General features: G+C 37.1%; 12 protein-coding genes and 1 non-coding gene across 17 annotated transcripts; 9 read left to right on the forward strand and 4 right to left on the reverse strand.

The window, feature by feature from the left end:
• Positions 1-3,424: 3,424 nt before the first annotated feature.
• On the forward strand, positions 3,425-8,857 carry LOC754209 (60S ribosomal protein L28-like). Of its 2 annotated transcripts, none has more exons than XM_030998118.1 (6): positions 3,425-3,472; positions 4,772-4,861; positions 5,109-5,168; positions 6,281-6,347; positions 6,983-7,098; positions 8,640-8,857. In XM_030998118.1, the coding sequence occupies exons 1-6, from the start codon at positions 3,425-3,427 to the stop codon at positions 8,730-8,732; spliced, it is 474 nt and encodes a 157-aa protein (XP_030853978.1). In that variant the 3' UTR covers positions 8,733-8,857. The 2 variants fall into 2 exon arrangements, with proteins under 2 accessions (XP_030853978.1, XP_030853979.1); XM_030998119.1 differs by having other exon boundaries at positions 3,446-3,467.
• LOC115929400 lies at positions 7,653-7,722 on the forward strand. Its single transcript, XR_004066476.1, has one exon. It is a non-coding gene; the product is annotated as a small nucleolar RNA SNORD61 (small nucleolar RNA).
• A 1,696-nt stretch (positions 8,858-10,553) lies between the features above and the next one.
• Positions 10,554-12,417, forward strand: LOC105444262. Its single transcript, XM_011678269.2, has 2 exons — positions 10,554-11,214; positions 11,678-12,417. Exons 1-2 carry the CDS (start codon positions 10,928-10,930, stop codon positions 12,324-12,326), a joined length of 936 nt encoding a protein of 311 aa, XP_011676571.2. The 5' UTR covers positions 10,554-10,927; the 3' UTR covers positions 12,327-12,417.
• A 2,911-nt stretch (positions 12,418-15,328) lies between these two features.
• On the forward strand, positions 15,329-20,869 carry LOC577158 (selenoprotein F). Of its 2 annotated transcripts, none has more exons than XM_011678265.2 (6): positions 15,329-15,385; positions 16,481-16,587; positions 17,203-17,379; positions 17,784-17,847; positions 18,721-18,770; positions 19,096-20,869. In XM_011678265.2, the coding sequence occupies exons 2-6, from the start codon at positions 16,537-16,539 to the stop codon at positions 19,228-19,230; spliced, it is 477 nt and encodes a 158-aa protein (XP_011676567.2). In that variant the 5' UTR covers positions 15,329-15,385; positions 16,481-16,536; the 3' UTR covers positions 19,231-20,869. The 2 variants fall into 2 exon arrangements, with proteins under 2 accessions (XP_011676567.2, XP_030853527.1); XM_030997667.1 differs by having other exon boundaries at positions 15,331-15,385; positions 16,466-16,587.
• A 3,488-nt stretch (positions 20,870-24,357) lies between these two features.
• Positions 24,358-33,027, reverse strand: LOC583864 (4-trimethylaminobutyraldehyde dehydrogenase A). The gene is made up of 9 exons (XM_030997908.1): positions 32,738-33,027; positions 30,495-30,640; positions 29,812-29,941; positions 29,096-29,302; positions 28,408-28,532; positions 26,665-26,805; positions 25,909-26,097; positions 25,489-25,718; positions 24,358-24,824 (listed from the first exon to the last, which is right to left on the reverse strand). The coding sequence occupies exons 1-9, from the start codon at positions 32,910-32,912 to the stop codon at positions 24,617-24,619; spliced, it is 1,551 nt and encodes a 516-aa protein (XP_030853768.1). The 5' UTR covers positions 32,913-33,027; the 3' UTR covers positions 24,358-24,616.
• Positions 33,028-33,084: 57 nt separating this feature from the next.
• On the forward strand, positions 33,085-39,525 carry LOC105444268. Its single transcript, XM_011678275.2, has 9 exons — positions 33,085-33,421; positions 34,977-35,127; positions 35,402-35,464; positions 36,134-36,208; positions 36,490-36,541; positions 36,941-37,172; positions 37,827-37,935; positions 38,665-38,737; positions 39,503-39,525. Exons 1-9 carry the CDS (start codon positions 33,330-33,332, stop codon positions 39,523-39,525), a joined length of 870 nt encoding a protein of 289 aa, XP_011676577.2. The 5' UTR covers positions 33,085-33,329.
• A 1,731-nt stretch (positions 39,526-41,256) lies between these two features.
• LOC105444267 lies at positions 41,257-42,947 on the forward strand. The gene is made up of 3 exons (XM_011678274.2): positions 41,257-41,345; positions 41,827-42,033; positions 42,563-42,947. The coding sequence occupies exons 1-3, from the start codon at positions 41,274-41,276 to the stop codon at positions 42,941-42,943; spliced, it is 660 nt and encodes a 219-aa protein (XP_011676576.2). The 5' UTR covers positions 41,257-41,273; the 3' UTR covers positions 42,944-42,947.
• A 2,607-nt stretch (positions 42,948-45,554) lies between these two features.
• Positions 45,555-66,076, forward strand: LOC592205 (folylpolyglutamate synthase, mitochondrial). 2 transcript variants are annotated; one of them, XM_791742.5, is made up of 13 exons: positions 45,555-45,697; positions 52,215-52,731; positions 55,460-55,591; positions 57,261-57,379; positions 58,431-58,623; positions 59,063-59,124; positions 59,748-59,850; positions 60,542-60,619; positions 61,283-61,445; positions 62,124-62,252; positions 62,836-63,062; positions 63,913-63,982; positions 64,258-66,076. In XM_791742.5, exons 2-13 carry the CDS (start codon positions 52,375-52,377, stop codon positions 64,779-64,781), a joined length of 2,157 nt encoding a protein of 718 aa, XP_796835.3. In that variant the 5' UTR covers positions 45,555-45,697; positions 52,215-52,374; the 3' UTR covers positions 64,782-66,076. The 2 variants fall into 2 exon arrangements, with proteins under 2 accessions (XP_796835.3, XP_011676566.1); XM_011678264.2 differs by having other exon boundaries at positions 52,264-52,731.
• Positions 66,077-70,735: 4,659 nt separating this feature from the next.
• LOC592191 (protein GPR107) lies at positions 70,736-90,261 on the reverse strand. 2 transcript variants are annotated; one of them, XM_011678263.2, is made up of 13 exons: positions 90,104-90,261; positions 87,448-87,633; positions 86,341-86,441; positions 85,368-85,800; positions 84,737-84,832; positions 84,070-84,279; positions 83,215-83,288; positions 77,630-77,747; positions 75,109-75,283; positions 73,713-73,759; positions 72,742-72,789; positions 72,007-72,173; positions 70,736-71,075 (listed from the first exon to the last, which is right to left on the reverse strand). In XM_011678263.2, the coding sequence occupies exons 1-13, from the start codon at positions 90,185-90,187 to the stop codon at positions 70,985-70,987; spliced, it is 1,830 nt and encodes a 609-aa protein (XP_011676565.2). In that variant the 5' UTR covers positions 90,188-90,261; the 3' UTR covers positions 70,736-70,984. The 2 variants fall into 2 exon arrangements, with proteins under 2 accessions (XP_011676565.2, XP_796821.3); XM_791728.5 differs by having other exon boundaries at positions 73,713-73,762.
• A 1,969-nt stretch (positions 90,262-92,230) lies between these two features.
• On the reverse strand, positions 92,231-95,977 carry LOC115929209 (heat shock 70 kDa protein IV-like). Its single transcript, XM_030997744.1, has 2 exons — positions 95,590-95,977; positions 92,231-94,781 (listed from the first exon to the last, which is right to left on the reverse strand). The coding sequence occupies exons 1-2, from the start codon at positions 95,775-95,777 to the stop codon at positions 93,044-93,046; spliced, it is 1,926 nt and encodes a 641-aa protein (XP_030853604.1). The 5' UTR covers positions 95,778-95,977; the 3' UTR covers positions 92,231-93,043.
• A 1,581-nt stretch (positions 95,978-97,558) lies between these two features.
• On the forward strand, positions 97,559-112,478 carry LOC115929375 (heat shock 70 kDa protein IV-like). The gene is made up of 2 exons (XM_030998251.1): positions 97,559-98,014; positions 110,574-112,478. Exons 1-2 carry the CDS (start codon positions 97,827-97,829, stop codon positions 112,309-112,311), a joined length of 1,926 nt encoding a protein of 641 aa, XP_030854111.1. The 5' UTR covers positions 97,559-97,826; the 3' UTR covers positions 112,312-112,478.
• On the reverse strand, positions 100,061-110,304 carry LOC115929377. Its single transcript, XM_030998253.1, has 9 exons — positions 109,995-110,304; positions 108,887-109,121; positions 108,079-108,334; positions 107,490-107,609; positions 106,146-106,371; positions 105,215-105,336; positions 104,529-104,676; positions 103,639-103,797; positions 100,061-102,099 (listed from the first exon to the last, which is right to left on the reverse strand). The coding sequence occupies exons 1-9, from the start codon at positions 110,269-110,271 to the stop codon at positions 101,933-101,935; spliced, it is 1,710 nt and encodes a 569-aa protein (XP_030854113.1). The 5' UTR covers positions 110,272-110,304; the 3' UTR covers positions 100,061-101,932.
• Positions 112,479-114,822: 2,344 nt separating the features above from the next.
• LOC588537 (heat shock 70 kDa protein IV-like) lies at positions 114,823-120,006 on the forward strand. Its single transcript, XM_030998252.1, has 2 exons — positions 114,823-115,258; positions 118,183-120,006. Exons 1-2 carry the CDS (start codon positions 115,071-115,073, stop codon positions 119,864-119,866), a joined length of 1,872 nt encoding a protein of 623 aa, XP_030854112.1. The 5' UTR covers positions 114,823-115,070; the 3' UTR covers positions 119,867-120,006.
• Positions 120,007-122,100: the final 2,094 nt, after the last annotated feature.

Here is a 122,100-nt window from a genome sequence, read left to right on the forward strand (position 1 = left end):
AGATGCCTTTTTCTATGCAAGTATAGTTGCATCTAATATAATTCTACCGTGTACATATAATTATAGCGACGAGACTATATTATGAAGAGAAGCCGATGTATTTTTGTGCTTTTCTACAATTAAAATAGATTTTCGTAAATATTATAAATACCCCTTCCGAAACAAAACACAAACTCATTGATTTCATTTTCGTTTGTTTTCTTAAATATAAAATAAAGGGAAACAAACAATATATTTACACTACTTTGGTTTATCAAGACAAGAAAAACAACCAACATTGGTGATCATGAACAATCATCATGTCAACAGGAAAACGACAACAATGTACAGCGCACCTAAAACACAAAGATAAGTATTCTCGTAATGATACGGAACTACATCTAAAACGGGAACTAATCGTTGTTTCTGAGCAGCAAAAACGAGAAAGGGAAACAAGGACAGTGGCTGAACTATGGGAATGCCATCGAAGGGAGTGCCGTCACGAACTCGAGAGGGAGGCATTGATAATGACAAGAGAGCACAGTTGAGAAATAGTGGCTATGAACTTTCTTGACTTTTCACGACAGTCTCCTGCATTAAATCAGTTTTTTAAAGCATTTATAGACAAAATAGATAGTACAATATGTCCAGAAAAGATGTATCCATATTCTCACTCCAAGATGATAACAAAGTAGTTCATGGTTAGATTGCCATCCATCAAACAATAAGATTTCTATCCCAGTGGCGGATCCAGGGGGGGGGGGGGGGGGCTGGGGGCCCGGCCCCCCCCCCTTGAGGAAAAAATCATGTAAAATCACGTGATTTTTACCTTTTTTGGGGGTTGGGCCCCCCCTGGCGCTCAAGGGGGAGGGGGGTGCAAATTGAATTTTTTTTTGAGGATCAAAAAAAAAAATGTGCTAAATCAGTTTTTTAAAGCATTTATAGACAAAATAGATAGTACAATATGTCCAGAAAAGATGTATCCATATTCTCACTCCAAGATGATAACAAAGTAGTTCATGGTTAGATTGCCATCCATCAAACAATAAGATTTCTATCCCAGTGGCGGATCCAGGGGGGGGGGGGGCTGGGGGCCCGGCCCCCCCCCCTTGAGGAAAAAATCATGTAAAATCACGTGATTTTTACCTTTTTTGGGGGTTGGGCCCCCCCTGGCGCTCAAGGGGAGGGGGGTGCAAATTGAATTTTTTTTTGAGGATCAAAAAAAAAAAATGTGCTCACTACCCCCCCCCCTCCCCCCCCCCCCCCCCCCCCCCCCCCCCACTGAGCGAATTTTTGGCCGGCGCGTTTTTCAAATTTTCGGGAGCAAAAAAAAAAAAAAAAAAAAAAAAAATTGAGCACTGTACCCCCCCCCCCCCCCCCCCCCCACTGAGCGACTTTTCGGCCGGCGCGATTTTCAAATTTTCGGGAGCAAAAAAAAAAAAAAAGTTGGGCCCCCTCCCCTAAGAAATCCTGGATCCGCGCCTGTCCCAGTAAGCCGAAGCCACGGACCTCGAAAGAAATTCTGAACAAGATCTTGAAGCACTATCAAAATATATGGCTTGTAAAATTATAAGTTCCACTTTCTATTCCACAGGATACGAACAAAATCTTCAAATTTATTGAGACACAGTAACCCTACATAACAGTTATTTATGTTTATTTATACTGAAAAATAGATTGATGACTGAGCCCATCAACCACTCAAGGAACACTTGGGTGACTGATAAATAGTAGGAGCTCAGCAGCTGTTGACCACATTAACTATAAAGTAGATCGTATAAAATTAGGTGGATATTTCATATTATAGATTACAAACAGTACAAGTAATTCAAATACAATAGATGCTCCAAATCGTTTGCATAATCTTTGAGTTGCCTGTACCGTCTGCATATAATTATTATTATAGGTCAACCTTTTCTACAAATGAGACTAGATGATACTACATTCAAAAAATAGATAAACAGATATATACTTCTTTTAAAACTTTTTCAGTTTATGTGTCTAATTTAAATAATTTGAGTTAATAGTCTGCTTACATTTTGAACAAACTTTATTGTTCTTATAATTATATTGTTCAATGTAAAATAAAACACAAATTTTCCTACCTGCACGTCCTTTTTGTGTTTTCTTTCGCCTTAAAAAATGTGAAAAGTGTTCTCTTTTGCCCGATTGCTTTTCCATGCTTGTTTCTTAATCATCTGTTCCTTTTAATATAGCAATAAATATTTGAACATTCCGAAATCGCAATGTGTTCCTTTTTACGGGCCTGTGTGATTTGTTTATATATTTTAATGACTTGTTATACCCATAGAGCGTGTAACTACTAGAATGCGCGCCATTACTATTACGTCATCAAAAGATTCATGCCCGCCTAGCCTAGCATGCGCGCAATATACTCAATTTATAGGGGATTTCCCATAGCGCTAACCACGTGACACACAGGATCCTCCACTATTATTGTGTAAACGTCCCAAGAGTCCACTTGGTCTTTTGACTTTAAATAAAGGAAGAATTACGGAATGAAATCTAGAAACTTGTCATACTACGTGATGTTGTTTCATTTAAAGACCCAGTTAACGTCATTAATTAAAATGACTTATAAATGTAAACAAAAATAGCGGTGACTATATAATACGCTTAATTTCGGATTCCAGTTAATACAAAACCAGGGAATATTTATCCTATGTTCTTTAATTTTGTCTGTTCATTGGATGTTGCAAAATTACAAGACAATGCCGATAATGGGTCACAAAAAGGCACAAAAGGAAAGATCAATGTTTGAAAATAATTCCAGATTAATGTTAATTAGTTTGAGCTGAAAATGATGTAAATTGAAGGGAACTACAATTTTATCTATCATAATCTTTCAGTATCATCTGTTGTTATTTTTTACTTTTTTTAGATATATATTTGTAATACTTTGCATAGGCCTATAACTGCAAACGTCAAGAGGAAATGTATCTGTGCTTTGAGCTGGTCTGCCGGGGATGGGACAAAACTAGCTTCTTTATCATTGTCTACGACTTTTGTGATCATCATTAAAAAACGAGCCACTTGTTATTGAATTGATTCGATATTACCCCAAGTTGTTAAATTTATTATTAGTTATGATTTGTGATGAAAATTAGAATTATAAAGTAACTCGAGAAAATAAAGCCCCTCCCCCCCCCCCCCCCCCCCCCCCCCTGCTCTCTCAACTCTGCCATCGCATCTGGCGCCATCTCATGTTCAAAGATGGAAGAAAAAAAAACTATACATACGCGTGAAAATTGAGATATAATGTAGTCCTTACTTAACTTGTACATTTTGAAATTTCTACACCATTTTATAACCTTTTTGGAATCGTTATTAAATAAAAATCAATAACTGTAAATATTTATCAATGCACTCGGATTAAAAAAAAAAAAAAATCAAAGTTTGATCTCTACAGCGATAAATCATATCAATGCGCGTCTTACTATTTCTCTTTCCCAGTCCCACATACAGAAGTAAGGTACATGTGGACAACCTCTTAACAAATATTTGTAAAATTAGGGATTCTCTCCTGCAAAACTAATTTTAGTGATAAAGTATGATTAATATATAAGTGATGATTGTAATAGAGTAAAATAATTAGGGATAATTGTTTGTATATGTGGTCCAAAAGGGTGTTGTTTTTGCTAACGAATGGTGATTGAGTGACGGGCCGAACCGTGTCCGCGTCCGTGCATTGACAATGCAATGTAGATCTACGTGTATAATATGTATGGCCAAAATTACATGAGTGATTTTCGTACAGTGACCGTGGTCTTTCAACTGCACGATCACGAGCGACACGGCTCTAGATTCTACATCTACACAAAAAGTTCAAATGAAACCCAGTTTAATTCAATATGGTTAAAGGTGTCTCCTCTCAATTTTTACAAATCCATGAGATTACAGACAAAGACTCGAAGTAGCCCATGGATTCTGCAGATTTTGTGCAATGCCAATGATGGCAGATGCGATGTCTGATGACGTGAAAATTAAATGACGGTGAAATCTGAAAAGTGATGGTGATCGAAATTGAATGATAACTTCAACAAAGCTCAAGCATGAATCGTGATCATGTTAGAAGCAGTGACCGGGAATTACAGGCCAACGCCTTCTACCCGTACTTGATGATGATGATGATGATGATGATGATGATGATGATGTTGAGGAGTGTTTGGAAAAGGGTTTCTAGCTGTTTCAGTCAAATGAATTATTTCACCCTTGTTCATTCAAACTCCATGGAGGCCTAGATCTAGGCCTAGATCTACACTATTTTTGGACTAGGGTCTAAGTTATCTATCATTATGCATGTGAATTTGTGAAATTTTCATTCACATCACAGGGGCATCACAAGGAAGGGAGGGGGGGGGGGGGTGATGACATCCTATTACAAATTTTGTGTCTGCTGTAGGCCTAATTGAACATTGTATGATTGATTTTTTTTATTGAGCCTTTTAAGTTCTATGGAAGTTGTAGATCTCATAAATTGTCAATTTTATTGAACACCTTTCTTGTTGGTGCTTGTGAAAATATGGAATATCTGTCTGTCTCTGTACAAAGCTTGCTCCCAGTGCTACTCCCAACAATCATGTAAAAAACAAATTTTTCTCTATAGATGTCTGTTCAGATGAAACAAAAATTGTCCCAGTTAAAAATTTGGTTTTTGATGTAGAATTCAGCGAACAGCATGCCATGCATTTGAAGTTTTAGCACTGTTCATTCATAGACAAGGTTACTGAGCATGACTTATAATTTGGTTTCTTTCTTTCTTTTATCAAAGGACAAAATGGCGTCTGCAGATCTCCAGTGGCTTATCATCCGTAACAACTCCTGCTTCTTGAAGCATGGGGGCGGAGTCACCATGAGCACAGTAAGTTTTCTTTTCTGTAACCATGTCGAAAGAACATATGCCAGATTAGGACCATCACAAACAAATTCTTGAGTCAAATAATGATTGTAGGGCATCTAACATACTCCATACTTTGTTATTTTCTAATGAGAATAAGATTGAACAGTGACATGTTAATATTGCTACATTATTGAAATTGTTGCTGTGTTTAATTCATATTTATATTCAATCTTTCTATGATGTTCTTTTTTTCATTGTGTGTACGTAGGAGCCCAACAACTTGAAGAACAGGAATTCCTTCAAGTACAATGGTCTTATCCACAAGAAGGTAGGAAATTTCTGCAATTATTCACCAATTCATGAAAACTTTCACTTTTCCTTAAAAGAGTTTTATTCTCTTTTCAGTAAATTCATTACTGTCGCAGCTCCTGGCAGCTTTTGGTGGTGCTTACCTAGTGCTTAGTATCAAGGAAATGGCTGTATTCATGTTCAAAGGGGGGGGGGGGGTGGTAATGATGCAAATAGTTCAAACAATTCATTATTATTTCTTTTAAAAATCCATTGTGCATCACAAGAGCACATAACATATTGGACCGAATTCACAAAAGAGGTTTAACCCTTACTGTACTGGGGGGGGGGGGGGGGGGGGGGGGGGGGGGGGGCCTGGGAGGCCCCCCCTCGACATTTTCGGAGTTTGCGCCGCAACCGCTTGGAATTTTGAATTGTCGTTTCATGACTTTTTTCCCTCAAGTCTCACGCACATTTTGATATCATTTTCGTCGAAATCGGATATACCTGTAAGGTGTTACATAACAATTAGTATGCGCATGTCATCAAAAAAAAAAAAAAAAAAAAAAAATTGCATCAAAATTTGCATAAATTATCATTATTAATTACATTAAATTAACTTTTTTGAGTTAAAAAAGAAGTTTGATATGAATAATGAGTTTCAACATTCAAAAAGTGGAGTTTGAAACGTTTTCTGTAAAATGCATAAAATTAGCATTTTTGCATAATTAATTAGGCTAACGACAAAAATTTGCATATTCGGAAAAAACTAATTATACCATCTTGTTCCTTACGTAAATATCTACAAACGTGCAAATTTTCGTGTTCATCGGACAATCGACGGCCGAGATCATAGGGGGGGGGCCTGGGAGGCCCCCCCCCCCCAGTCAGTGGGTGCTCAAAATAGCCCAGTACAGTAAGGGTTAAATTCATGTTTTAAACCCTTATTTACATAACCCATGGTTTAAAATTAGCGCAGAATAAGCGTACCTTGCGCGCGTCTAATATTGGACCTCTGACTGTGTCGCGCTAATTTTAGACCATGGGTTATGTAAATGAAGATTTAAACCATGGGTCAAATTTAAACCAGATTTCTGGTAGTTATTTCTCAACAATCTAACCATGAACTCGTAAATTATTTTCCATCTCTAGGCTGTAGGAGTCGAGGCTGCAGCTGACGGCAAGGGTGTTGTTCTAGTCACCAAGAAGATCAAGGGAAGTAAGTTGAAAAAAATGATTACAAAGTTTTCTCTCCACCCAGGATTAAGCACTAGGCAGAAGGTACATTCACCATGCAAGAATTGAATATTTGTTGAAATGTGTGTCTCTACCCAGGTGTAGACACTGTGCAAGACACTTTCCTTCATATGGATGTGTTGTTCATCGGGTGCTTATGATAAAGCTGGCATTGTATTGGTCATTTTGATGCGGGTGTTTCGTTATGTTTTTTTTCTTCTAATGTGAAATAGAATTATGATATGCCATCCTTCAATTGTTTGGTATTGGTGAGATTATGAAAATATCACCATTTCGAACAGTAAGATGTGCTTAGTCCACCATAATTAATTATCTGAGCTTGGAACCTGCAAACATAATGCTAATGACTGACAATGTGTATTTTTAGGATAAATTTATTTGTCCTTGTTTTTGCAAATAGAGTCATGAGTGTGACTTCCATGTTGTTAAGTACCTTCATCACTCTTCCCTTTCCCTAACTTAATCCACTTTAGAGCTGTCAAGTGATCTTTTGAAATGTTGATAACTTAAATATTTTGATCTGGATGATGGAGATATGCCTAATAGTTATTAAGTGTGAATTTTTATACCTGTTCTAATTTTGTTGTTTCTTTGTAGCCATGAACAAGCCAGCCAAGACCTTCAACCGCGTTGAGATGAAGAAGGATTCTCGCCGTACCCTTACAGCTATCCGCCGTACCCTAAAGAAGGGATACCGAAAGGACCTAAAGATGGTAAGATATAGGCATCCCACTTCCTTCCTCTTCCTTTTGTTTGGATGTTAAAGCCTGTCTGCAGTACTTTGGGCTTATTGCGCCCTCTATTTAGCAAACAATGCCTAATCGGTGACCATTGGTCCCCCATGGTCCCCTTTTTCTTATGTTAATTGAGAGCTGATTTGATGAGATAATCACATGTCGGTGTCCATGCAGGGAGGTCTAATCCCTCCTGGCCAAATTGGTGCAGATAGGCTTTAATAGATATTAGAACTGATTGATGGATTACCATCAAAATTAGGACCTGTATGTATCTTGCAAAGCCAATGAACTGATTAGATTTTGGGATCATGAGGTCAAAGATCAAAGGATCATACATTTAAATGAAAAAAAGGCTTGTAATCAAGATATTCTTAGAACCTGTTAATGGATTACAACCAAATTTGGATTTTAAAAATTGCTTCTGTTTTGGTTTGTAAAATCGCTCTATGGCGGAGGCATCATTTTCATAATTCATTGAGTATTCCATCTATATTAAAATACACATTTGCTAGATAGTGTGATTTAGAGACATAAGGATGACTTTCTTTGACTGATTTATTCATGAGGAATATTTGAATACCTCTAAGAAGTTCTGAATGTCTGATCATATATGTTGGCTGTAAAATGTGATTGAAGATGCTAATTAACAAATATTATTTTTTAATAGAAATAACCATTTATACAGTTGCTATTTATACAGTTAGTTTACTGATATACATACAAGACCAGAGTTTTATTTGTAAGCTCTACGGTGGAAGCATCATTTTCAACTGCAAGCAGTATACGATCCGTCTAGTTACCACAAGAACCATGTAATTAGCAAAATTACATGTCATAATTCAATTACACCAATACATTACCTAGCTTGAAAATTTTGCAAATCCTAACCAATAACGAATTTACAGAAATGTCTGGTTTTACAAATTGTTTTACCATATGTACACAACCATCATAATTGATAATACTGCTTACTAGTGTATGCTACTCTCAGCAAGTGGTGTTATTCTGCTGACATTTGACATTGTCCAAACAACCATTGACCTCGGGCGATATTTGCTCTAGGGTCAATTTCTATTGCAAGTTGAATTCCTAACTTAAACGCTGGGCTCAAAGTAACACCATAATATTCCAACCTATCTGCTCTTTTTTTTTTTCAAGTAGGTAGAGTGCAAATGTTGAATGATCTGTTGGTTTCTTATTTATTACAAAATCCCACACAAGCCATTTCATGTTACTGTGATAACACTGATAACTCAACTTATTTCATTTCATTTCATTTCTTTATTATGTCCATAGAGGATAATTGTTCATATTTACATTTACAATCTGGCTTCACAGTAATTTCAAAGGAACAACATATAATTGACAATCATAGGTACTTAATTAAATACATATGAATTGTAAACACATACTTCATGTTTGTCTGAATTTTGTTCAACCTCGTTTCTGATTTAGTCTCAAGGCCCTGTTTTATATTATTATATTGATTTCACAACTTGTGTCTTCTTATCATTCAGGCTGCCCTGAGGAGAGCTAGCGCCATCATCAGGAGTCAGAAGCCCATCACATCGGTCCAGAAGAAGCGCCCCACCAAGGCCAGGCGCACATAGACCACCACCATGATGCCATCTCCCTTCCCCGTTAGACCCAGGACTGGTTATTCTGTTAGACGTTTACCATCGCGTCACACACTGTATGGCTGTTATAAATAAATGACATTCATTAGTGCAACCAATAAGAAGATGTCGCTTGTATTCTGTTATCAGAGTAGATTGTATTTGTTATCAGAGTGGATTGCGCTATCTGAGTAGAATGTTGTTGGGTAAACATGAAAGGTGAAGGCACTTTGTTGGTCGAGGTCAGAGTCATGTATGGTAGAAATTGAGGTTCCTCCTAACCCTCTTCTTTTAGAAGCCATTAATACTGGTTTAAAACGATTGCAATCATTGCTTCCCATCACCCTCATGCTCATAGATATGCGGTAAACCGTCCCAGTATTCTGACTAAAAAAAATGGCAACTGCGTGCAACAAAGGTCTTGATGTATACATGTATTTACTTACCTCTGTGTTGTAAGATACAGAAGTGTGATGCATATTACACTGGTTTACTGCTGCATTTGTGAGCAAGGCTTTACTGTTGAACTATTTTGTCACATAACAACTAATTTGTAGGAACAAATGCTAACTCAATGATATACCTATAACAACAGGATGTGTGAACTATTGGTATAAATTTAACCCACGAGGTCAACTTTTGTTGTAGGAAAGCGAGCAAAAATGATAGTTTACATGGTTATGTCCACTGATGGCTATTAATTTCCACCAATCATTTTGCCTCTACCAGCATAAATGTGCTTGTTTACTGTACATAATCGTAATCGTGATTTACATGTAGGTGATGATGTTGATAGAGAGTAGAGATATGTGACTGATTGATTGATTGGTACTACCAAATGCTGTTTGTCGAATGTGAAGAAGAGACTGGGCAAGTCTGTATTAATTTAAGGAGGGCGAGAGAGAGAGAAGGGGGGGGGGGGCCGTGGGAGGGAGAGAGAGAGAGAATTGGGTGTCGAGGCATTGGTCCATTTTGAGAGGGAATTGAAGAGTGTTTAAGTGTTGAGGGGAAAGACGGGAGAAAGTGGCAAGGAGTGATGATCTGGCCAAGGCCTTCTGGTAGAGGAAGTTTGTGATGATGAAATGATGGATACAAAGTAAAATAGCCCCACCCTCCTCTCTACAATATCTCCCTCTATTCCTCTGTACTACTGTACCTCTCTATGCTCTCTTCTTTCTATCTCTCTCTCTCTCTCTCTCTCCTCCAACACTCTCTTCATCCCGCCGTCTATCCACTTTCTCCCTTTATGCACTGTATGTGTAGGAACATTTTCGCATAATTTGTCGGCCACTTTGGTCCGACATTTTCACATAATTTGTAGTTTGGGAGGATGAAATGATGGATACAAAGTAAAATACCCCCACCCTCCTCTCTACAATATCTCCCTCTATTCCTCTGTACGACTGTACCTCTCTACGCCCTCTCTCTGTCTACTCTCTCTCTTTTCTCTCCCCCATCTCTCTATCTCTCTCTCTCATCTCTCTCCCTCCACCAATCTCTCTCTCTCTCTCTCTCCCTCCCTCCAACACTCTCTTTTCCTTCCAGTGTATCTACCTCTTCTCCCTGAAAGGAATGTATTCGTAGGAAAGTTTTTGGATAGTTTGAAGCCCCCTTTGGTCCAATGCCCCCCCCCCCCCAACCCCAATAAAGGTGTCTACTAGCAATGATTCCCTTCATGGCCTCGCTATATAAACACAGCCTTGAACTTTTCGCTCACGTGCTGTGGCGGCCTGCAGAATGACTCAATTATCAAGTTTACCCGGTAGTAATTTCCTTCTTTACTGATCAAAGGTCACTCTCGTATACATACAATGATCCATGCATGCACCATTAAAAGTTCCACGGAGATCATGACTGCATATACATGAAAACATTGGATACCCTTGCTTTGGATTTGGTTCAATCTATGCGACGTGTACTAGCTACATTATGCGTTGAGGTATACCCTCCGTATTTGAGTCAATATTCTTGAGGAAAGGAGCTCTTGTTGTAATAACCAGGACAATAAATGCATTTTTTTATAGTGTTGATAAGGCACATTCTACCTATTATTAATAAGGTACTGATCGATCGTATAGTTCAGGTCCCTAGATATAGATCCGGGCCTTGGTTGAACTGTGCTCAATATTGCATGAAGTATACAGACACTTTATCTGGAATAGAAGTATCTAAACCTTGGGAGATCGAAGATGGCTGAATCGTCTGATGAAGGAGACTCGAGCAGAACTCGTACCATCTTGTGGTGCATGCCCCGTTCAGTCTCAACTGCTCTCACGAAGTGTATTAGTTTCATTCCAGACACGCAGGTGTGGTTCGAACCTTACTGTTACTCCTACCTCGCAAGGCGGGAAATACAAAGTCGTCTGCGCGTCGACTTGCCAACGAGTTACCATGGCAACGAACATATGTTTCGTCAGGCAGCTAGTTTCATGAACGAAGCAACTGGCTGCAAATCATTCAAAGCTGAATGTCTGTCGTGAGTAAACTTTGAGTTATCATAATGCTTTCTAATAATTGTAGATGGGTAATTTCTGACAGGATTGGAATGTTGAGAATTTGAGATGTTATAACAATATCAATACAGTAATACCAATACAGTACGCCTAATTTATATATTTTATACTTTTATTTACATTTCGCATGCACAGTAGGCCAATATCACACGAATAACCCTATATTTCACCATGTATAACCTTCTATTTAATACAATTAATTTCGACGTCTTTTCAAAGAATTAATTATGTAATGTGACACTTTTAGTATATTTCATATCATGTTCTCATTTTGTCAATTATGTGAATTCTTTTTTTGTGAAATATGAAACAAATAAATTTGAACTTCAAACTTAAGTTTTTGAGCTCAGGGCGGCTACGTACGATCATAACGTTTAAGTTCACATGTTTCCGCCTTAAACTCTTCAAACTCCTCTGTTTCCACAGGTATGACGAAGTGAAGCAAGCACTTGAAAGCTCGACGAGCAAGCATGTCTTTGTTAAAGATGCGGCATTCAGCATTAGCGAGAAAGAGCATCCATTCATACCGACTGGATACAAGCACACTTTTATTATCCGTCATCCTCTGCGCTCCTTCTACTCTCAAAGAAAAATGATGTTCGAGCACCTCTCCAAGCTCGGCCTCTTATCGGGTGAAGCTGCCGACGAGTCGACCTACGACGTCGAGCGACACAACCACTACATGACCCCCGGTCTTTTCATCAAGGACGTCTACGACCTCTGGAAGTATATTCGGGAGAATGTGGATAGCGACCCGATCGTGATGGACGGTGACGATCTGCTCGCGAATCCTTCCGAAATGCTACCGAAGTACTGCCGAGCTGTTGGACTACCTTACGAAGAATCCCGATTGAAGTGGGATGCTTCGCTGGAGGTGGTGAAGAAGTGGAAATTGCCCGCCGATGACCTGGTGGAGAATATTGTAGCGTGGTATGGAACTGCGACCAGAAGTAGTGAATTTAAACCGGCCAATAGGATGCCTTCTCGTGATGAAGTCACTCATGACGTCATCAGATGTACTGACCAAGTTTTGCCATTTTATAAAGAGATGTATGAACATAGAATGAAAGTCTAAACATTAATTGTTCTCATTCTATGAAACCTCAGGGGTTGGGTGAACTTGTGGAAAAGTGTACAACTTACTCATTTGCAGCAAGCCGCGAGATACATGTTTTTTGTTTTGGCCTTTTAGTTATTTTCAGGAGTTTTCATCTCGGGTCGATTCGGGTGCTGGAACTAGCTCTCTGTCTGCCGGATGTCTTTTATCAAACACCAATACTTTAACCCAACACCAAGACTTTAACAGTTATAAGCCAAAGCCATACATGACCATGAATTTGTGAGAGGTGCTCACTTTGTCCTCATTTAAAACCATACACTGAGTTAAAATATAGAAAAGTATAACCACTCCCAAAGTGCATGGAGGACATTCAGTGTTCTCGTTTGCACCTATAGCTATGAAGAGAATATATTTTTCCTCCGATAATCATGTGCAGATATAAGTAAAGTTCCACTAACAGATTGTAAATCCATTTTCACCCATCGTCTTCTGAACATTCAAACCTCATTTAAAATAATGCATTTTAGCATGCTTATCAATTATCTATATTGTTTCCATGTATCTTTCACATTTTCATTCATTATTATATCATGTAATTATGTTTTTAAAACAAAATATCCATGTGAAGAAATTGTCCTAATAAATACATCCTAATTTTAGATATTTTTGGGGTATTTACTCAACATTATTTGCAGAGTGGGGTGGCCTCTTTCCTCTGGACCCGCCTATGCCAAAAAAATGGTCCGTCGCCAGTCTCTTCCCTTCCACTCCCCATTTAGGGGCGCCTGACGACATACAGGCGGCAGCTAGCTGACGGAGAGAGAGAGAGAGAGAGAGAGAGAGAGAGAGAGAGAGAGAGAGAGATATAGGGGGAATGGGGGGGGGGGGGGCACATTTAGCAATTTGCTGACGACCGATATCACCTATTCCTCCACTTTTCCGCCACACGCCCTTACGTGACTGGCTCCAAAGAAGCTGCCCCGGTAGACATTTTGAATTCCTGGGAACCAATTTTGATTGATTTAGAGTTTCTCCTATAGCTGAGATGACTCTTATCCGAAAACGTCCCAGTATCAATAATTATAGTTCCGTACGTCCACATCTCCATCCCGCTTCGATTCTCACCACAGCGAGAGATAGACAAGAGAGAGAGAGAGAGGGAGAGAGAGAGAGAGAGAGAGAGAGAGAAAGAGAGAGAAAGAGAGGGAGAGGGAGAGTAGAGGAGGGAAGGGGAGGGGGTGGGGTAAAGAATATTTATTTATGTCCACTCATCTCTCGAATTTCTCGACAATTCTTGGTTTGTCCATCAGTCTCTCTGCCCCCCCCCCCTCTCTCTCTCTCCCTCCCTCCCCCTCCCTCCCTCCCCTCCCCCTCCCTCTCTCCCTCTACCCTCTCTATAATAGCTCTTGTCCGCTTATCTCATTATGCCCAATCGTTTTCCCTATCTCCGCCACTCTCTGGCTTATGTCTGCCCTTCACATTCGATGTATCCATTGCCTCTGCTCGTTTTCATCTTGATTTATGACAAATTTCATTCTTGCAAGATGTCTTTAATCCTGACACCTGTGCATCCCCCTCTCAAAAAGGAAAAAAAAAAGTCTTCCGGGTTGAAAAAAAAATAAAAAGAAAGAAAGAAGAGAGGCGCCACCACGCCGTGGACCGCAGGAAGAGAGAAAAACAAATCTTGAATAGAGAGATTAATTAAAGAAAACTTTAGGGGTACTTGCAACAATTAAAACATTAATGCTTAATTCGGTTCGGTCCAAAAGAAATTCTCCATCCAAAAACAATTACAAAAAATGTAGGGCATTTCCAGGATATCTCTTAATAATTGTTGGTGGGCGTGGGGAGGGGCGAGCTGATGCCTCTTGTCCAAATATAGATTTCCAATTCTGCAATGAAGAATGACACTTTCAATAAAAGAAATATATTCAGGCATGCACGCCAATATTTTGTCTCTTATTAAAGGTCTTTTCATTCTTTCATGATTGAATTGTGCTTAACAACCCTATTAGGATGTTTTTTCCCTCACAATTAAGCGACCTCACAAATCTTAAAACAATGTTTGCTCACTCGCAAATGAACATTCAGACCACTACACGCAACTGCAAAATCATGATGGGACAGTTAAGGTTCTTTAGACCATGAAATAATTTGACGTTTTATATCTTTAATTTTGTTCAGTATAATTATAATTGACAATCTCTACTAACTTAACCGAAAAACCTATTCCTATTAAAGTATTGCGATTAACCTTCTGATACCCAATTTAGTTTGTTCTCTGGCAGTAGCTGTTTTTTGCAGGCTCTATTTTCCCAATCCATATCACATGAGTTCTTGTAATATTGATCTTAAGGCTCAATCAGTATCTTGGACCATGTAGAGAGAGAAACATATACACAAAATTGTTTGCCTCTAGGTTTTCCTTTGTAGGTGCCTATATATTGTTTCGAGAAGTGCCCCCTCTTTTTTTTTTGGTGCCCCCCACTCAACCGCCCCTGAGGACAATAACAGACCTGCCAACCTCTGGAGTTCAAAAACTGTATTCTTTAGTGTCAAAAGTTGTATTTTACTGACAAAAGTTGTATTCTTGAAAATAAACACGGATTGTTACTCGGATCAATGCCTCTTACAGTTTATACCTACAGGAAGAATTTTTTTTATTGATCATTGGTTGAATATGCATATTTCGCCACGACTGGTGTGTTCGATGAACCAATAAACATCCCCAAATTGCCGATGTGAGATGCTTGTAGGATACTTTACAGGACAGAATGGACATTTTGCCATTGAAAATGGCGGACGCACACACAAAATGTTAATTTTTTTTTTTTTTTTTTTTTTTTTTTTTGGGGGGGGGGGGGGGGGGGGGGGAATTGTATTTTATTAAGGAAAATCGCACTGTCGTATTCGCTTCTAAAAATCGTACTAATTACGACTAAATCGTACTGGTTGGCAGGTCTGCAATAATCGGGTAAGTGTAATCGGGTACGGTACCCGGATACCGGATATCCCTATCAATCCTCTGCTCTAGCTCTGCTCTGCTGACGTGTGGATAAAGCCGAACATTTTAGGTGATAATTTCTTTATTATTGCTTTGATTTTCTATTTGGTGAGGTATAACAATTATTATAAGTACCAGTATGTGTTTCAATGCTTTGTGTATGATTTGTGTGAATGTGAGCATTTAAAAATGGGATTAATGTCGAAGCGACTTTGTTTCGTGTGTCCATATGTTGAATCCTGTGTAATCTTTACTTTGTTCCTCGTCCGAGTAGCCTACTGACTGTTGCACAAAACGAAAGTCAAACAAAGTAAGACAGAGAAAAGTAAAACCACAGGAAACTTACGTATTCTTAATCTTACTTGTCTTTATCATAAGTTGTAGAAGTTTGATTTCATTAGAGAATAACTCTGTAAATGTTAGGTTGAATTTTGGTTGTGAAAAGCGAAAATAAATAACTTTTTATTTGTTTAAATAATTGTAGACCCTACACTGTCACATTTCCATTCAATGATTCAAGAAATCAAGGACAAGGTTATTGAAAATAGCTTCAAATTAAACGTTAGATTTGGCACCTAGGGCTAGGTTATATTTTTGTTTTTTATAAGCTCTGCTACAGCTTTTCTTTGTAGATCATATATGAGGAAAGATATTGAAATTTTCATTTTCAACTTGGAAACCCCAATTTTTTAAAAAGCATTTTCTTCTGCATTTTCCTGGTTCTAGAAGACTAGATCTATTAATTATATCTAAGTAACTTCTTTTTTTGTGTGTGCATGAATCGACAAGGGCAGTAACAACTGCAAGGCTGCAAATTTATGTATGATCTCAATTCCCTGAATTGAACTGGGTTAAACATGCTGATCTGAGTGGAATTTAAAAAATAATTGAGAGAGAGAGTAAAAAAAGTCTGTTGGTCGACGTTTTTGTGAGATCGTTTATCCTGTATTTCATCCAAGACTAAGACAACAATCTAAACCTTGAGCTGCACTGTCCTGTCCAAAATTGAGAATCCTTCAAATTGAATTATTGAATAAAATTGCTAAAAAATAAAAGCAACAGCAAAAAGAAGGGAAAACAAATATGAAAGAAACAGGGAAGGGTGTCTATGAAAGATCCATCTTTCACAAATTTTAATCTTCTCTTATAGATCTTCTTGGAACAGAAATCTTGGTGCTGGTCCTGAGAGAGCGTCCGTAAGAGGGACCTCTCCCCACCATCATGGTGGACCTGTGGTATCTCCTAGCACTCTTCCTGGTTCTTATTGTACAGGTAAGTAACTCTTATATAATATTGTATCTCTAGAATTCAGTTTTGACAGAGTCGGAATAGGCTGTTCAAGTGCATGAAGGGAGAAAAGGGACAAGGTAGTCTCTGGAAAGAAATGAGAGAGAGAGAGAGAGAGAGAGAGAGAGAGAGAGAGAGAGAGAGAGAGAGAGAAGAAAGGAAAAAGGGGGAAAGGAAGCTATATAACATGCAGGTAACAATAACAAACTGTCCAGTTTGGGGGATTAGTACAGATACAGTTTAAAAAATTAAACATTGACATATATAACATTTTTAAGATATGGGACTTAGATAAAGGAAACATACATGTTCTTGTAAATTAAATAAAAGTTGAAAGTATTTAGGAGGATATAAACAATGGGTAACATAATGTGTTAAGGTGTTTCCTTCTGTAAATATATATTTTTTAAGTATCGCTACATCTGCTGTCCAATAAACATCTTGCAATGCTCTGACTGTCATTGTGGCATAAAATTGAATAATGATTGGGACAACATATTTATGGGCCCTTCCAGTTTAAGAGGTTGCCTTTATGAGAAGACAAACAAAGCAAAGCAGTATGGAGAATATAATTTTTCAATTGTTATTCTTCCCTTGCAGGTAGCCAGGAGTGCCGGGAGCCTAGAGAAGCTATCGTCAGAGTTATGCCTCACCCAAGGATTCTCTTCCAACCTTCTGTGTAGTGCGTGTGGTAATTTAGGTGAATTCAAACTGAATGAGCTGGAAGGAACGTGTCGGCAGTGCTGCCAAGATGACGCTGAAGAAGATAACTTTACTGTAAGTTCAAGTTGTGCAAGTTCAGTGTCATTTCATTTCCTCTGAGTAAAAAGTTTTTCATGCACTTTTGTTTTTGATATGGTGGATTGAACAGGGCCAGACCTGACTAGCTACTATTTTTTGGTCTCTATTAATACTGAACAAACAGTTATTGTCTTGCAAATTGCAACGTATCTTGAACATTTTGGTAATGAATTAAAGAATACTTTGTAATAGAACAGCATGATAACAACTAAAGATATATTTCTTATTTACTCTTTGTCATTTTCACATTTGAAAGTCGAGTCTTTACTTTTAAGTTAACTTTCAGTGAAGTGAAGAAACAGATCAGGTCAGGTGCTTTCTGTTCATCATGTACTTGATGTATCTTTTCTCTTCTTTATTCTCTACCTTCCTCCCGACAGCCATTCCACCATGCTCATTTAGAAGTGTGCGGATGAAAATTGGGTCGGTTTCCACAGATCCAAGGTGAGTGTATTCTCCGTGTGTAGATACAGATGATTTCCATCATTCAAAGTTTTGTCTGTATCACCCTAGCACAAGTGCTTGAGGTTGATCATTAATTTCAGAAATAGAACGGTTTACTAACATATTCTAATTTTATGCATACTTTTTAAACAACGGTTGTTCTTGACAACCTGAAAGCTTGCCTGAGGCTTGCCCAACACAGCAACAAGTAATGTATACAGACTGAATTCCAAGCATTGTAGTAGTAATATAGTATAATAATAACTCATCACTAGTTCCCTAGGAAAGAAACATTATTAATTTGAATATGTTAGTAAACTGGTCTATTGAAAGAGAACAAGTAGTAGACTGTGGCAGTTGAAGGATGAAAATGTTTAAATTTGAGTAGATTGTCATTTTTAACACTGATTATTAATTGAGAGACGAAGTTCACATTTCATGTTGATGTAAACTTAGATATTAAGAACTTTATTCCATGTGCGTTTCATTTATTTTGGCAATAAGTAGTTTTAAGACTTCCACCTTATTCAGCAAGATACATGTATGTGATGTTAAAGTTTACCATTTTCATATAGGTTTATATTTATAGTATACCTAATTTGTTACATACATAAGTTTTTGTATGTATTGATGATATTCACATTTGTATAGCGCACATTACTATGTTTCTAAGCACTTTACATTGTAATTATCATTACCCTGGTCAATGGATTCAATTGCTAATCTGCACATGATAGCACACATGCTCTGGGGTATCGTCAATATTTTGTGTTCTTAAAGAGCTGGCATCAGTTACGATTGAATGTGTTCCTATTAACTTTTTTTTTAACTCTTTTCTTTTTGTGTTTATGTATTTGTATTTTGTCTTCTCAGCTTTTGTAAAGGGTGATAGGCCTAAAAAGTATCCAAACTTGAAAATCAAGGTAAGATAAACATGTATTCACATCTCTACTTAAGCAATAATTGCTACCTAAGCAGTTGAGTTTTCTTTTCTGAAATAATGACCCTAATGTAAATAAGTATATGTAGTTGTTTTACTCCTGTTAAAAAAAATTAAAAAAAGAGAAAAGGAAACCCTATCACCAATTCATCCCTTTCTCATTACAAGTTGATTGAAAGAAAAAGTCAATGTTATTTTCCTATCAACAAAATACAGAAAACACTATTATATTGCATTGTTTATGATAACTTGTGAACAGGTTAATGATTTGAAAATAAGTTCCGCTTTCTGTTTTCCTTTTTCTGCAGTATCTGCGAGGTGCGGATCCTGTTTTGAAGTTCTTGGATGAGAAGAACAAGGTCATCGAGACTCTAAGCATTGAGAAGTGGAACACCGACTCAGTTGACGAATTCCTTATGGAGAGACTTAAACCATCTCATTAAAGTTTTCACTTTTCCTCATTTCATTAATGATTTGAGGCAATAGAGAGATAAGTCAGTCACGTCAACACATTGCTTAACATTGCTATTTCTCTTTTCAAATAAAGTTCATTGAATTCATACTCCGGCACTGAATGGTGCATCCCATAATGTATGAGGAAGAAGCGAATGATTTAAAAAAAACTAGCCTTAAAACCCATTCATGCAGAGGATTACACATTTTTACAAGTAGAAAGAGAGAATATAATATCCAAATAAATCTTATAATATAGAATGAAATTCTGTTCTTGACGACCAAATAAATGTACAGAATAAACTCTTAAGAGGTGTAGTCTTCTAATTTTATATTAATGTATTTTTAATATTTTAAAAGCAATGTGTTGATGTTTTTCTGATTTCTGTGAAGATTAAATTGCCAGATATAGTTATGCTTCATTCAATACAACCAAACATTACCTCCTACAGTTTTATAAATAAGGAACCTTTTGTTAGCATTTGCTATTTAGCTGACCAAACCAGAAGTATTCAGTTGTTTGCAAAGTGCAGTCTTTCAGGGAACTTTGTGTTACCCAGAGGAATAATAAAAATAATATTTAGCTTTTATATAGCGCTTAATACAAATGTCTTTAAGCGCTTTCAAAATATACTATTTGTAATGATCATTAATAGGTGCATTCTTGAACTTAAATCGATTTATGAATGAATCTATTTCCCTTTTAATCATATTCCACCTTGTCTTATTCTATATTCATTGTTGTTTACTGATAACCAAGATTCTTGAATGAAGGATAACTATAGCAGACTCCATAGAGATTAAGCATAGTCTATGAAAGCAGATCAATAAACCAAATGGTGTGTTCTGTTGGATCCCAATGTATGCTTAATCTCATCTTCACACTCTCTTATGTATTATGTAACATGCTGTAAAACCAAAATATCTGCGAGATAGTTTCACCATTTTCATTCATAAGTTGTCCAGATTCTACAATGCCACATAATAGATTCACTACACTAAATTTAGCAATTCACATTTTTTTTGTGCCATTGTTACCAGTTTGCCAAGATTTTGTGTCGTGAAAGTTTTTGGTTACCGGTATACAGGTTGCAGGGCTCCTTACTAACTTTATGTCTGGACGTCATCGTTACATTTTTGTCAAACTCACAGGATGTACTTGTACTTTGTATCTCAATAGAACCAATTTTTGATATGGGAAGCCTTTTAAATCTTAGTCTATTGTTTGCCTATGAATACTCGTAGTGTTGAGCCCTGCAAAATTGCTTTTTTATTTGAACAAACTCAATCATGGGCAGTTTACAAATTGGTATGATGTCACAAAGGATATCACCTGTTTGGAGCCAGAAGGGCTTTATTTAGCTTATATCCTTTAAGACAGAGCTTACACCCTTGTTGCTCTGACCAGATGATATATCAATTGGTATAGAGATATATATTTATACATTTACCTTGTACTGGTTTTATGTGCATGTTCATTGTTTGATGTAAAAAAAAGTTTGTATGTTCGGGGAAGTTGTAGCTTTGAGTATCAATAAAATATTTGTAATTCATGTTCAGCAATTTTTTGTAATTTTGTGATTAATATCTTGGTGATCATGTCTCACTTATTAAATCAATCTGTTCTCAAGAATAAACTGTAAGGGATATTCAGTTAATTTATGTGCATCCGTTACCATACTACAGAAATACAAATATATAAGTATGTTAGGTCCATGTTGCACAGCTGACTAAATGCAATGGATAGTCTATTCAAACTTCATTAGTCATAGCAAGTTTAGTTACTGCCTGTAAGATGAAAAATTAATCCTCTTTTCCATGGTAGAATATTGTAATACACATGTATATAAAAATAATAAATATCTGCCTGCCTATTGTATGGAAAGTGGTTATTTGCCACATTTTTTCTTTATTCACTTATTGTTTTCCTCTGCTCACAACTCAATTTCTTTTCTTCTTTGGTCTTCCAATTCTTCTATCCCTCTTGACCACTTCCAACTCTCTTTATTCTGGTATGTTATACTTATAAAGCTAAGTTCTGGGCCCTGTTTCATAAAACTTCTCATCAATAACAAGTTACAATATCTCTAAGCTACTGCAATCGTGGCATTTGATTGGCCGAGATCAAATTTGTCATAGAAACTTGGTATTTTTCATTGAGAACAAGTTTTATGAAACGGGGGCCCAGGTCAAGCAACTAAATTGTGAAAGACACTATCTGGTATTGATTATGTAGAATTTGAGCATACTGTGAGTTTTGGAATCATTAGAAAATAAAGCAATGTACTTAGTCTTGCTGACAGTTGCGTTCAAGTTCAATTGAATATCAAATGTACATGTGGGACTACGAACACATGTGGCATGAAATTTGGTCCAAATTGTTCAGCTATTTATCATCTTATTTCGAAAATATAAGCATTTGAAGAGCAGTCCTATTCAGGGGACATTACTTTTATAGTCTTTCAAACTAACAAATAAAACGGGAAGGCTCACAATTCTTTTGAATTGTCTTTACCAAAACTCGACCTGTCTCTTTCTATACAAGTGTGCAAGGCTCAAAATACATGGGGGCGATGGACGATTCACCCCGTGAGCTACATAATCGCCTCCGTCAGATTGCTGACGGGGGCAATTGCAAAATTAAAAATCGCCCCCGTGGAATTATAAAATGAAGATTATCTTTTCTGTTATAACTTTCACACAATATTGAGTTTCAACTTTCAAACCTTAAACCAATGAAATGGAACTATATGGAAGTTAGATTAGCGTGCAGGATTTCTCGCTCAAATATTTTGGTGTCTAGATCGAGGCTGCCATATTATAAACTATATAAAAAATTTAGGAGGATCATGGATACCAATTCAATGGAAATTTGCATTAAAAAAAAGAGCCCCCGTTAGTACTAAAAGAGCTCCTGTGAGACGGCTCATGGGGGATTTTTTTTTTTGGAAGAGCCTCCGTGGACAAAAAATTAATTTGAGCCCTGCAAGTGTGTCACTATGATTTCCTCACTTCCATTCTGACCATCTCAATCTTTCACCCTCACCTTTCCTCATGATAGCAAATGTAAAAATATAGATCAACATTTTGAAAAACAACATAAACAAAATAATCAGTATCTGACAAACTAAAAATCAAATATTTCTTATATAATTTTTACTGAACAATATCTTGTGTTCACACATAATGATTGATTTTTCATATTTCATATGAACTTCATAATTTTCAAAGTACATGTACATTTATAGGTGAATTTAAAATAAGAACCTTTTATAGAAAAACATGACTGGTATGAATTGGAAGAAAAAAAACATAACATTAAATCCATCATGTCAATATTCAGCTGCAAATTAATACTGTTAATATTTTTTTCTATTTAGATATATGCATTTGGCAAGCTATCCTGTTATATATTTAAATTTACATAAATTTGCATAATCAAAATGGTCCACTAGTCATCTGGTTGGAAAATAAGTAGAAAGATACAATGAAATACATATATAACATACTTGGGATTACAATGAAAGACATAACATGTTGAGCTCCGACCTTGCTCTGGCGATTATTGCTCTGGGCTTGTTTTGTCAAATGAATAGGGTTACAATTAGGTTTGCAATTGGGTTTTATAGGTTAGGTTTAAGTTAGGCATTAATGTTAGGCATAGCGTTAGGTCTAGTGTTGGAGTTAGGAAATTAAAGTTAGAGTAATTATTGCAGAACTGAGAAGCAAGTGTCGCACAAACGATAATCTTCAGTCCTGGTAATAAGAAAAGAGAACACAATTGGATTAGAACCTAGGAAGATTTACAGTAAAAGAAATACTAATAAGATACATGTATCTGCCTCAAATATAAGATTACAAATTTATAACAGCTCAGAAACAGGTAAATAACGATAATTAAAAAAAAGGGATAACAATACACAGTGCATGGTGATTGACAGATCGCCATATTGCAAAATGAAATTGATGGAACATGCATGCGCATTACAAGTATATAATAGATAAGTAAAATATGATTAACAATACAAGATACAGTCTTCTGCATATCTGTCTTGGTCACGGTGGTTTTCATTTTATAGTCCTTTTAGTAATGTTTGTTTACCTTACATGATTTGCAAATCTATACATTCTGATTCTCTCAAAATGGGCTTTTCTTACGAAAACTATATGCCTGCCGGCTCAAAACTATTGATAAGTTGCAAACCAAGCAAAAATTAGGAGACATTTTCTTTAATTTTGTATTATTTTGTATAGATGTGTAAATTGAGTGTCACAATATATTCATATAACAGTCTTCATCCCTAATTGTATCAATAACATGTAGGAATTACAACTCATATAAACGGCCAATGTCACATCTGTACTGATATGAATATAGCCATACAAAGCGTTAAACAAAATTAAATATATATCATTCATAATACTGATCTGATCAATACTCTTTTGTAAAAATATGAAATTCCTGTAAACTATACATGTTTCTCTTGAACAGAGGTCTCAATTATCATTTGAAATTACAGGACATAAAATCTCATTTCTTTTTTTTTTATCTCACCATTCTTATCCATGTACTGATCTAACCAGCAGATCATGTAGGATTACACGGTCAGCTTAGGATAACAAGCCTACTTCATGCATTTGTGTCATATGTATATAAATGCATCTGATAAAAACCACTTGCACATAGTGACCAGGTCCATTGCTTATCAAGGCAGATGCCAGGCTTGCATGGTTTTTATCGAAAAGATGCCCAGGAGGTTTTTGTGCGTTTGTTTTTATTTCACTGGTGGATAAACAATCCAGAATAAATCATAGCAATTTTCTCTCAAAATACGATTCAAATACCAGAGCTCAAGATTAGCTTTAAGGTATGTACTACACCAGATCAAACTAATCTCCACCCAATATTTTAGCACTTAAGACTTCAGTGAAAGCACTTTATAAGCACTATTTTTAAAATTATTATTATTATTAATATCATCTGAAGCACATGGATCATACAAATATATATACAGTAAGTACTGATTTTAATTGAGTTGTCATTCATAAATTTCAGTCACATCTCAAACCTCCGAGTCATTGTGTGCCAAGCAGAAGGACTCGAGTGCATTTTGGGGGGTTAAATTTATAAATTGTTAATTTTTTATTTCAGAAGTATTATTTTCTGAAGTGTAATATAGCCATTATTAGCAAATTGGACGATGTGAACAAATGAACTCTTTTGCATAGATGTACCAGAAGTAAAAAAATAGTTGTTAATTTTTTTCTTCTGAAATAAAATTTCAGCGTCTGCACATCCTTTCATATCCTTCTGCCAGGCGCACAAGGAATTGACCTGTTCACATATGAACTCTTTGTTCATCTATACTGCTCCATTCACACTGGGCAATCCACATCACCCGCCTCCACATACACTGTCTTGAGTTGGGTGTAATGGTCTATGGTTGCAGTCCCGTTCTCCCTGCCTAGACCGGACTGCTTGTAGCCCCCAAAGGGCACCCCGGGTGGAAGGTTGTTGTAGTTGTTGATCCAGCAGTTTCCCGCTTCCAGTTGAGCTGCCACTCGGTGTGCTCTTTGCACATCTCTGCGAGAGAGAGAGAAAGTGAGAGTAAGAGTAAGAGAGAGAGAGAGAGGGAGAGAGAGATACAAAAAGGGAGAGGGAAAGGGGGAGAGAGAGAGAGAGAGGGAGAGAGACAAAGAGGGAGACAGAGAGAGAGGAGGAGAGAGGGAGGGAGGGAGAGGGAGAGAGAGGGAGAGAGATAGAGGGAGAGAGAGAGAAAGAGAGGGAGATGGAGGATACATAGGCAGAGAGATAGAGCAATGAAGAGATAGAAACAAAAGAGAGAATAACCAACTTGAGTAGACACATGATTTAGGTCAAACAAAGCAGTTTTTTACTCTCCTTGACTCACAACCTATCACTATTGGATTATATTTTTGTTATAAATGTGAAAAATTCTGTTCCAAGGCCTTTTTTTTAAAAACGAATTTGTTTATCCTCTTATTCAGTGTTGCAATTGTTACATAATCTACTCATCATTCCACCTAAAAAAGAAAAAGTTATGACATAAAGTGGCTAGCCGAGATCTTTTATCAAAAAATCTATAGAGGCATGTAAATATTTGGCTCATGATATAATGCTTCTTTGAATCTGTTAGGACCTTTATATCTGAAATGTGATTACTCAAAAATTGAGTCCTGTCACTAGTAATTAGCCAATCCATTCACATTATGCAACATTCACTCACTTTGTAAACAAGCCGCATGCCAGACCCAGCTGAGTATTATTGGCTCTCGTCACAGCTTCTTCCTCCGTGTCAAAGGTCATGATCGTCGCCACCGGACCAAAGACCTCCTCCCGTGAGATGACCATGTCGTCGGTGACATTGTCCATTATCGTGGGCAAGATGTAGAAGCCGTCCGCCAGGGCGGGGTCATCTGGTGTCACACGTTCACCCCCGTAAAGAATGGTGGCACCCTGGGGAGAAGAAAGAACGTCTTCTCTGTAATACTATATAAGCTGATATTTTTGCGTACAAACATTTTCGCGAATGACAGGCTAAGAGACAATTTCGCAAGTAGTTGCTTATAGCACACAGCAGAAATAATGAAAGGGCATGAAGTATTCACAAACTTTCTCACGCCAACACATACACACACAGATGTACCTCTTTCTTGGCCCCTTCAATGTACCCCATGACTTTGTCCTGGTGAGCCTTAGAGATCAGAGCTCCAAAGGTGGTGTCCTCCAGATGAGGATCACCAATCTTCATCTTCTTGGTCCTCTCGATGAATCTCTTCACAAACTCGTCCTTGATGCTTCGCTCCACGAATATCCTAGTCGCATTACTGCAAACCTGAATGGATGAGAGAGATTGTGAGAGAGAGAGAGAGAGAGAGAGAGAGAGAGAGAGAGAGAGAGAAGATAGGGAAAAGGAATGACCCAGTGAATACAGGTACACTAAATGGGGATAATGATTCCTGATCTTCATGGCCCTCTCAATGAATCTTTCAACACACTCCTCCTTAATGCTTATCTCTATAAACACCCTCGCTGCTACACTTGAAGGGGAGAGAGCTATTGAAATGATAGGTAAAACTATGGGGAACTTCAGTCCTCCCCCTATACTCACAGATCCCTCATAGAGAAATTAATAACAAGAAATACATTCTGGAAAGGCAGGGATACCCAAAACACTTTCCTACGTAATAAGCATAAATTATTCTGTAAAACAACATACATATATTTGCATCATCTAAATGTATGAAAAAGAAATCAAATGGGCAAGATAAACAAAGGAGCATACTGGTACATTTCACATGCTAGTTACTGCCAATAGTGAACTTTTGCATTGCTCTCCTCTCATGTACAATACCTGGTTTGTTTTTGTTTTTTTGACTTTGTTTTTCTTTTTCTTTTTTACCTCTCCCTGTGTGAGAAAGTTGGCCATGACTGCCCCTTTGGCTGCATTGTCTAGATCTGCATCGCTGAAGATCAGCAGAGGGGATTTCCCTCCAAGTTCAAGGGTCAAAGATTTGATATCATCAGCACAGCTCTTCATGATCTACCAGGAAAAGAAGTGAAAAGTGAATGTTCAGGTTATAAAAAAAAACAAAAAAACAAACAAACAACAAAGAAATAACATTATCGTATCATGAAAAGTGAAACTGATCACTGCATTGTCCAAATCTCTGCTTTAATCTCATTTGATCATCGACTCTGAATATTATTCCCTTGGTGGATTGTATACATTGCAAAGAGCTGATATTTTTGTTGAAATGCATCTTGTAATCCAATGAAAGCATTTAAATTACGTACCACTGGATATCTGTATGATAAATCCGATTTTGCATGTGGTCTTATTACACATAAGTATACTCTATTATTAGAAGACTGAAAAGTAAAGTCAAAGATCTATTACATATGAGTTTGCTCTCACAAAAAATGGGAATGAGAGTTTGGATGTGATGAAACTCAACAATTTTGGAAGGTATGTGTGCAAAATTGAGGACTAGTCTTTACCACTATCAAATTTGAAAATCTTGCATATATAATTTCTTTTCTTTACTTCTTGGAAAATTCTTGTCAGACACCCCCCCCCCCCCCCCCCACATTTAAAACTAGATGGAACTTTGACAGTCAAAAATGATGCCTCCGCCATAGAGCAATTTTACAAACCAAAACAGAAACAATTTTTAAATTCAAGTTTGATTGTAATCCATCTGTGGGTTTTAATGATAATGCATGCACAAGCTATTTTTGGCATACATAATGAGCCATGTGACCTTTGACCTTCGACCTGGTGACCCCAAAATCTATTCAGTTCATTGGCTCTGCAAGATACATACATGACTTGAGTTTGATAGTAATCTGTCTATTTGATCTCATGATAATGCGATCACAAGCTATTGTTGGATACATAAAGACCCCTGTGACCTTTGACCTGGTGACCCCAAAATCGAATCATTTCATTGGCTCTGCAAGATACATACATGACCTGAGTTTGGCAGGAATCCATCAATCGGTTCTTGAGATAATGCGATCACAAGCTATTTTGCAAACATAATGAGCCCTGTGACCTTTGACCTTCGACCTTGTGACCCCAAAATCTAGTCAGTTCATTGGCTCTGCAAGATACATCCATGACTTAAGTTTGGCAGGAATCCATCAATCAGTTCTTGAGATAACGCGAACGCGATCACGAGCCATTTTCGCATACATAATGAGCCCTGTGACATTTGACCTTGGATCTCGTGACCCCAAAATCTAATCAGTTCATTGGCTCTGTGAGATACATACATGACTCAAGTTTGGCAGGAATCCATAAATCGGTTCTTGAGATAACGCGATCACGAGCCATTTTCGCATAAATAACGAGCCCTGTGACCTTTGACCTTGGATCTCGTGACCACAAAATCTAATCAGTTCATTGGCTCTGTGAGATACATACATGACCCAAGTTTGGCGGGAATCAACCAATCGGTTCTTGAGATAACGCGATCACGAGAACGGGACGTACGGACAGACGTACGGACGGACGTACGGACGGACAACCCAAAAACATAATGCCTCCGGCTACTTTGTAGCGGAGGCATAAAAAACCTAGCGACACCACCCCCCCCCCCCCATCTTTGATGAGTCAGTATTGAGAGCATTAAGTACTCACGAGTTTACCAGTAGCCACACTCCCTGTGAATGAGACCTTCTTGACCCCAGGATGGCTGGTCAAGAAATGACCTGTTTCTCCTTCACCCTGCACCACATTGAATGCACCCTTGGGCAAACCACAATCTAAAACAGAGAAGAAGAAAAAATACATCTTAGTAGATTACTAGATATCTTCCCCTTTAAATATATCTCTTCCCCTTAACATACATCACTTCCAATATCCAATGCAAATGATTTTCAAGACAAAATATGATTGAAGTAAAAATCTGACACCAATCAGTATGTGTATAAGGTGGGGTGTCGTGGTCGAGTGGTTAAGGCGCTTGACTGGAGATGCGAAGGTTAAGGGTTTGAATCCCAACACAGCAGTAATATCCTTTGGCAAGATATGTACCTGCACTTGCTACTCTCCAACCAGGTGTTAATGGGTACCCGGTAGGATGCAAAAGTTTATGTGATTGGATGAGCAAGTGTGCGCTTGTAAAATGGCGACTGGCTGGAATGCTCCCCAGGGAGGGGAAAATGTGCATACATTATGTGCGGGTAAGCCTGAATCCGATGACTGGGGTAATAATATATCTGTAAAGCACTTAGGCACACCGTTGTATCAATGTATTGGGCGCTATATAAATGCGGAATATTATTATTATTATCATTATTATAATATCTCAACTATTTATCCTTACCTGCATAGACTTCTGCCAACAGCAATGCAGTGGCTGGAGTGAACTGGGAGGGTTTAAAGACCATGGTGTTCCCACAGGCTAGGGCTGGAGCTGACTTCCAGCCCGCCATCTGAATAGGGTAGTTCCATGCACCGATACCCACGCATACCCCCAGGGGTTCCCGACGGGTGTATGCAAAGGACCCACCAGGGCAGGGAATGTGCTGCCCTGTCAGTAGAGGAGAAGAGGTGTCACTTTAGTTTCTCATAATAACAAAGATGATAATGGAATTTGTAAACATAATAGTTAATGGCAATGGCTACATTACTCTCCTTTTGAACAGAGCATCACAATTTAAAAACAATTTTTAAAAAAAGTCTGAAAACAATTTGGAAAGTATTGCCAATTTTAGCTCTAGCAACTGTTTTTTTAGCACAATCTTCTAAGTAAACCATTTCGCTTATTTCCCATAATATTTAAAATAGACATGCTATGTAGAATTGCTGGAATTTATGAGGCGTGTGTGAAAACTATGTTTGGGATTTCAGATTAAAAGACAGAAAATCTAATCCTCACTTTTGGATCTAACACTCTATTATAAACCACAGAATTTGTGTTTTCGTATGAATCATTTCTAAATCTGCCACTTTAAACTCTGTATCAATATGAAATGTATCAATGTGAAATGAATCTACTGATTTTAAAAGGTGAAATAGTAATGAGAAAAAAAATTGTACCAGTCATAGATGGTGCCAGTCCTGCATAAAAATCGATAGCATCTATGGCAGACTGAATGTCACATCTGGCTTCCCAGATTGGTTTTCCGTTATTGGTGACCTCTAGTCTGGCAAAATCCTCTAGATTATCCTACACAAGAACAAACATAAATAAAATACATCATAATGCATAATATAATACCTTCATACTAGTATTCTTGAAGTATTGTTGAATCGCATAATATTGAAAATAAATGTTTTGTAGGAGAGGAGATGGAGAAGGGGTGGAGGAGAAGGAGGGGGAGGAGGAGGTGAAGTAGGAAAAGGAGGAAGAGAAGGAAAAGGAGAAGGAGAAGGAGAAGGAGAAGGAGAAGGAGAAGGAGAAGGAGGAGAAGGAAAATGAAAAGGAGGAAGAGAAGGAAAAGGAGAAGGAAAGGAGAAGGAGGAGAAGGAAAGGAGAAGGGGACGGGGAAGGAGAAGGAGGGGACGGGGAAGGAGAAGGTGGAGAAAAAGGAGAAAGAGAAAGAGGAGCAGAAAGAGGAGCAGAAGGAGGTGGGTGTTGTCAACTATTGCACTCAAAGTCTCGAGGAACAAGGAGAAGGCCACAAAGAAGAAGAAGAAAGCTATCATCCTGAGCCACCATAACAGGTACATGTACAGTGAGAATTATCCAAGTGAATATAAGAAAGACGTATTACACTTACTGCAAGTTTTCGAGCTGTTTTTTGCATGATCCTGGCTCTCTCGATGGCTGGTACTTGTGACCAAATCTGAAAGGCTTCTTGGGCAGCTTTCACAGCCCTGTCTACATCTGCTTTCCCGGAACTGGGGCTCTCACAAAGTATTTTACCTGCAAACCACAAAAAAATCAGGTATTAGAAATACTACCGAATAGTTTGAATACATTTATATTTACTTTATCAAATAGAATCACTTTAGTACATGGTCGAAAACTTTTCTCACAAATTTTCTTCCTTACTTCCTTGAGCAGCTTTACAATTCTTCAAAGTAAAGATCCACATTCCACGATCGCAATATAGCAATCTTGTATTAAAACAGAAATCCATTACAAAAATACAACTTTTAAGGAAACTCATGTATTTAATAGCAAATAAGGCCAGGATGCATTCATATCAGCTAACACTAAAAACTACCAACATCTCAAGTTAGTCATTAATAGTCATCATGATCAATCTTGTCCCTTATAGACTCTACTTAGGTTTACTTCCAATTATTTCCTTCAAATTTTCAAAAGTGATAGCATTTTAGTTTTTAGCATAGACATTTCAGTTCAGCTATAATGTGCTTAAAAAAATGTGCTACATGTGCTAAAAAAATGCCCGGTCTCAAAAACAAGTAAAATTAAATTAACATGTTAGTTATTACAAAACTTCATGTAACTGCTAGTGCTACTGTGCAACAGATGAACTTGTTTAGAATTAGAGTCTGTGTGATCGAACACGACATGGTCATTAGTCATTACGTGAAACACAGAAACCAATATCCTGAAAGAACACAGGTTAATTTTATTTTAAAATGTGATTGAGCTAGGGATATATATGTTTATAAAATGGCTCTAGTATTTTAAGCATCGTGATTGGTCAATACGCGTCACATGACATTGAAAAAAATTTGATGCAAGCACGATTTTGCAGAAATGAGTGCAGAAAAAGCGCAGTAAAAAGTTATATTGCACGGTGCGTACGCGTGACCATGGAGATCCAGTGCGCGCGCGTACGTGTAGTACGCGCTCCCTCGAGTTGCATTGCAATTATTGTAGGCTACGCGTAGCTAATATTGTACGCTCCACCATGATCCCCAGCGCAACGTACGCGTAGCTAGCTCTAGCTAGCTAGCTAGAGCGGCCAGCGGGGTATTATTAAAAAGCAAAATTTTATTTTACTTTTGCCTTGGATTTAGGCCTGTTTTGACTTTTGGATTTTATAATGAAGCCAGGAATTTCAGCTGTCTGATGTAGACTCGTCTCTAGACCCACTGTATGGATTTTATTTTTAATCAAGGCAATGAATCCCATTGACTTTTTGGTAAGCCTGCAAGGTCTTAGTCTAATTAGAAGTAGAACCAACATAACTCTAGATCTAGATCTAGATCGAACTCTCGTATACTCTAACTTATTAGATCTAAAGTTTCGTTTTTGCTATTTGTGTCGCTATTTTATAAAACAAATAACGCACTTGACCCTGTTGTGCAAAACGTAAATGCAGTAAACGCTCGGTTTCTTCAGATGGTTCGCACTGTCAACTCGCCGCAAGCGGCTCGTTGCACAGAGCGGCACCAATCTAAAGAAACCTCGCGCGTACTGCATTCACCGCTATTGCACTCTGGGACGTGCGTTATTTGTATACTATGAACCCAGGCCACATTTGTGCACTTAGGCAAGAACTCAAGCATGCCAGGGAAAAAATTAATATTTATTTTTCGGGGGCTACTTTTCAACCTTGCCTGCATGAAAATAACATTCTAAAATTTGTTTTGCATTGAACTCTATGCAAATTTACTGGGGCTCTTTTCTGATTTTCGGGGGCTCTTTTAGGCATTTCGGGGGCTAGATCTAATTCGCCCCGAGCCCCCGTGTATTTTTTTCACTGAAGCATGCGCATGTTATAAGAAGCTATCATCATATATTATTCAATTTAATTATTTAACAAACACTTTTTTCAATGATGAGAGACTTTTGTGAGTTTTGATCAAGTTTTGTCGACTCATCAGATAGGTAAAATGTGAATTTTCTTTTTAAACGAGAAGTGGTCAACTAAATTTATTTGTTAATCTTATAGGCCTAGATCTAGAGAGACAGACTACTAATACTGCCTTACTGGTACTAACACCACAAAAAAAATCCAACATATTACTGTGCTGTAGAGCTTGTGTCTGTATAGTTAGTAGGCGGAGCGCAGAGCCGCTGAGTCAAGAAAGATCAACACACCTGTTGCAGGCTCAACCACGGAGAAGTCTTGGCTTCTGTTGTCGTTGGTGGGCCGTACCCTTTCCCCGGCGATAAAGTTCAAAGGTTTAGTCCAGAAGCCATTTGAGCTATAACGTCTGGTGCTGCTAAGGAGGTACGGATAAGAAGTGCAGTTTTTGGCAAGATGTGACGACATGACGCTGATGAATTTGACAGAAAAGTGACAAAACTAACTAAATCTAGCGTGTTAATTTTTGCCGTTCTTGTTACATGCTGACCCAGCTGCTTAGCATGTTGACAATGCTATCGTTAAATTATGTAAATGATAACCAGCCCAAACTCGCTAGATAAATTTGCTTTTATTACTTTACAAGTTTATTTGAGAATTTATTCCATCTTTATATCAAATATTTGTTTAAAAAATAAGTGTTAAATTTTTATAAATTACATTTATATCAAAAATGTAAAAGATTTTACATAAATATTCAATAAAACAGATTTGTTAAAGACTAAATTATAACCGATTATAATTTTTTTAATATCGATTATGGTAAAACTTTCTGTCCAATCAGATCGCGCTAACCCTGATGTTGTTTCTTAATTATTTAGCAAAATGGATGATTCTGACATGGAAATTCTTGGTATTCCGCTCAACAGTGGGAGACCAGAAAGTAAACATACGTTGGACACAGTTCTGCAATCGAGGTAGCTATGCTTATTACTATTGGGTCATCTGTAAGTTTTTAACTCAAAATAGGTTTTAAAGGCCTCAAATTCATATCTTGATCCTGTCTCCTGCCCTGCCCTGGCCTGCCCTCCCCAGGGGCCTAGCGCCTTGGCTGTCGGGTACAGTTTAGCCGACCCTTTTCGCCAGGGATGTCTAGATCTACATGCAGTCTACTCTAGTCTCTCAACCTTTTCACACAGGGGTAAAATTCATCGTATTTAGGGCGCTAGTTCAGAAGTCTATCCAAACTTTGACCCGTAATTCTGGCGTGGAGATACCCTAACAAGTAGTCTAGATCTAGATTCTATACCAAAAATGGCAAAATGAAGTAGACTATTCAAAAGATCAAAAGAAGAATTTATACAAAACGACCACACCAACATTTTCTGTGTGTGAATGATGTTGTAGACTTTTCTAGACCATGTTCTAAACTTGTATCTAAACCTGATTTGTTTAAAGCTCTTTAAACTAATCAGCTTTAAAGAATTTTACCCCTGTGTGAAAAGGGTGGTCTGTCTTCGGGTCTGATTAGGTTGTGTTGCTGACATTGTCGCTCAGTCTTGCATGACGGAGTATTGTTGTTGTTGTTGTAATATGGTATTAGTCTATCGGCGTTTCATTCTTTTTTTTAGAATATTTAGATCTACGCCTATTGATGCCATGACCCATCTCATGTATGCATGAGTCAAGACGATGCACCTTTATTTTAAGGCTTGCATTTAGCTTTGTTTAGACTTTGTCTCTTGGAAGTTGGAGTCTTGTTGGACTAAACTATCTAGAGTCTACTCTACAGCCACTGAGCCAGGTGTCTGAACGATTTTTTCAATTTTCCCTTTGGGATCATTTTTCACTAGTTATGGTTGGATAATTGAAAAAAACATTTAATCAGAATAATACATTTCAGATTTCAAGACTCCCCAATGTTTCTATCAAAAGATACAGCACCTCATAATCTAGGCAATATTCATCCAATTTTTGTCAGAATCGACGGAAAAGATGTAGAGTTAATTTGTTTTGCTAAGTAAATTCATCTCTACTATAGTACTAGGTCTAGTACTAATAGGCATAGGCCTAGTATGTCCACACAAAAAAGGCTTTCAAGTTTCAATACAAAGCCAAATCAAAGCCGAAGTCAGACAAAGTCTTCAAAGACAAGCAGAATGTCTATGAGTATGACTATCTAAGTCTAGGCCTAGATATATTAGCTAGGCTACTCTACTTTTCTTCTTCTTCTTCAATACGTGTTGACAGACTTGTTAGTTTAATGTTAGTCCATATAAAGACACAGAAACTAGTACTGTCTCTAGACTTCTAGTCACTAGCTAGTCTGCATGATGCATCTGACCTCTACTCCTCTAAGAGTTAATTGTTAATGTTATGTTAAATCTGGATTTAGACACACTAATAATAAAATATTAGTAATTCTAATAGTTAGCTCTGGATCTACCTGAGATCTGGGTCTAAGGAACAAATCTAGTATTAGTAGTAATTAGTATGTATTTGAACTATATTCAATCAATGCTTTTGTCCTAGCAAATCTGCAAAGAAATCTGTGAAAGACAAACTGAAGGAAACAGAGACATTCCACCATCATCACACTGCTGCCTCAAAGAGCTCACATTGCAGGAAAAAGAGGAGGAAATCACATGCTGAACGAAACAACAAGAAGAAAAGACATGAAAAGGTTTGAAAGAATAAATTTATCTTACAAATAAACCTTTGTAATTTGCTAGTTTATGATCAATTCAATTTTATTACTGGTAACACTATGGGCATGATTACAAATCAAAGAACCCAACAAAACAGTGTTAACTTTGTGAATAATAATTTTAAAAATTATAAATTTCGGTCTAGATCTACTACCTTTGACAGGTCTGTGTGGAATCAAATATAAATTAAATCTGCCAAATGAAATTGGATACAAAACTAAATAAACATGATTTTCTTTTTGAATGTAGGCGAATGGAGGGTCAAGATCAGAATGTCAGAAACACCTTAGGCATGCTCAAGATATGACATCGGTAAGTAGAACATAACATCAGACATATCAAATGTCAGATTTTACATAATGAAAACAGATGAATATATCAAGGTTCAGAAAGTTGATTGATTGATCGATCTATAGTCTATCGAGAGAGAGAGAGAGAGAGAGGGAGAAAGAGACAGAATGCACGTTTCGTCCGACAGATATCCCATTACACTTTATGCTCTACACTTTGCTCCTTTGTTCAGCCATTGAAAGCCTGGATACCAGAAATGTGCCCTGGCAACAATTTCTCATCCTCCCAACTATTACCTGGGACCTAACACTATGCCAAACCAAAACCTCTACCCTAAACCTGATAACCCCATACCTTAAAGCCCCACTGCACTACTTATAGCTACTTGCGCCCTCTATATAGCAAACGATGCCTAATCATTGACCTTTGGTCCCCTTGATCTTCTTTTCTATTATGTTAATTGAGTGCTGATTTGATGAGATAACCACCTGCCAGTGACCTTGCAGGGTGGTCTAAAGTCCTGGAAACTAGTACAGATGGTCTTTAAATCAGAATACCATTAATTGATTCAAGATAGCAAGCCTACCTTTCAAAACTTAGAGATTTTAAATTAAAACTTCATATATGATGAATTATTGGAACAAATAAGGTAGTACAAGGATACTCTATTGTTTCTCTTCATTTTTGTAGAGTAACAAAATGGAATACCCCATGATGTCAGATCCTCACAAGCATGTGCCTCTTATTACACAGAGTAGAATCACTGTAAGTATGGACTTTGAATTTATTCTTTTACTGAACATTTCACTTATGTTTATCTGACTTAATCAGTCAAATAATGTAAACGCCAATATCAAAAATAATGTCGGGCTTTATTGTTTTATTTAATTGTTTTTGCTGTTGGAATTAGATGTCAGTGAAGAAAATGTTTATGTACAGTGTATGTTGTAAAAAATGAAGTTTTAAACTGAAACAGTACATTTTATAATGTTTCAGCTTAAAAATACTTCCAGTTACCTTTTTATCTTTTTCAATATTTTATTCAGACCTCCCTTGGCATGTATAACAAGGCCAAGAAATCAGACAGGATCTTACGAGGTAAGCATCAAAGCGATTTGAGATGCACTTAACAAATGTTATATTTTCCTTAAAATGCTTCTTTTTTACTAAACATTTTTTGGTTACTTGTTGAAGAAAGAGAACAATAGGGACTATCATAAGAAAAAGAAGAAGAAATCTATTAATATAAGTCTAGTGAAGGGAAAAATACTGATTTTTCATCCTGTTTGAAAGAAAACATATATAACTTTTGATAGCACTTTAAATTCATTTGTTAATTTGAAATTCTGAAATGAGCTTGACTTTCATTTAAAATTCATGAATTTATCACGATTCTGCACAATTGTCCATTTACATTTGAATCAATTTGCAATTACTGTTGGAACTCGTTTCAAAATTTCAGTTTTTTGCTTGTTTTGCTTTTGTTTGTTTAAACAGATTTGAAAATACCTGATGCTGTGAGGATCAAAACCCAGGAAAGCTTACTGAAGATACTTGATGTGTCGGAAGCTAACCTGCCACCAGCCCCAAACCTCGATTCACCCCTGATGCTGGATGACATGGGTCTAGGTCTAGTACAAGTAGTCCAGCCATCTTCTCCTGAAGCATATATTCAGGCATCAAGACCAGTCGCTGTTAGTTCAACTCCAAACCCAGTCGCTGTCATTCCGTGAGTACTATTATGAACACTTCTCAATGTCATCCAGTACTTTTTTGTGATGTCAATTTGTGAAATACATCTATAGGACTTGAAAGTACACCGCCCAATACACAATCCAGATGTGATCTGATTTTGAAGGAAACTATAACATTTGAAAATGTAAAGATGTAAAATATTCCTGATAATTGTTCCTAGTGGTCACATGAACAGTAGAACTGAAATTGCAGGAACTTCTTTGCAGTTTTGTCCAAATTAAGGTCAAGCTGGATTCAAATTAAGGACAGTCTGGCAAATGATCTGGGCCGTTGCACAAAACTTAACATTGATGGTAACTTTGTCATCAATGGTAACTACCATGGAAACCTAGAATTTGATTGGCTGTTGAGCCCTGTTACCATGGTAGTTGCCATTGATGGCAAAGTTACCATCAATGGTAAGTTTTATACAACAGGGCCCTGATATCTGGGTTGACTAATTGTTTAAAATCACGAGCATGTCAATGTGGTATGGTTTCCTACAAGCTGTGATACTACTGTAGAAACACTGAAGGGATTGATTTTGATGAAGCTTTTTCCCCCTATGAGAACTATCAGTACCGGTATATTGTTCTTTATTACCATTCTTGAAATATCCATTAAATATGATATTTACTTTCTTTTTTAGTTCTCACATGGATCAAAACAAAGGCTTATCAAGTCACAGAGAAAGGGCAGTGGATCTTGATATTACTCATACTAGGAATCACATTCTTCCTCTTAATACCAGTCCTGAGGTAGGTTTCTGTTTCACCAATTATTTCCTATCAAAAAAATGTTGGTTGTGTTTTATGATATTTTTGTTAGGTTATTTTACTGTGAGATAATTTTAAAAATGAAGAATAAATGTTTACTACCTCATCTGATGATTATGATCTAATGCAGATGTAGAAGTACTATTTGATTCTGAGTTTTTTTTCCCCTCAAATTTGCTATTGTAGTTGGAAAGAAGACTTCACATAAAGTCACCATGCATTTACATAAATATGGTACATGCAGAGAGTGAGTGAGAGAGAGAGAGAGAGAGAGAGGGAGAGAAGGGTTAAGAGAGCACACAAACTAGATAGAGTTAGAATCCTTTAGAATGAAAAATGAATTGCTGCTTCTCATCAATGTTTCAGATTGGTATAACATGAGAAAATAAGAAATTTTAGAACCCAGACCGCTCCTCCTTAATTCTGTGATGCATTTTATTTAAAAATGACATCTCAGGTAGATGTGGAATTATATTGATATGTTTTTTTTTGCTGAAAATATATGGCCCAAATTTATATCCGTTTTCATATTTATTGTGAAATTCCAAAATACAACAAACTAACCTATCAGATAGTACACTACATTTCATTTAATTGCTTTATCTACATATGTGCAAATTTAAATAAATCAAATATCTAGTTGTATTGTTGACATGTATGGTTTAAAAAAGGACTCAGATACAAAGTTTTTTTTATTTACCCTTTTTTCAGCTATCACCTGTCTCAGAAGCTGCGGAGATGATGCAGTCATCATTTAATCTCAATAGTGTCTTCCCTGGTAGAGGTATGTTGAAAATGAAAAATGAAAACAAAAATCCACTTATGAGCAGCATTTAAGGAAACCGTCAAAATGACAAAGTTTGCAAAATCCCATTGAAACATGTGTATAAAAGGTTACCCGGTACTTGCCTTTCAATCGGATGTCAGCAAACTTGTACTTATGTCACTTTAGTTAAATGATGCCCTTGTTTTCTTTACACGATTCATTTACTTTACATGCAGAATACCCTAACCCTACATAGTAGGCCTAAACAAAAAAGATGTTGTATTGCCCTTTAGGTGCCAGCACCTGGGTCGGTGTGTCAAATTTTTTTGCTCTCTTTGGGCTGATGCTTTAATACATATCTTTTGATTCATTAAGAGAATTTTTTAATATTTTTTAAATAAAAAGCCGACGATAGATTTAAGATTTTTTGGTCAGTCGCAAAGGGCAATACAATAAGTTTTTGTTACGCCTTAAGGTGAGGATTAGGGTGAGGAATGGGATCATGTTTAGGTTTAGGGTTAGTGTTAAGGGCTATGAATATGGTTTGGGGGGGGGGGGTTAATCTGCAATCGTTCCCCCTCCTAACTCTGACATAGAAAAATGAATCACCAAACAATATTATGCTCTTTATGTGTGGGTTCCACACCAGAATACTGTATTAAAGATGGGAATTTTAGCATCACTACTGTAAAGAGATATTGCATGTTGTAAGGTTCTAATTTACAAACTTTAGTCTGTTAAACTTTGAGCCATTTTCATTTGATGTATTGTTCCATAATATAGATCACCCTTCTACTCTACTTTAAGACAGTGAATTCACTTTTATTTTTGAATAATTTGAGTCCTTAGTATTCGATCAGAATATTGGTCTTGTGTTCTCTGTATTTGTTATTGATATTAATTATGGAAGCCAACCTAGAAGTTATTTATCAATTTTGTTTGTTCCCTTTCATTTAGACTACTTTTCAGAGATCAAAGACAGTCTTGTGAAACAACTACATAGACAAAGACAAAGGTGACTACAATATAATACTTTAATTGATCAGTTAACCAATTGAGTAATGTACAAGTACTACTTGTCATATTCAGAGTATAACAAGAAGGTCATCTCTCTTTAAAATACATTATTCTTTGTTTACTTGTTATTTATTATACAACCTAAGGCAATCCCTGTGTAACTTAGTCCCCATCTTTAAAATATGTGAATACAATATATCACAGATGGTACAAAGTTGGTTGATATAATGCTACAAAATATGTAAATAATGTTACAAAATCTGAACAGGCAAATGATGTGACCTCTGAAGTTTAATTGATTAAATGTATAACAGTACGGTAGTTAATCACTCAGCTTGAGAAAGTCCACAGGAGTAAACGAAAACTTGCACAACAAATTCAAGGTTGGTAGAAGCTTTATAAAACTACATTTTATCATTATCCCCAACCGATGAAAGTTTTCTGTATAACAGTATGTTTCTGTTTTACTTGAATGAAAATGAAAATTAATTTACAATGTTTTTGTTGGCTTCAGGTCTGCCCTGAAGACACCTCGAAAATCTCACATACCCACCAGGCGACACTCCTCAGTGAGGAAAAATCTTAACATGGAGTTTGAAAGAAAGTCAGGTCAGTAGTAAAAACATAGTCAGTCAAACCTATCTATAGCGACCGGCCAAGGGAAACACAAAAAGTGGCCTTTGTAGACAGGTTCCTTTAGTACATGATTCAATGAGAATGTGGCCTTTGTAGACAGGTGGTCACTAAAGCAGGTTTTACTGTATATGAGAAGGGATGGAACACAGTGAGGAATGAGGGAAGTTTTTTTAATTGTTATGAATAAGTTTGAAATCGGAGAGGTGGATAAGCACAAGAAGTAGAGATGAGGAAAATTAGGGAGCAAAGATTTTTTTTTAAAAGAGAGGGAGAAAGAGGAAGAAAAAGATATGGTATGTGTTGAGACATCAAGCAAGCTTGTTGTCATGACATTCTGTTATGTTTCATTTCTTTTTATGTATTTTACTTTTAATTTCTTCAGTATTACTGATGCTAATACCTTTAACAAATAAAAATAAATAGTACTAATTTGTTTTTTCTTTCTTTTTAAAGTTATGATCGATATCTCCTTTTTAAATTTAGATTACCTGTTTTGATTTTTAAATTCTAATTGTGCATAAATCAATTAACAAAATTTGTAATATTATAAAAAAACAACCTCTGGAAAGTTACACAGTAAATACTTTTGTTAAGTGTATGAATCTCAAATGTTTGGTTGATAATTTCAACTGCTCTTTCAAGCAAATTTATATATGAATTTTATCCCCCCCCCCCCCAAAAAAAAAATATATGAAAACATGACCTACAAAATTGTACTTTTTGACAGAATATGTCACTTTATGTTAGCTTTTCTAAGTTATCTTGCTTAAAAAATATGAGTCACATATTTTGGAAATAGCTTCCACATGTATGTTAAACCATGGACCTACGAGAGAGGTCCATGGTTAACTTGTAGGCTAATCATCCTTTTTTCTCTCCAGAGAGTGTAAAATCATCACTAATGTCTATGGACAGCAGTCACAGCAGTCTACAGCAAGGCGATGTTGTGAGAAGATCTGACCTGATCTCAAAGGTATCAAACCCGTCATCCGTATCTTTCATTTTTGTGCATTTCTCGAACTGTCATTGTACTTTTGAGAAGGATTGCAATAAGTGACATTTAGAACCTGTCCATTAGCTAAGGAGCAGTAAGCATTTAGATGTGTTTCAGTAAAAACACATGAGAAACGAAAGTGCTTTAATTGTAGGGAGCTCTAAAAGAGCTCTCAAATTGTCGAGAAAAAATAAATGAAATGCATGAAATAGCAGTTTTGAGGAAATCTTTGTTTTATATTAAGAAAGTCAAAATATTTAGATACATGTTTGAATATTTGATAGTGATTAAATTTTCACAGTTAAATATATCATAGAAACTTAATGAAACTTAATGTATTTGTAATTGGTCCACAGTGTACAACAGGCATATAAAATAGGTTGGTCATGGAGGGGACTGCTGAAAAGTAATATACAGAATGTTTATTAACAATGAACTTTTTTTCACGATCTTGATCCAGTCAAAAAGTCCACCCAGACTCAACGAGCCATCCCAGCCCGCTCACGTCCCAAGGGGTTCGTCCTCATCATTGACTGTGTCCAATGCTCCCCATACCATCACAGCACCTCCATCGGGCTTGATGAGAGTCAACGCATTTGAAGAGTGTGCAAGGACACTTCAAGACCAGCCCCCAGTGGATGAGTTCTTCCCTCGGGTTGAAACACAGGTATGTGAATTAATTGTTGTGAAGTTGATTGATTTGATTTAGTGGTATGCATGCAACACCTTTATTTATTCCTGGGTATTGAATTTGAATTATTGAAATTCACACAAAAAAAAGGTCAAACAAATCATCGTATCAGTTTAAAGAAGTAGAAAAATATGAAATCATTTATATCATCAAACTCATATTTAATTAATCTTATCTTCATGAAAGACAAGAAAATGAGGGAACCACTTTTCAACATAATGGGTACATTGGAAGTAAACATTATTTGTAACTATTCCCTAACCCAATTATACCCATAACCCATTTCACAAATATTTTGATTGCTGTCTATATAATTAATATAGATTTATGGGAGTAGAACATTTCAGGTCCTGTACGATTTTCCACTGTAACACATTCAAATCGACCAGCCTGATTAAATTGACTTGAACAGGTTCTGGTAATATAATTTTTCAGATTAATACATATAGAAAAAACGTGTACTAGAACTTTAAATCCATAAGAACTTTCTTGTCTTCTTATGCAGATGCTTCCTGGTGAACATACTGTCGACATGCTGGACTACATTCAACTCGGCTGTAGCGGCAACAGCGATAGCTTCTCCTACCCTGATCCTCATTACATGATAGGAGGCACCATCGTCCCTGTATCATCTCTCATCTACCCCCCTCATCTAGACCCTACTCTACCATTCCAGGAGGCTGAGAGACACACCATGCAATCAAGGAAACGCAGCAGTCAACATGGGATGATTACATTGCAGAAAGGGAAATATGAGCCATATGTCAGTGGTTCTGAAGACGATTCTCCCACCTACTCACTTCCGTTGCCCCTTCCTCTGGTTCTGCCCCCAAGCACAAGCTCCCCGAGCCCACCCCGACAAATGTTCAGACAGAGAATGTACTAGTTAGGACAGGTCCGGAGAGCAAGAAAACAATCAGCATAGGATGACTCTCCTTCAAAAGGGGAAATTTGAGCTATATATGTCATTATATACCTCACTTAAGTAATCCAGCAATCTGATTGGTCGAAATTGCATTCATAAACTTTAACTGTTCCCGAAAATTCCCGGTAACCATGGTTAAAAAACAGTTCAAAATCCCAATAACCATGGTTATTAGGAAAATAGGTCAGTCTCTATGGTTACCCCATAGGTTTACATGTTAAAAAATGGTCTGAGCGATCGAGGATACCGTACGTGTGCGAAGAATTGGTCGGTAATTTCAATACAATTGAATCTCGATCGATCTTACCGACAATTTTATCTTGCATTGTTGACATGAAGACGAAAATAAACTTCCAAAAACAAAAAAACAACATCTGCCGATAGATCTTGATCTAAGTTCGTGCCAATATGCATTGCAAAAGTAAAAGAAGGGCCCGTTTAATGGAGCAGCGGCGAAGCATCGACCACGCGAAGCCGTTTTCAATTCATTTTAATGTATATATTGAAGAAAACTGCTGTGCATTGTGACATAGCGCGCTGGCCGAGCGGTTTGAGGCGCTGACTGTACTTCCATCACCTTTTGTACGCAAGAGTTCGAATCCCATCTTCGACAAAAGTTTTTTTTTTTTTTTTTTTTTTTTTTTTTTTTTTGCATATAAAAGTATTAATGACTGCTTTAATATTCGAGAAATAGTTGTTTTTATACGCTCTCGGGAAGGTTACAATTGGGCTATTCCCCTCGGCACGCCTCGGGTAATAGCACAATTCTAACCTTCCCTTGAGCGTATAAAAACAACTATTTCTCTCAAAGCAGTCATTAATACTATACTATTTCTCACTAGAGGATTTGCCCATCTGCATCCACAAGAGCCCCCTTTTCCTGTGCTCCTCCCCCCCCCAGCTCCCAAAGTTTCCAAGCCCACCCGTAATATTAGATGAACTCAAGATTTTTATTGAGGCTCTTAAATGAATTATTACTTCAGGGACCCCCCCCCCCCCCCCCCACTTCAGTATGTTTTTTGTTGTCACATTGATGTTCATACTAAAATTTGAAAAAAAATAGTGCTTGAATAAGTTGTTTTGGTGGGATGATATAATTATACATAAAAGCTGTACACAATTTGTATTGTTTTTGTTGTTGTAAGGATTGGTCCCTATATATGTTATTATCTACGAATTTCTTTAAAATTAGTAACAAATTCAGAACTTTTATAAGTATTCTATGAACTTGCATGAATTTGGAATTTGATTCCTCATCATGACAAAAAAAGATATGTGATTGAAAAAAGTAAAGTACAACAGATACTTAAAGAATTAAAAAATGTTGAGATATGTTAATTCTGTTTAATCTTTTCAGTACTTATGTTTTTTTCTTCTAACAGTCATTATACGGGGAGCGGATAGGATAAGGGGAGACAATACCCACCTTTGCAGGTAGTGGGGGAGATAATTTTAAGACACATACAAATAGGAGTATGCTTGTGTGGCCATTCCATAGTATTATATACAAGAGGATGATTGTGTAAATAATTCATGTAAATATGTAAGTAGATGTATGTTTATATCTTCAATAAAATTGTTGATGAACAAGACAACCGGTGTTATGATTGGAAAGTGCATTATACACCCCCTCCCCCCAAAAAAAGAGAGAAAAGAAATAGCAAATTTATGTTCTTTGGGGAGATCGACAGCCTCATCTTAATTTTCTTTTCTGTTAACAAAATGAAAGCTGTGATATATAGTGAGAATAAAGATGATCATTTGAGAGATGTATACCGTAATTATATATGTAGATATTTATATCCCAAAAATATAGATGATGAATAGGAGTAAAGAACCCCCTCCCCTAAAAGAAAAAAAAATTAAGGCTAAAGTATATAGGTGAGAGAGAGAAAAAAAAGTGAATTGTAGGTGAAGCATGGAAAAAAAAGTGTGTGTGCAGAGAGAGAGAGAGAGAGAGAGAGAGAGAGAGAGGGGGGGGGGGGGGGTTACGAATGGTATGATCCCAGTGGATTGTCATTGATATATAAACGAATGATACTGCATGAAGTAGATATTAGATAGGAAAAGTATGGTTGGGATGAGGGGAACATTGCAGGCCTGTAATCTCCAAGCAGAGGCAAGGAGCTATACTGATGAGGGGATGCACTACGGCCTTAGACCGAATTTTCTATCTCTTTTGTTCGTTAAAGAGACGGAAAATTTGGTCTAGTACGGCCCCTGTCCCCTCCTCAATGCCCCCCCCCCCCCCCCTCCTCCCCCTCCCAACCCGGGCACACACCCTTATTAGGCCTATATTACGGGGTGCACATACTCTTTCACAAATTAAAAATCTAGGCTCTCGATCAAGATTTCACCTCCACACCTGCCAACCCACTTCTTGTTCCTGATTGGCTGAAATGCTGTTTTTCGCGCGAATGTGATACATACACATCATAACAATAGCCGTGTACTGTACTGCACTGTGAATGAATGAATCTGGTGCGGGGCAGATCCGAGTACCTATAGTACACGACACGTGCATTAGCACTGCACAACAACGTGTATTAGCACAGCACAACAACGTATAAAGTGCTATTGATTTTCATTGATTCTGTAATCTATAAAATGTCAGATGTGTGTTTATTTTGCCTGCATGTCTAACTCTAAGAACAGTTACAGATACAGCGAAGTAAAGGATAGTTGGAACTAGTAGGATAGCATATCCATGAGCAGGTAAGGCAGCTAAATAATTTCTAACTAGACCTAGAGTAAGCTAGTAAGATATTGACGATTTTATTATGCTTCTCTTTGACAGAAAAATCCGTCTGGTTGAACTGTTGAATGTGGTGAGATCGAGATCATGCAAGTTAAGACGGGCATTGCATTACGGCACGAGTAGTTTGATAACGTTGTGACTTGTGTTATGCAATATGGGCGTTCATTGTCCAGGTAGCGTTATTTTTTTATGCGGCACAGATTGGGGCTTTTTTTTAAAAGGGGTCTTGATTTACAGACTAATAGTGGTCGTGTGCGTACTAGTAGTAGAGGTCTGTTTTTAATAGTGTTACATGTAATCCACTACCGTATGGAAAAGCATTACATCAACAATTAAAATGCAATTGGAAATCTGAAGAGGAGGCAGCACGTCAATAAGGAGAACATCACAATAATTAGTCAATAAAACTTAATTAACTTAAACGAAGAGGAATGTTATCTAAACACATAGTTCGCGATGGATATTCAAACTTCTTCGCAGCGCTAATGCGCTAGCGAACATGCCTAGTCTCACGTACATGTACGTGCAGACACTATTCAGAAGGGAAAGCACGTACTTCCCATAGGCTCAACACGCACCATGCCCCAATCTGTGCCGCATAAAAAAATAACGCGTCCAGGTATGACGTCTGTGAGAGTGTGAGTAGTAGTCTAGCTACATAACGTGAACACATTTTAATCTTAAGCTGTTAATTTTAGTGTTATTGTTAGTAGACTTTCTAGACTAGAGATTTCGGCAGTAGTTCTGGAGTCTATCCAAAAATTGACCCGTAACTCCAGCGTGGAAATAATAACTAAAAGTACCCAAAATGAAGTAAATATTCATCAAATGTCCAAATAAACGTCATGATTTTAAAGTAGATTATGTTGTCACCTGCTGTGTCAATTTTCTTATCTTAGATAGGTCTAGTCTAATATGCACTTTCTCACGGGATTCACGGCAAACTGAAACGCAATATTATACCATTGCATACTACGTCCCGCGGTCGGGAGCGGGCGCGCGCGTGTGTGTTAAATTAGCGACTGTAATCGTTAGCGGTCGCTAACTGAACACGCGCTCGCCCGCACCCAACCGTCGGTACAGATTAGGCCATGTAAAATTGATTACATGTTGATCGTCCGGATTTTTTGAAAAAGAGGAGGAGGGTGTACCATGTTATTTGATATTTGATATTTTTCCCAAGATGGCTGCCGCGTGTACAAATAGTATATAATTGAATATGTACATCAACCAACGTTGCTGTAGTGAGTTTGATTTGCCCTAAAATATCAATTTTGGCTTTCTTCAACAGGTTTCTTTTTGTCTATTTTTAAATATTAAATGTTGCCTTTATTTTAAATATGTAATTTGTAAATATATTGTCATTTTTGTTTTGATTTTGTAATTGTTGTTTTAACATTTATGTAGATCTACATGAATGACATGATATTTAACATTTTCATTGGAAGCCTTGAAGGCGTACCTACAGGCTAGCTTTGGTCTATCCAAGTCTGCACTACAGGAAGCTGCCTCAAGCAGAGGACGCCAACTAAATGACATGCATACTACCATCACGTCATGATATTGAATGCCAAGTACCGGTATTAAATCCTCACTCCAACATTGAAAGTACCAAGGGTGATGACCCATGCATGTATAAATCGAAATCCAGCTATGCTGCATATACCCTACCAAAGGAGTGCCAGAATGGGAGTATATGCCAGAAACCACTACCAAGATTTGTTGACTGTATCAAATGTTAAGGGCAAAACCCAATGCTCTCTCTTTCCTGAAAAGAAAAACACTGAGAACACATATATATAGATCAAATTTCAACTCTATATTTATTTTTTGACAAAGAATTAAAACAAGCTGTACTCGATTTTTTTTTTTTTTTTTTTTTAAATTTAAAAAAAAAAAAAAAAAAAAAAAAAAATATATATATATATCAAATATCAAATATAAGGAGGCGGGCGGAAAAAAGGAAGCGGACGGGGACGATCAACATGACATCAATTTTACATGGCCTTATGGCAAAGTAATGGCAGGTTTGCTGCGACACTTCCCCAGCTGTTTCACGTAAAAAACTAGACCAAATTTTTCTGTCTCTTTCGTTCGTTAGCCTCTGATTTGGGTAGGGTCGGCTCTCTCTCTTTAGAGACAGAACAGCCCTATACGCTTTAGTGTTCACGCTTTGTGTATAGAAACGTTACACCAAACTTGGCAAAACTACCGGCCAAATTCCATATTTCACAGGATGCATATCCGGTGCATCTTGTTTTGACAATTAGGTCTAGGCTTAACTACTTCGGTTCCACTTACCAACTTGAATGAAATAATCTGTTTAATGGTCTCTTTTTAGGAAATTATGGGTCAAAATCGACATCCATGATAAAAATCTTGCAGCGGTGGTTTAAAACTCTCGCTGCGCATGACGTCATCTAAATCTCATCCCTTCTAGTCTACGCCGAAGGCAAAATGATTATGAAGGAAAAACTGCACGAGCTACAAACTCGTAGCTCGTGCACAGTTTTTCCTTCATATGAAAGTCATATGGAAGTTGAGCTTATGAGCTTTCCATACATATAAAACTTTCCCCCCAGAATCATATATTTTTTATTCGGCATTCATTTCAAAAGTGTATAGTTTTTTTTTTGGACGCAAGGTATGGAACAACCTCCTCCTCAATATTCGTAACGCCCCGACCGTTGATTCATTTAAATTACTTCTGAAGACATTTATGTTCATCCTATAGTCTGTAATTATATGCTAGTTTATGTCAAATATTGTTATTTCCTTACTACAATAAAAGATGGTAATTATTTAACTATTATAATTGTGTTCATAAGTTAGGCCTATATCATTTATATTATATCTGATTTTGTCATCATTGTATATGATATGTATTTCTGTTAATTCATGCATATTTAAATCTTTAGATTAACAATGTAATTTATTGTATAATTGATAGTTGTAAAGCGCATAGAGAATTTATTATTGTGCGCTATAAAAAAAAATATGGTCGGCTCAAAACTGAGAAATATTAGCCCAAAGAGGGAGTAAAAAAAAAAAAGTAAAAAAAAATTTTTTTTTTGAACCGAACCATGTTTCGGCACCTAAAGGGCAATACAACATCTTTTTATTTGTAGGCCTTATGGCTGTCTATAAGATGTACAATCTGGCCTATTTCCCAAATGATTAAAAGACTTATCTTGAGTTTTTCATTTTTGTAATGCAGCAGACAGAATACATGTAGAAATATAAAATACTTTTATGCCCTCTTTGACATTTTTCTACACGATTTCAAAAGGCATTAGGCCAAATAAAAATAAAAAACATGTTTAGCGTCCTGCTTTTTTGAAAAATAGGAAGGAGGAGGCCCTTTTTTTTTCTTTTTCTTTCTTTCAAAATGGCCGCTCAAAATGGCCACTCAGTATATTTTCCCTGACAGTCGGGCTATTTTTCAAGATGGCCCCCTACATTTTTTAAATTTTTTTTTTTTTTAAATATCAGAAAATAGATTCATTTTAGCAGTGTTTTTTTCATGTTTTTTTTCTTCTTCAAAAAAAAATAAAAATAGGGAGTCGGCCCCCGAAAAGGAAGCGGGCGGGGATGCTTAACATGTATATTTTTTTTCCCACTCTTCTGGGACTTTTCCAGCTACACGCATGGTGTCTGCACATACTACATGCAAGTGTCTGAAAAAGGGCTGTCGCGCATCAAGAAATCCCATTTGAGTGAAACAAATTTCCTGTCCTTTATCTATCAGCTTCCTTTTCTCCTGTTCATGGCAAGATTTTAGCACAAAAATATGGGCCTTTAATTAAGCTGATTTAGTTTACTTTAGATAATGTCACACAGAGACAAACTGGTTCAGGGCAATCCTTAGAAATCCTATGTACATGTACACTGTACATGTGAGTTAAAAGTTAGTACAATTGCACATCCATTTTTTGTCATCTGTCTGAATTGTTTTTCCTGACTGTTTAATTCACTAATACTAGGCCAAGGCAATGCTTGAATCTATATTTGCATGGATCAAGTTATCAGAGGCAAGTTTATAAGTTCATTTTATTTTTCTGCAACATTAAAGATGAAAATGATAAGAAATTTGGCAAAGTCTTGGTAAATTTACAAAAACTTTACACAAAAAGATGTATATGGGACTACTCAAACACGTGGCTTAAAAATCTGTCCCGATTTTTACGATGTTACATGACATATTTAGAATATGAAGGCATTTGAAGAGCCATACTTTTCAGGCAATATGTTTTATCTGATCTTCCACATTTGCATAATAACAATGATAACGCTCACAAATTATTTGTCCACCTCTTCCCAGAACTCAACCTTCTCTTTAAAGATAAAGACCGGTTATGGTCATGCGATTGCATTGTGAAAGAAACGTTGTGGAATCGATCAGAAAAGGTTGATCATCTAGCACATAAGTATTGGTGTACAGTGCTTGTTACTTTACTAAGACTGGGCCAAATTTGTTATGATTTGATGACTCCAAAATCTTGCAGTACATGTACATACCAATACTTACATGCTACTTTCATGCTACAGTGTACATCATCAGCCTTTTCTGATCCATTCCACACCTTTTCTTTCACAATTCAGTGGCATGACCAGAACTCAACTTTATCTTTAAAAGTAAACAAATTTACAAATAGATAGAAAGCCTATAATGTGAACAACTGTGACAAATCAAAATACAATCAATCATTACAAAATAGTTGGAATAGTCTTTAAGTCTAAAATATGTTGGCACCCAACGTACAATTTAAAAAAAATTAGTGTTCAATTTTGTACAATAATACTAAATGATACTAAATGATACATTAAAACAAAAATTGTTTAATTAGTTCAAAGTATCCAAGTACCATCACCTTTTTATGGATCTATAAAAGTGTAAATCTTACTAATAAAAATTATATGCTTCAGGTCAGTGCTATTCTCTATCACCTGGTTTTGCAGGTGTTTGTTCATGTATAAATCTTTCCGCTAATAAACAAGATATTAGACAAATTTTTACCAGGTCAGTGCTAAGCTGGCTGTATCACCTGGGGGCGTTTCACAAAACTTGTCAACAGTGACAAATGACAGTTTTTGTTATACCGGTAAGCTACTGAAATCCTTGCTTCTGATTGGTTATCAGCAGATTATTACACTGATTTTTGTCATTTGTCATTGAAAAAAGGCTTTGTGAAACGGGCCCCAGGTTTTGCAGTGATGAAGTCTATCCATTTGGGCTTTCTGATTCTCCAGAAGTTGAGCCTTCATCTTTTAGGACTTGTAAATGTAATGAGGATTAGGTAATCATACTTCACCATATTTTTCTCATATTGGTATGGATAGCTTTAGCAATGCTATATGGTGTAGTAGATGTATCAGTTTTATTCCTTTTTTATGAAACTATGATAATATATGAAACTTATATGTTGTAGTAAATTATAAATCATCATCTTCAATTATTATGCTACAAGTATTAACCAGGTCAATTCAAAGCAGCCTCTGTCACTTGGTTTTACAATGATGCAGTCTATCACTTCTGCAGTCTTATCTTTGAGAATACTAGGCTAAGGCCTTTTTTTTGGCATGAAAAAATATAATCATAGAGCAGAATTTAAAGTGTTTTACAAATCACGTACAGTACCGGTAGTTAAAAGTCTCCGAGAAAAAAAAGTTTAGAGAAGGCAGAATTTGTTTTAATATGACTATATATTTAAAGTTGTTTGTACTTTCATTCTATTTGCTCCAAAGATATCTCCGAAGATGCTTTGCAATAGAACACTTGACACTATGTATTGTAATTGTATGCTTGCCTCATCCTACAATTAATGTGCAATCTGCATACTGCCTGCATGTTCTAAAAAACCTTGTAATGTGATCCTATGTGTACATATCGGGTGGGGTACATGCAGGCTGTATTTAGAGAAGAATTGTCTGGAAATTTAAAGGGCTTTTGAATAGACCAGTTCACGGTTAGCACATGTCCCAAATGATCCTGAATATTCACAGATCTTCAAAACATGAAGAGGTCCCACTTTGTACATTTTAAAATAATCACTCCTACAGCGATGGAGGTGCTACATACATGTAAATAGCCTTTGTTTCCCCTTTTCGAAGAATACATGTACTTCCACCTGTGTATCATGGAGTGCACTGCTTGTACATAAATGAACTGATTACATAACTTTCATGAGCACGTATCCAGTATTTTGTCTCTGTGTATTTTCACAATTTGGTCTGCAATAACCTTTATCTGCTCATGCTCAGACTGCAACTGTGAACTGGCTTATTGCTCTATCCCTGTGGATTCAGGGGCAAATTTGCACAGTGAAGGCTGCCAACATGTTGACTGTATCTTGTGATAACACGTACATGTAGGTTGGGTTGAGGTCAATCTTCATTTGCCCTGAAGAGGTCAAACCTATCAATATCCAACACACATTGTACTATGGTTTCTTTGTTTTTTCTTCTCATTTACAGGTGTAAGTCAATTGCTGAAGAGGAGCATTTTTTCTTCTTCATGATGCAGCTACACAGACATTGTTAACCTGTTAACATCTATGACTGTACCATTGATGGGAATTAAAGAACTGACAACAAGACGGGGTAATCCAACAACAGAGGGCGCTTTGGCCCCGCCATGCTACGTCTGGGCTCCTGCTTTCGACAATTTCATTCCCTTCATCCATCAATAGCGCCACCTGGCTGCAGACGTCGGCCAGTTGCATGGACGATAGCAAGCATACAGCAAAGCAAGCCTCTGATCATTTGCAAGTCGAGTTACAAAGTACAAACACATAATCGTCTGCTCAAACAAACATCACCAAGCAAGTACTCTAGGCTAGACAACAGAATGAGGGATCTTGTGAATATCGCTTCCATGGGGAGCAGCTCGACCCTGGCAGCCAACGCTTCGCCGAAGAAACCGGAGAAAGCTGCGAATCGTGCAAGCTCGACTGGACAATCTGTTGTAGGTTCTACAGATGAAGTGTACCAGGTATGGCGATGTGGGCTATTCTTAACCTCTTCTGCACCATAATTTGTTTTAGTTTTCATACTTTAACAAGTAAAATTTTCACTGTTCCATTGGTAAAAAAAAAAAATGATCTCCTAAAATTTGCCCACTTTTTTATGGTTTGCTTTTTATCATTTCAATAGAGCATCAAAGATCTAGATATGAATAAAACGACACTTTTCTCTTATTGTATACATGTACAATTTTTGGTTGAGAGTCATCTGATACATTTATCAATCACAAGATACGTAAATAAAACAAAACAAATATTTAATGATTAGTTTGTTTGTTCAGCAAATAATGATTTGCAGAAATTTTTAAAGGGAACATATCACCTCAACGAAAAAAATACACGGTGGCGACGGGCGATTCGCCCCCTAAACCTCTGAAATCGCCACGGTAAAAATCAAGACGAGGGCGAAAAAAAATCAATATATCATGAAAAATCGCCCCCGCCATGAATTGATATTCCCTATGAATTAATAAACCAATTTATTGATGTGTCTGAGTGAAATCTCCGTTCCAACTACCAACTTCAAAACTAGAAACTTCCATCAACATTTTAAAAGTTTTGTGAGTTGCAGCGGATCGGCGGTCGTACCTACTGTAGCTAGATCTACAGCGGTATCCGCCTGCCTGCGCCTAAGCTCCCGGCGGCCGGACAGGCCACCGGCCCCGATGTAGTTTCGTGCACAGCATGAATGCATACGCAGTTCGCACACGTTCACAATACACAGAAACGTACTAGCTCAGCTCCAGCGCGCGCCCGCACGCTCCTTGTATGAAGCAAATAAGTATTTGCGAGTGACGAGAGCTCAACTGCTAGCGACCAAATTGGTACGTAATATGTTTATTTAGTCTTTTTTCTGGCCCTAATTTTTATCATGGACAATGCAATCCCATTAAAAAAAATGTTATTCCGTCTAAAATTGTGTTATTTATAAGTTAAAACCATTAAATGCGAGTATATTTTTACTGTTGTCCCACATACTGATATATTTGTAATAACGAAACGTGCAAAATCGATGCCGCATTTTTTCCTGTAAAATCGGTATAAAGCAAGTTTCGTACACAGAAATTGAATTTTGTTATAAAAAAACCGTAAATAAATATATAAAGGATGTTCCTACTCCTCAGAATCTTTCTTACAACTGTTTAATTAAATTAAATTATTTATATACGATCGATGCCAGGCCAATTGTCATGAGTGATGATGACATCAATTTCTGTCTACGAAATGAAACTAGCTTTGGCTTGGCCTTTAGAATTAGAGTCTATAAAAAAAAATAAGGCCATATGATTTTGCATGTTTCGGCATAACAAATAGACCCTACATCGGTATGTGGGACAACAGTAAAAATATTTACTCACATTTAATGGTTATAAATGGTCTAAATAACACAATTTAATTAAAGGGAGTTGGTCTACATTTTTTTTAATGGGATTGCATTGTCCATGATAATTAAATTTGGGACAGAAAAAAAGACTAAATAACATATTACCTACCAATTTGGTTGCTAGTAGTATGATGGCTAAGGAAAAACACAACTTATTGTTACAGCTTACAATATGGCTTTAAGGAAGTAGCCCCTTGGTTTTTTTTAGGCAATGGGGAAAAGTAGCCCCCATAAAAAAATTAATTCCTAGCCCGCGTGTCAGTGATAATATTTTCTTAGGATATGAAAAACGAACAGTTAAACAAAACACTCCTTTTGACAAGTTTTAGTTACATGTATATGTAAATCATAAAGCCACACGTTTAACACAAAGTGAATAAATCATGGGTATCTGAATGTCTGCAATACTCTACATGACATATGTACGCTACAATTGTATCTATATTTGCCTTTGTTTGGAATTTAATTAGGTAAAACCGCGTTTAAAAAAAATACAACCTTTAAAAAAAAAAAGCCCCCCTGAGCTCCAAAATAGCCACCGCAAAATAATTAAGGGGGGCTATTTTTTTAAGGGAAAATCTGAAAAGAGCCCTCGTAAAAAAAAAAGTAATTTTTTGGTTGTATCACCTATAAAACAATGTGTACAGTGTGTATATCATAAAAAAGGTATGAAATAACCCCCAACTGGCGAAAATCGAATGACATAATTAACAGTGTTTAGGAGTAAAGAGCATAATAGGGGGAGGGGATATTATTTCATGACTGTCCTACAATTAATCTTGGAGTTAATACTCTTGTGCATGAATTTACTTAAAAGTTTGTTGACTAGCCTAGTCTGCCATTTTTTAAAACAATTATTTTAAGTATAATGTCTGTATTAAATTGGGTTTAACAGAAGTCTTATTAAAAACCACTATTTTGAACATATATTACCTGTTTATATAGACCCCACCCCACCCGCACGTTGCAAATATACCTTGTGATTGACCCCACCCCCTTCTTAGAAATGAATTCAGCCTTTTCCTTGAAATCACAAAAGAAAGATTCAATATCATTCCCTAAATAGGCTAAATTGTCCAAGAACTTTGATTGCCTGAACCAGGTTAATGACTTTCAACAGGAACTCAAGATTTCCTGCCTTTGACAATTTATGATATACACAAACAAACCCCAAGGTGCGTACATGTATGTATGCTCAGTGTAAATCTAGAACTTGAACCTTACTGTTTTGCATACACAAGGTGTACTTCTCCTTCAGTATCATATTTCTTCGGATAGTAATAACACACTCTAAAATGTGCCCTCTATTTCAGGAGGCCATTCGGAAACTGAACACGTTGCAATCCAATGCCAAGACGCTTGACGAGATTCGTAAGAATCGTGACATGGGCGCGTACAAGAACATCCCGGATGTCATCGACGGCGCGACCAGGGTTGGAATATCGGTGAGCTCAAACATTGTATGTGTTGTATTCTACGAGAGGATTTTTATTAAAGCCCCACTGCACTACTTACAGCTACTTGCGCCCTCTACATGTATATAGCAAACAATGCCTAATCGGTGACCATTGGTCCCTCACGATCCTCCTTCTTTTATGTTAATTGAGAGCTGATTTGATGAGATAACCACCTGTCAGTGACCTTGCAGGGTGGTCTAATCCCTCTTGTAAACTAGTACAGTTGGGCTTTAATACACATATTACCCAGACTCGACACTAACAAACAATCAGGGCCCCATTTCACAGAACTTGTCATCACTCATCAGTGACAAACGACAGTATTTGTTATGAGCTAGTGAAATCCATGGCTTCTGATTGGTTATCTGCAAATTTGTCACTGATTTTTGCATTCGTCAATGAAAAAGGCTTGGTGAAACGGGTCCCTGGACATATGGAAACCCAAAATGTGAAATCTCAAAAGTCTGGACATACTGTACATGCATACAGACTGTAAAACGGTTTAATCCGGACCCTCTAAAGAAAAAGTTGGTAAGGAGCCCTGCATTACTTTCTAACAGCCTATATAGCCTTCACCTTGTCTTCCATATTAACTACACGTTGATCAAATACAAACATACGAAAAATAAGCCTAACAAAAGAAAATGAGTTATTCATAAGCTTTGATTTAGAAGGAAAATAATAGATGTCTTATAGCCTGTTTGTATCCCCCATCCCCCCTATTCATGCCTGTCATATTCAAAGTCCATTGGAGAATGTATTATTTTTAATTTTTTTAATGTAATACTCCAGACCATTTTGTGGTCTCACCATTCTTATTGCCTATTACTCTGATGAGGTGATCATGTTGTAAGTGAGTGATAATGTTAGGCGTACAACATAAATGATAGGTCATTTGATGTCAAGCACACGTAGAGAGTTAGTTTACAATCAATGGATTTTTATCTTCTGTTGACATAATGAATTATCAATTCATACTTGTAAGCCTCCTTGAATGCACATACATGTACTTTATAAGTGTGTATAGTCTGATTGGAAGTACATGTAGATGCATGTATGGGGTCAATTACGCTGAAGGTCATGTACAAGGTCATCGTTGTGGCCTGAGAGTGCCAATGTAAAAGCATAAGACCAGACTATAATGGTAGAAATCTAATTTGTATGATACATCTGTTCATATGGACATATGGACTGCCAGCAACAACAAAAAATAATGAGGGAGATTTTATTGATACCTTTTATATAGTGTACATTGGCTTTATCCAATTTGAATTTTATGAATGTCAACATTAAATGTATACTGCATTTATTTGTTGCAACACAGGTATTAAAGAAATATGAAGTATTAACCCCTTTTGAGTTTTCAATATTTAGAATTATGCTTGGCTAGGTCAAGAAAACATGACTACACAGAAAACAAGAGCAGGTCTAAGAAATTTTGTTATTTGGATTTTGGTGTCCTGTACATTGCCAAGTATTATGGTATAAATGGTGCACTGAAATTTATGATGTGGTTGGTCTCATATTACTTGCCCAAATTTACATTTAGTGTCTTCCACTTTACGAACCTGTGTGTTAGTATGCTTCGAAATTTGCAAATTGAACCGTTTAAAAAAAAACACTTTTGACATATATTTGTTTGTATGTTTGTTCATAGCTGGAGAGGCTTGATGAGCTGTCGTGTATACATGTAGCTGGGACTAAGGGCAAAGGCTCGGTCTGTGCCTTCACTGAAAGTATACTTCGAGCAAGCGGCTTCAAGACTGGATTTTATAGGTAAGCTTCTTTCTTTACATGTATGTAAAATCAAACCTGTATTTACTTTAACTTGCAGTCACTCTATATAGGTCAACTGTCTACAGTAGTCACTACATGTATTGTCATTGTGGGAACAAGCAATTTTCGAACAAAATAAATTTACACTTTGATTACAATTTTAGTTTTTATGTGATTTTTTTGAGGGAAGAAGACGAAGTTTGTAGCTCACACTTTCTGTACATGATTTTCTGTTTGCTCATTTGTCAATGTCACATTGTGATGGTAAACATCAGGTTCATAGGTATGGCACGGCTCCAATCTGTTTACTGTCTGTCTGTTGAACTTCACACTAGATGAATAGAATACCGGTACGTGCAAAATGGCCTACATTCAAAGTACATGTAGGTCAAGCTGCACAAGGTCATGTTTATTTATTCTCTCCATTCAGTGTATGTATGCATCCCCAGGCAAGACATGTAGGTACTGCAAACTGTGGGTCACATTTTTTTCTTCGTCATGTCTGAGGGTTTTCTTTTTTCTCTCTCTTATTCTTCACAATTATTATACAGTGAAACATACCTTGTCCACTATCTATATAGAAAGACCACCTGTCTATGAAAACCTTTTTTTTTCCTTCTGGGTTTCTCATTAAGACTGTATCGTCAACAGCATCTTTGAGCGAAATGCCGGCTAATCTTACCGCCTCGCTCAGTACAACAAAAAGAGAAAGATTGAATATCCTATCCAAAAGGCAGAATGAAGGAATTCGGAGAAGGGAAGAAATAGGAAAAGTAGGGTGAATATTACTTGCACTAATGCTGAAAACGTTTTGACCAACCGGTACTTATTTATCTATAACCAAAACCATTTCAAATATGCGAAAATTAGTTCCTATTCATGCTTTTGAATAGTATAGGATTCACTGTATGGCGTTATGCTATATAACACAAATTATAGTGATACAAAACCTTTCATACAAGTCACTTACACACAGCTGTTGTTAGTGATATATTTATATAGTAATCTGGTGAGTGCCCAAAATGGGTGTATTTGTTTAATCATCAAACAGCTCTCCACATCTGGTTGAAGTTCGAGAGCGAATCCGGATAAATGGGCAGCCCCTCCCCAAAGAAGACTTTGCCAAGAATTTCTTCACAGTTTACAATCGGCTAGAGGCAACCAAGGAAGATTACGATGGGAAAATGCCTGCTTATTTCAGGTTCCTGACACTGCTGGCATTCCATACTTTCCTAGAGGAGAAGGTATTTATAAATATATTAATTTTCCCCTCAGAATTAAATGTAGCAGAGATGCCAACCAGTACGATTAAATTGTATTTAGTATAATAAGAGTGAAATACGATCTTAAAATCTTAAAATACGATTTTTCATCTTGAAAAAAATAAAAAAATAAAAAAATAAACATATATATTTTAAACCCATAAAAACAGTGGAATCGCATAGAAACATGTACATACAGAAGCTTGGATAATGTGAAAGCAAAAATGTTTGGATGCAAGAAATGAATGCGACAAAGTTAGTAAACCGCAGCACTGAATCTTTGCAATTTCTTGAGAGTCTGGTTTTGTGATATAAGAGGGATGGTTTTGATACTATAAAATACATGATAAAGTGTAACACGGGCTGAGATGATGTAATTACTACCAAGGATGTTTAAAAACTAGATTTTCTCTTATTTCAGGTTGATGTCGCTATAATGGAAGTAGGCATTGGAGGAGAGTATGACTGCACAAACATCATCAGGTAAAATACATGTAGCAGTTTTGTGTGAGGAAGAGTTGTTGATTTATACTGCTTGTTTTGTTATGATTTTGGTTATTGTTGTTTCATTCCTTTTCAGTTTTATACAGGTATTCAAAAATGATCTTGATATCATAACATGTAGTAGAGGGATTGTTTAGACCAGCCAAATGTAAATAGACGTACATTGCTAAAGATAGCATATTCTTGAAAAGTGCTTACACTAGTGTGCACATATGGGACTACATTTGTTATTGACTTGTTTCATTTAATAATAATAATAATAATAATAATAGTGGCTACTGGTATAGCGGAAAGGTCCACCTTTCGGTGCTCATGGCGCTTAGAGATAAATACATGTAACAAACATAAAGAAAAAAAGAAATTCGAAATTCTACTAGACATAGTAAATTAGAATATTGCAATCATTTCTGGCTAATCATCCATTTCTCATTTTTGTTATGAAATTGGGTGAACAGGTCTTTATTTGTTATTTATAGTCACATTCATTGTGATTTTGAGTGACTATTTAATCATCACCCGTACTTGAGCTTTTGTTTTAGCCATAAATTTAACACTCCAAGGAACATATGTGATTAAGATGTTTATTTCCTTTCTCTTTTCAGGAAACCAGTCGTAGTTGGGATAACATCACTGGGTATCGATCACATTGGTGTACTAGGCAACACCATTGATAAGATAGCTTGGCATAAAGCTGGGATTATAAAGGTAACATATAAAAGTAACATAACAACAAGCAGGACTTGAATAAAAAAAAAAGATATTAACACCATAAAAATGTTTATTTCAGGAACAAAAACAATGGTATTTCCATAGATCAGTGTGTTTTTACAAGTCAATGTATAAAGACTAAAAATGGAATTACTCTGAATTTTGTACATTATGTAAGTTGCACCTTTCATACAAGAAAAAACATTTTGAAAGTTTCATCAATTTTAGCAAATGAAGAAAATGAAGAAAATGAAAGATCATGTTCTGCTTGTGATGAGATATTTGTTGTTTTAAAAAATATAATGTTCACAACAAAAAAGTTAACTTTAAGGTTTTTCTGGGGTAGTCCCTATGTTTATTGTAAAAAAAATACTTGCAATTATTGTTAGGTACATACTGTGTAGCTGCTTCCATGTTCAGATTGCTTTTATACCAGTAGTTTGAAATCATATTGAAATTTGAAGTATGAGACTTAAATTGATTTTTGTTTTGTTTTGTTTGAACTAGTCAGTACCATATGGCATATTGTAAATATGTCTGTAGATCCATTGATTTGGTTATATTTGCTTGTAAAACATTGATGACTGTCATTGATTTAGAGTGATATCATAGCAGAACCGAGAATTGAGGAGCGTGATGATTAAATCTCTAAGTTTCTATTTAAATTCTTGTTTACCTGTCTTCACAGTCTGGTCGACCAGCATTCACTGTTCCCCAGCCTGAGAACTCTATCCAAGTCATCAAGGAAAGGGCCAGAGAAAAAGAGGTAAAGAGAATCATCTTCCATTTTGTCTTAGCTCAGCTTCTAAAGGGATTGAGCCACCCCCTCTCCTCCCCCGTTTTTGTTTCAGTGGATGAAGTTAAACCAGGGGGGTGTTTCACAAAGCCTTTTTTCAATGACAACGGCTAAATTTCTATGACAATGTGCTTTCAGCCAATCAGATGCCATGATTTCAGTAGCTTATAACAGTAGCTTGTAACGTGTTATTGATATCAAGATTTATGAAACAGGGTCCAGGTTTTCACCTTTGTTGAATGCGAGCTCTTTTACCTGAGTCAAGAAAGGAAAAGTAGCCTGGGGTAAATATTAGCTGCAATAATCCTTATATTCTTTCAACATACTCCCCTTGGGTTTAGTTATTAAGAATCTTTTTTCCTTTTTTGTTGTTGTGAGCTATGAGAAAAATAAATATATGTCAGAGCATTATAAACACATGTTGACATTTCAGTCTGTTTACAGTCAGCAAGATCTACTTAAGCTTAAACTTAATCTTGATATTCAGATACTGGTAGCATACTTTCATTGTTATGTTTGCGCCTTGTCAACATATTGGATCCTTGGTTTTTGGTATTTAATTACTTATCAACTGTTCTTTCCTTATTGAGAATATTAAATTGAACTCTGTGTCTATGCATTTGAACCATGCAGGCTTCTCTTCAAGTGGTCCCAAGCCTGATGTCATATGGTTTCCATGGTGATGATGTTAGTCTAGGACTCGCTGGAATGCATCAGTACATGAACGCAACACTGGCCCTGCAGCTGGCCAAGACTTGGGTGACAGAGGAACGGCCAGGGAAAATTGATTTTGAAGGTGAGGGTTAATACAGCAAGTTTGGTGTAGATTTTGACAAATGGTGGAAACCTTTTAGTACTTTGCATTTGTTTATGTAAGATTATATGTTGTTATCAGGGAAGACTATTCTTTTAAGATGTGTCAAAATTCATGTGGCCTTTTACTTGGAATTCTTTCTAGTTCTTTTCTCTCTTCTGTAATTCTCATCATCATTCTCATTGTTATCTCATTATTCCCCTTTTCTCTATCTCTCTTGCTGAATTGGTCATGAAATGTGTTCTATAAGGCGTAATTGTTGTTGTTGTGTTTGTTGATGATGATGTCAGATTGGTGTTACTTCTGTTTGTTGTGACAAGGATATTAAAATTCTTTCTCCATGCGCTTCCATATGACTCAATATTATTACCCCTGTTTCAGCTACATCGATTGTAGCACTCGGTGGATTTAAGGAATAATTCTACTAAGAACCCCCTTCCTACATGTACATCTAGGTTGAGTGGCACAAATGTAGATTAATATCTTAACAAAGGAAGTTAGTGCCGGGCCGGGATTTGAACCCCGTATCTTGTAATCTACAGTTCGGTGACTTATCCACCAAATCACAACACCTCTCAAACTCTAGTTGTAATTTCATCTAACTCTGTCTCTCTCTCTCTCTCTCTCTCTCTCTCTCTCTCTTTCTCCATCTTATATCAGATGATGATGATGAGCCATCTTCTAAGCACCCCAGGATTGCTGACACGTTGCCTGTCACAGATGAAGTGTTGAATACAGGAGATGTGACCGAGGCTCAGCCATTCACTGTACCCAAGCAGTTTATTAAAGGTAGAAACTATGCCAGTGAGGCAATCCTAACCCTTTCTTAGAGATCATATGCCAGCTAGAGGCAGCGCTACCCTAAACCTATCTCTTTGTATGACAGAGTGGCGATCGTTGTGTAATTCAGTTATATATCTTGGATTTGAGACCATAAACCTAAAGTTGTTCACACTTTTGTCAGTATTCCAAAAATAAAACTGAAAATTTCATATCAATATCCTTATCATTTTTCTGATTCTTTGTAAGATACACAAAGCTGTACAGAAATTGTAATCAGAAATTATATAACAGCTACTAGCCAGTAATGACACATAGAATTCTGATATTATTAATGCATATCCCTTCTATTCTTTAAGAACATGAGCTCATAACTTCAGTTTATCATGAATTGAGCAGTTATTTGTTTAATACTAATGGCATTTGTGCTTTATGACATGCATATATGCTATGTAAGATGCAAAGACAGTTTCAAATGGATTAATAGCAACTTCAGCAAACAAACCGATAGACTGGTGATTTCAAAAGCCTGCTGAAAATGCATCCCAACACCAAAAATTTAGTCCAACTTTTCATCCCCCTCTTATCCCAGGTCTGACATCATGCTACTGGCCTGGTCGTAACCAGATAATCCGCCGCAAGAATATCACGTACTACCTCGACGGCGCCCATACGCCTCGTAGCATCAAGGCATGCTGTAAGTGGTTCAACCGAAGGGCAGAGATGGATGCGAGGGATTTGGAAGGACCGGTAGCCAAGGTCCTCATCTTTAATACTACAGGAGAGAGGGACGAGTACAGCCTACTGCCTAAACTTGTGGTGAGTGTAGACCGTTTTCTGTTACAGATGACATGTGAAATTTGGAGATAATTTTACTAAACATTACATTCCCAGCAGAAGGGCGGGAATGGGGTGCATTGACATTAGCTTTAATTGTAGAAGAAAAACAATTTCTAAATTCTTACTGTTCTTTGACTACATTGCATTTCTGTGCAGTGCATATCAGTTCATATATTTTACAAATTGTTAAAGATAAAGTTGAGTTCTGTTTATGCGATTGCATTGTGAAAGAAAAGGTGTGGAATGAATCAGAAAAAGTTGATCATGTAGCATGTAAGTATTGGTGTATACTACAAGGTTCTGGAGTCATTGAAATCATAATTAATTTGGCCCAGTCTTGGTAAAGTAACAAGCACTGTACACAGAAAGATGTATATGGGACTACCGGTACACAAATGGTGTCTGGGCTACTTAACTTGATTTCCTTATCTTGTTATGCTCATTACTCAGCCAGTATACATTTTCTACCAAAATTGTTTGGCAAATGACATTTATTTGTAATCTTGAACATTCAGTGTAAGTTCGTTGGATTCTGTGAGAATTCATTTTCTTTTTTTACCAGAACTCAAGATTATCTTTAATATTGATGCTGTTTTACTTCAGCATTATAACTGACAGGTTTGAATACTTACAAAAAAAGTAGTGTTTGGCCCTTTGTGCCAGGTACACAGTGCAATATGATCTTAACATTAATGACTTTGTGAATATATGTTTTTGAGAATAAATTGAAATATAGATGAAAGTTCAATCTCGTCATGCAAAATTTCTGTGTCATGATTTAGTAAGCTTTACTGATTAACTTTTACAAATGGTTTTTGTGGTCTTTCAGGAGTCTGGTTTCCATGGAGTCGTCTTCTGTCCAAACATCATCAGTCTCTACAGCCACGAAGCATCAGCAGGTAGGAATATCATTTGTTTCATTTTAAAACAAATGTACCGTATTTGCCGGCAACAAGGCCTCACCCCCAACTTTGACATTTCGTAGAGGGGAAGAAGAAAAAAAATGGACCAAACAAAATAATCATATTTTTCTTGTAGAACACTATTTTTTCTACAAACTGATACCAAATTCATCAATATTCTTATCATAAGTTAGTTGAAATTCATTCTCACTACAAAACAAAAAAAGATCTGATAATTGATTGATATGACATTGTGCATTTCTGATTTTCAGACACTACCAATCATACCACCACTACCGAGAAACAGATGAAAAGGTGCGAAAAGAACCTCGAAGCTTTCCAGCACCTTCTCAAACAACTTCAGAGGGATGTTTACTCTTCCGAACTCCCAACTGCTGCCCATGGAGATTACAGTCGCATTGAAGTTGCACAGGCATCAGGCTCCCTCCATCAACAAACAGTACAGTACACCCCTACCAATGTAGTGGATCAGCCCTCTAGCACTTGTAACCAATCAGGTGATAGAACATTGACTAGAAATCTGGATGGAACTGGTTCAGACCAGTTTGTGGATGCCAAGCTAGTGAAATTGTCTTCCATGACAGATGCTCTACAGTGGGCTGCATGTTGTAAAGACTCCAACCTGAGCTCCCCGAGTTTACACGACCCCACCCCTTCAAACCATGCAACATCGGCCAATCACATTCAAGTGTTGATAACGGGAAGCCTCCATTTGGTAGGAGGGGTCATAGGTATACTGGATCCTGAACTAGCATCTAGGCCAGACCCTGAATAATTAATTCAAAAGAGTGACATCATTTCTTCCTGAACATTCATTTGGAAATTATATTCAACTTTTGTCCAAAGATGGACTATATTATGTATGTTGAAATGGTTTATATATGTGGTGCTATAATGTACACTCTTATGAACTTTCTTCCACTAACCTAGGTGATCAAATATTTCATCTATTCAGAGCGGGAAAGGCATTAGCTCAGTATTAAAGCATATAAGTTTATACCCCTCCTGCTCCAAACAGACAATTTGTTTCTTGAGGTATGTGTACTCTTAAAGGATATTAAACTTGGCATTACTTTTCAGTTTGAATAATGGTGATTTTTCCATAAATGACATTATTTTATAATTCAATCACGGGTGATTATTAATCTCAATTTGTAGCAAACGAGATGAAGGTTTATGTTTATATTATATGCATAACATTCTTCATTTGTCTTCAGGCTGTATTTATATTGTGACTATTTTCATCTTTACCTCGATTTTGAAAAGGCATAATGACTAAGTGAATGTTTAGTGAAGGGTTTTTGAAACTGAGAAATCCAAGCCGTTCCACTTGTGTCCTTTGATAAGGTAATAATTCTCAAATTACGAAATTCCCCATAAAAGTATGTTGTATAAGCTAGTACTTCATTGTAATGAATTTTGTGCATTAAATTTTATTTCATTTTATTTCCTTCATCTGGACTGCGATATCGCAGGCATGTGTTTTTGATCCCTATCACAATTATATCTAAAATGATTTTGGATGTGACAAATTGATCACTAACAGGTGAATGGAATATTAATTGTTCTAACTTTTTCTGCTGCGTATTTGGGGTTGCAAATTAATGATGACTTTGCTTAGAAAACGTGTGTTTTGTTTGTCATTTTTCTCTGATCATGCTCGGGGTTTGTTTTATTGTGTTACGAAGTGCCTTAATTCGTACTTTGTGTTGTTGATTACAATGATTACAAAGCAGTCCTTGCCTCTCATTCTGAACCCCATTTGTTTTTGGGGATTGCGCGATGAATGAAGACATTGCGCTGCGTGTGGGATGCGTATGATTGAAGAATAACAAATATATAAAAACAGATATCATCTAGATTCTAGACTACCCCGACAGGGGAAATGAACTTTTTGGGTTGAGGAAGTAAGAGAATTTGAAACTGAGACTTATATTATTCCATGCTCGTATAACTACTATGAATTGAATGATATACTATTTGATTGAATTAAGTAGCATGCAATGACAGTGTACATGTGTATACTTTCATAATAAATGTAGCCCATATTTGGGCCAGAGTATAAATTCATTTGTGTGCAGTATATTTACTTTGCAAGGTGCATCATGTACAGTGGTGGAAAGGACTTGGTTTTGTGGTTGATATGAGAATTTCAGGGTGTAAAAAGGAAACGTTTTTTTGATCAGAAATGCAGTTCTGATTCTGATGCAAGTCGGGCATGTAATCATAGCTGGACAAGAGAAATGTCGATTTTGACCTGTGCAAGGCATCATGGGGCAAGATGACCTGGGACCCGTTTCACAAAGCCTTTTTTCAATGACAAATCTGCTGATAATCAATCAGAAGCAAGGATTTCAGTAGCTTATAACAAAAACTGTCATTTGTCACTGATGACAAGTTTTGTGAAACACCCCCCCCCCCCTGGTTTCCTGCAGGGTTCTAGACATGTTGGTGGCTGGTTGATGCAAACTTTAATAAAATCATAAAGCAAAGATCAAGTCCCAACGTGGTCCGTCCTCTCATCCAATCTCACCTTACGACATTTAAAGCCCCACTGCACTACTTACAGGTACTTGCGCCCTCTATATAGCAAAGAATGCCTAATCGGTGCCTGTTGATCCCCCATGATCCTCTTTCCTTATGTTAATTGAGAGCTGATTTGATGAGATAACCACCTTGCAGGGAGGTCTAATCCCCCTGGCCAAACTAGTGCAGACAGGCTTTAAATGAAAATCATGACATGCAGTGTTATTATCTTGACACTTCCTACTCATCATGGCGCCCTCTGAAGTCTACAATGTAAAAACGAATTCTGAAGATTTGTCAACTACAGAGGCAATAACACATCAGACACATAGGACATGGCATTATTGGATTTTAAAATGAACTTTAAATTATTTACCCACAAATATGTATGTACATAATAATCTGAATAATTATACAATACAGTCAATTACTCAACCCCAAATAATGCACTAATACCTGGCGTTTCAGTTTGCCTGCAAAAATATTGAGAATTAAACCAATATCCATCAAGCTGGATATTTAAAATATTTAATCGGGTAGCATCGGTCATTTGCGAGCCATAGCTGTGGTAATGAAACAAAATACGAAGTCCAAAATGGTTTATGGGAAAATGATTATCACAAAACGAAAATCTGGAAAAGAGTATAAGCATGTTGTGAATTTTACAGCCACAAATGGTCCGTTGTGCTTTTTAGGCAATATAAACGTAGCACACATGCACTTTTTGATGATTGTGATGTTTTGGTACCGCTACGTACTGTGCAGTATACATCACATCGACCCCATTATACTCGCTGTTTAAATATTGCTTAAAAATATGATCTGAAGAGTCTGAAGAATCAAGATGTCTGATTTTTAATCATTTTTTTTAGTTCTTTAGAAACATTTCATCTTCTTATTGTCGGTATTGGCTTGCAAATGCCCGACACTACCTTTTAAGAGATTCTAATATGTAAAAATATATTTATTTCATGCATATATATTCAACAAAAGCTGACATAAGCTCACTTTTCAACACATTTCCAACTTAAATGGAGTTGAACTCCCCTGCCTATTGAAGAAAAAACAAAATTACCAGTTGTCCGATAGATGCACAAATAAAACATCTTTTTATTTTTTATCGTGCAGGCTTTAGACTATCTATATAAATTAAGTCAATAGTCTATCTTTTTGGCCATTCTAAAGAAGACAATATTTACAGCACGGGACATTGTCTTTGAGCCTCCTTAGCCATGCCATTTCAAAACAAAAGACAAACACACAAAAACATGATAATTACAACATTAGAAAGAGACGCAGATAATTACAGTTGGGTACAATTGAAATATGAAATGTTCAATCAACTGTGACCTGGCTGCACGGCTAAAGCCACAAATCATTTGCATTTTTTCCGGGTAAAAGTTTTGTGAAGAAATAAATAGAGAGAGCATAGGTCGGAAGAGTAGATATGTAGCACCCTGCCACACGGGAGAAATCTTAGAAAACCCTTGAATGGCAAGAATCATTAATACATACAATGAATTAAATTATTCTCAAATATACAATACATTTAATAATAATACTACTATAATTACAATACTCGATTTGGAAAAGTGCATTGCATGATTATAAAACAAGTCTCGGGCACTTGCCAAATATTACTTCAGTTGTAATTATCAGACCACGTTTCATTTGAAGGAGACAAAAACATAATAATCATTAACGACACCTCGGGCAAAAGAAAAACTATCAGAAAAATGCCTTGTTGAAGGGCATTAGCAGCAGGCAGGGATTTGAACTCTAAACCTTTTGATTGATGGTCAAATGGACAAACCACAACGACATGGTGCTCTCACTGTGTTCACAAATGCCTTCTTTTACTCATTAAAAAAAGATCTTTACAACTGTATACCAAACCAACTGGAAAAGATGTTCAAGAACAAAAAATAGCAGGTTCCACATGAAAAATAAATACAATATACATAAACAGTAATACCCTCATGGCACATGAACATATACAAAGGAACCTTCATTTACAAAATAGTATTTTGTTTGGCACATAAGTTCAATTGGAACCTACATCTAATCTAAGATTGCCATAGTAACTTACCTTTAATTTTTATAATGGTCTGTCCAAAGGGTGGTCTTTGTTGGACTCTTTTGTCTTAATACTACCACTGGACCATAAATGGAAAGCCTCCACACCATCCTAATAAATGTACTATGTATTCTACACAATCAAACTAGAGAGTCTGTAGATTCAAAGTAACCAACATACACCTTGATTTTGATTGGCTGTTAAGCCCTGTTACCATGGTAGTTGCCATTGATGGCAAAGTTACCATCAATGGTAAGTTTTATGCAATGGGCCCAGGTATACTCTCTCGCACACACTTGGATTAAATTTTCTTGAAAGGCGTTCTTACTTCAGGCAGCGTATACCTTTATTTTATTTGTTTTGTACATATATTGTGCAATTGTGAAGACTAGCCACATCAGGTATTTGTCACACCAGCAGGCCCTGTTAGGATAGTCCCGAATAGGCCAATCACATTAAAGATAAACTTGAGCTCTGGTAAATATAAGAATTTTTTCTTCACAGAATCTAACAAAACTTACACTGAAAATAAATGACATGTGCCGAACAATCTTGGTAGAAAATGTGTATGGGCTGAGTAACGAGCATATAGACATCCGGGTAAGTAGGCCCGAATGTGCCTAACACAGGTCACTATGTGCAAATGGGAGTTGTGGTTTTTATAGAAGATGTTGCCCAGTACGTTTTTGTGCGTTTGTTTTAATTTCACTGGTTCAAAGTCCCACCAGTCTACTGCAGGATGAACAATTCAGAATAAATCATAATAGCTTTCTCTCAAAATATGATTCCCATACCAGAGCTCAAGATTAGCCTTAACAAAACATAATATGTATCATTGCAATCATGAATTATCTGGAGGTGAACAAGTCTCAACACTGTTTGGAGGTGTTTTGATCATTTGTGCTTCAATTTACACCTGTTCCAGCCCCTGTTAAGAGAAGGGTCTCAACTTGATTTATACACATGTACAGTCAACTGTGAAATACTGATACAGAAAGTGCTGCATATCATCAAACAACTTGTGAGGATAAATAGCATATTACGGTAAGCAAATGTGCTGGTGATTGTCTGATGAGATAAACATTCAATGGTATGAGAAGAGCACAACAGAACAGAATCTGATTTTTATCTTCAAATAATTTCTTGATCTGGGGGGTGTTTTACAAAGATCCTTAGTTGGACTAATAAAATATATTCAAAAGCGAAAAATCAAGTAATTTTGACTTTTTATAAATTCCACACCAAGAACATGAAATCTCCCATGATAATAGAAAATATGAATGATTTGAATCAACATTTTATGCCTTTTAAGATAACTTTTGCAAAATATTTTTCATAGATGCCAAGCCTACATCAGCTCCTTCTTCCCCAGAACTACCAAGGACTGGAACAACCTTCCAGTAGATCCAGCCTGCTCACTCTCCCTTGAGGCATTTAGGTCCTCACTGGGAAAGAAGCACCCCTAAATGCCCTCACAGGATTAAAATTTTTACTCGCACCCTGTACATATATGCACAAGGATCCTGGCCAGCAGGCTCACACAGGCTCCTCACATACACAAACAGTGCGCAATCTTCAAGGACCCTAAAGCAGTACTTTTCTTGGAAGAAGAAGAAGAATTGTTAAGTCCAACTTAGAGATAAGTTCAACTTAAGATATTTATGAAACACCCCCCTGGTATGAAAGTGTTCTCACCTCCTCCTCAACTTTACTCATTGACTGAGATCAAGACAGGCATTAAAGTCACATCATACACTTAAGCCCTTCTGGCTTTCACCAGACTATCATCTACTGTTTTCTGGTATAATAGAGTTGCTACTCTCTCCTCTTAAACCTATATCACCTGCTGACAGCAAGGAGGGCATTAAAGTCACACCATGCACTTAAGCCCTTCTATCCTTCAGCAGAGGGTATTATCTAATTCACTATGAACATGACGGACAAAGAAAGAGGACAAAATATACAGTTCTTCATTCTACCCTCAACAATTGCTGTGGTAGACAAAGGAACATCCCTTCACTGCTATTATGTAAAAATGTGTAGAACAGGTGAATATGCATGTGACACCTGTGTTCTACACATTTTTACATAATAGCAGTGAAGGGATGTTCCTTTGTCTACCACAGCAATCGTTGAAGGTAGAATGAGGAACTGTTTATTTTGTCCTCTTTCTTTGTCCGTCATGTTCATAGTGTAATGTGTTCTAGTATAATAGAGTTGCTACTTTCTTCTCTGTAAACCTATATCACCTGCTGACAGCAAGGAGGGCATTAAAGTCATCATCATACAGTTAAGCCCTTCTATCTTTCAGCAGATAGTATTATCTACTACCCTTCTCTGATATAGCTGCTTATCTTGTTGAGCTACGCCTGTGTCTACGCACTTTGGTTTGTCTCACGTTGCTTGACTCTTGAAGTAGCATTTACATGCCTTACCAGTCCTTCCGAGTGTCCGGTTTCTGTCAATCTGTTCAACACAAAATATATATGATGTATTAAAGACCGCCATACACTTTATTATAGCACCGATACTAACTGACCAATTTGAAAAGGGAATTTATGAACTGATCACAAACTAAAAATAAATTCATCACTTTCTTATTGTAAACCCACTTTGTTCATAACTTTCACCATATTTTTTGCTCTGAATTTTCTACTTTCATTCAAAGCAACTTGCTATCAAGGTTTCATGTCGCCTTAACCTATTATATTATCATGTGTTTCAACATGTTGCATTTATCTTTTCATGGGACAAGTGTTCAATCAAGGTGCATGTTTGTTGTTCAACTTGATACAAATTGTAGTGTTCATGCAATTACACTAAAAAAGAAAGTGTGATGAAGCAACTGAGAACGGTTGATTATTTAGCAAATACAAAAAATGATGTGTAGAGTGAGGTCTGGAAAGATCAAACTTAGAAGAAATTGACCCAATCTCACCAGCACACGCACTCCACACAGAAATGGGTATAAGGTACTACATACATATACACGTACTATGAAAGTTTTGTTCAGACACTTGTGCTATTTCTTGTCATACTATGAATATGAGGGCATTTTTAGAGCAATCCTTAACAGGAGACATTTCTCCTGTGATATTCTTCCAAACTGGCAATTCAAAGAACGAGAAAGCTCACAAATTATTTGTTACCTTTATTTTTTATTTAACCTTCATTTTATATGCCTTCTGCACTAGTTTGGCCAGGGGGGATTAGACCTCCCTACAAGGTCACTGACAGGTGGTTATCTCATCAAATCAGCTCTCAATTAACATAAGAAAAAGGGGATCATGGGGGACCAACAGGCACCGATTAGGCATTGTTTGCTATATAGAGGGCGCAAGTAGCTATACGTAGTGCAGTGGGGCTTTAAATGAAGGGATGAGAGTGATATACTTACACCTCATCCATCTCAATCTCATCCTCATCTTCATCATCGGATGGAAGTTGAAGGTAAGGATTATCCGTACCAGGCCGAAACTTGTAAGCCGTCAATACGTAGAAGACGTACGTTGCCAATTCAAAGAAGAACTCGTCCAACCACATGAACTGGAATGGCATTGTTACCTGATAGTGCGAGAGATCAAAGTCCAATCAAAATTCTGGTTCCTTTTTTTCTTAACACAGTAAAAACCTGTCTATAGCGACCGCCCAAGAAAAGGCTGATCATCTAGCATATAAGTATTGGTATGTACGGCAAGGTTGTGGAATCATCAAAACGAAAAGAAATTTGGCCCAGTCTTGGTAAAAGTAATAAGCACTGTACACAGAAAGATGTATATGGGACTACACAATCCTGTGGCATAAAAATGTAGTCCTCATTTTTCAGCTGTTACATGTCATATATAGAATATGAAGGCATTTCAAGAGCCATGCTTTTAAGGGAGCAATTTTTCTTTGATGTTCTTCCACACTTGCATACTAACAATGAAAACCCTAACAAATTATTTTTCACCTCTCCCCAGAACTCGACCTTCTCTTTGACTGTTTAGTATAGCAACATCTCTAACTGACAAGGTTTGTTGTGCTTTTTGGTCAAAGGTGAGAGCCTGTTCCTCTAGCCCATTTTGAGCACCAACATTTTCTTTTTTATCTGCTCTCACATTTTCAATTTGTCTGATAAATGTCTTCTTACCTTCAGGATATAAACGACTATTCTGGAAAAATAGATGTAGCACACCACCTGTAACAGAGAGGATAACAGTTTCATAAACAGATACCAGAAAGATATTAATATTAAAGCAATATTTATTGCGTATAAAGATAGTAGCAGCTGTAAATACATTTCTTATAATGTAATTTTGACACTGGGTACTAACATTATTTCAGATAATGGAAATCAATGCCTGGATCAAATTTTGATCACACTTCTAACAAAATTTTACATCCAACATTTGAATTCATCATAAAAGTTTTATATTCAGACTATTCCAGATATATCGATAAACAGTACACATTGTTCTATAATGAAATATATCAAATTGTCAAATTGGTCGGGGCTCCACACTTACTTTTTTTTAAAGATGTGTGTGTGTGTAATTGGGTTTTTACAGACGTGTATCAATCAGATATGATTATTTACGTCTGGGACCGACCTTTAACGTCACCATCTGAAAGACGTGACTCAGTTTCGAACCGGGGTCGCCTGAGCCAGTTTGTTGGCGAAGACAGAGAGCTGGACCAACTCACATCTCCGTAAGTGGGTCCGGATTGATCATTTTAGAGTTTGTATGAATGAGCGCTATGGAAAAATGTCACAATCTGGGGGGGGGGGGGTCTGGACCTCGACTTTGAGTGCCCACATGTCCTGGGGGCCTGTTAGTGTCTAGCCCTGCATTGGTACTAGAGATTTCAATGTACAAGATACTTTCTGACGTTGGTCTCTTGAATGCCAGCTATCGTTATGCCTCTGTTACTAACTCCATTATAGTGTTGTCGTTTCAGAGGTACCATACATATACATGTATTCGATTGCGTTCTAGGCAGCTAATTGGGTTACAGAATAAACACAAAAAGTCCTAAGAATAAGTTTTTACTCATTTGTGTGAACCAGATTCTACATCCAGGTACGGTGGTTGAGGAATAAAAGTAGATGTTGACACTTACCAAAACATAATAGGACCTAAAGAGCTTCAGTTTCACCAGACTTATGGCTGCTGTAAAAGAGAAGAAAATTCAAAAAAGAAAAGAGAAGTCTTAGAAAATGGGAATTGTTAGTGAGGATAGAATGAAGCAAAAGATCATTAAAGGAATTATTGAGTGTAAATGGGGTTAATTATCAGTTTGAAAGTTTATTAAAAGACAGAATTAATAAATGAGAGGTATAAACGAAGTTCACAGTGGTAAGATTAAGCGATTAGGCGCACAGCATGAGAGGGAGGGTAGGTGGATGAATGACAACTTGAGGAATCAGTTAAAACCAATAAGTGAATGAATGATGAAGTGAAGAACTGAATGAATGAATGGGTGAATGAATGGGTAGGTTTATAGTGTTTAAAGGTAAAGACCAGTTATGGTCATGCGATTGCATTGTGAAAGAAACGTTGTGGAATCGATCGGAAAAGGTTGATCATCTAGCATCTAGCATCTGCAAGGTTCTGGAATCATCAAAATGATAGGAAATTTGGCCCATTCTTCATAAAGTTACAAGCACTATACACAGAAAGATGTATATGGGACTACCCTATACATCTCACAGACCATGAGAGAAACAAATTTACCAAATATATGAATTAGTAGGCGGTTTCCCGGCAAATTTTTTATCATCATGTATTAGTCAAAACATATTCTTTCACATGATTGGTAATGAGAGCTTCCATTTCATTTTTTGAAATTGGGGCGTTTCCAATACTGGTCTTTACCTTTAACATGAGGTATAACTGAATGAATAAATGTATGGGTACATAAATGAATTTTGAAATGACTAAATGAACGTTTGAATGCAAACACATAGGAGGGAAAGATAGTGAGGGCAAATAAGTGAATGAATGCATGAACTAAACAATTATATGACTGAGGATGCTGTCGAGCATCATAAATTAATCCAGCATTCTGTTTTCAATAACTTCAGTGCAGTGTGGTCTTAAAATTATAAAAACACAAGAAATGCCCTTGATCCCTCATTTATACAATAACTTTAAGTATCTAATTGATAGTCCTGCACAAAAGATTAAGCTATTTGTACCCCAGTCTCATTAAAAAAAAATGTTATACAGAACTCAAAGGTTTGAATAAATTTGGAATCAAAAGATTTGTACACATTTTGGATATGGAAAATTATGAAGTACAGTACAGACAAAAAAAAAAACATTAATATTTGTTTAACTACCGGTATCTACAAGAGGAAGAAAAATCACAGCAAAATTCATCTTCACATATCACTAGGGTCATGCAAGGTAATTGGAGCTCATTAAAAAAAAAGCTTTCAAGATAAATCAGTCTCTAATTTACTCTCTTCTTCATTTTCACTGTTGGGATTGATGGTAGATGAGAGTGCTCTTACCTTTGCCGTCTGTCTGTGCTGCATCCTGGAGATGGCGTATGGACCATATGACGGGATAGAGGATAGCACCGCAGCAGATGATATCTACCGTAACAAACATGACCTTCCACATAGAATACTGTGCTTCTCCTTCCTCAGACGTGTCGGTGATGATGTACGCTACGTTGGCAAAGATCTACAGGGAAACAAACATGTAATTATTAAGGTGATGAATGATTTTTTTCACAAATGTGTGTAAAACCCTTGTACATGAATGCGAACGGTCATGAAATCTGATTGTGTTCATCATTTGAATATAGTCAACTTGACATTAACGACTTTCATTTTTTGAAACACACAATCTAAATGTGTGACAGGAATGAGAAAAACAATGAATTGAGAGCGGAGATATAATATATGTGTTATTACCTCTCATTAGTCTATCAATCCATTTCAGGAGAGAAAAAGAGAGAGAGAGAGAGAGAGAGAGGGAGACAGAGAGAGAGAGAGAGAGAGAGGGGGGAAGAAAAAACTGCAAGGCAGACTAGAATAAAGAGTACCTTGCTATTATCAAATGAAATAAAAATAATTTTGATAAAAAGTGCTTTAGGCCTTCTACAACCCACAACCAACATACGGTTTAACACTAAAGGTTGCAATAAATCACAAAAACTCAATGCAAAACAGTTTTCAAATTGACAGATGCAATAGAATATCTTTATTGAATTGATAAATTGAAGCCAAATGAGATACAGGGCAATGATATATTATATGGTGCCCTCTCATGCTTATTTCTTTTCTAATGCGCATTTCTCCTTCCTCATCTTCTTCTCAACCCCACATGTCATGCAGCTCATCATTTTGTATTATTTTCAGTACTCCCGATATTTCACTTCTTTTTTGGCATTGTCTACTCTTTGTATTATGACCCTGTTCTCCTATCTTTGTCATGTAAAGTACTGTCTTGTCCCGTTCTCGTCTCTGTTGGCATCTCCCCCCCTTTTTTTATCCTATTTTGTAGTTACAAACTTATTAATTTAATTACTCATTACTCAAGTATCATTGTCCACACTTGAACAAGCATCACTTTTAAGTGGACCCCCCTGTTTCCAATATGTATTCCTAAATTGTTTGTAAATGTTTATAATTGATTTGTAATGTTTTGTTAGAAACATAAATAAATTGAATTGAATAAATTTGAATGGTGTGGTCTGCATGATCAGAGCTGATCAGGGACCCGTTTCACAAAGCCTTTTTTCAATGACAAATAACAAAAATCAGTGACAAATCTGCTGATAACCAATCAGAAGCAAGGATTTCAGTAGCAATATAAACTAGATGGAATTCGACTGCGCGCAGTCGAAAATGATGCCTCCGTCATAGAGCAATTTTACAAACCAAAACAGAAGACATTTTTCGAATTCAAGTTCAATTGTAATCCATTAACAGGTTCTCAGAATATCGTGATTACAAGCAATTTCTCATATACATATATGACCCTTTGATCTTTGACCTCATGACCCTAAAATCTACTCAGTTCATTGGCTCTGCAAGATGTCCTGAGTTAAATAGTAATCCATCTGTCAGTTCTAATGAGAATGTGTTCACAAGCTATTTTTGCATACATAATGAGCCCATGACCTTTGACCTTTGATCTTATGAACCAAAAATCTACTCAGTTCATTGGCTCTGCAAGTAACATACATGACCTAATTTTGGCAGGAATCCATCAATCGGTTCTTGAGAACGCGATCACGAGCTGTTTTTGCATACATAATATAATGTGCGTTGTGGCCTTTGACCTTTGACCTCATGACCCCAAAATCTAATCAGTTCATCTGCTCTGCAAGTAACATACATGACCTAAGTTTAGCAGCAATCCATCAATCGGTTCTTGAGATAACGCAATCACGAGCTGTTTTTGCATACATAATGTGCGCTGTAGCCTTTGACCTTTGACCTCGTGACCCCAAAATCTAATCACTTCATCGGTTCTGCAAGTAACATACATGACCTAAGTTTGGCAGCAATCCATTACTCGGTTCTTGAGATAACGCGATCACGAGCTGTTTTTGCATTCATAATGAGCCCTGTGACCTTTGACCTTTAACCTCATGACCCCAAAATCTAATCAGTTCTTTGACTCTGCAAGATACATACATGACCAAAGTTTGGCAGGAATCCATCAATCGGTTCTTCAGATAACGCGATCACGAGCTGTTTTTGCATACATAATGAGCCCTGTGACCTTTGACCTTTGACATCGTAACCCCAAAATCTAATCAGTTCATCGGCTCTGCAAGATACATACATGACCAAAGTTTGGCAGGAATCCATCAATCGGTTCTTCAGATAACGCGATCACGAGAACGGGACGTACGTACGTACGTACAGACGTACGTACAGACGTACGTACAGACGGACGGACGGACAACCCGAAAACATAATGCCTCCGGCTACTTCGTAACGGAGGCATAAAAAAATTGTCATTTGTCATTGATGACAAGTTCTGTGAAACGCCCCCCATATTTTCCATACTAACCTGAAGCGGAATAACAATCCAGAAGAGTTTCTTGTCTTGATCGGAGAGAATAGGTTTGATGAATGCCCAACCAGATCCAATCAGTACGATGGTTCCAAACAAGAGGGCGCCTTTAGTTCTGTAGAAAGAAATACATACACTTACATTGAAGCACTGATAGCATATATAGTCAAACCTGTCTACAGCGACCGCCGAAGGGAAACACAAAAAGTGGTCTTTGTAGACAGGTTCCTCAGTACATGTTTCAATGAGAAACCATTTTCAAGGGAAGCATAACATGTAGTACAGCGGATTAGCTCCCCATATAACGAGAATTGTGCACTTTTTGATAAAAGCATGAAACTTCTAGCATAGTTAGTTTAGACCATAAGATTCATTTTCAGATGTGGAGGGAAGTCAGATTTGACCTCTGATGACCCTGAGAGGTCAAATTCAAAATGGCCGCCAGTCCGCATGGTCTAATGTACAAACACGCTTAACTTTTGAACCAAATAGTCCAGAAAAACATTTAAGGTGTCGTTTCCAACTAAATTGAGGATGCCAATGCATTTGGTAATACTTTTGAGATCGCCAGATTTCGGGCTTTGGCATTTAGGTCAAGGTTAAGGTCAAAATTGACTAAAAATAGCAAGTTTTCAATGTTTACAACGAAACAAATCCCATTTATTTGTCATTTGTTCGCTCCTATGTTCTCAAATTTCTTTAAGAGTGGTTCCCCTGCAGACCATGAGATTCATTTTCAGATGTAGAGCGAAATCAGATTTGACCTCTGATGACCCTGAGAGGTCAAATCAAAAATGGCTGCCAGTCCGCCGCATAGTCTAATAATTGTCCAAACACGCTTAACTCTTGAACTAAATAGTCCAGAAAAACGTTTAAGGTGTCATTTCCAACTAAGTTGGGGATGCCAATTCATTTGGTAATACTTTTGGGTACGCCAGAACTCTGGGCTTTGCATGAAGTCAAGGTCAAGGTCAAAATTGACTAAAAAAATAGCAAGTTTTGAATGTTTACAAAAAGTTTTCCCATTTATTTGTCCCCCTATGTTCTCACATTTCTTTAGGAGTGGTTCCCCTGCATAGTCTCCATCGTAATCCCTGTCAGTTAGTTTATTTCACTAATTATAGCACCAAACCAGTAGTTGTCTTGTAACTGACCATATGCATATAGCATGGTTAGTGGGCAGCTAGGCAGTATACGGTACAAACCTCAATTCAAGTCAGGGAAACTGCTCCTTTCCGTTACTGCTCAATAATACTGGTAAGATGTTCTTTAAGTTACTTTGTGTTTTATTAGGTTTAAGTAATTTAAATAATCGCTACAGAGTTTGAGGAACATGCCATAAAGCAAACTAACGTTTCTGCTAACACTATACAAACATCACCTTGACCAGCAACCTGGAGTGCAGGCAGCATTCTTGAGGGATGTGAACTTCTGACAGTACTGAAAGAGATGGGGAATCCATTTCTAGAACAAAGTCAAGACATACTAGTCATTGGCACAAGCGACATATCATGGACATCCAATTGGCTGAAACGGGGAGAAGGATTGAGACCCTAGGTGAGCAGTACACAAAGTTTGTGACAGAAAGGCTAGAGCAGTGTACGACACCTAGCTGTCACACAAACACTTCATACGAACAAGTTGCCATTTTTCAGTCGGCAGCCGGCGAAGGTTATATATATATGTTAAAACAGAAGGCACAGCTTGCAGCACTTAAGAGTGACTGTGGTCTCTTTTTGAGGATTTACATCTCGTGTCAGACAAGGGATGGAGATATGGACAATTTCTTCTCTCATGAAAACCAGGCAGTCCCGCCAGCTTTGTTAACTGGAGGTAAATGCGGTTTGGAGTTAAAGCAGATCTACTTCGCTGCCTGGAATCAAATCTGCTCGAAAACAATAGTGCACCTGTGGCCCAAGCAATAATTATTGATGGTGAAGCTGTGGTTCAAATGCTCAACCCTGGAACATCAAGAACATTTCAAGAGTATGGAGAAAAAGTGTTTGCCCCATACATCTTTGCTCAACTCGAGAAAAGCATCCGCATCGACCTTGGCTATGGTGTATACTTACCTGCTAGCCTGAAAGCCTCAATAGGGCAGGAAAAGGGAAAGGGCACCAGGAAAAGGGTGGCTCCTTCTATTTTGCTGCCAGAAAGCTGGAAGGACTTCCTTCGATTCAATGAGAACAAAACCGAATTGTTTGACTTCATGTCATGCGAAGCCGTTTACCTTCCTCTACCACAGGGCAAGGAACTGTATAATATGCAACAGATTGAAGTGGAGTAGTCTGCTCTGCTGCTGAGTCACACTTGGCAGGCCTTGTCCAATGGGTGTAAAAGGGTATCCATACGTATTGTTGGTACTGATGCGGTTGAACTGGCCGTGGCTTCATTTAGCAAGACAGCTCCTGATGCTGGGGATCGCTTTTGGTGTCAGATCAAGCTTTCGGTACAAGGCTTTTCATAAAATCATGACAGTTGCCACCATGAGTCTGACACAATGTATGACTCTTCCAATCTTTCATGTTCACCGGGTGCCACACTGTTTCTACATTCACAGGAAAAACTTAGAAGTCTTTCCCAGAGGTGAATGATTCCTTCAATGAACTCCTGTGCATGCCTAGGGAGGTCAGTGAAGGATCAATGTTACTGCCAGAGCGATTTGTGGTGCTAATACGACCGAACCAGTGAGAGCATGATAGTGAATGATGCCAGGAAACAGCTCTTCGCACAGAAGTCTAGAAACCTGGAGAACTTTCCTCCATCCCAGGCAGCACTCAAGCAGCACCTCAAGCGCACTTGCTACCAGGCCAACTGTTGAAACCAGATATTGGCCAAGAATCCAGAGATGCAGAGCCATCTGACTTGGGCTGGAAAAACGAAACAACTGGGTGGCAGCCTCTTTGGACCACTCTCCCGGAAGCATAAAAATTGTGGCATGAATAATCCACTGTCGCTGCAAGAAAGGATGCACTGAACTGTGATCTTGTTCTGGAGACTGTTAGATTTTGATCGTTATCATTAGGATATGCATAAGTTGTGGACAGTGCTAAATTCATGTAAATATCTATAGCTGTGGTTATGAACAGGTTTTAGGTCGTATTTGGAATAGCTTTTTTTGTCTTCTGGGCCCAATTTCATAAAGCTGCTAACCGGTAAGCAAATTTTCGTGCTATAACTGTAGCAGACAAATTTGGTTAGCAAGAAAACAAGGCGTCCACCTTGTACGTTCACAATGGATTGCATTGTTACAAAATTCATTTTCGTCCAGTAAGCAGCGTAAGGTTAATGCATTTTCGTGTGCTTACGGTTAGCAGTGCTTTGAAGTAGAAATTAATACGTAAGCACAGAACCAGCCGATAAGCAGCTCTATGAAATTTGGCCCTGGATAGTCAAAGTGGTGGTACACGGGTCTTTTTATTAATTTTTAAAATAATGAAACCTTAAGTGTCAAAATAGAGGCAAAGTTTATTTTAAAAAAGAAAACAGCACTTTTTTGGCCTAATATGACCTTTAACTTGACCTTATTGCAAATCCCTGAGTTCTGGCGATCTCAATGTATTACGTAATGAATTGGCATCCCCAAGTTAGTTGGAAATGACACCTCAAACGTTTTTCTACACTTTTTGGTTCAAAAGTTACCACGTTTGTACATTATACCATGCGGACTGGCGGCTATTTTGGATTTGACCTCTTAGAGTCATCAGAGGTCACATCAAACTGTTAAATAAACTAACTGAAAAGGATTAAGGTGGAGAACTCTGCAGGGGAACCATTCCTTAATAAATTTGAGAAGATAGCTAGGGAGAACAAATGACAAATAATGGGGATTTAACCTTCTGTAACCATTCAAAACTTGCTATTTTTAGTCAATTTTGACCTCGACCTTGACATAAATGCCACACCCTGAGTTCTGGCGATCTCAAATGTACTACCAGATGAACTGGCATCCCCAATTTAGTTGGAAATGACACCTTAATTTGTTTTTCTGGATTATTTGGTTCAAAAGTTACTGCGTTTATACATTAGCCCTTGCGGACTGGCAGCCATTTTGGATTTGACCTCTCAGTTTCATCAGAGGTCAAATCAAACTGAAATAGACTACCTGAAAAGGATTAAGGTGGAGGACTATGCAGGGGAACCATTCCTAAAGAAATTTGAGAATAAATGACAAATAAATGAGATTTAACCATTTGTAACCATTCAAAACTTGCTATTTTTAGTCAATTTTGACCTTGACCTTGACCTAAATGCAAAACCCTGAGTTCAGGCGATCTCAAAAGTATTACCAAATGAATTGGCATCCCCAAGTTAGTTGGAAATGACACCTTAAACATTTCTCTGGACTATTTGGTTCAAAACTTAAGCATGTTTGTACATTAGACCATGCGGCCTGGCGGCCATTTTGGATTTGACCTCTCAGGGTCATCAGAGGTCAAATCAAACTGAAATAGACTACCTGAAAAGGATTAAGGTGGAGGACTATGCAGGGGAACCATTCCTAAAGACATTTGAGAACAAATGACAAATAAATGAGATTTAACCATTTGTAACCATTCAAAACTTGCTATTTTTAGTCAATTTTGACCTTGACCTTGACCTAAATGCAAAACCCTGAGTTCAGGCGATCTCAAAAGTATTACCAAATGAATTGGCATCCCCAAGTTAGTTGGAAATGACACCTTAAACGTTTCTCTGGACTATTTGGTTCAAAACTTAAGCATGTTTGTACATTAGACCATGCGGCCTGGCGGCCATTTTGGATTTGACCTCTCAGGGTCATCAGAGGTCAAATCTGACTTCCCTCCACATCTGAAAATAAATCTTATGGTGAAAGCAAACTATGCTAGAAGTTTCATGCTTTTATCAAAAAGTGCACAATTTTCTTGCTAAGCCGCTGCACTAATGTGGTCCTTGTAGACAGGTGGTCTCTGTAGACAGGTGGTCACTAAAGCAGGTTCGACTGTACATATCTTCATACATGTTCAATAATTGGATACAAGGTATACCTTACAAGGGTAGGTGAATTAATGCAAGAAATGAATTTAAAAAATTGGATACAGTTTTCATAATAATCTAATATCGTAGGGTTATTTGGTATCAGCAAACTAATAGAAATGGTTCCTTTTCTTTTTCAGAAGCTGTTGTACTTAATTTGTATACAGCAGCAGAATAGAAAAAAGAAGCTCTTATGAACATAAAGAAAATTATTTTATATCTGTGGTGGTCATCCCCCCCCCCCCCAATAAAAGAAAGACACTTGACTGTGTATACCATTCACCAACAATCAAAGGGCTGTCGACCACCACTTGGTGAAACTTCCATCAGGTGTATGACCAAAAATAGAGACACCAGAATCAACAGTTATTTCTTTACAGCAGCTGTAGCTGTACATGTACTGTTTGTTCAAAACAAGTTAATAATTTTCATCCCCAAGTATCATATTGATGGTAGCAACAATATAAAAAGAAAAAAAGAAAAAAAGGAAAGCCTGGTGAGATCCAGAAGGGCAATACTCTGAAGGTCAAATGATGTGCCCTTCTGACTATAGGTAGATAAATATAACAAGTTGTTGAACTTACAAGTATGTGATGTAGAAGAGGATTTCAAATGCTTCCATAGGTCTACCATCCTTACCGATATAATGATAATCCACCTAGAAAAGGAAAAGGAACATGTTTATTTGTTTGGCAATACATAAGTATAGTAATAATTCTTAAGTTTCTGTTTTACTCAAAACAAATGGCAATCTTATATTTAATAACAATGAGATTGTAACTTGCATGCACATTAAATATACATAATACTTGTTCAGTTTATTCTTGTGCCTTATAAATCGTTCCTTTTATTAAAGTCAGAGCAAGACATCTTCTTATAGGCTTTAAATAATCCACAGTATCTAGTTTGTTTTTTGAGAAAATTGAGGCATTTTAGAAACTTTTTCATTTACACCTCGTTTCTATACCAACACGTGATCAATCATTCAACTATATAATGATAATAACTTTTTATTTTCCTCATACATGTACAGGATCTTTCTAGCTGCAAGTAACTGATGAAACATTTTACAGCGTATTATTACTATGGTCATTGGATTCAATTACGAATTTGCACTTATGTGTACACTTCTTACTTCAAATTTTTATGACGGATGCTCTGCAGTCAACGACCTACATTCTAAGAATTCTTAACGTTGGACAAGTATTATACCTAACCCTAACCCTAATCTACACCTTACCTTAAACCCTACTACAACCCGAACTCAAGCCCATATCTTTGACCACATAACCTATAGCAATTGTTGACAGAGTATGTGTCAGTTCCCACTTCATTAAGTGATAAATATATGCTCACCAACCAGTTAAACAGAAAGGTTTGAATATATGTGCATCTATAAACAAAACCTAAAGACAAAGACAATCATGTTATATACTCACAGCATGAAACATGAGTGACAGTGACTTGAGCAAGGCCAAGAAGAACATGAAGTAGTGTATCTTAAAGACGATCTCTTGGTGACAAAGGTAATAGATCCAGTAGATAGCCGAGCATAAGAAGAGAAGGGACATGGTGGCGTAGAGGGTGGGCAGGGGGATGTCTCCAGCGGATAGGTAGTTTGGCCCAACGTTCCTCTCCACGATTGAGACCTATCAAAACAGATTCACAATGTGAAGAATGATATTGTGATTCTCTTGTTAGCAACCATGAGAATTGGATTAACTACAATTTCAAGCTAGTAATGCTAATCAATGCTAATCAATACTAATCTGACATTACATGACATTACAAGACAGATATCTTCTAGGGGCATCATAGCTTATAACACACAAAAATGCTCCCTGCATGTAAATTACTTTGTAACACTGTTCTATTCAAAGTCAGGGGCATATACTATTTCATGATTTGCAGAATATCTTAAATGAACCTCAAGCCGCTCTTCCCTCCCCCCTCCCTCAAAAAAAAAATACCCCAAAAAATAATTAAAAAAAAATAAATCAATGTAAGTGTTTCATTTTAAGTTTTAGGATTTAATATTTTACCTGTATCTATATAAATATATATATGACGGCTTGGCTAAATAAAAACATCTTTTAGAATACTCACAGAGAAGTTGACAGGTTCTTTAGGATTGGTTGTGCAATGGTGATAGAAGAAGCTGTACAGACCCTGCTCACTTTTGTTCTTGATGCAAACTACAAACTGCATTGCATAAAAGTAAAGGTTTAACATAAGTAAACATGCCATATACTTACCGAATCTTTCAACATAATTTTATGATAACATAAATTTATCATCTAATTACACCTTTGAGGCAGCAAGATATCATATTCCAATTGGTATGCCATTCAAAGAGTTTTTGTGAAAGATCTACCCATTTTGAACAATGCAAATATATGTATGCTTCCTTTCTCAATTAAAGATGAAATTAATAAAATATATTCAAAGTATAATATTGAGATCAGCCAATGAAACTCATTTTCAAGAGTGACTGTCTAGAATGATTCAGTAAAGTTAATTGGGTAGTTAGTAATTATGAAAATGGCAAACAGTATTGTTTGGCATAGTGAAATGTACACAAAATATTAAAACTTGATATGCCTCCTCCTAAAAGGAACCATCACAAAAATGCACACATGTACCGGTACATGGGACGACACAGCTTCATTTAATCTTTCCACTTCAAAATGATAAATAGCAAAGTACTTCAAGAGTAAATCCTGATCGTATTACTTACACTTGTGTTGATGTATAAGATGTTATTTTTCCTCTCCATGTATGCTGGTAGGTTTATCAGATGTGTAGGTGCGCTGGTTGGCAAGGGAGTTTGAGTGACTTTTGCTTTATCCACTGGTTTTGCATTGGAATCGTTGGTTGGGATTTTTGGACCTGAATCTCCAGGATCTTTTTCAATTTCAAGTTGGCCCTGGCCCTTTTCTCCAGGCCCTGGTTTGACTGGGTTTAGTCCAGCTCCATCTAGACTATCAGGATCCTGTCTCCTTCGTCTTGTTAGAATCTGCTCCACCACCCCTGAGGGTTGTTGAGGGGCAGGTGGAGCTGGAGGGGCAGGTGGAGCTGGAGGATCTACATCACTGCAAACATCTATTCCTGCACGCATAGGTACTATCTTCAGATTCTTCAGTTTTGTACCCCATCTGTTGACTTCCAGACTTGAAAGAAAAATAATGAAAGGACAGACACAAAAAAGAATCAATCACAAGTTCCCTTTAATTCATGATTAAACAGATTAATAAAAGAAATTATTTGCTTTCATAGAAGAAAAAATTACAAACACGCATATCGCAGAATAACGAAGTATGGGGCAAATATATATGTGCTGTAATGTTGACTATTTGTCTTTCCATATTGTCACCTGTGTGTGTGTGTGTGTGTGTGTGTGTGTGTATTGGGTATTTACAGACGTGTATCAATCAGATATGATTATTTATGTCTGGGGACCGACCTTTAAACGCCACCATCCCAAAGACGTGACTCAGTTTCGAACCTGCGTCCTCGACTGAATCAGTTTGTAACTTCCAATTTTAGCTGGATTACAGGCGCACGCCACAATGCCTAGTTTTATTCCCTTTATTTAAAGGCAGGGGAGGGGCAACAGCCCTATCACCCTGTAGCTTAACTGGTGATATCACACAAATGTCCATTATTATAGTATTGTAACTAAAAGGACATCCACGCTCATCTAAACTTACCTTTTGGTTGTAAAATTTAAAGTCAAATAAAGTGTTGCCACAGAGTCATTCTTGCCAACGCTCCCAGGTTTAAGGACACAGTTGCCATTAGTGTGGTCTTCCTACATCAGAAAAACATGCAACGATACACAAAAGACATGTGTAAATAAACACATATTTAGTGTGAACAATTAACACTTAAAGGGACTTGGTAACATTGTTCAGATGAGAGAAAGTGGTGCTAAGGTAGTGACTTCAATGCTAGATGTACAATTAAAGATAATCTGAAAGTTTGAGTGAAAACGAACCATTATTAATGATATACATGTAAATTGGAAAAAACTGATCTGATCAATTCCATAATTCTCCCAACTATATTATAATAATTTGATTACAATTAATGTGAATGTATATCGTCACAAATTTATGCATTGCATTTGCTCAATATACCATTCCAGACATTTCACATTCCAGACAAGTGTTGACAGATTTGTTATAGCCTGTCTTAACTCTTATGTCTTTTTTTTCATGGAAAACGGTTGGGAAAATTCAAAAATTGTTAGGAAAATTCAAAAATGGTTGGGAGAATTTACTGTTAATTACTGTTAGAGGGTGTTGCACAGTAACACCTTCAATGAAAACCATAGATATCTTTGTGGTTTTAGAATTTTTTCAGGATTTTTTGCATGTTAGAGGGTAAGTACAGTAGAACTAGAAGGAATATAAAAAGTCACATTTATAAACAAAAATTATGCAATTTTTGATCAACTTTCAACAATGTTACCGAGTCACTTTAAGTATCATCACAATCTTTTATACAAAATGATTTCATGACCAAATGTACACAATTAAAACATACAGAAATAGACTGTGATATTTACATTAATCATTCAAAGTAATATGTACATGTACCTATGACAAAGCAGCTAAATGAATAGCAACCACTGAGCTATGTTATAACATACAGAAATGTGAAGTGTAAATACTTAAGTCATAAAAACCTGAAACAATTTTGCCGCGTTATTTCTGAAGGAGGCTTAAGAAATTTGTCACGGTAGAATACCAAGTGTCTTCTGCTTAAAATTGCTTAGCAAGACTTCAAAAAGAGAAACTGGTTGAATTACTCACAGCATAAGATGCACTCTCATAGCTTCCTGACATGTCCAATGTGAAGCCAATCAGTGTAGTCTTTTGAATCTGTGCCCAGGACTGTGTGTCTGGTACAGGAAAACTAAGGTTTGAGACATTGATTGACAGCATCCCGCCTTGGAGGAGGCCGAAGTTTGTAATCTCAATGTCTTTTCTCATTTCATTCTGTAAACACAAGAAAAAGAGAACATACATGTAATTATTAAGGTGATTAAATATACCACTTTAAATTGGACTGTATACCAGCATTCCTTGTGAAATATGAATCAGTACAGGGTCCATTTTTCTTGAGCAACTAGTTGGATACAGTCTTGCTAGATTTTAATCCTCAGAAAAATTCATCCATTTTATATGTACACAAACAATATTAGATTTACTGGATACTACAAAGGTACATTCATTGTTCTTTATGCTTATACTCTTTCCCTTTTTTCTAGTAATTAGTATGATCTACCATGCCCATGGACTAGCACCCCCCCCCCAACAATCCATACAATACTTATTGAACATGTTGATAGAAGTCTCTCAGGAATATGTGTATGGTCTATGGATAAAAGATTGCTGTAGATAAACATGCAGATAACAACTTGTGTTTAATGAATAGAGGATGGTTTTTATGATGATCCAACAATCTGTGCCTATCAGATTCTTCTTTTTTTTTTAAGAAGAAGGAGAAGGAGATAGAGAAGGAGAAGGAGAAGGAGAAGGAGAAGGAGGAGAAGGAGAAGGAGAAGGAGAAGGAGAAGGAGAAGAAGAAGAAGAAAACATTAAAACCAAAAACAATGTCAACGGTAATCTTTCTCTGGTTTGCGGAAAGGGCAATAACCTAACAACTTTAAAAGGGCTTTCAAAATGTTGACGTTTAGTGTATTTTAAAATAGTCGCTACTTAATAATAATAATAATAATAATAATAGCCTAATAGTCCACTCCAAATTTTATTAAACCGAAACGGAAATTCTTTTTGCCCAATTGATCGTGAGCCCGGCAGCCACTGAGCAGCGCCAGATCGACGTTGGCACCTGATCCTGCTCTCACACCTCTCTTTCCGACTGGATCAACCCCTCACTCTGGTGCTTGTTCAGAAACCTATCCAAAATTTGACCCGTAACTCCAGCGTGGAGATACCCTACTAAAACATACCCAAAATGAAGTAAATATTCATTAAATGTCCAAATAAAGGTAATGAGTTAAAATTTGTTGTTTACTTCCTGTTTTGTGTCAATTTTCTTGTTATTTTTTGGAGTATTTTTCGGAAAAACATTGATATTAGTATACATTTTTTCACAGGTTTCACGGCAAACCGCTGCACAATAAAAGTGACATACCGATGGTGGGTTGCGGGTGGGCGCGTACCTGTGTGAAGTTATCTACCATAATGTCTCAGATCCACGCCGGAGTTACGGGTCAAATTTTGGATAGGTTTCTGAACAAGCGCCCTCACTCTTTCACAATCTCTCTCTCACAGTCTCAGTTTCATACTTAATTCTTGACCTCCACGTTAAACACCACTACATCATCTACATGTATGTGATGCCACTGTAAACCTGCCTATCCTATATGTGTACTACCAACACCTGCACCAACTGCAGTTCTCCAAACTGGAGGAAGCCAAGCAAAGAAGAAGAAAACACTCCCTTAGGCCTTAACTTAAGGCTTATCTGCTTATGCCTTATGGCGGCGTGACCAAAGTTCGCGCGTGACCAAAGTTCGCTTTCTCAAAAAGTCGGTAAGATTTCGAAAATCTGATATCACCAATGGAAAGAGGGTCATAAAATTACCCAGAAACGAAATTTTCTTTAGAATTGGTTGCGAAATTGTGAAAATATTGACAAAAGATCGGCAAATTTTGCAGTTATTTGCGTCCATTCCGAAAAATTATCAACTTACCGATAAGGGTCTGGAAATCTTCATTTTGAGATCAGAAATCCTCAAAATTGTAAGTAAAGAGTGGTACTAACTGATTGTACGATATCTTGTCTTGCAAATTATGATATTACCTTATTTTTGATGGATCACATTTTTTGATAAATCAACTGTAAACCACCGTGCGTGAAGTTAGGTCTCATTGTTTTTACGACTTTTTTAGATGCAGCGCGCACGCACGATCGGACATCGAATTTTTAGATCGCGATATCTCCGAAATCCTTCGACGGTAAATTTTTCTTTTTGAACCAATCTGTAGTAAAAAACTTTGCCGTCCATTTGGTAATAATTGAAATAAATAAAGTTGTGTAGAATGTGAGAAATCATAGATCGAATATCACATTTTGTAATATGTTCTAAAATGTGCGCGAACTTTGGTCACCCCTTCATAATTAAGGTAGCCTAGACTCTAAACAAAACAATTAAAAATTAACAAACAACCACTAGAATCTAATTTGGATTTTAAAAAATAAGCTCTTGAAAAGCTTACGAGTCCTTCAAAAAAATTACGACTTAAGAGAAATGAATATATTTTTTCGTTTGTTCAAGAAAGTGAAGAAACTAAAAATTAAGAAAAAATAAATAAATCGCACCAAATCACCCACAAAACTCAACGCGTGGGACATACGTTGAAATGTAGTCACATATCACACCGGGATTAATACCGTAATATAATTCGAATTCGAGAAAAATATTGGTCGAGAACTTACGTGCAGAATCAAGTGATGCTTCCTACATAATATGAGTCCAATAAAATTTAGCCATAAAGCTAGAAATATGATTTTTGTAGCCATTCTGAGCGAACTTTATGGCAGATGCGACGTTCTCTCTTTCCAATTGTTGATGACGTCATAATACGGACTCTACATCGGATCTTAGTCTGCTTTTGCATTCCGAATAGTGAAAACATAAATACATTGTATAACGGATGTTTGGGTAATAATTAAAGAAATGATTATGATTACCTCTTAATCAGTATAGGAGGGTGATAATTACTTTAATTATAAAGCTCAAGAGAAATAGTATCAACGATAGTCGTAAAAGAACACATTCCTAATTTCCTAACAGAATAGGGTCTGAAAACGAGAATGTTCCTCTCAATATGCAACTGAGACGTGGAACCAAGTTCATGTGATTTCTATGCGTGGAGATCGAAACGAAAACATTACATTAGTCATCTATTAAATGTCGTTATGCTATCTCTCTTTAATGACTTATGTCACTGTGTAATTATTTCTTTCTAAAAGTACATGCTACTATACTAAAACCAATCTTTGACCAATTTCATGAAATAAGATTGATAAGGCGTAGTAGATACGGCAGGAGTGCCAAAAATAGATGGAAGAGAGAGAGAGAGAGAGAGAGAGAGAGAGAGAGAGAGAGAGAGAGAAAGTGAGAAGACGAAAGGACGAGAAAATAAAAGGGGAAAGGAATGTGAGGAGAAGAAGACTAACATTACATCAATGAATAGGAAAGCTTGGCAATATCAATTAATAGCTGGCATCAGGGATATTTGAATAATTACGTAACAATCTGCTCAGATCTTCCTGATCATAGCATCAATGAATGAATTGAAAAGGAAATGGTCCTTCCTTCCCCGGAGATCAAGGCATGCATAACTTCGTCTTTAATTTTTCGCCTGTCCACAAGACTATACTAGCTGTGTCTCACTGCTAATCTTTATTACATGTATTTTCTTCATGTAAAGACTTTCTGTTGTTGTTGTCAAAAAGACGTAGATTACCCCTGCGTTCAGACACCCCCCAAAAAGACGTCTTATGACTATACCGACACGGTATTATAGCTATACGTTGATTTTCTTGTGTCTGAACGCTTACTAGACGTATAACGGAACGTTAGGGTTTGGACATCGTTTCGAACTAGAATTTTTAAAATCTCTCTGTCTCACCCTGTCTACCTCTCTTGTACCTCTCCCTTTTGTAAGTCCCTTCCCCCCCCCCCCCCCCCCCAGTGAGAGGGGTGGGGTGGGGGTACTCGCCTTATACGTTATACGGGGATGTGACGCTGTACATAATCGGAGAGTAAGGTTTCCTCCCTGCTGTAATGGGTTACTTTTTGCAAAAATTCCTAAACATGACAGAGGTATGATTTTGTGTTGCAAAATCACTAAAAGTGCCCCCACTTTTCAAATCTTGGCCTTAAACATATGGGTTACTATTTTCTTTAGGATTATATCTCACCCATATTAATCTCGCTAAAGTGAGTATTATTCCAGATGCAAAATCCAGCAAAAATATTTGAACCCATTTGCGCTTTTTTCAACCAAAGTCCCCTAATAATAGGAACTATTTTCTGCCTTAAAAATGGGTATGGGTTTAGACGCTTCAGCCGCACACCCCGTCCAAACCAAAACTGAATCCCCCAACCCCACCCCTCCCCCCCCCCCCACAAAAAAACAAAAAAAATCCGGTTTGTGACTGAGCTTCCCCCCCCCCTTTTTTTCTCTTTCTCTTTCTTTCTCTCTCTCTCTCTGTTTCTCACTCTCTCTCTCTCACTCCCTCTTTCTGTCCCTCTTTGTAACTTTTATGTCTTTCTCTTTCCCTCTCCTTTTCTCCCCCTCTCTCTCTACCGTTGTCTTCCTTCCTCTCAATCTCTCACTTGACTCCTGACGTCTCCTTTGACCGTTTAAACATTTAATGCTGCTTATTTTCGAAACTATCGTTCATGACATCTGAAGAGAAATAATTGATGATCAATACATATTTCCTTTTCATTTTAATTTTTGAACTTTATTGAATTCATGATAATTATATGAATACAATATATAATATAAATGCTAATTACATTATATACATTTTATCTCAGTTAATGATACATAAATATCAGTTACATAATTATTACTTTCTTTTACTATGTTTTTATTTTACTCAAATTATAAAATATACATTCTGGCTGACATCAACATAAAAATAATATGACCTAAATGTCACTATACTCCTGTATTAAATAAACTTATGAATATATATATAAAATTACTCTGAGTAACTTTTGTGTATCAGGTTTGTCCTGCCGATATTATAAGTATTTTACATAAATAGTGTATATTGTAGCCCAAATAATATAACAAATAATTATTTTATACACATCGCCAGTAATACTTTACACAAATTATTTGACAGTACTGTATTCAAGACAATGTTTCATGTACAAAGAAAAAATATAATATACAGAGAGGTCGATTATAAAAATTAATACATAGAAAATGAATGAGGACGCTGATGATAACGTTTACAACATTATAAAGATCACTTCTATCTTTTTAAAAGTGACACCACAATTGAATATGATTATCAATCTTTTCTTTTTATGCAAGATATTAAATGAAATATACATATCATCAACACAAAAAGTATTTTTATCATTTTCTTTTCTTTCAATGGAGATGTATAGGACAAAAAATGATATCATTTCAGTTATTTGACACAGAGTCTGGTAACTTTTCATTTTTAAATCAAACGTTCTTTGCATGTGTTGCTGATTTTGAAGATACATGTATATATTTAATTAATTGCATTGTTGCCAAAAAATTGCTTTTTAATGAATGCAATGTGATAAGTTTTGTGTGATAGCGTGAATTTCCATAGTCCATTAGAAATAAACTTTGAATAATAAATAGAACAAAGTGGTATCTAGTCCATCTCCTCAACGGTTGGCCCTCCACTGCCTGCTGAAGATGGGTTGGCTTGTGGTCCCGGGTGACCTGAGCTACTACTAGCGTGTAATTTAGCCATGATAGGAGAGCATGTCTTCTGCAACTCTTCCAACTTGAACGAGAATTCTTCCTTGTTTGCCAAAGAGTTGTTATCCATCCAAGTAATGACGTCATCAACTGCTTTTGTTACGACTTCCTTGTCGCTGGAGCTAAGCTTGCTCTCTACCGATGCGTCATTGATTGCGGACTTGACGTTGAAGGCATAGCTCTCGAGTTGGTTCCTGACGGCGATGCGTTCCCGCTGAGCATCATCTTCGGCCTTGAATCTCTCGGCATCGTTGATCATGCGATCAATGTCTTCTTTAGATATCCTTCCGCTGTCGTTGGTGATGGTGATCTTGTTGCTACGACCCGTGCTCTCGTCCTTGGCAGTGACGTTCATGATGCCGTTGGCGTCGATGTCGAAAGAGACTTCGATCTTAGGGACGCCTCGAGGTGCAGGAGGGATACCGGATAACTCAAACTGGCCAAGTCGATTATTGTCTTTGGTCATAGCTCTTTCTCCTTCAAGTACTTGGATGGTGACGCCTGCTTGGTTGTCAGAGTACGTTGTGAATGTCTGGGTTGCCTTTGTTGGGATTCTTGTGTTCCTCTCAATGAGCTTTGTCATCACACCTCCTGCTGTCTCAATTCCAAGAGAGAGAGGAGCCACATCGACTAGAAGAACATCTTTGATTTCTTCGCTCTGGTCGCCAGAGAGGATAGCAGCTTGGACAGCAGCACCATAGGCAACAGCTTCATCAGGATTGATAGACTTGTTGAGATCCTTGCCGTTGAGGTATTCCTGGAGAAGCTTCTGGACCTTCGGGATTCGTGTTGATCCACCGACAAGTACCACGGTGTCAATCTTGTTTTTGTCGATCTTAGCATCAATGATGGCCCTCTCTACGGGTTGCAAACACTTTCTGAAGAGATCTGAACACAGCTCCTCGAATCGTGCTCTGCTGACATTGGTGTAGAAGTCGATGCCTTCGTGGAGTGAGTCAACTTCGATGTTTGCTGAAGCACTGCTTGACAGTGTTCTCTTTGCTCGCTCCGCTGCTGTGCGGAGGCGACGAAGCGATCTTGGGTTGGACCTCATGTCTTTTTTATGCTTTCGCTTGAACTCCTCGGCAAGATGATGGACTAGTCTGTTATCAAAGTCTTCTCCTCCGAGATGAGTGTCACCGGCTGTCGACTTCACTTCAAACATCCCATCATCGATGGCCAGGATCGAGACATCGAACGTACCACCACCGAGATCGAAGATGAGGACATGTTGCTCCCCCTTCAGCTTCTTATCGAGTCCGTAGGCGAGGGCGGCAGCGGTGGGCTCGTTGATGATTCTGAGGACGTTGAGCCCTGCGATCACACCTGCGTCCTTCGTTGCCTGTCGCTGTGCATCGTTGAAGTAAGCGGGAACAGTGACGACGGCATCGGTGATCTGCTGGCCAAGATAAGCTTCAGCTGTTTCCTTCATCTTGGTCAAGACCATGGAGCTGATTTCCTCTGGTGCCATTGTCTTCTTTTCTCCTATGTACTCTGCCTGTAGCACCGGCTTGCCTCCTTGGTTGATGACGGTGAAAGGCCAGTGCTTCATGTCTGATTGCACGTTGTCGTCTGTGAATCTCCTCCCAATAAGACGTTTGGCATCAAAGATTGTGTTCTTGGGATTCCTATAATAATATTAGAAATTAAAGAATAGGTCAATGTTAGTTGCAATTGAGATTTAAAAAAAATAAACAGCGGTTTGATGGTTAGTGATCACAGTCTATAATAAGGAGTGAAAGTTCATGGAATGGCGCTATTGTTAAATTTGAATTTGATAGTAGAAGTTTATGAACGCTACTGAGTTTATAATCTGCAATGAATTTTTATCACACTTGTTTGGATTTCGATTATGATCATAATTCATGTAGTCTAATGTACAATTGGAAAGATCGAGCTGTCCCTAAAGAGTCAACTATCTAAGGCAACAATAAAGACATGAAGATTTGAAATATTTTTACAGTAATTAGCAGTTTGCATCCGCAAATAAAATGATGCATAAAATAATTTGATTGTATAGTTGGTTATAAACGGGAAAATAATCAAAAGGGTTGTAATGAATGTTAATTTCAATATACGAAAACATTATAGGTCTATTTTTCATTATCATGTTTTGTCAAATATCTTTTCAAACATGTAAGAGAGGTGGCAGAAGAGAAACATATTAAGACGATAACATTATTTTTAAAGATTAAAAACATCACATACTGTTGCTCCCCGTTCATGTAAAATAAAGGTTTTATCCTGTACAATACTCATCATAGCTTTATAAGCGGAAATTAATACACAAGTCATATTCAAAACGAATTTGTTCGAATTCTGTCATCCACCATTTAAAGTTAAGTATAAGAACCTTCCAACAGTCAAAAAATCAATAAATAAAGTTTCTCAATTGAAAAAAAAATCGGATGGGCAGAAACTTTCATATATACTTACATTGCCACCTGGTTCTTGGCTGCATCACCGATCAATCTTTCTGTATCTGTGAAGGCAACATAACTGGGTGTGGTCCGGTTTCCTTGATCGTTAGCAATGATCTCCACCTTTCCATTCTGAAAGACTCCAACACAAGAATAGGTGGTACCCAAGTCAATTCCAATCGCTGGTGCTTTTCCTGGTGCCATTTTATTGTTCTCTTTGAAGTTTTCAAATGCAAAATAATGTTTCCGATAAAGATGCAATGAGTGCTCTTGTCTGTAGTCTCAAGTCCTTAGTTTGTAGAATAACTTCGTAGGTGAATTACTTGCTTCAGTTTTCCTCTCGGATTGTCGTGTGAACTGCGACTTGTCGAGTTTCGAATTGAAGCCCGACTGCCGATGAGCCGGGTTATATGGTTCAGACGCCAGCTTCACCAAGATACGAGAAGGTTCTAGTGTAAATGTGACGTAGCAACCTTCGGGGAAATCCCCGATTGTTCTCGATTGTGCGTTGGTCTGTGCAGTGCATTCGCCCAACTGACGTATGACGCCATGTAAGACTGTGCTCCCTTCTCTGTCAACGATTGCGGTGTGCTTTGGAGCGAAGAATGTCAAAGACATGACAACGTTCAATCTCGATTGTCTGCTCGCTTTCTATGTTCTCAGGGATATTTTCCTTCATGTTATGAGTTGAACCCCGGGTTGAACCTTGATTATTCTGGAAGAAAGTAGCAATATTGCAACCAGCTGAAGTAAACAGATTAGTAATAAGCCTGTTGAGGAGTCCATGGCCTTTTTAACGATTACGAGCGCCATCGTATCAAACCTATTTCTCGATCTGTGGAGGAAGACAAAAAACGGATATTCACAACCGATCCTGTGATTCCATGTAAATATCTTTGGGCAATAAAATAATTCAAAAGTAACTTGTTGCCAGCGTGCCCTTTTTAGAAAAACAAAAACAAAAGAAATACAAATTGTAAGTAAAGAAATATTTAAAAAAATCACCCTCTACCGACTCCTGCAACATTGTTCTTGTGATATTTATGGTGGATTTTAATCCAAAATCTGCTTGTTTATCGTTGTTTAACAATTTGTGAGCAGACTGCAAAAGAAATCGATTACAAATAAAATCAAATTATGAGTAGGCCTACGCTGTAGAATGAAAACAAAAATTAATGCGTGTTAATATTTTCAAATGGTCAATCAACTGACAAAGTGTCGAATGTCATGACCAGTGTTGGTAAAATTGACTCTTTTCTCATAATTTATATTTTAAAACGGAAAGGGAGATGAGAAAGGGAAGAGAGAGAGAAGGGGAAGAGAGAGAGAGAGAGAGAGAGAGAGAGAGGGAGAGAGAAAGAGAGGGGTCGAAAGAGAGGGGAGGGGTAACAGGCATAATTATTCACATTTGAAATTCTTTTACGTCTGCTTTTATTTACGTAGGCCTGTTCTTATTTCTTTCTATTTATCAAACTACATTATTATGCAGAAATTAAAAATTAACGATGGTTAGATTTATTTTGAAAAATGAATAAGTCAATAAGAATAAGTACCTAAATATAAATGATATGTTCACTCAGGGCATTAAAGTCTCACCTCCCTGGTTCACTGAAGGTTTCTGTCACAGTGGCAGAGATTGATTTCTTCTCGTGTAAATGCCTACCCACGATACAGTCAATCCACCATACAACATACATTCCTAGAATTATTCAGACTGTACTACTATTGTTTGCTTATGACGTGTATTGAGGATTCACCAATGCACGACGCTTATTTGCCGAGAAGAGAGCACAGTCTACTACGACGTCACAATACAGCCGTGTCACCGCGAACGATCGAGAACAATCTGGGATTTTCCCTCTTTCCTGTTTTGCCCTCGCGGCCTCGTTGTTTACTATTCTCCTACTGTGTTCACACTCGAAGCTTCTCTGCCTGGAAGCTTCTCTCGACGCGGTGTTTGGTGCTATATAACCCGGCTCATCGTTTCTCAAACTCCAATTCGAATTTCGACTTCTCACAGTTCAGACGACTCTCTGAGAGAAAAAAGAAGGCTGATATTTTCAACTGCAAAATTCTTCTACGAGATTGTTCTACTTCTACAGCCGTTTTTGGACCAGAATTTTTGCTAATAATTTGTTAAAAGAAACGCAGGTATTTGCAGACAGTTTAAACGGTAAAACGGTTTAACTTTTAGAAGAACTTAATTTGCATTTTGAACGGTTTTTCATCAAAAACTTATAGAAGAACAATAAAATGGCACCAGGAAAAGCACCCGCGATTGGAATTGACTTGGGTACCACCTATTCTTGTGTTGGGGTCTTTCAGAATGGTAAGGTGGAGATCATTGCTAACGATCAAGGAAACCGGACCACACCCAGTTATGTTGCCTTCACAGATACAGAAAGATTAATCGGTGATGCAGCCAAGAACCAGGTGGCAATGTAAGTAGATTATTACATTTTCTATGTTGACAAAAGTGTTTACCTAAAACTATGATTAAGGAAATATAATTTCAATGACGGGTGTTGTTGCTTCACAATATTTTTTATGACGGATGGCCAAATTCAAACAGTTTTTGTTCTCAAGAAATTCTGTTTATTTTAACAGTGATTATGAACAACAATGCGTTTGATTTTTGTCATTTCGCATTTCAATGCAATTTGGAAATCACATTTGTTCAATCTGTTTCACTCCAGACATATTCAGCCTGTGATCTTCATATTCATTTAACTGTTAGAAAATAAAATGACCATCTTTGTATGAACATAATTATATTCTTTCCAGTTGCATGTTTCCAGGCGTGAAATTGTGATAATTTATAATTATGCACCAACATTTCATGACTAGTTCTAAAATGTTTGTATTGCTTTAAAAAAACATGTAATTACCTATTATTTAATTGGACAAAAACACCTTACGCTTGTATATTAGCTAATTAGTATTTACAACGGACTATACCATATGAGTCAAAAACAAGTTTACACCTAGAAAATTGCTAATTATTTTTAAAATCATCTACGAACAGTAAATTATTATACATCTTATGAAAGAGTGTTTAATCCCAAATCATTTGGTTTCACTTTTGTGTGGTATGTGTTCATGCTTGAGGCATTGTTTGCGAGAGTGCAAAAATCGACTTGCGCCAAAGTGATGCCTACTGTATGTATTAATATGTTGGGATTAGCGGAGTGCAGAGAATGAATTGAATGTATCAAATGAAATGCATTGCATATGCTTTTTGCAGAAGCAAAGTCACCTACACACACGCGCCCACAAATGTTTCGTTGATATTGATATACGTTATTTTATATGTGTTGCATGATCAATTTTGTTAGGGATGTTATTTGGATCTGCAAAGACAGAATTAATACCCAAATCCCGATTGTTTAATTCAAACATCACAATCATAAGCAACTGAACAGAGAATTATTTCAATCTGGACTTGGGTAATCCAGATTCAAATCAAATTACATGCCAAATCCTTATAATTTTTTTTTTTATAGGGCTTATAGCCTCCACTGCTTTGCTTTTCTCATGGTATAGCCAACTATCACCTCCATCACACTTTATATGACATTTTCGCTGTATATTTAACTTTCTCATTTTCTCTCCTTCGCTTTCCTCATTAAAGTATTTATGAAATCACTAAAAGTAAATTCTCTCTTTCTCATGCAGTAGTAGAAAGACATCGCATTTATACAAACATTAACACAATACACTTAAATAATTAATTAATGATGCTTTTTGCAGTTGAAATGTAATCCATGTTTCTTTATTTGGCAATACAAATAAATGAACTGATAACAAATAAATAATTATTTACACAAAATAGGTTGTCAATCACTTTTATAAATAACACAACTTGCAAAATATACAAATGTATATCATGCTGTTTGTTCTGACGTATAACTTTATACATGACATGGACCCTTTAAAAACGTATAAGTTTATACATCGTACAGACCATCCAAAAACGTATAAATTTATACATCGTACAGACCATCCAAAACGTATAAATTTATACATTGTACTGACCATCCAAAACGTATAAGTTTATACATCGTACAGACCATCCAAAACGTATAAATTTATACATCGTACAGACCATCCAAAACGTATAAGTTTATACATCGTACTGACCATCCAAAACGTATAAATTTATACATCGTACAGACCATCCAAAACGTATAAATTTATACATCGTACAGACCATCCAAAACGTATAAATTTATACATTGTACAGACCATCCAAAACGTATAAATTTATACATCGTACTGACCATCCAAAACGTATAAATTTATACATCGTACAGACCATCCAAAACGTATAAATTTATACATCGTACAGACCATCCAAAACGTATAAGTTTATACATGGATTTGGAGGGTGCGTGCCATGTATAAACTTATACATATAAACATACGTATAAACTTACACAGTGATCCTACAAATTGACCCTCTTAAAGTGATGTGAAACTTTAATATAATAACAAGGAGTAATTACAGCTGGAGTAAAAGCTTAACAATTTCCTCTGAAGTAGGCTCAATGCCACAACAACCACGACAAATATATATGCGCTCTCCGAATACATGCACATTGATTCAAAAGAACTAACGATGAAACACCCGCGGCCAGTATTGCTACAGAGGATGCACATATGCAATTAAAGGTATTCAATATAATGATAATTGGTTACACAGAAAGTGCTCATGAATGGTATAACCAGGTGTAAGCAAACAGATACACGTCCAAAAATACAAGATTTAAAGTTGCTAATTCCATGAGTGGACACATGTGGACTTTACTCTGGTTGATTTAATTTAATAGAAATATTTTCTTGATAGTACCATATAAAATATGAAAATCAGAAAAGCAATCAGCAAGGGATCAATATTGTACTTGAAGCAGTACATATTTATTACACTCTTAAGGCAATATCTCAAGAAATCTTGCTTGTTGAGGAATGGGATTTTCAGAGTGGCATCGTACATAATTACTAAACAATTGCCTATTTGTTTTCTATGTTTATTGATATAATAAATCAACTGTGCAAACAAAAACCCACAAAGTTCACATCCTCTCTAAAATGTTTTCTTTTACTTTGGTGGCATCGCGCATCAAATATCAAAGAACCAAGGCAGTTTAATAATTCTATTGACTATCCTTTGGAATCTGCCAGATGTTTGCATAAATTATCCTCAGTTTGGACTCCAGCTCTGATAATTCCTTGATTATAACTTTGAAGTATATGATCTTCCAACTACATCATTGATATCAACAACCGTCTTCTGATGCTTGGAAATGAGTTAGATCGAGTGTTTCATTTTGACAAGATGGTAACAAAATCAAGGGCCCAATAGTTGTGACCCGAGTTTTTATCCTTGATAAAATAATAATATGTGGGTTTTTGTGTTGATGCTTTAGAAAAATAAATAAGGTGACGAGTCACGTTCACCAACCCTGTGCCTTTGAAATTACCTTCAAAGTAATCAAGTTCACTTGGCAAGACAAAAATATGCTCTAATAAAAGATAATAATAATAATATTGCACTCTAGTATAGCGCTCATCTATATAGCAAGGTGCTCCTGCATGTATGTTACCTGACCTTAACTAGGCTACATATTTTGGTACAACATAGTTTGAGTGTAGTAAATGTATGTTAAGGTCTTGCCAAAGGTAGACCTTAGTGAAGTGGCCGAGATTTGAACCACATACATGTACCTAATGATCGGTAGTCCAGCCACCTATCTACTAAACTAAAAACACATCTACACATAGACTTAAATACTTGTATTAGATAGCTCAGAGAGTTGCTAAGGTGTGATTGGTCCACAGCATGTCAAGTGATATGGGGACTGCAATTTATTGTTAACAGTTCACGCCCGGTCATCTGGATGGTTATATTGACCAGCTGGTCAACGATAACAGTAGGAGCATACGCGCTTGAGCTAAGACAATGTATTCATGTATCAACAATATTCGTCATAACAGCTAAGCACAGAGAAGAAAGGCGAAGACAATGGATATCTACTGTAGATCAGACTCTATTAAACTGTTCGTGTTCAGACTTTCATGTAAAAACCATGACTTGGTCTTAATCAAGGTTATCTAATATTATAATAGATATTTCCTGTTATGTATGTAATACATATTCTTTAGCCTACCTAAAGGAGTTTTATTTTCCCTCATGAAAATACAACTCCAGCGGCCAAAAGAATGATATATAAACACCCTACCAGCCATATCTGTATAAAAATATTTACATAAAAACGTTAGTTTGTCACATATCTTAACAATATTTTTCAGAACTAAATGAGGTAGTGATCGAGGTGAGGAAATGAGAGAAACAAAATGCACTAAGGTATAGAACACGTCTGGTCCATGCTTAATACTAGATCTGCATCTAGAATCTCCTCCGAGTCTGCAGCACCCATCATGGCCTCTATTTCTGTGCTGGACAGTGTTGTCTCCTCTACCATCCTCCCATTTCGTCCACATTCTGCTGCAACCCTTGCCAGCAGTCCTGAAAATATAATAGAGAAAAGAATATTTAATTTTGTTTGTCTGGTGAAGCTTGTGAAGAACCAAGTTATTAGACGCAACACTAGGTAAAGTGCTTTAACCACAGCAAACGAGCACCTAATTCCATACCAAATGCATTACATATTGTTCATTTTTGTATTTTACTTTGGTAAGTTCAATATGGAATGCTTTAGTAAAGTTCAGTCTGTCTTTGATTTTCAAAGCTGGTTTTCGAGTTAAATTTGCTCAACATCTCTTTATCAATACATTTCTACTTAAATGATAAACCCCCTTTTTTAAATTTTTGGTTGTCTTACTAAAATAATACTTTTACATTATCAATAAAAAAGAAAAAAGAAAAAAAGCATAAACCCTTACTGAATGGGGCTATTTTGAAATTTGTAAGACTGGAGGGGGGGGGGGGGGCCTCAGAGCCTACCCCTTAAGTAACCAAATTTGGCACTGACGTTTCAATTTTCTTGTTAGAATTTTTAAAATCTGATTTTATTTCTCGAAAATGGTATACACATATGAGTTATAGTTTAAATAGACCAATCTGAATGTCTCAAATTTTAATATCTATGGAAAGTATTTTTAAATAGTGAATATGTGAGCCATTGTTTAAAAACAATATATCTAACGATCGGTTCTAATAACCACCGTTTTAATTTCTCTCCTGGTGAGAATATATATAAAAAATCTCTGTTTGTAACCTATCTAAAATGTTTCATTCCAAATTGTTTTTGGTTTCAGAGTTTTTGAGAAGATATAAAGCTCTCTATATCTCTCTTGACTTGGATTTTTTTTAAATTATATGCTCACAATGTCATCTTAAGTCTTTAAGCTTTTACACAGTTCATTTCTTCTCAAACAGTTTTTATATGCCTTTTTTTTGCATATTTTTCAATTCTTATGTATTTCAATGTTTTATGAACATTTTTTTTTTTTGCATTCTACTGGAAAACTGGAAGAAAAAAAAAAAAAAAAAAAAAAAAAAATCGGCTCGACCTTTTATCATGAAAGGTCTGATTTTCAACACCTCAGTGTCATAAGATTTATAACACTTGAAAAAAAAATCATGAAGCGCTAGCTATTGCTGAAAATGCAATGGGTTTGACAACAAAATTTGTCTGGGGGGGGGGGGCGCCATCTGAAACCTTTCCGGTAAAGTTAGGGTTAACACAAATTTCCGACAAGGCACAGGGTTGCTTATTGATATTGACCATGATTTTGCACGACCCCAAGTCTCGTGACTAAAATCTTTGTTGTGCAACACTGGGCAACTTTGATGCTATTAATGTCAGTTATTATGCGTCTAGAATTTATGGATAGTGAAAAATAGGTAAATATACTTGAATTGAAAAAAGCCAATTTGAATTTACACAATTTGGACGTTATTTCACAACTTTCCTTTCCTTACATTTTATTTTATTTTTGTATTCATGTTGCTTTATTGGTATCTCTATATATTTAATCTACCCATTTATTCTAAAACTGTATCATAATTTAATTGGATCTGTATATAGATAAAATGTCTTACCGTCTCCAACGTCAAGAACCACTTCATCAATAGAAGTGAAATGCTCCACTGCATATTTGTAGAAGTCTGATCTTGATGGCATGTAGAGTTGGCTAGTGCCAGCACCCCTCCTCCTAGACTCGACAATACCATACTGCATACAGACATTATGGTTGACATCTGTTGATAAAATATATATGCACATTTTATATGGCTACTTAGAACAGTATGAATAAGCCTTAATTTCCTATAGAAGTAAAACGAATATACATACATGTGATTTTTCACATGAGGCACAATTTCTTTTCAAACAGATACAATGTGATTTTTTGAGTTCTGAATGCACCTTTTTCTTTAGGAATAAAAACCCAGACATTAGAAATGCATTTGTTTCACAATTACTCCGCAGTTGTCTAATTAATATAATTAGCTTGCTTTGGAGGTAATGTGTTTGAGATCACATGGCAAGCATCTTATCTTCATTTGTTCAGCATTAGTCAGCTATTATATGTTTTTTTTCCCCCAAAAGCATTCAGTAATCATTATTTTTTGAAGTTTTGAACATTCATTGTAAATGTCATTGGATTCTGTCAGAAGTTAATTTCTGTCATTACCAGAACTCAAGATTATATTTAAAATCCAAGTGATATAAACAAAAATTTATATGAATGTTGAGCTTCATAGGAGGATTTCTTAAGAAAGAATTTTCATTCAGATCGAGCAGCCAATCTAACACACTGGAAGTTATACGGTAACATTCTTTCTTAATAATTTATATTTTTTTAACACACACTGCAGCTATCTCATTATTACACAACCACAAAAACGTTTGTTATGTTGCTTTGAATACCGAAATAACAGTCAGCTTCATAAGATATTTAATAAAAGACATGGAACATGCATATAGTTACCTTGAATATCTCCTACTGGGGACTGGACAATATGCAATATATGCACATCGTGTCGGGTATGTTGGCTGACCACTTTGGATATCGCTGTGATGTCCTTTGTCAGGAAGATTCTGGTAGTAGCCGATGGTGTTGAGGATAACTGGATATCCTGTAATATCAGAAATTCAAATAAAAAGGAAAGAACATACAAATTAACTATAATTCTAATATGTTGAGCCCAGATAATATACACAGTGCAAAGTTCTGGAAACTGTTTTTTTTTATTTATACCCTTTTCATAATTATCTGCAGCTTAACATTTGCTATGTTGAATCAAAATAGAAAAATCAAATTTGAAAATAGGATGAAATAGCATGTGGGTGCAGTTTTCCATGCCAGTCGTCTGGGCGAAAGTGCCATTGTACGTAATATATGACTTGTGGGAAAATTGCAATTTCTATGCCATGAATATAATTGTTTGTTTTTTGTTATCAATGACAAATTACCAATGATTTTTCATCAGCATAAGATCATTCTCCATGTAAATCCCTTAACCTTGAGTTCCTTATAGATTACAATATTACAACTTTGAGATATTTTAAACTCACAATTTTGAGATTTGTTTTATGTGAAATTCAGTTTACCTCTTTCAATTACCAAGTGCCTACAAATAAGTGCTTTGGAACCTTAAGAATATGGGACAATACCTCTTCTAGTTCTTGTATCATAAGGGCTGGGATGTCGTCTGCATTCATGTCCATGTCTCTCTTGGCCCTGCTGATGTGCTCCAGGAAGACCTCTGGGATGTTACCTTTTGTATACTTTTTACCTGAAAAAAAATACATATACATTGATCATAGAGCTCCGGAGTCAATTTGACCCCCCCCCCCCTCCCCCCACAATATCTTGGCCACAGAAGGTCTGATTGATGGGAAATTTTGCATGGACAGCAATGCACATGCAAAGAAATGTTGCTTTGATGTTTGTTTTTTACAAAAATCACTCATTTATTACTTTATTATAATTCATGCAAATTAAATTCCTATTTTAACACATTCAATAATATATCATTAAACAAGGCAAACGCCAAGCGTTGTCTTGCCTGCATCTTAGGCCCTATAATCAGATCAGGAGGTGAATTTTGGGTTCTGGTAGTTTACTCTTTAGCAATAATGGAATCCCAAGGAAAGTCTGTTTTCCTTTTGACCTGTTGCCTTTGACCCACATTTGAACTTGACATGTTTTATAGAACAATTTAGAAAAGGCAGTATTTTGTACACAAACGTACTATGCAAAATGTCAATTGTGGCTAGACGTGTGGTTAAGTAATGTTGCATAACCTCTAGCATGGACTGTCCCAATTTTGGGGCAAATTTGGTCTCAAAAGTTGCGAGACAATAAAGTCATTGAAAGGCAGGTTGTGATTTGTAGCGGTTACGTGGCAGTCCTGGATTGTGTACGGGGGAGGCAGGGGCCAAATTGACCCCCCCCCCCCCAGTCAGAATAGTCAACCCTACTAGTTCATCTAAACTTTAAAATTTGGATTGATGGAGATACAGGATAGCAATTATTGTATATCTTGCTGGGGCTCAATATTCTCTTCAATAGACATTATACGAAGCCATGATTTGTGCATACCAACATAGGGTTCCAGGGCTGCTTCTGAAGTGAAGGTTGGGTATCTTTCTATCGCCTCTTCCCACGTCTTAGCCCCAACTCCCTTAGCAAACACGCTCTTCAGACTCTTCATTGCCTTCAGTTCATCGGCATCCGCCTTCATCTTTTTAACATTCAAAGACAAGGTCGCCTCCAGAAGAAGTGAATATCGCTCCTCTTCTGAGAGTCCTTGTAGCTTCATGAAACACTATAAAATAAGACAAATGAAAATAATAAGAGTAGTTATTAGTGCACGTGAAGTATTGTTGCTCACTGTCAGAAGACAAATTTTATTTGCATATATATGAACTATCAACTTTTTCAATCAAAGTCAATTCTTCTGCAAAGAATCCCCAATTCATCTATTGTTTGATTTGAATATGTAAAAAACTATTGCTTTAACCCTATTCTCACTTTGAGTGCAAGCTTAATGCGAAATATTGCAAGGACGTCAATACAGATTTGTTTTTATCACAAATTTGTTACTTTATTATAATTTATGCAAATTAGATACCTATTTTAACATATTCATTAATATTTCATTAAGTTATGAAGCTCAATCTCTTTTTTAAAGTTGCTGAATAGCATAGGCAACAATACTGAAATAATAAATAATGAAATTTCCGATCAATTCTTTTGTATTCTATTGTTTCATAAACTACTTATGTATCTATTGTTTTCATTTATATATGTGATTTTTTTCATGTTTCAAAAGTGTATCTTGAAAAGTTTCAAGGCAAGTATGGTCAGGCAAAAAGACTAGAAGGCACAATTAACAGTGTTGTAAAGCAATTTAGGAAAAGCAGTATTTTGTACACGAACGTACCTATGCAAAAAGTTGATTTTATTGTTAATTTTTAGAACTCGGTCTCAAAAGTTGCGAGACAAACAAAAAAAGTCAGAAAAAGTCACCGGAAGCCGTGTCGCTATTTGCAGCCATTGCGCATCAGTCACAGATTTTGAACAGGAAATTGAACCCCCCCCCCCCCCCTCCAGTCAGAATAGGGTATCCGCCAATGGTGGCGCTATATTACTTTATTTACTTTGGTTGTGATGATTTGATAAACTCCTTATAGCGGCTGAATAAACCACAATTCTCATTTGCACAGAAAACATGTGGTATGTGTGACATCCAGTCCAGCTCAATTTTTGTATTTTTCATATAGCTCATTACTCAGCAATAATATACATTTTCTACCAAAAAGTTTTGAACATTCGCAAGTCAAGTTTTGTTCGATTCTATGAAGAAAAAAAATGCTTTCCTTCATTACTCAAGATGATATTTAAATGTGTAAAAAAAAAAAAAAAAATTTAAAGCTTACTTACACATTGTTTCAAATCCTTTCCAGTAGATTCTCTAGTTGCATCGAAAAGGAGAGTGGCTTTCCTGTAGCATCTGTTTGAATAACTAGCCAACTGGAAAGTTGGCTCGAGAGCCCTCAGTGCCTGTAAATTACAACAAAAAAAGAAATGGATAATATATGCTCTCATAACCAGTTTGATTCTGAACATTCCAATTCATTCACTGCAATCACCATTGCATTACATAATTCACCATATTGTAATATGACCCCTCAAGTTAAAATATAAGAAATGTTAGAACTTTTTGGCTAAAATTTATGTTTCCAACAGTCACTCTTGAAAGCTCGATCATCTCAAATCAATCATTGATTAAACTCCATTTTGTCATGTACATGTAAGTTGGCTGAATATAACAATAACCTTTTTATTGGGGGGTTGGGTGATGTTCATGAGTTTTTATGCTGAACATAAATCTAATTTAATGTCCGATTCATCGTTTCATTAAAAAAAAAACCTACTTCGCTACAAGTAAAAATAGAACATTGAATGAATTCAGCATTTTATCTAGATGAAAATGTCAGATGAAAATGTCAGCTCTAGTGTTTAGACTTACATTGAAGGAGCCATTTTTCCCAAGGGCTAGGGAACACTTGCGTCTTGTCGAGGCAGTCATAGTGCAGGGCTCATCCTCCACATCAAGGTTGTTGTCATCGTATAGAATTGACCTGCAGACAGCAACCTCCTCCTGCAAGCACGGCTTGTCTACAGCAGGTTGCCCACACCTATGCAGTGATGCCACTCTCAATGCCTCAACCTTGTCCAGGTTTTGGTACACCCTGCAGCGCCATCCACGAGATAGATGTTCATATCTAAAGCAATCAGAAAAAGTATATTGGTTATAGGATATTGAGATGGGTAGGATATAGAAACATGGTGTATATATGTATCATGCAGAATAAAATATTGGAAAAAAGCTTACACGGTATACCTTTCCATGCAGTCACACACTTTTTAAGAAAACAAATATGAACATGGTACACAAGGGAAATATTCTATGGGATTTTATTTGAGTCAGGGATCTAAAAATATTTTGTATTGTCCTTAATATACCCTTCATTGTATAACTATAAATGGAACACCTCTCTATTACCATTTTTCTTCCCAAATGGTACATTGACTACCTGGGTAGCATTTCTTTTATGTTACATGCTTCCACTACATATTTGTGGACTGCATAATAAATGGAGAAAAAAAAAGACAAGTGATAAATGAATATGTTCTGTACATATAATATCGGTAAGTACATCACATAATCCCTTTAAAAATTTAACCTTTGTCTCATACACTGTAACTACAAAAAGAAACAAAAATAACATTAAAAAGCAATTGCAAAAACGGGTAACTTTTATAGAATAAAATACCTTTCATCGTCAACAAGATCCTTAGCTGCAAGAGCATAGCACACCCCTCCTAGGAGCTGGTAAGCTGTTCCAGAAGGGCCATCTACTGCGAGGACTGGAAGGACATGGGAGCTCTGGAAGTGGGTTGCTGCCTTCATCACGAACTGTTTGGCCTCCATCACTTCCTTCCTGGTACGTGGTCTCTGGAGATCCTTCTCGGGCTCCACAAGTTTTTTGAGGGAGATTTCAGAAATGCCTACATGTAAAGAAATAAAATTTCAGGTCAATGACACATTTTCAAAGATTGTGACATTTAAATCTTTAATGTTTATAAATAATATCCCCTGTGCAGAGAACAATCTACATTTTGAAAATGACACCAGGGGCCCGTTGCATAAAGACTTACTATTATGGTAACTTTGCCATTATGGTAACTACCATGGTAACCGGGCTCAGCAGCCAATCGAAATCAAGGTTTCTATGGTAGTTACCATAATAGTAAGTCTTTATGCAACGGGCCCTGATACATATTATTAGTAACTGGATCAAAACACACAGAGGCTCATCAGGGAAATTTTGTCCTAGAGCTATACAAAAAATATTCCTATAGCCCTTTTCAATTCAATCTCATTTTGCCTTATGTGGAAAATGCAACATATGAACATTGTTTTGGGGAATTGGCAATTAATCATTTTTCAACTTTATTTTGGTTTTAATCAGCAGTTGGCCATTTTACCTTCCCTGTGGCTATTGCAGAGGGGCATTAAATAATCAATTTGGCCCCAAACATGTACTTCATAAACAATAAGAAAAAGGAGATTGTAGTTTTGATGAAAAAAATGGAAATATTTGTGGTATTTGTATAGGAGTCCATTTAAAAATTGTTTGAAGTTATACAAAATCAAATAATAAAAGTGGAATGTCCCAATTTTATCAGGCTTTCAGTGCTGTTATATTGATAAACTATTTTGTACACATTCTCTCCATGATATTTGCATTTCTCTTTGATTTAAAAACTGCCAATCAATAACATCACATTTAAACTTAGTGATATCATGTAGAGAGAAATGTTGTACGTCTGGAATTATTAGTGAAATGAATTTTGTAAAAGAATGGAACACAAACTAACCTTGACATTTTTGTTCAATTGCTGCATCTGAATTCTCCGCCGAATGTTCAGAAGTCTTCTTTCGTCTCTTACGTTCTGGTGGAGTTCCGTCGCTGCTAGATCCAGAACTGCTACGTTTTTGCCTCGATTGTGTGTAAGATTGAGAAGGAAGGAGTTCTTCCTCTGATGACGGAAATGAATAGATCATGTCGTCATTAACGATCGCCATCACTGACAAAACATCGGTCAGGCTGTTCTCCGTTTTTTTCAAAGTCTTTGCCATGTTTGTGACACTCATTTGGCAAAACTTTGCCTGTGTAGAAAGACCATTACTAAAGCAAGTCGAATTTTGAACTCACGCAAACAATGCCTCCTGTTCATCCAAGCGTACACATAACACACTAAATGATACCAAATGATTCGGGATAAAACACTCTTTCATTAAATGTATAATAATTTAAAGTTTGTATATGATTAAAAAATACTTAGCAATTTTCTAGGTGTATTTTTTTGTGGACTCGCACTGTACTTGTGTCATTAAGCTATGTATCAATAATATTACAGGTGACTATAACCTAACCTTATTTGTTATCATTACAGGAATCCCAAGAACACAATATTTGATGCCAAACGTCTTATTGGGAGGAGATTCACAGATGACAACGTGCAATCAGACATGAAGCACTGGCCTTTCACCGTCATCAACCAAGGAGGCAAGCCAATGCTACAGGCAGAGTACATAGGAGAAAAGAAGACAATGGCACCAGAGGAAATCAGCTCCATGGTTTTGACCAAGATGAAGGAGACAGCTGAGGCTTATCTTGGCCAGAAGATCACCGATGCCGTCGTCACTGTTCCCGCTTACTTCAACGATGCACAGCGACAGGCGACGAAGGACGCAGGTGTGATCGCAGGGCTCAACGTCCTCAGAATCATCAACGAGCCCACCGCTGCCGCCCTAGCTTACGGACTCGATAAGAAGCTGAAGGGGGAGCAACATGTCCTCATCTTCGATCTCGGTGGTGGTACGTTCGATGTCTCGATCCTGGCCATCGATGATGGGATGTTTGAAGTGAAGTCGACAGCCGGTGACACTCATCTCGGAGGAGAAGACTTTGATAACAGACTAGTCCATCATCTTGCTGAGGAGTTCAAGCGAAAGCATAAGAAAGATATGAGGTCCAACCCAAGATCGCTTCGTCGCCTCCGCACAGCAGCGGAGCGAGCAAAGAGAACACTGTCAAGCAGTGCTTCAGCAAACATCGAAGTTGACTCACTCCACGAAGGCATCGACTTCTACACCAGTGTCAGCAGAGCACGATTCGAGGAGCTGTGTTCAGATCTCTTCAGAAAGTGTTTGCAGCCAGTAGAAAGGGCCATCATTGATGCTAAGATCGACAAGAACAGGATTGACACCGTGGTACTTGTCGGTGGATCAACACGAATCCCGAAGGTCCAGAAGCTTCTCCAGGAATACCTCAACGGCAAGGATCTGAACAAGTCTATCAATCCTGATGAAGCTGTTGCCTATGGTGCTGCTGTCCAAGCTGCCATCCTCTCTGGTGACCAGAGCGAAGAAATCAAAGATGTCCTTCTAGTCGATGTGGCTCCCCTCTCTCTTGGAATTGAAACAGCAGGAGGTGTGATGACAAAGCTCATTGAGAGGAACACACGAATCCCAACAAAGGCAACCCAGACATTCACAACCTACTCTGACAACCAGGCAGCCGTCACCATTCAAGTACTCGAAGGAGAAAGAGCTATGACCAAAGACAATAATCGACTTGGCCAGTTTGAGTTATCCGGTATCCCTCCTGCACCTCGGGGCGTCCCTAAGATCGAAGTCTCTTTCGACATCGACGCCAACGGCATCATGAACGTCACTGCCAAGGACGAGAGCACGGGTCGTAGCAACAAGATCACCATCACCAACGACAGCGGAAGGATATCTAAAGAAGACATTGATCGCATGATCAACGATGCCGAAAGATTCAAGGCCGAAGATGATGCTCAGCGGGAACGCATCGCCGTCAGGAACCAACTCGAGAGCTATGCCTTCAACATCAAGTCCGCAATCAATGACGCATCTGTAGAGAGCAAGCTTAGCTCCAGCGACAAGGAAGTCGTAACAAAAGCAGTTGATGACGTCATTACTTGGATGGATAACAACTCTTTGGCAAACAAGGAAGAATTCTCGTTCAAGTTGGAAGAGTTGCAGAAGACATGCTCTCCTATCATGGCTAAATTACACGCTAGTAGTAGCTCAGGTCACCCGGGACCACAAGCCAACTCATCTTCAGCAGGCAGTGGTGGGCCTTCTGTTGATGAGATGGATTAAATTCCAGCCATCGTCATCCTACAGTGTAGGTGTTGTAGTCTAGTAGATAAGACACCCGACCGCAGAATACAAGGTACGGGGTTCAAATGCCAACCCGGCACTAACGTCCTATGGCAAGTCAATAATCTACTCTCTTAAAAAAAAGAGTGAATTTTCAAAATCACGGACGTCACTCCTCTGGAGAGTGAAAATAGAGTAAAAATAGAGTGAACATTCACTCTTTTCTTCTTAGAGAGACTCTAAAATCAATCGATTTTCACTCCTGAACAAGTGATCACGGACGTCACTCCCAAGAAAGTGAAAATAGAGTGAAAATTCACTTTTTTTTTTAAAGAGAGTACATTTGCCACTTTCCACCCATGTGCTAATGGGCACCAAGTAGAATGTGAAAGTTAATGTACATTATATGAGCGACAGTGTAGTTTGTTCAGCATTTTGAGCGTCTATAAAATAGCGCCTGGCTGGAATACTCCCCGTGGAGTAGAGATTGTGCCTACATTGTGTTCGGGCAAGCCTGAATTAGATGACTGGGGTAATAATATATTTGTAAAGCGCTTAGAGACATTGCCAGTGTAAAGCGCTATATAAAAGTGATGAAAAAATGAAAATATTTACAATGTATTTCCATTTACATGTCGGGCCAAGTGTGATTTTAAAGATAAACTTGAGTTCTGGTAACAAAAGAAAATGAATTCTCACAGAATCAAACGAAACTTACACTGAATGTTCAAGAGTACAAATAAATGTAATTTGCCAAACAATTTTGGTAGAAAATGTATACTGGCTGAGTAATTAGCATAGAAAGATAAGGAAATCAAGGTTAATAGCCCCGACACCATTTGTGTAGTCCCATATACATCTTTCTGTCTACAGTGCTTGTTACTTTACCAAGACTGGGTCAAATTGATCATGATTTTGATGACCCCAGAACCTTGCAATACACACCAATAGTTACATGCTACATGATCATCTTTTTCTGATCCATTCCACACCTTTTCTTTCACAATGCAATCGCATGACCAGAACTCAACTTTATCTTTAACGAGTTGAATTTGACAAATCAGATCCCAAATGTATGTTTTACATTATCTTATAAGAATTACTATGTGGCTCATTAATGTAAGTTAATTTTACATCAACTGTTTGTACTGGCGAAATTTTCGTTACAATATACAAAAACCTATTCATTTTATTCGAATGATATCCCAGATTACTAGTCATTTTAGTACGTTTTTTAAAAACCTGTTTTTGTATTTATATATCGACGCCATGACGGAGTGCATGTACCTATAATATATGTTGCTCTATGTCGATCAAGCCACGAGCAAATATCTGGGCCGTCAAGAACAGTGATTGTTCAGAAAGTAAATTTATTTTAAAGTTTACCATATAAGTAGTTTGATTTGTTATCAAATTATTATTTATAAAGTGTATAAATTATGCTAAAGTGAATAAAGTAAATTACTTATCAATTTTTATAAGAAAAGGACAAAACTTGTACATCGTATTTTCTGGACTTTATGATGGATGGTATTTTTGGAAAGGGAAAGAAATAGAAGAGTATCTATATTATTATGGATGTCAAAAGGAGTGGAACGGTCAGGAGAAGAGGGAGACTGCAGAGAGAGAGGGAGAGAGAGAGAGAGAGAGAGGGGGGAGATAAAGAGGGGGAGGGGAGACGGAGGAGAGGGAGAGAAGAGAGGTATAAAGACAGATGGAAAAGAGATTGTGATAAGAGAGATAATGAAGAAGAGTTGAGATAGAGAGATAGAAAGGTGAGAAATAGAGAGACGAGGAAGGAGAGAGAAAGAGACAGACAGACAAGAGAGACAGATAGAGAGGAGGTAAGATTTTTTTTTGATGTGGCACATGTCACTTGTGTTCAACTGAGATCAATATACTGAAACAGAACGTGACAATGAGAGACACAGAGAGGGATAGAGAGAAAGAGAGCGAATAGGGGAATGTGAGATAGTGTTAGGTGTTCTGGGTGAAAAAGAGAGAGAGAGAGAGAGAGAGAGAGAGCGCGCGAGAGAGATAGGGAGGGGGTATAGACAAGTATTTTATTCATATTTGAAATTCTAGTCAGCCATTCTTTACTTTAATAGGCCTGTTCTTATTTCTTTCTAATAACTATACAATTTTGCAGAAATTAATGAATCGATTTATTTAGAAAAATGAATAAGTCAGTAGAATAACTACCTAGATAATAAATGACATGTTCCCTGTGGGCTTCTGTCACAGTGGTACAGATTGATTTCTTTTCTTGTCCACCATACAACGTACAGACTGTTATCTATTAATGTTTGCTTGTGACGTGTTTTTAGTATTATGCACGTCGCATAATATATGGCGAGAAGAGAGCACAGTCTACTATAACGTCACAATACTAGTCGTGTCACCGCGGACGTTCGAGAACAAGCTGGGTTTTTCCCACTTCCCTTCTTTGCAATCGCAGCCTTGTTGTTTATTATTTTTCTATCTTATAAATTGTGTTCATTCGCGAAGCTTCTCTGACTGGAAGCTGCTCTAGACGCGGTGTTTGGTGACTCTCCGAGAGAAAAGAAGACTGATATTTTCAACAGGAAAATTCTTCTACGATATTTGTTTTATTTCTACAGCTGTTTGAACACTTTGAGCCCAGAATTCCTGCTTATAGTTGTTAAACAGATACGCAGATATTTGCAGACGGTTTAATCAGTGAGAACTTTACATTTTGAAACAGTTTTTTCATCAAAAACTTATACAAGAACAATAAAATGGCACCAGGAAAAGCACCAGCGATTGGAATTGATCTGGGTACCACCTATTCTTGTGTTGGGGTCTTTCAGAATGGGAAGGTAGAGATCATTGCTAACGATCAAGGAAACCGAACCACACCTAGTTATGTTGCCTTCACAGATACAGAAAGATTGATCGGTGATGCTGCAAAGAATCAGGTGGCAATGTAAGTTTATTACAACATTTTTTATATTTTTGATCAATGAAATCCTGTCCAGTGATTGTTTAACAGAGCATCACGTGACCCCAACATAACATTGCTATGATGTAACCGTGACGTCATCCATGGTATAGTGCACTATACCATAGTACTATACCATGGGTGACGTCATACATATGCGATCGATCAAGATCTATGTGCTATCGGGCGCGGTCGCGGTATGTCCGTCTGCGCTGCTCTCACCAGCCAGAGCACCTGCACTATACACAACTTCAGTGACAGTAAACATTAGTATTGATATTTAATACATAAGGTTGGTTTGAAAAATATAAAACAAATATATCATGCACTATTTCAAGCCACTAGTGAAATTATGGATTCCTCGGCGACAAAAAAAAACACTATTTTCTTCGGGGCTACACCCCTCAGAAAATAGTGCTATTCCAGCCACCTCGATCTATTATTTCAACAAGAGCCTCTCAGTGCATGGTATATTTTTGTAAATAAATGTAATGCTTCCTGGGAGAAATTTCGATAGTTTGAACATATTTCCTGGGTGTAAGCCACAAATATGTTCAAACCATGGTATATTTGTTTACTATTCCGCACTTCTGACGACGGATAGTCAACCTGTTCGAAACGTCGAGCCCCTCCTACTGCCCATCCTCTCCAACCGGCGCTATACATCTTTAGAATTATAAGCTCGAAAAAGATTACCAAAAGTCCTTTTCGGTACTACACACACCGTACCCTCAAGAAAGAAAGACCGACAGTCCTTTCCAGGACTCCCCTATCCTTTCCCCCTCTCACATGGTGCAACCGTAAGCATGTATATCAACATCACCATGCAAGCCGATAATTGTAAGCAGCATCTAACATTTTCTATGTTTAAACAATCGTTTATCTAAAACTTTTATTGAATAAGATATAATTTCAATGACGGGTGGACAAATTAAAACATCTTTTTATAAACAAGAATCTCACGACTTGCGAGGTGTTAATCTACAAAAAAAGGTGACCATGCAGTTGGTAATTTGAAAGTGTCGAGTGAAGAGTTTAACAGGGAACAGGGAGCAAAAACGTGTTTGATTTTTTTCATTTTTCATTTCAAAATTCAAATCTGCTTAGTTTGATTCTCTCCAGACCTGCATGTCGCCTGTAATCATAATGTTCGTTCAATTAGAAAATAAATCAAGTATTTTTGTACAGTGTATAAATATATATTCTTTCTAGTATCATATTTCCATTTCTGGTTCTAAATTCTGTGCATTTCTTATAATATATTACTGTAATTACTTATTATTTGATTGGATAGTAAAACATGCGCTGCTACTTACACTGATGTACACTGTTGGTCATAAAGGTGGAATATTTATTTTTACCCCAGTTTAGGGAAGGATTTTTAAAAATTATTTATTTCTAATAGATCTAGATAATGGCATACATTCTCAGATTTTATTGAATACTAATTTGCGAGTATTTGTTTTGCGTGACTGCTTCATCATATGTGTGTTACTATGCTAATCAGCTAAGGGACCTACGTCCTTAAGTCATGATTGACAGTAATGAGGATTAATGCCTCACAAAAGGGCACTGATATATAGCTGATCGACACGATTTTTATCCTGGGGCCTCACAGTAACGAGGCCATTGCTTAGCCCCTGAATCATGACTGTACGCAGTGTTTGCTAGGGTACGCGGCCCCTTCCACAAATCCCCCAAAAGGAAGAAAATGCAATAAATTGTCAAAAATTCATTGCATTTTCCCCCGGCCCCCAACAGGAAAAATTCCTCTGTAGGGCCATGCATTATGGTTCAAGGCATGGCCACACAGAGAAATTTTTCCTGTTGGGGGCGGGGGGAAATTGCAATGAATTTTTGACAATTTATTGCATTTTCTTCGTTTTGGGGGATTTGTGGGGGCGGCCGCGTACCCTAGCAAACACTGCGTACAGTCATGATTCAGGGGCTAAGTAATGGCCTCGTTACTGTGAGGCCCCAGGATAAAAATCGTGTCGATCAGCTATATAAGTGCCCTTTTGTGAGGCATTAATCCTCATTACTGTCAATTATGATTTAAGGACGTAGGTTCCCTAGCTGATTAGCATAGTAGCACACATATGATTTAGCAGTCACGCAAAAGAAACACTCGCAAATCAATATTCAATAAAATCTGAGAATGTATGCCATTATCTAGATCTATTAGAAATAAATAATTTTTTTAAATCCTTCCCTAAACTGGGGTAAAAATAATTATTCCACCATTATGACCAACAGTGTACTTTCAACGACCTATGCTTGTGTAATTAAAGGGATAGTTGAGTTCTGTTTTCAGACCGCAAATGCCTCCAAAGTGCATGGTTATTGCTCTTATTCTAATCTATGACATTCATAGTGCCCTTTTAGAACCTAAAATTGCTATGAAGGTAAATTTAGACCCCAAAATGTGTGAAATTTAGCCAATACGATCATACCAATTCAGCTCCACTTTCAAAAACACGGTGACCGTTAATTAATTATTTAATTAAAAATAACAATACATGAGCCGGCTAATTGTGGGTAATATAAGCAAGACGAAAATTCCAACAAAAAAGCCAACATCGGCATTGGCTGAAATATGACGTAAAAGGCGTTATTTCGTTTTTTTTTCAACGGTTTTTTCAAATTTTTCAAATATCTAATATTTGTGGTGGTACACAAGTATTAGAAATCGTTATATTTTAGCCGTCTCTGAACCGATTTTGATTAAACAAAGATGATTTTGACATTTAAATATTATGTTCTTTCAAATTTGACACTCGGTTTTTCATTATCTCACAAAAAATATTTTGTGTAGCGCCCTCTGCAACAGAACTCAACTATCCATTTAAGCTATGTATCAACAGGGACATTATGTGACAATAACCTATTCTTATTTATTATCGTTACAGGAATCCCAAGAACACAATCTTCGATGCCAAACGTCTTATTGGGAGGACATTCACAGATGACAATGTGCAATCAGACATGAAGCACTGGCCTTTCACCGTCATCAATAAAGGAGGCAAGCCAATGCTACTGGCAGAGTACATAGGAGAACAGAAGACATTGGCTCCAGAAGAAATTAGCTCGATGGTCTTGATCAAGATGAAGGAGACAGCTGAGGCTTATCTTGGCAAGAAGATCACTGATGCCGTCATCACTGTTCCCGCTTACTTCAACGATGCACAGCGACAGGCGACGAAGGACGCAGGTGTGATCGCTGGCCTCAACGTCCTCAGAATCATCAACGAGCCCACCGCTGCCGCCCTCGCCTACGGACTCGATAAGAAGCTGAAGGGGGAGCAACATGTCCTCATCTTCGATCTCGGTGGTGGTACGTTCGATGTCTCGATCCTGGTCATTGGTGATGATATCTTCGAAGTGAAGTCGACAGCCGGTGACACTCATCTCGGAGGAGAAGACTTCGATGATAGACTAGTCGATTATCTTGCTGAGGAGTTCAAGCGAAAGCATAGGAAAGACATGAGGTCCAACCCAAGATCGCTCCGTCGCCTCCGAACAGCAGCAGAGCGAGCAAAGAGAACACTGTCAAGCAGTACTACAGCAAACATCCAAGTTGACTCACTCTACGAAGGTATCGACTTCTCAACAAGTGTCAGCAGAGCACGATTCGAGGAGCTGTGTTCAGATCTATTCAAAAAGAGTCTGCAGCCAGTGGAGAGGGCCATCAGTGATGCTAAAATCGACAAGAACAAGATTGACACCGTGGTAATTGTAGGTGGATCAACACGAATCCCGAAGATCCAGAAGCTCCTCCAGGAATTCCTCAACGGAAAGGATCTGAACAAGTCTATCAATCCTGATGAAGCTGTTGCCTATGGTGCTGCTGTCCAAGCTGCCATCCTCTCTGGCGACCAGAGCGAAGAAATCAAAGATGTTCTTCTAGTCGATGTGACCCCTCTCTCTCTTGGCATTGAATTAACAGGAGGTGTGATGTCAAAGCTCATTGAAAGGAACACAAACATCCCTACAAAGGCTGCCGAGACCTTCACTACTCCTGCGGACAACCTGCCTGCCTTAGATATCAGAGTTTTCGAAGGAGAAAGAGCTATGACCAAAGAAAACAATCGACTTGGCCAGTTTGAGTTTTCCGGTATTCCTCTTGCACCTCGGGGCGTCCCTCAGATCGAAGTCACTTTCGACATCGACGCCAACGGCATCATGCACGTCACTGCCAAGGACGAGAGCACGGGTCGTAGCAACAAGATCACCATCACCAACGACAGAGGAAGGATATCTAAAGACGAAATCGAGCGCATGATCAACGATGCCGAGAGATTCAAGGCCGAAGATGATGCTCAGCGAGAACGCATCGCGGCCAGGGACCAACTCGAGAGCTTTGCCTACAACGTCAAGTCCGCAATCAATGACGCATCGGTAGAGCGCCAGGTCAGCTCCAGCGACAAGGAATTCGTAATAAAAGCATTTGATGACGTCATCACTTGGATGGATAACAACTCTTTGGCAAAGAAGGAAGAATTGTCGTTCAAGTTGAAAGAATTGCAGAAGACATGCTCTCCCATCATGGCTAAGTTACACGCAGGCAGTAACTCAGGTCACCCGGGACAATAAGCCAACTCATCGTTATCAGGCAGTGGTGGGCCTACTATTGATGAGATGGATTAAATTACAGCCATCATCATGGAATTCCTTTCACATGTCGGGCCAAGTGTAATTTTAACCTTAACTTTGACAAATCAGATCCAAAAATATATTTTATATCATATTATATTTTTGTTATTATGCTTTAGAAAAATAACTGTTTATCTTATTCAATTAATGTTCTAGATGACTAGTCATTTTAGTACTTTTTCTCCTTTAATGTATTTGTATAGCAACCCCATGGCAGAGTATATCCACCTTTCATCTAGGTTGCTCTAAAAAATGTTGGAGTAATTAACTAAAAATGACATTTCCTTCCAATATACTGCTTAAATTGCATAGTACCCTTATCCTTCAATATTTGAATTATGGGATGTTAGCATGGGGCAACTCCTCCAAAAATCAACAGGATAAATTATTGTTACTACAAAAGAGGGCAATGAGAATAATTAGTCATAAAAAACAGATTATTGATTATTTGATTTACATAATCTGCGTCTGGGTTGTATTGTGTATCAACTGAATCTGAACGAGTTGCCTCATGCATTAACTTTGTTGTTTAAAAAAAAAGAGAGATTCCACGCCATAACTAGGCGTTGTGGCGTTCGCCTGTAATCCAGCTAACAGTGGAAGTTACAAACTGATTCAGCCGAGGACGCAGGTTCGAAACTGAGTCATGTCTTTTGGATGGTGACGTTAAAAGTCAGTCCCCAGACGTAAATAATCATATCTGATTGATACACGTCTGTACAAACCCAATTACACACACACACACACACACACACACACACACACGATTACCCAACGAGACAATCTTCTTAGTACATGTACCATTTAGCAGCATTTGTTAAGGAAATATAAGTTCACAGCATTATGCCTATTTCAGAACATTGCATATCTAAATACATAAATATATTCATTCATTTTAAAGATTACCATATTAGTAGTTTTATTTGTTATCAAAATTAGTATTTATAGAAAATGTTTATGAAACATTATATGATATAGTGAATAAAGTTTATTACTGATTTGATAAACAAAGGAAAAAAATTTGTACATCGTACAGTATTATCTGAACTTTATCGTAGATGGTATTTTGAAAGGGGAAAAGAAAAAGTCAGAGCTCCTACATAATTATTGATGTCAAAAGGAGTGGACCAAAGAGATGAAGAGAAAGGCTATAGGGGGGGGGGGGGTACTCAGATTTGGTTCGGGTGGGGGTTAGCCGCTCAATTTTTCCTACATTTTTAAGGGTCATTTTGGCAGAAAAGGGTACCCATTTTAGGGTTTTTTCGCGAAATACAAGCCCATTTTTGACAATTTTTGACGGGTGTTGGCCATGCAAACCCCCTAAAATTTTAGAAATTTTGGAACTTAAATTGACCCATTTTTAGAGATATTTTTGTAAAAAAATGGGACCCATGTTTAGGATTTTGTTGTGAAAAAGCGACCCATTAGAGCGACAACTCCCCGCATGTCATAATATATTTATGTAAGTACCCCCCCCCCCGGACTTCAGATAGAGAGAGAGATATATATATAGGGAGAGAATCGGAGGGAGAGAAAGAGGGAGAAGGGAGACGGAGGAGGAGAGGGAGAGAAGAGAGGTAAAGTGAAAGATGGAAAAGAGATCGTGACAAGAGAGATAATAAAGAAGATTTGATATCAAGAGAGAGAGAGAGAGAGAGAGAGGGAGCGAGACATGGATAGAGAGACAGAGAGAGAGAGGAGGTGAGGAACTTTTCGATGAGACATGTCACTTGTGTTCAACTGAGTTCAATTATATACAGAAACAGAACATGATGAGAGACACAGATAGGGATAGAGAGAAAGAGAGCGAATAAGGGAATGTGAAAGAGTGTTAGGTGTTCTAGGTGAGATAGAGAAGAAAACAAATAGGGACAGAAACAGAGAGAGAGAGATATATATATATATATAGAGAGAGAGAGAGAGAGAGGGAGAAAGAGAGGGGAGGGGGTATACACATATTATAATGTATTCACATTTGAAATTCTAGTCAGCCATTCTTTACCTATGCCTGTTCTTATTTTTTTCTAATAATCTATCTACATAATTTTGCAGAAATTAATGAACACATTTTATTGAGAAAAGTCATTAGAATAACTACCTAGATAATAAATTACATGTTTACTCTGGGATTCTGTCACAGACTCACAGTGGTAGAGATTGATTTCTTTTCTTGT

This window comes from Strongylocentrotus purpuratus, unplaced genomic scaffold (genome assembly GCF_000002235.5).
Source record: "Strongylocentrotus purpuratus isolate Spur 01 unplaced genomic scaffold, Spur_5.0 spur5_scaffold_4, whole genome shotgun sequence".
Taxonomy (NCBI): domain Eukaryota; kingdom Metazoa; phylum Echinodermata; class Echinoidea; order Camarodonta; family Strongylocentrotidae; genus Strongylocentrotus; species Strongylocentrotus purpuratus.

Excerpts from the sequence above, each read along its gene's own strand:
- LOC754209 (XM_030998118.1), top strand. The coding sequence starts at position 3,425 with ATGCGCGTCTTACTATTTCTCTTTCCCAGTCCCACATACAGAAGTAAG. Across the intron at positions 3,473-4,771 it reads GTCCCACATACAGAAGTAAG|GACAAAATGGCGTCTGCAGA; the intron begins GTACATGTGGAC and ends CTTTTATCAAAG. Across the intron at positions 5,169-6,280 it reads ATGGTCTTATCCACAAGAAG|GCTGTAGGAGTCGAGGCTGC; the intron begins GTAGGAAATTTC and ends TTCCATCTCTAG.
- LOC105444262 (XM_011678269.2), top strand. The coding sequence starts at position 10,928 with ATGGCTGAATCGTCTGATGAAGGAGACTCGAGCAGAACTCGTACCATC. Across the intron at positions 11,215-11,677 it reads TTCAAAGCTGAATGTCTGTC|GTATGACGAAGTGAAGCAAG; the intron begins GTGAGTAAACTT and ends CTGTTTCCACAG.
- LOC583864 (XM_030997908.1), bottom strand. The coding sequence starts at position 32,912 with ATGTCGTCACATCTTGCCAAAAACTGCACTTCTTATCCGTACCTCCTT. Across the intron at positions 26,806-28,407 it reads GTGTGGCTACTGGTAAACTC|ATCATGAAGAGCTGTGCTGA; the intron begins GTGAGTACTTAA and ends TTTTCCTGGTAG. Across the intron at positions 26,098-26,664 it reads ACTTTCTCACACAGGGAGAG|GTTTGCAGTAATGCGACTAG; the intron begins GTAAAAAAGAAA and ends TCATCCATTCAG.
- LOC105444268 (XM_011678275.2), top strand. The coding sequence starts at position 33,330 with ATGGATGATTCTGACATGGAAATTCTTGGTATTCCGCTCAACAGTGGG. Across the intron at positions 35,128-35,401 it reads AGAAGAAAAGACATGAAAAG|GCGAATGGAGGGTCAAGATC; the intron begins GTTTGAAAGAAT and ends TTTTGAATGTAG. Across the intron at positions 38,738-39,502 it reads TAGTGTCTTCCCTGGTAGAG|ATCACCCTTCTACTCTACTT; the intron begins GTATGTTGAAAA and ends TCCATAATATAG.
- LOC105444267 (XM_011678274.2), top strand. The coding sequence starts at position 41,274 with ATGTCTATGGACAGCAGTCACAGCAGTCTACAGCAAGGCGATGTTGTG. Across the intron at positions 41,346-41,826 it reads GATCTGACCTGATCTCAAAG|TCAAAAAGTCCACCCAGACT; the intron begins GTATCAAACCCG and ends ATCTTGATCCAG. Across the intron at positions 42,034-42,562 it reads TCCCTCGGGTTGAAACACAG|ATGCTTCCTGGTGAACATAC; the intron begins GTATGTGAATTA and ends CTTCTTATGCAG.
- LOC592205 (XM_791742.5), top strand. The coding sequence starts at position 52,375 with ATGCTACGTCTGGGCTCCTGCTTTCGACAATTTCATTCCCTTCATCCA. Across the intron at positions 55,592-57,260 it reads CGACCAGGGTTGGAATATCG|CTGGAGAGGCTTGATGAGCT; the intron begins GTGAGCTCAAAC and ends GTTTGTTCATAG. Across the intron at positions 61,446-62,123 it reads AGGGAAAATTGATTTTGAAG|ATGATGATGATGAGCCATCT; the intron begins GTGAGGGTTAAT and ends ATCTTATATCAG.
- LOC592191 (XM_791728.5), bottom strand. The coding sequence starts at position 90,187 with ATGGCTACAAAAATCATATTTCTAGCTTTATGGCTAAATTTTATTGGA. Across the intron at positions 72,174-72,741 it reads TAGTCGTTTATATCCTGAAG|GTAACAATGCCATTCCAGTT; the intron begins GTAAGAAGACAT and ends TCGCACTATCAG. Across the intron at positions 71,076-72,006 it reads GAGATTGAGATGGATGAGGT|ATTGACAGAAACCGGACACT; the intron begins GTAAGTATATCA and ends TGTGTTGAACAG.
- LOC115929209 (XM_030997744.1), bottom strand. The coding sequence starts at position 95,777 with ATGGCACCAGGAAAAGCACCAGCGATTGGAATTGACTTGGGTACCACC. Across the intron at positions 94,782-95,589 it reads GCCAAGAACCAGGTGGCAAT|GAATCCCAAGAACACAATCT; the intron begins GTAAGTATATAT and ends ATATTATTATAG.
- LOC115929375 (XM_030998251.1), top strand. The coding sequence starts at position 97,827 with ATGGCACCAGGAAAAGCACCCGCGATTGGAATTGACTTGGGTACCACC. Across the intron at positions 98,015-110,573 it reads GCCAAGAACCAGGTGGCAAT|GAATCCCAAGAACACAATAT; the intron begins GTAAGTAGATTA and ends TTATCATTACAG.
- LOC115929377 (XM_030998253.1), bottom strand. The coding sequence starts at position 110,271 with ATGAGTGTCACAAACATGGCAAAGACTTTGAAAAAAACGGAGAACAGC. Across the intron at positions 109,122-109,994 it reads AATTGAACAAAAATGTCAAG|GCATTTCTGAAATCTCCCTC; the intron begins GTTAGTTTGTGT and ends CTTTACATGTAG. Across the intron at positions 108,335-108,886 it reads GATCTTGTTGACGATGAAAG|ATATGAACATCTATCTCGTG; the intron begins GTATTTTATTCT and ends TGATTGCTTTAG.
- LOC588537 (XM_030998252.1), top strand. The coding sequence starts at position 115,071 with ATGGCACCAGGAAAAGCACCAGCGATTGGAATTGATCTGGGTACCACC. Across the intron at positions 115,259-118,182 it reads GCAAAGAATCAGGTGGCAAT|GAATCCCAAGAACACAATCT; the intron begins GTAAGTTTATTA and ends TTATCGTTACAG.